This window comes from Balaenoptera musculus, chromosome 12 (genome assembly GCF_009873245.2).
Source record: "Balaenoptera musculus isolate JJ_BM4_2016_0621 chromosome 12, mBalMus1.pri.v3, whole genome shotgun sequence".
NCBI lineage: Eukaryota > Metazoa > Chordata > Mammalia > Artiodactyla > Balaenopteridae > Balaenoptera > Balaenoptera musculus.
This window is the reverse complement of record NC_045796.1, coordinates 25331961-25468734: the sequence shown is the minus strand read 5'-3', so window position 1 is coordinate 25468734 and position 136774 is coordinate 25331961. Positions and strand designations below refer to the sequence as shown.

At 40.5% G+C, this 136774-nt stretch overlaps 1 protein-coding gene across 7 annotated transcripts; it reads left to right on the top strand.

Moving 5' to 3' along the window:
- The first annotated feature begins 59079 nt into the window (after nt 1–59079).
- Nucleotides 59080–103254, top strand: HECA (hdc homolog, cell cycle regulator). 7 transcript variants are annotated; one of them, XR_005022132.1, is made up of 6 exons: nt 59080–59566; nt 88409–89449; nt 96720–96874; nt 99664–99844; nt 101261–101306; nt 101435–103254. XR_005022132.1 is itself a non-coding variant. In XM_036871046.1 (5 exons), the coding sequence occupies exons 1-4, from the start codon at nt 59296–59298 to the stop codon at nt 99826–99828; spliced, it is 1632 nt and encodes a 543-aa protein (XP_036726941.1). In that variant the 5' UTR covers nt 59080–59295; the 3' UTR covers nt 99829–99844; nt 101261–103254. The 7 variants fall into 7 exon arrangements, 4 of the variants coding, with proteins under 4 accessions (XP_036726941.1, XP_036726943.1, XP_036726944.1 ...); XR_005022131.1 differs by having other exon boundaries at nt 59081–59566; nt 99664–100682; XM_036871046.1 differs by having other exon boundaries at nt 101261–103254.
- The last annotated feature ends 33520 nt before the right edge of the window (nt 103255–136774 follow it).

The window sequence follows — 136774 nt, the reverse complement described above, 5'->3', positions numbered from 1 at the left end:
GATAAAGTAACGCACCGAAATAGGAGACTGGAAAATGCAACCCAGCAGGGCTTCTGGGGGGTGAGGGACTCCTAACCAGAGGGCATCAGAATGGCTTTATGTAGCTTTTTCAACATCTAAATATTCCGGAGATTCTGAGTGAATAAATCGGGGTGGGGCCCCAAGCATTCCTCGAAGTAGCATCTCCCAGTCCGATTCTAATGGACAGCTGTGGGAAAGAATCACTCCTGGCTGCCTAAGAGCTTCTCTGTCAACACCACTCAGCTGTGTTCCTGGATCCACTTCGTTCCATTTGATTCTCCTCCTGCTTGCAATCAGCTTCCTCATCCTCTATCTTTTCTCTATTGGTAGCTTCTACTTAAGGGTTAGTTTGCTCCCTCATTACCTTGATCTACTAGTGTCAATTCTTGCTGCTAGCCGTCTCATATGCTGAATGTCTGTATGTCTAAATGAAAATGCTTAATATAAAAGAGTAGCACAGTTTGTCCTTACGGTGCCAGACCACCCCATAGGTCATTGGCCAGTTTAAGGATTGATTGGGTCAGCTGCCCACCCCTGGTCCAATCAGCTGTGCTGCAAATGCAGGCAGGGAAGGCACATTGCCTGGAGCTGCTGCGACAGGGTCTGTGAGCTGAGCTGCCTTAGATGTGCCTGTGGATCAGGTAGGCAGTGTGTCTACATTCTAACCATTTCCTCAGAGATTCTCTGTGATTTATAGTAGAATACGAAAGCAGTAACTTTCAATTTGGAAGATATGACCACCCCTTTTAAGCATAAAAAATATTTCCTCCACAGGTTAGTTGTACTTTTAGTATTCATGATTAAGAAAATACATAATACAAAATGCGTAATACAAAAGATACAAAATACAAAAAGCTACAATTTCAGCAAAGATTTTTAAATGAGTTTGCATTTTATTACTTTTAAGAACAGTACTTACACTTTAAAGATAATAATACGGTTATTTATGTATATAAGATACATCATTTATCCACAGAAAATGCTTGGTGCGCATATGGTTTCCTGGACTCCTTGAAATAACTCTGTGGCTCCTAAGGGGTGTTCTGTCCACAGGTTATGAATGAGTTTGTGGTACACTAAGCACAGGTCCTACATCAGGAAAGGCTGCATTTGAGCCTCAGGGTTTACTACTCACTAACTTCAGTTCTTAGAGCCAGGGGTAGTTCTGCTTTTCCTCCCCTGGAATCTAGGCAGGCTTGTGACCGCTTCAGCAAATAGAATGCTGTGGAAATGAGGCTAGTGGTTTCTGAGGCTAAGTCTGAATGACCATAGAGCAGCTACCTGTCAAGAGTAAAGAAATGTTGAGAGGGAGGCAGGGCTTCAGGGATAGCTTGATCAAGTAACTCAGTGATGTCACCAAGATCCTGTTTTTTTTCTGTTTTTCCACTCTACCTTTTGTGATGTCAGTTTCATAGATTTCATTCTAAGTATGACTTCCTTCCTGGTCAAAAAATAGCTGCCAGCAACTTCTGGGGTGACATGGCTCCTTGGAGAGAGAGAGAGACAGAGGGAGACAGAGATGGAGAAAGAGAGAGAGAGAGGTATCTGAGAGAGTAAGAAAGAGAGGAGCTCCATGGTAGAAAAGTAGCATCAGTAGGTTGTCAACTAGCTTCTAGTTCTGCTGTGGAGAAGTCAGATGAGATTCTAATTTCTTATCTTTTTTATGTGACTTTTTTTATTGTGAAAACTTTTAGGATCTTTAAGTTTTGCCATATTGCACCTTAGTATGGATAATTTTTTAACCTTTTAATTTGGGCATTGTACTGATTCTTTCAATCTGGAAACTTATGTTCTTTAATTTGGGGAAATTTCCTTGCATTTTTTCTTTGATAATTTCTTTACTTCCATCTTGTGCGTGGGTGTGTGTGTCTCCCCTGCCTCCGTGAACTCTTGTTAGTTAGATGTTAGTACTTCTGAATTGATATTCTAATTAAAAAAGTTTTCCCTTCCATCTTTTGTCTCTTTTCATTTTTCTAAGGGATTTACTTTGGTTTATTGTTTAAAATTAATAGTTAAAATTCTATTTTCATATTTTAATTTCCAATACTTTTATTAAAGGTAGCATTCTGTTTCCATTTGTTGATACAATATCTCGTATCTCATCTCTCTGAGGATATTAATTATGGTTTCACTGACGTTTTCTTCTACTTCCTGCACTGTCTCTTTCAACTGAGGTCCTGTTTTCAATTTGTTTGTATCTCTATTTTTGTGTGTTTTTGCTGGAGTATTTCCTCAAATACCTACAGATCTTTGGCTTTCCATTAATATTTAATAGTGAGTCACTGAAAAATTGATAGGCTCTGGATTGGGAGTAGATTTTGCCAACTTGTACTAGTGAGATTTGCTGTGTGGTAATCAGATGGAAAGCAAGATTCTCATTGTGAAAATCCCAAACATCAACACTGTAGGTTGTTTAATTCCTTCTGAAGCCATTCAGTCTCCTGAGAAGAATTCAGCTATTTTTGGCCTGGGTGTACTATCTCATGGCTGCTGGCACTTGGAAGCAGAGTAGGAGAAGAGACTGGCAGGTCCTACTCTTTAATAAGCAAACTTTACTCCTGTTTTCAGCTCTGCCCATCACCGTTTCTCTCTACCATAACTGGGGTTCTCTGGTATGGAACTACTTCCTCTCCATTTTCCCATGTGTCTCTGTGCAGTGGGGAGTAGGGGGAGTTGTCTGGATTTATGGGAGGGGAGATGGGACCTGGGGAACGTCTACCAGCTCAGTGTACAGATGGTCAGCCAGTCCCCCTAATTCCAGTCACGGATCTCATTCCTGCCTTAAGGGTCCCCTGGAAGTGCCATGTTCTGAGCCTCTCTGGGGCCCTGTGCGGGGGGGATGGCTCAGTCCCTATCGTAGATGCTTAGGTAGCACCTTTCTCAAGTCTATTATCATTCCTCCATCTGCTTTCCAAACTCCAGAAGATTACTCATGTTGCCCATCAGTTTTGTCTCCTCTCACATTCTCTTTATCCTTGTGAATTTGTGACTTTATTTGCTGCAGTTAAGAACAGATTCAGGAGTAAAAGAATATTAAAAAGGTGATTGATTCACCATTGTTTAGGTGGTAAATCTCTCCCTTTCTTTTATTACCAAACTTTTCTCTAATATTTTTGCTCTAAGACTCCCAGATCGCAAATGTAAGACATTGAGAGTTCATTTTTAGCTCTACTTTGCATCATCTGTGTTGGAGGTCACTGTTGTGTTGATTCCCCAGCCTATGCTACATCTGTAGCCCTGTCAAAACAAGCTTTGCCAGATTCTTCCTTTCTTTGACTCCTTCAGCCTCCAGGTCATCCAGACAGAGGATCAGGAAAGTCAGTGTGGTGTACCAGGAAGAAGCCCAGAAAGATCTTATCCCTGGGGAATGTAGGATTTAGGCCATTGGGGAATACAATCTAGACTCATCATATTTTATTTCATGTGAGTGTGTTCTGAAGAAATAGAAGAAGAGGAAGTGGGAGAAGAACTAGCACATCATATCAGGAAATGGTAGATCCTGCAAAATTACAAAATGGGAGTAGAATGAGATTATTTGGGGGCGGATTACAAAATTTACTGGAACAACTTTATCTAATTGCTGTACAATTCAATAACAATTATGTGTCTGATTAAATAGGTGCCAAATTAACTTTGTAGAGTGCACTATTTGATTAGAATAATAAACAGTCTATACATATATTCAATATTTACTGTGTGTTGATGTTGCAATCAGCAGAGAAGGAGCTTGCTGACAACTGGCTGCAGGGAGAGGCAAAGGGTATTAACACCTAGAGCCCGTGATAATGGTGAGGTGTTTTTGGAGCTGGGATCTACCCCTGAGTTCAGGACTCTACCACTGCAACCAAGAGGGGTTCAGCAAATCAAAGACCTTGATCCTTGGCTTGGGCTAGTGGGAAAACATAATAACCTTCAAGTCTTGGTCTCTCCTCCTCTGTAAAATGGGAGGAATAATAATAATGTCTAACTATACAGTACAAATCTTCCTCCACTTATAGGGTTACCTCTGATAAACCCATCATAGATTGAAAATATCCTAAGTTGAAAATGCATTTAATACACCTAACTGACTGAACACCATAGCTTATGTGCTCAGAATATTTACGTTAGCCTACAGTCGGGCAAAATCATCTAAAACAAAGCCTATTTTGTAATAAAGTACTGAATATCTCATGTAACTTATTGACTACTGAAAATGAAAAATGGAATGGTTGTGTGGATACACACGGTTGTAACTGTTTCGGTTGTTGATCTTCATGATCGTGTGGCTGGCTGGGAGCTGCAGCTCACTGCCGACGCCCAGCGTCACGAGACAGGGTCATACCACTTACCGCTAGCCTGGGAAAAGATCAAAATTGAAAGTATGGTTTGCACTGAATGTGTGTCGCTTTCACGACATTGTAAAGTCAAATAACTGAAAATCAAACCATCATAAGTCAGGGACCGTTTGTAATTGCTCAATAAATGTTAGTTGTTGCTATTATTGTCTTGGTAGGGACTTTGTTGTTAGCGCTGTAATTGTTGTCATCATTTGTTTTATGCAGTGTTGAAAATCACCTGAGCATCAAGTGTGACTCTGGCAAACAGGAAGTGGTCGTGGTCAAGGTTTCACTGCATCAGAAATCAAGGGGAGGAAACGAGGCTTACTGAAAGGCATAGGACTAAATCCAGAGACAAATTTACAAATGATGGTTTTTCTTTGGTGGATTTTTGTTTGAAAGCCAAATCTCCACCTCTCATCACTCACCATACCGTCATCCATCCTATGGAGACTTTGTCTTTTTGTTCACTGGTGAATCTCTAGTACTAGAACATTGCTAGCTCATAATAGGCGCTTAATAAATAGTTGTTAAATGAATGGATGAGTGAAAGAATGATGGATGGATGGATGGATGAATAAGTTTAGCAGAAGAGCTTGGCTGCTGTTCTGAGCATCAGAAGTGTGCTCATGTATCATGGTCACTTACAGCTTAAAATAATAAGAAAGAATATGGGTTGGCAGTTACGGTTCTTTCATTTGGCAGTGTGCTATAGCTTTTTTAAGTCAGTATTCTGGCAGCTTTTATTATACAGTGTTTGGATGATAAATGAGTACTTTCTTGCAGAAAGGTAACACATGGCTCCTGTGTTTTATGAAATTACAAACCCTTCATTTCACTGCCAGATTTTTAGACTATGTTTCATAATTAGAGAAATTAAAATGAGCCTTCACCAGATTGTGCCAAAATTGAAAAGTTTGGGGATGGATACAGAACAATCCAGTCTTAGGTTTGTGCCTATTTGGGAACTAGAGTCTTATGTACACAAGAGCTTGTGATGCAGGGGCAGAGAGGATGGCAGCTGTTCTCCCAGAGACCTGTGCCCAATAGAAGCTTCCACTATAAACAGGCCTGGCTGGTGAGGCTGCTGTTGCCTGTAACATTCCAAAGATAATCAACAGGAGTAGGAAATGGTAGATTTGGATAGAGGCTTGGCGAGCCTTTACTTTTGAATGACAAAAGGTTTGAAGGTTTGGAGAGGCCTCAAGCTCTGGGTTGAGAGAGAGGGAATGAACAAAGTTCAGAGTATATAGTAGAATAAGAAAGAGGAGCTTCTGTAGCAGAGATGGGGCAGAGACACCAATAGAGGAGAAAGAGGGCAGCAAATGGCCTAAAGAAGCAGTTGTTTGCATATTCTAGGTTAGCACCATGATTTTCAAAATGGGGTTCATTGCAGGGTCCACTTGGGAGCCCCAAACTGATTTAAACATGCCAGGTATTTCTTTGGTGCTTAGGGGCAAGTGACTTTCACTTTACATAGGGCTAAGAGATGCTTCCTAGTAAGTAACCTACGAAGAAAGCTGAGGGTTGCTAAACTTAGCTATTTGTAAACTAAAATTAATATCCTAGTAGAGTTGAAAACCCACCTAACTCAGTAGACTACTGACAAGTCTGGTTGGAACTCAGTAGTACCCATGTTGTAAAACTTGTATTGCATATGCATATGATGATGGTTAGAATTCCCATACTTTTTTTTTTTTTTTTTTAATTTATTTATTTATTTATTTATTTATGGCTGTGTTGGGTCTTCGTTTCTGTGCGAGGGCTTTCTCTTGTTGTGGCAAGTGGGGGCCACTCTTCATTGCGGTGCGCGGGCCTCTCACTGTCGCGGCCTCTCTTGTTGCGGAGCACAGGCTCCAGATGCGCAGGCTCAGTAGTTGTGGCTCACGGGCTTAGTTGCTCCGTGGCATGTGGGATCTTCCCAGACCAGGGCTCGAACCCGTGTCCCCTGCATTGGCAGGCGGATTCTTAACCACTGCGCCACCAGGGAAGCCCCCCATACTTTTTTGAAGAGGGTGTTTTGTTTAATGTTTATCATCAGTGTTTTATTGAGTTAATCGTGATTTTCGATTGTTACCATTCTGGCAACTTTATGACTATGAATTTAGCGCTATTATTAAAAATTTGTTCGTTGTTTGATTAGAGCATTTGCATGTGGTAACACATGTTTGAGGTAATGGCATTTTGGCCTATAATTTTCCCTAAAACTAGACTTTGAGATATAAATAACCCATACTCAATTGCTAGGGTAATACATAAAACCTACAATCTGTGCTTATAGAGCAATAGTTTATTTTTATCAGTTCTTTCTCCTACTGGAAAAGGAGACTATTTGGTGACACTTGGGCTCATTTTTCTTACTTAATTGGACTATGATCCCAAAAGTCTGAGATACAGTGTTCAGACAGATAGCTTGATAAAACTTTTCACAAAGGTCAGCTACTTATTGTACGCTGGTGACATTGAGGAAAATAAACTTTCCATGAAAATTATTTGGTTATGGTAAAAGAGAAACCGAGGGCAGTCATCAGTTAGATCCCTCAAACTATAACTTGCTTAATAAATAATATCCTGTAAACTGCCAAGCTTGCTGACCAGGCTTGCTTTAATTGTTCTTGCAAATTACATACCCTCCAAGCTTCATGTAGTTTAGACAATATATCACAAGACTCCTTTAACCACCTCCTATAGATAATACCTCTGACGGATGGGTCACTATACTAATGGCTGCTTAAGCTGTTATTAAGAAACATGGAGCTAATCTTGCCCAGTTCAAACTGGCTGAGGCCACCAACCATTCAGTTGGGCTTGTGTGCGTGTCTGATGGATGACCTTTTGACATCAAAGGGACAAAAACTCCACCCTCAGTTCATGCCAATGCTGCCATTTTCTGAACATGCATCCCATGAAGAAGCATGTAACTCAGATACCCCTGCACAGAGCATTGGTTACCTCACCTTTTTCCAGCCTCTAATCACCTTCCCCTGCACATTATACTCTTCACCATAAATATCCCAAGGCCCTCACCTTCAGACAGGTGGATCTGAGGTTTGTTCTCCTGTCTCCTCGTTTGGCTGCCTTGTGAATAAACTGCTTCTCTGCCGCAAACCTCAGCGTCTCAACATTTGGCTTGTTGGATGTCAGGCCAACGAATCTAGTTCTGTAACAGAAGTCTTAACCTCACTTTATTATCAAATACTTGTAAGTCCATGTGTCAGGATTCAGCAAGATTTGATTGCAAAGCATGTTGATAGACCAGTGTCAAGTAGAAGGAAAAAGAAGCAAGCAGGAAGCTGGTAAGCCTGAGGCTAAGGAAGTATATACTTCGGTAGCTCCGGGTTTCTAAGACATGGTCCCCGTAGCTGAGTATGTGCGAAACTCCAAGTTGACCCAATTAGGTTGAAGGTACCAATCTCTAAAACTCCGAGATGCTGATACTGGGAGTTCTTGAATCCAGAATTCTAGTCCAGAATCCTAGATCTTCAACTAGGCAGAAACATAGGTGCCTCTTAATTACAGTTGATCCTTTAACAATGAGGGGATTGGGGTGCCAACACTCCACGCAGTCGAAAATCCAAGTGTAATTTATCCATGTCAGCCCTCTATATCCACTGTTCCTCTGTATCTGAGCTTCCACATGGGCCAATTCAACCTATTGTGGACTGTGTAATACTGTAGTGTTTCTATTAAAAACATCTGCACGTAAGTGGACCTGTGCAGTTCAAACCCCTGTTGTTCAAGGGTCAACTGTAGTTATATTTCAGGCCTGCCTACTCTCTGTTCTGTTAGAATGTCTTCAAGGCTCAACTTAACCCAAATCTAAATGGGACATGAGAAAGGAGGGACAAGTAGGCTGAGAATGAAGGTCTGAGGCCCACAGTGATTCTCTGAACAGGTTCAGGTGTTGTCAGTGGCCTTTCAGGCGGTGACTCATGAAGCGGACATAAGAGGGCGAGAAAGGGAAAGAATAGAAAAAGGCTCCTCAAAGCAATTTACTCATGTCTCTTTTAGGATCTGCCAAAGTCCAAGAGGACTCTCCATTTTGGGTTAAATTACGGGTTTATCTTAAGTACAATAAGACAAAAACTGAAGAATACCAAAAGGCAAAGAACCGTGAATGGGTTTCTCTTCTTTTCATTCACCACCAAATCAAATGATAAATGTTCAGGTATACCCTACATGGCTTTCAGCCCTCAGCCCAAAGTGAAATGATGAAGGTAATAGTAATAGCTACGATTTATTACAGTTTTACTCAGTATTTAACAGTGTACTAAGCACCTCACATACATTATTTTGTTTAATCTTTACAACACCCATGAAATAGGTATTAATAACAATATTATTATTATTCTCACTTTATATTCTGATGCTAAGGGAATCTAGTAGCTTCCTAAGGTTACTCAGCCAGGAAATAACATAACTGGGGGTCGGAGCTCTCTGTCCACTGTTCTACACTGTCCTCAAGAAGTTCACAATCTAGTCAGGAAGATAAAATAAATGCACGTGAAATAGTCTAATAGTTGTCTCTATCAGTGCTTCTATGGTCCATTCAGGGCATATGAATCACCTGGAGACTTTGGTAAAATGCAGATAGCGTTTCAGTAGGTCTGGAGTGAGGCACAAGAGACTGAAGATCTGATAAACTCCCAGGTGATACCAATACTGCTGGCCACAGACTATGCTTTGAGAAATGGGGGTCTGTCTCCCCCCCCCACCCCTCCCCAGGCACTGCTGTTGCTAGAGGGCCTTGTGGTGCAGGGCAGTATTTCTCAAGTATCTTTTATGAAGTGAATCCCGCCTTCCTGGTTCTTACAATATCCATGGAACGCTGGAACTACTCTTAATTCAGGAATTTTGACTAAGTAGATTCACTTTTAAAAAATGGAAATACATTAATTTGTTGTAAATTTTATTTCTAGAATAAATGATAAAGTGCACAAATCTTGTGTATAGCTCCATGAATTTTTACACACACACATATACACACACACAGACACACAGATAACTACCACCCATATTAAGATATAAAACTTTTCCAACCCTAGAAGGGTCCCTCTTGCCCCTTCCCAGTGAATATTGCTCCCTCAGGTAACCACTGTTTTGATGTCTATCCCCATAGATCAGTTTTGCCTATTTTTGAACTCATACACATGGAATTGTTTAGCACGCGTTTTTTTGTGTGTTTGCCATCTTTGCTCATCATGGCGTCTGAGAGATTCATCCATGTTACTACATGTAGTAGTAGTTTGTTCTTTTTTTATCAGTGTGTAGCATTCCATTATATGAATATTCCACAACTTATTTATCCATTTTAATGTTGATAGAAATTTAGGCTGTTTACATTTTGACTATTAAGAATAAAACTTGTACTTACCTTTTGGTGGGTATATACATAGAAGTACTGGATCGTAGAATAGGCATCTATCTAGCTTTTGAACTATATTTATAAAAAGGAACTTCTATTATGGGCTTGAGGAGCTAGTTATTTTTTCCAAATGCAGAGTAAATATTTATATTAATATTAATAATACAATAAAATATTAATAACATAATTATTACTGTTTACCCATGTGCCACTTACAATTATTTCACATATGTTATTTTGGAAAACACTGATAAAGCAGAAAAAAAGCCGTGGGCTTTGGAATGAGACACTCCTGGGCTGGACTCCCAGCTCTGCTGCTTTCTGTAGCTGTGTGCTCTTGGTCAAATAATTTATATGATTTAAGTGATAGTTTACAATCTCTGAGTCTCATATTAATAAACTGTAACTATATATTAATGGCATGGATGAATCTTACAGAGATAGACGCTGAGGAAATGAAGCTGGAGCCCAAAGAGTATACATTTGTACGATTCCATTTTTATAGAGTACAAAAATAAGCAAAATGTATCTTTGCCATTGGAAGTCAGGATAGCGGTTACCTTTGAAAGGAAGTAATGATTGGAAGAGGGCTCAAAGGGAGCCTTCTGGGGTGCTAGAAAAGTTTTATATCTTGATCTGGATAGTGGTTACAACCCCTCCCCCATGCACATATACATTCATATACATGAAAACATATTTATATATACATATACAACATAATACTTGGGGTGCTTTTGGGGTTGCTGGTCAAGTTCTGTTTCTTGATCTAGGTGCTGGTTACACAGGTGTGCTCAGATTGTGAAAATTCATCAGGCCACATATATGACATGTACTCTACAGATACTTTCCCTCTCTGTAAAAATGAGGATTATAATAAAAATAATGCCTACTTCAGAAGTTTGTTGAATGATGTATAAAAAGTGTCTGCCCAGTAAATATTAGTTCCTTTGCTGTTATTTCCCCATAGACTAAGAGGTGCAGCTAAAGGAAGAATTAGAACTTATGATGCAACATGAAAACATCCACATTACAAAGTATTAACTTTATCATATTTACATTTTACTGAAAAAACAAAAAAGCTTTAGGGTAGAACTGATGAACAGGTGAGAGGGACTGACTAGAAGAAGTGTACTTTCCAGACTCATAGATGGGTATCTTATCAGTCAGCGTGCTCTAGAAAAACAGAATCAATATGATATATATCCATGCACATATAGAGAGATTTATTTCAATGAATTGGCTTATGTGATTGTGGGGACTGGTAAGTCTGAAATTTGTAGGGCAGGCCAGCAGTCTGGAAACTCAGGCAGGTTTTCTGTGTTGCAGTCTTGACACAGAATTCCTTCTCTGGATAATCAGTCTTTGCTTTTAAGGCCTTCAACTGACTGGATGAGGCCCACCCACATCATGGAGGATAATCTCCTTTACTTAAAGGAAACTGATTAGAAATGTTTATCACATCTAAAAAATACCTCCACAGCAACATCTACACTAGTGTTTGTGTACCATAGCCCAGCCAGGTGACACATAAAATTAACCATCACAGCATCTATAAATCCTGTTTAAAATTAAAAGTCAGTTATGTACTCTGCTTAAATGGCCCTGACTAAATATTTAGTCAGAGCACATTAATCTTCTTGTAGATATTTATATCCATTCCAAGTGATATATGATCTTATTGTTTAATGTTGCATGGGCCACAGGCAATGATGCTAATCTTGGCTGAGATATCTGAGTTATATAGGAGATTAGATATCTATGTTACAGCAAGAACATCAGATAGCTAGCTAAGTCTTCAGGAATTCTCCAAAATCTTGTCAGATCATATCATAGAAAACCCTCTCTCACTAAAATACTGGATATAATGGCATCCTTCAACCAATGAAGGGGTGGAGTTCCAAAAACTTATTGCTTTTTTGTTGTTGTTGTTGGAACTTGAAACATGTTCTTCCCCAAAATAATGTTATAAATGGTGGCTATTATGTTCCCTGGCTCCCAGAAAAACCTAGATAGATAGTATCTCCATTTGTGTAATTTTAACAATTCCTTTAGGTAATTAGCTTCACAATTAATTTCCAGTTCACCTTTCTCAGACCTCCTGAAAGTGTCAGAAATGAGTGATCAGGTGCTCCTGCCAGAAAGGTCCACGGAGAAGTTCAACAAACAGAAAAAAATGTTTAACTGACAAATGGGCCTTGGGGTTACATCTGCCCCACAGAAGTATTTCATTTTGATCCATATGTTTAAAAACAATTAGAAGCAGTTATTGACATTTAAAAATCAGGAGATTTCTCAAAAAACCAGACTCCTGGATTCTCTTGAAAGATAAAACAAAACAGGAGATCTGATAATACTAGGTCAAGATTATGACACAGCAAACATTGGTGGGAACAAAGTAACAGTGGCCCCTGACATCTGCTCACCAGTCACCAGAGTCCTCCCCTGCTGACTTCACTGCTAAGAAACCAGCACGGCCCTGTAGGCATCTGAGTTGTGACCTCTGTCCTAGAGACACTCTGTGACCGCTTGCTGGGGGGCTCTGTCACAGATCCAGCATCTGTCAGTTGGGCTTTATGACCTCTATTTCTCGCCTCCTCTCTGCCAAGTAGATACACCACACTAGGAGCCCTGTCCCGTGGGACGCCTGCTGCCCAAATGCTTCTCCACATCTGGAGGAAGAGGCTTAAATCCTTAAACCCTGGGGGGGCTGGGTGGGTGGGTAGAGTTGAGAGGGGAGGCTCTCTAGCCTTCCTTCCCTTCCTTACCCATCTGCCTGCTTTTATCTCTTGTCTCCATTTCTTCCTTCTGCCTTTCTTCTCCCCCTTTGCTTTGTCCTCCCTCCTTCCCTACTTTCTCTCTTTCTCTCAATCTCTCTCTCTCCCTCTCTCTCTCTCTCCTACTGTCATCCTAGCAGCAAGTTTTCTCCCCAACAGCTCCATGAGCGCAGGTCCTCCCTGCCTGCATCTGCTGGGGAGGGTCTCATGCTTGGGACCGGGGTGGGGACAAGGTTGCCACCGTTTAGGTAGAGCAAGGCTGGGGCCAGGGCTGTGGGTCCGAGTTAAGAGCAGGGGCCCCGGTGCTACAGGCTGATGGCCGTGGGTGGAAGAGGTGAGCCAGGACCATTTTCCCCTCCTTTTCCAGCCCTTCTCTTTGGGAGTCACTTCTCTTCTCAAAGGTGACTGGGAAAGAGGCTTTAGCCAGAGAAGTTTCTCTCTTTTGACTCCTTCCTGACCTCTCCGCCTGATCTAGCCATTCCTTTCTACTTCCCGCTCCAAACAGTCCTGAGCACCTGCCCCCGGCAGGCACCTGGTCCGGATTCAAAGCAGGGGGCTGTGCTTGGTGCAGAGAATGAATAGCAGCCCAGGGCACACACTGAGCTGTGGCATATCTGGAAGGAAGAGGGCGGAAAGGGACGTTCTGTGTAACCCTGGAAGGGAGAGCTCTTTCTGAAGCAACTTCGCCAGACTCAGTTTCCCACTGTGCACTGAGGGGTAAAGGGAGAGGCTTTTACTTTATGTATTTACCCCACATTCCTGGAGCGTTGTGCCCTGTCACCCGGTGCAGGTGTGTTTCAATTAAGTAGATTATATGATCATTAAAAATAAATGCTCAACAAAGCTAAGGAAAGAGTTTCTCAAGTCCAATCTTCTTTCTTTCTGTGCATATCATGCCAGGGTTTCCAGCATTGTAGAAAGGGCCTTTAAAAATAGTTACTAATCGCTGCATATTACAGGGAAACAAAGACTGGCCAGATGTTTCAAACACAGGGTTTATTTTAATATAATCAAAATAAATCTGGGCACCATTATCTCTTCTCAACTGTGAGTACGTAATCAACACATGCTGCGTGATGGCGCCTGTATTATGGTGATTAAATGGACAATCCACATTGTTAGTATTCAGTTAGCACCCCCAAATGTTTATTAAATGCTGACATATTGATGGAGCCGTGATTAGACTCTACATAAAACAAATTAATCAGACAGGTAACCGCCCAGGCTATTCAAAGTAAACAGTAATACTAAGACAACACATAAAATAATGACCTTAGTCTGATAGGCATGGCATTTTCAGAAATGACTGGGCTCATTCCATTTTACCACTAGTTTCTGTGGAAATATTAACTACATTAAAGCTACGTCAGCTATAACAGGATTGGATTTTTACCTATATTTGTATAAAAATACATATATATCCAAGCATTTTCTACATTCTCATAGAGATTGTAGCATTTTAAATTTCCATTTCTCAGAAAAGGATAAAATAAATGTTAAATCAAGTTTCATGAATCCCCTAATGCTCTTTCTTTATGTATTTCAGTAAGGGAGGGGTGGAATCAGGAAAGCCTTCAAGAGGGATACAAGTTGAGTGTTAAAAGAAGAGTAGATGTCTGCTATGATGACATGAAGGATGGAGGTTTTTTTAGGGGAAAGAGGAGAGAGAGAAAAGGTCTAAAAACAACAGACAACTTAGTGTAGCTCAGTTTGTCTGGAGTGCAGGATGGGAGAAGCATGGTCAGAAATGAATCTAGCAAGGCAAGTGTCAGATCATATTCTAGGACTTAATGTTTCATTTGAAGATGTTGGTGCTTCATTCTACAGTCAACAAAGGCCATTTAAATATTCAGTGGCAAGGTGAGACTCTAATAAGAAAACATTGCTAACAGAGAAATGGACAAACCAAAAGGCAAGGGCTCAAACTAAGGCAGTCATTGTAGGGGTGAAGAAAATGGAAATGACAGAGATGTTAGGGAGATAAAATAATTAGGGCTTGGGCACCATGTGGACATGGGAAGTGAGAGAAAAGGAACCTTGGACAATGATCCAAGTTTCTGGGTTGGTTAAGGTGTCAGGATTGTGCTTGGCTGGGAAAGCTGGCGATGCAGTCTACTGCTGTTCTGCAGATTGTGATGTGGGCAGGGTCATAGGCTCCTCCTAGCTTTCTGCTCAGCTTTCTTTAGTGTGGGCCTTTATCCTTGTGTTGTCATCTTGCTATTGTGAGAAGCATATGCTATCACATCTGTGGTCCAGGCTGGATGGAGAAGACTGCCCAAGGAGAAAAGGCTGAGTCTGCCCCATTTAAAGGAGTTTTCCTGGATGTCCCATCCCTGTCATTATAATATGCATTAGCCAGACCTAGTTTGTATAGCCACCCTTAGTTGCAAGAAAGTTTTTAAAATGCGTATATTGCCTCTCTGAACTAAATAGTTGTTCTGTTAGTGAAGAATGGATTTTGGGTGAACAACAGAAGCATTTTCTACAGGTGATCAGGTAGACGTTGGTTTCATGATCTGAGGCAGGAAATACAGGATGAGTAGCAGGCCTGAGGGGAAAGACAATGAGTTCAGTTATGGATGTGCTGTGCTTGAGGGACTGTGAGTCATCAGGTGTGATATTCACCTGGCAGCTGAAAATCATGAAAAAGCACACGTGATGATAGTTTTGGGAATCCTTAGCCTATAAATGGCAACTGACCTTTCTCAGCATAATAATAATTGTTACTAATTATATGTCTGGTTCCTTTAGGTGTCAAAGCAGATTGTTTATTTGTTTCCTAATAGCAGTAGTCTTCAAACTGGGTACTCCTGGGCATAGAAGACTTTCCAAGGGGCATCCGAGTATACGTGGTTTTAAGGGAATCAACTTCTAGGTTCTCAATATCCGTACATACTCTTACTTGAAATTGATCAGCCTGAGAACTGGCTGCCATGTTTATGAAGGTTCTTCATTCTGATATCCCCTTTCCCAGAAGTCCTCTTCCCCCCTGGAAGGGAAAAACATGCTTCCACTCAGCTGGAATTTCATATTACGTCACGTAATTGCAGATTTATTATAAGAAATACCATTATTTTCTTGTTTAATGATTTATTGTTAAAAATGAAAAAAGTTAATTCTATTACCTCTGCATAATTTAAATCTTGACTTTACTGCTCTTAGCAATCTGTTTTATAAGATGTGCTTCATAATTTATTTCTCAATAGTTTTCATAATATTTCTTAAAATATGTATTAATAGATTGAACTGAAAATTGAAGACAGAATTATTCTGAAGAGAGTAATTCTGATATGACAGCTTGTACCAAGTCAGTTAAATGGTGAACATTTTCCACAAATTCAGTGACCTAAATCTGTTGTTTTAGCTCATCAAAGTTTTGACAAAAAAAATATAGTTAAAACATGTGATGAGATAAAAATAATTTTATTAAAAACTATGACTGTGCAAAGTTATATTACAGAATTTTTATTTTATCAACCCCTTTTGAATATATCTTATGATAGAAAGTACCTCTAAGTCAAAAGTAGCATGTATAATTAATAGTCATTTGATAAGTCTTGGCAAAGCTTTCCTCATGAAAGACCTAATAACTGGATAAAAATTCTGTTACAAGCCAGGTGGTTTCCAATTCTTTTCTTCTAACAAAAATTGAAGGCAAACCTAATCAAGTTGTCATTTGATAGAACACAAAAAAGAATTTTATAACAAATCACTAGGTGCTTTTGACATAGAATGAGTTCAAAGAATTGAATGACTGTGTTTCAGCAAAATCTTTTTTATTCCCAGTATATTTATTTATCTCAACAAGATTTCTTAGTCCCTACATTTATAAAAATCAAAAATAGGATAAAAACAATGCCAAGTCTTTATCATATTAGTAATAATAATATTCATGGATGGATATATGAACTAACTTTAGAAACACACCCTCATTCATCTCATTAAGAGACGCAGTTCCAACAAAAAATTTTTTAGGTTTAATAATTATCTACATAAAGTGTCAGCGTATTGATTTTTTTGATCAACTGTGTAATTGTAATGATAGAAAATTTTAACATTTAAAGCATCATGGGCACATAAAGCAAAAAAATTTCAGTTTATATACACATTTGCCTTGCAGATAATATGATGATCTAGAAAAGACTCGAACATAGAATAATATTACATTTGGATAAATTTATGTGGAAGAGGTTGAATGGACTTAGCAAGGAACAAAGTAAAATTTCTGACTGCTAAATGGAATTTCTTGTTCAGCTCTTTTAAAAACAGACATGTGTGAGTATCAAATCGCTAGGATATTTAGATTCCATTGGCTACTTTTAAAAGACTGAGGTAACAGTTGTAATAATGCATCAATATTTAATGCACACTGGAAATGATATTCTTTGCAACCATTAAACCTTATGATAACCAGTACTCATGGAATCAGGTTTTAGAATATGTGAAGAGGTACACAGTTTTGCAAAGTCTTTATGCAACACATAAGCTTTTTAGGTTGTGGAGCAAACTGTAATTTGAAGATCACTAATATATCCTATTGTCATTCATGGAAAGCTGGTCCTTCAGACTCTCCTGGGTTCCAGGCCCCGTGTAGGCTGGCCATGCACAACACACATCTGTTTTCTGTGCCCCACCCCTCCTCCAGAGCCCAGTTTTTCTAGGATGAGATATTATTGTGATGAGCTCTTTTGGGGCTCCTTGAAAGCTGATCCTGGGAGGCAATCTGAGGCTAAAGAGTGGTCAAAGAAGAGAAGCCAGGATAGACCTGGACACCACACCTAAATGAGGTCTAGAGGTCTAAGTCTTCTGGTGAAATTGAAGTCCGTGTTACGTTCAAGAGCAAGAGAACGGGTAAGGAAGAGCATGTACAGGTGGCCACGGAAGGAAGTCAGGGGCTCTGAGAATGGACCCTGGCAGCCACCTCTCGAGTCTTTGAGGTCTGAATAAGCACAATAACACTGTTTGGCATAACTGATTTCTTAAAAAGAGAAAGAAATGGGTTTTTCAGTATTTATTCTAAAATTTATTTTATTGAAGTATAGTTGATTTACAATGTTGTGTTAATTTCTGCTGTACAGCAAAGTGATTTAGCTATACATGTATATACATTCTTTTTCATATTCTTTTCCATTATGGTTTATCACAGGTTATTGAGTATAGTTCCCTGTGCTATACAGTAGGAACTTGTTTATCCATTCTACATACATAGTTTGCATCTGCTAATCCCAGACTCCCAATCCATCCCAACCACCCCACCTCCTTGGCAACCACAAATCTGTTCTCTATGTCTGTGTCTGTTTCTGTTTTGTAGATAAGTTCATTTGTGTCATATTTTAGACTCCACATATAAGTGATATCATATGGTATTTGTCGAGAAAGGAATGCTTTTAATGTATAAGAAGATATGAAGAAAAAAAAAAGAAGACATGAAGAATATTATGAGAAGAGTCCACATTCAACTTACCAAAAGTAAATGTTACCACTTTATTATATTTGCTTCAGCTTTTTCCCAATTAATTCTAACTCTATCAGCAATATAGTGTGAGTTTTTTAGCTTAGGAAAACTTGATACTTTGATGTGAAATAGATTTTAAATAAGAAATACGTGGGTTGCTCCTTGTATCCTTGAAACATTTTTTACAGTAAATTTCTAGTCCTTGATTTTGTGGGATTCATAATAATATCTAATTGAACTCTTCTGTTTTCTCACTATAACTAAGTGATCCTTGAAGTCCTTGAAGTAATATGAGTGTGCTCAAGAAACTCCTTTCTAGGTTACTAGTTCAAATCCAGCTTCAGATCACTAGAGTGGCTGCAGAATAATTACTATTCATGATGTTCACTGACACTGTAAAAACCATCATCAAAGTAATTTAAAATATTGTCTGATTCCAAAATTTTATGATACGCTCCACTCGCCAATCCAGACAATGATATTTTTATTGTCAAATTAAGAGTGAGAGTGGGTGTTATGTTGAGTGTTTGTTCTGAGCTACATATAACCCAGTTCTCATCTCTACTTTGCACCCTCCTAGGACTGGTGTGTTCACTATATGTGTTGTGCTATTTTGCCAGGTTTCACAAGGGAATGTTATGCCCCCTTCAACTAGAATCAGAGAATTTAGTATTTGTGGTCATGACCCATACGAAATACATTTTTTACTGACCCCAGTACACACACACATACACATTAGTACACAAATATATACATACGTATCCTACTGGGTTGAATAGTGTCCCCCTAAATTCTGTTCACCTGGAATTTCAGAATGTGACCTGATTTGGAAATAGGATTGTCGCAGATGTAATAAGTTAAGATGAGGTCATACTGCATTAGGCTGGGCCCTTAATGTGATATGACTGGTGTCCTTGTAGGAAGAGAAAAGACACAGAGACACATACACAGGAAGAAGGCCATGTGAAGGTGGGGACAGAGATTGGAAGATATACAGCTACAAGTCGAGGAAGACCAAGGATTGCCAGCAACCAGCAGAAGTTAGGAAGAGGCAAGGAGGAATTCTCCCCTGGAAGCTTCAGAGGGAACATAGCTGTGCCAATACCACCCGGTTTGTGGTGTTTTGTTATACTAGGAAACTCTACTTATCTATCTATTGATCTATCCATCTATGTTTTCACAAAATAATGCTCACCTATATTATTTGCAATGCACTCTGATATTTTTTTGTATACTCTTATTATATTTTGTTTAATTGTTGGCTATGATTATGTTGATTTCATTAGGATGCCATGCTCTTTTCAGTAAATCTACAGGATGGCAAGCACTGAACTAGATACTCCTAAAGGAGAGTGCTTGATATATTGGGAAATGTCTGGAGTGTTTAATAATTAATGCAAGAAAGAAAGCCACCATGGTCACTTGCATTATAATGGTATCATTATTACATTAATTAAAAGTCCCCAAAGGAGTTGAAAGTTTAGTGTGCTTCCAGAAGTGTGTGGATATTTCTGTGCCATGGTTCATTCAATGGCTCCACAGAGAACACAAATAGGAAATCCACTCTTCTGCCCAACTCAAAGACACCTGAAACTACACTAAAGAGCTGGGTATAACTGTACACCTTTACATTTTAAAGTGAGAGGGACAGATTTTCAGCCAGATCTCACCAGTCAATAGATAAGTGACTTTAGGAGAAGTTAATAAATATCTCTGAACCACACTTTTCTCATCTGAGAGGTAAGGAGGATAATACCGTCTACCTCACACCATGTATAGTGTCAGGCATAGAGAAAGTGCTCAATATATGTGAGTTGTCGTCTATTCCCTACTTATTTCATACTAATGGGTTCAGAGAAAGGGTCAGTGGAGAGATCACAAGGACATCAGAACCTGAAAAGGGAGAGGAGGAGATGCCTTAGAAAATAGAACTACCATACTACCCAGCAATCCCACTACTGGGCATATACCCTGAGAAAACCATAGTTCAAAAAGAGTCATGTTCATTGCAGCTCTATTTACAATAGCCAGGACATGGAAGCAACCTAAGTGTCCATCAAGAGATGAATGGATAAAGAAGATGTGGCACATATATACAATGGAATATTACTCAGCCATAAAAAGAAATGAAATTGAGTTATTTGTAGTGAGGTGGATGGACCTAGAGTCTTTCATACAGAGTGAAGTAAGTCAGAAAGAGAAAAACAAATACCATATGCTAACAAATATATATGGAATCTAAAAAAAAAAAAAAAAAAAGGTTCTGAAGAACCTAGGGGCAGGACAGGAATAAAGACGCAGACATAGGGAATGGACTTGAGGACACGGGGAGGGGGAAGGGTAAGCTGGGACGAAGTGAGAGAGTGGCATGGACATATATACACTACCAAATGCAAAATAGATAGCTAGTGGGAAGCAGCTGCATAGCACAGGGAGATCAGCTCGGTGCTTTGTGTCCACCTAGAGGAGTGGGATAGGGAAGGTGGGAGGGAGACGCATGAGGGAGGAGATATGGGGATATATATATATCTGATTCACTTTGTTATAAAGCAGAAACTAACACACCATTGTAAAGCAATTATACTCCAATAAAGATGTTAAAAAAAAAAAAAAAGATGCCTTAGGGATCACCACAGATGTCACAGAAAAGCAAGGTCCCAGGAGTAATGGTAACAACTGGTAATTCTTTTTTTTTTTTTTTTTTTTGGGCCATGCCACAGGGCATGCGGGATCTTAGTTCCCTGACCAGGGATCAAACCCGTTCCCCCTGCAGTGGAAGTGTGGAGTCTTAACCACTGGACCACCAGGGAAGTCCCAACAACTGGTAATTATTATATGTGGTTCTAATTTCTAGTCTGGCTAGATTTTGCCATGTTCAACTAGTCATTAAGTTTTTTTTTTGTTTGTTTGTTTGTTTTTTTAATATTATTTATTTATTTATTTATTTATTTCTGGCTGTGTTGGGTCTTCGTTTCTGTGCGAGGGCTTTCTCTAGTTATGGCAAGCGGGGGCCACTCTTCATCGCGGTGCGCGGGCCTCTCACTATCGCAGCCTCTCCTGTTGCAGAGCACAGGCTCCAGACGCGCAGGCTCAGTAGTTGTGGCTCACGGGCCCAGTTGCTCCGCGGCATGTGGGATCTTCCCAGACCAGGGCTCGAACCCATGTCCCCTGCATTAGCAGGCAGATTCTCAACCGCTGCGCCACCAGGGAAGTCCCAGTCATTAAGTTTTGCATTTGTTTCTGCATTAGTCTAGTAAACTGCAAATATTAGGATACAAGATGGGCTCTTATAACAAAGCAGTGGCTCGAATAAGACAACAGTATAAATCTGTCACGTAACAGTCCAGAATTAATCAGGTCAAGGTCAGTGGGAGGCTCTGTCATCCTCAATAAGCGTCTTCTCCTTCCCAAAGCTCCTCATTTACCACACAGCAGAAAGGGGGACAGAGCAGGAGAGCACACATGCCTTGCTTTTGGGGGACACCGCTCTGAAGAGACATAAATCACTTTTATCCACCTCCCATTGGCCAGAATTTAGTAATATGAGGACACCAAACTGTAAGGGCTGCTGAGAGATATATTGTATGCCTTGGCAATCATATGGCCCCTAGAACATAGGAGTTCTAGCATTAAAGGGAAAAATGGATTTGGTGGACATTAGGTCTGTGCCATGGTTCTCCTCTGTTGCCTTCCACATATGCATATTCTTCTTCCCATACACTGAACACCTTCACTCCCCTAAAGGAGGCAATTCAAACTCCCTTCCAGATATTACAACCAGCTCCAAGTCCAAGAGCTCTGGGTGATGTGCCGTGTACGTTAGTTGGGCTGGCAATGGAGCATTTGGTTTGTTGGCCCATAAATATATAGAAAGTGTTCTTCCCTCCACCTATGCTCAAAATACAATGGAGAAGTAGAAACAACGTAACTTCAATAAATAATATCATTTGGAAAAGAGGACAGGAAGCACTTGGTGAGGTCATTGGTCAACGGGAGTTATAAATTCTTCTTGCTAGGTGGGAGCTGTGAAAACTTGGGTGATGACGTAAGGTCCTTGATTAGACCCTGGATCTTCTCTTTTAGGAGCACCTCTGTCCATCACCCCTCATGGTCTCTGGCTTTCCTCTCTTGGTCCATTAAGCCCTCTGACTGCATCTGAGGGGGGGCACTGGAGAGTGTGCCTTCCCTGGGGCAGACAGCTTTTACAGTTGTATCTGTGGGTACAGGATTGAAGGCCTGGGTTGCTTTAAGGGTCCAAGAATGATAATGGATCTGACACCCGGGGGAGGTATTCTTCCTGAGACTGCCACTAGAGTCATGAATTCAAGACCGCAGCTTTTCCGCTGTGTTCCAGTGGCCAGGAAACTGGAATCAAGGCATCATCTTTGCTGCTCCAACTGTTCATGACACTTAGGAAGCTGAGAACAGGCCCTTGAACGTTACTGCATAAAAAAATGACCAGAACATGGCAGGAATATGGCCTCTGCCTCATTTCTGCCTCCTATTTCTCACAAGATTGTATGCACTTGACAGAATACAACTCATATCCAGAACCCCAGCTGCAAGGGAGTTTTGGAAAGATGATTCTTAGATTTCTGATCGTTCCATCCAGAATGAGATGGGTTGCATGTTGAGTTAACCAACCCACAGTATCCATCACAAGGGTTATAACAGAGTGCATTTACTTAGATTAGGGAGTTCACTATGACTCTCACTGATGTTAATTTAGGAGATCTCATTGCACAGTTAGAAGTCCTTAAGCCCTATAACTTGGGGTGTGTGTGTGTTGGAAAATTCCAGAGTCTTTTTATGCACTGGAAAGGAATTTTTGTGAATGTCAGTGTGCAGTGGAAGGTGCTCCCAAGACCTCCGACAAGATAAGGCCATACAGACTGAGCCCACACAGTTCTCAAGGGCCAGCACCGGATCCGTGAAATGGGAGAGGGGTTAAAGAGGTCCCATCATTTTACCATTGACTAAGGACAAATTAGGGCTTCTTGGACCTACTCTGGCATGGACAGGAGTCATTTACTTCTTCCCAGATAAATGGCAGGATGACAAGATAGATGTGCCATGTTCTGGTTTCGTAGCCTTAATAATAGCATCTCCATGCAACAGATATAATATCAAGATTGCTATTGCTGCTGCCGCCACTAGGATGACTCACTATTGATGCTATTATTAACACTACAACCCTCTCTACAATGAAATCTGGGCAAAGTGGCTGCCTGATTGTCACTCTAAGGTGGCAATACACCAAATGGTAATTTTGTAGGCTGCAAGGTGGAAAAACTGAATTCAACTTTGTGGGTACCTTACCATGAACATGTGATTTGGATTTAAAGGATTACCTGAAAAAAAGAAAAGGATTATCTGGCTCATTTGCTCTTTTGTTTCTCATGGACCACATTTAAATAATCAAGACAGATCTGTTTATTAGTACTGTATCTTAAGGATTTTTCTTGTAACCTGATAAAACTACATAAATGATAGGCTATAGATAACAAAAAGGCCAGCCTGTTTTTAAGCCTGTGATGTCCCAGCAAACAAAATTGCACAAATCATGCTTACTTTTCATATATTGAGGTCCACCTGTAGATTTGAATCTGAGTACATTTGTGATTTGAAAATGCAGGTTATGAGTAAAGGAAGTTTTGAGGAGATTGCTTCATGAGAGAACAAAAGACAAGTTCCTTCCAGTGGTCAGAAAAAAGAAAGGTGTCCCTTCTGTTATCATGATAACTAAATGGAATGTTCTAAGTCTTAGCGGTAGTCCCATTATTGTTCACAGTGGAGGATCTATGTAGGGGAATGTGATGGGGTAGGAGGGTCTGAGATGAAGAAGGACTTCTTCCTCTACATATTTCTCTATTTCTCCCTACCACCTCCCTTCACCCGCCCTACCCCCCGCCCCTGGTTCTCTATTTTCTGTCTCTGTCTCTCTCTCACATACAGACACATGAAACACACTTTTTTATCTTTACCTGGTTTGGGAGACAATGCCACTCGATAGCAAGTTTGGACTTTGCAGTCAAGCTCCGCTGTGGCCTAGTTCTGGGACTCTGCTAGAGCTATTTAACTCGTCTGACCTTCAGTTAACTCATTGGGAATCATTACGATCATCCCAGCCTCTGAGTGTTGTTGAGGGACTAAATGAGGTAACGTCTGTGAGATGCTTAGTGCAAAGCATGGCACATAGTAACTTCTCATTAAGTAGAAGCTATTTCTTTTATTCTCAGAGAACAATTACAGACCACATTGTGAAATTGTAATGGACAGGAATTATGTTTAAATTTTTATAAGGTTCATTTTTGGAGGAAATAGCATTAAGAATAAGCATATACCGATATGTTATTATCAGAGCACTTATAAATATCTCATGGTAAAATAACAAGAAAATGGTGTTTACTATCAGCCCTGAAGGTTCAAGTCTACACTTGGCAGTTAACCTTAATTCTTAAGAAGTAGCAGCAGCTCCTTTAGTCCACTGTAATGATGTTAAATATATTAAAAGATTACATTAGTTTATAATGTCGTGATAAAAATGTATAACCCATATGCAAGGGGTAGAGCATGAAAAGTAAAAGAATTTTTTAAGCATGGAAAAGGGCTCTCCGCAGGGATGGTGGTTGGAGGGCTGGTTGCAAGGTCTGCATATTAAGTAAAGATCTTTTTGTTTCTTGCACTGAAGCTGTGGAAGAAGAGAGATCTTTCAAAGGAGATCCAGGAAGCAACCATAGAGAAAGGAGTCATCTATTCCTAAGGAACTTAATCCTCCTCCCACCAAAAATGACAGGGATGGTAGAAGTCGCTCTTCTCAGGAAGGTGTGAGCAGGGACCCAAGATTCTGGGAAGACACAGGAGCATTTGGAGCTGAGAAGTCGAGTGAGCCATAGCAGCACCCAGGGAAAGAGGCAAAAGGCTACTGAGGCTGTGGTGGGAAGAGTGGACCAGAGGGTGAGGAGGGGCCAGAAAGAGGGTTATTGATCTTGAGGTCTTGCAGCCAAGACATGTCCTCTTGGGAGATTGTCTTTGGGGGCTTGTGAGCAGAGAGAAATCACAGTTTTGAGAAGGCAGAGCGAAGGATAAAGAATCACAGATCAAACCAGGGGTCCTAGCTTTGGGACCTCACCGAGAGTCTGGCTCTCAGGGATGGGTTTGGTATTGTTGTGAATGGACATGAATTCCACAGTGATAGCAGGTACAAGATAAAAACATTGAAGTAACCGTGGTCACCTGAGAAAAGGCAAAAGGCCTAAGGATATTTGAGGAAAATCCTGCAAAGTCCTGACTACTGCCAAAGACAGAATAATCTGGCCAGGTCAAGCCTAGAATACAGGAGAGGGCAAGGCTGAGAACCTTGACTAGGACTGAGGCTGTGTCCATACCTATCTGTATCTGGACACACTCACCAGTGCTTTGATGAGAAAGTATGTGGTGATCACATGGAAACCATGCCTGTGTATTACTCCTTATTGGTAACAGAACACAAATATATGTCCACGTTAAAAACTTGGCACATCTATAGTGTAGCCTGGATTCCTCTCAATTAATCTCTGTATGTTCTCAATTCTCAAGATAAAGAATCCTGTTCAGATGTTTCAATAACATCTGATGTTTCAGTAACATCAGTTGCATTCAGAGGAAGCTGAATCAAAGTAAACAACTAAACTTCAGTGGATCCAGATGACTGTTGACTTGGAAAGTACCATGGTGCAATTGTAATCATAATAAGAGCGTATATTTTGGAGTCAGCCAGATCCAGGTCTGAAACCCATCTCTAGCACTACTTAGAGCTGTGACATATTTTTAACCTGTGCTGGCATTAATTCCTCAATGAGAAAAATAGGGACTCTGATGGTAACCTTGCAGGGTGGTTTGTTTTCTAAGATTAATGACCTACACATGGAAAGTATTTGGAACAAGGTAGGTGCCAGTAAATGTTAATCCCTTTTCTCATGATTTTAACCTTTGCAAAAACACAGACCCAGATACAGTTCTGACAGTCACCCTTGAAAGTTGACCCCTGGCCAAGATTTACCAAGTTGTGCAGGCTTCCAAAGGGGCCCTAAGGTCTCTGGAGTCAGACTGACTGAGCTCAGAACCACTCAGTAGTGGTATGAATGTGGAGGAATTGCTTATTCTCTCTATGACTTAGATTTCTTACATGTCAATTAAGATGGTCATACCTCACAGGGTTGTTTTGAGTGCTAAATGAAATAATTCACATAAGGCACTTGGAATGATCTAAGAAAGGCAGACTGAGGTGAAGTCCGTAGAGACAGATTTTCCAGAATGTCAAGATCTGATGTAGCAGTCTCCAGAGTTGCCTGGTTAAGCCTTGGTCAAAGGAGCACTGGAGGGTAGCATGTTGATTGCAAGGCCCCTACTAGTTCCTGTAGATGATTCTCAATAGGCCACAGTAGCTCTCCAGGGAGACATTTTGGCATAGGTACAGAACCTGGGAATGGCCAACTTAATAGAGCCAATCTCTGTGGCACTCTAATCCCCTAGGGCCAACTGTGGATGCGTAGCCTTTTCTCAAAGTTCTGCACTATGTTTATTTTCTTATTTGCTTATTTTCTCTTCTCCCCACTTAAATGTAAGCCTTCTGAGAACAGGGACATTGAATTACACACTTCTGTATTCCCAGTGCCTAGAACTGAACCTGGAAAGAAGTAGATGAGCAGAGGCTCCATAATATTTGCTGAATGAATGTATAAGCATTCCTCTGCTGATCACACTAGATTATTTCTGAGACTTGTATCCAAGGTGCCATAATTAGTCAAGTCTCTTTTGGTGAAAGTGACAGGAACCCCACACCAAAGAGCTTAAGTAAACAGGAAATTTATTAGCTCATATAACCAAGAAGTCCAAGGGTTGGATCCATGGCCTTGAACATGGTAATCAGGATCCTATAATCCTATACTAGGATCCTATATGCTTTCCTCTGTGTTAGTGTCATGCATTGGAGATAAATATTTGTATGCAGAAAGTTTATTGGGGAGTGCTCTTGGTATCATGTGTGAGGAAAGTGAAGAAAGTAGGCTTGGGCAGAGGGAGGCAGCTGATTCTGTGGGGAGCTCTGGAACTGGAAAACCCTTCACGGTTCTTTCGTTTGACCCATTATTCAGTCATTGGGTCAGGTGGCTCTGTCTGGCTGATGGCAACTCATGGAGAGCAACTCATCTGAGAGCCACCAGCTGCCAATATTCCAAGCCACTAGGAAAATGAGTGCTCCAGTTCTGAAGGTGTGATCTTCATGCATCCAGTTGGTGGACCTCAGATTCAGTATTGGCTTAGGAATGTGAATTTTAAAGTCTACATAAGGCCAAAGATATCCTTGGCTATCTGTTTTGTGCATGGATCTGTCATTTGGTAAGGGATAACTTCTCTCTCATTTCTTCCTCTAGAGAAAGACTCCCATAAGCCCCAAGAACTGCTGACATCATTTGTTGTCCTGACTCTCCAACTAGGATTTTGGTATGTTTTCTGGCATCACAAAATTCATTTTTTCCCCACTTATTTGAGTTTATACAATTTCATATTTAGTTTTTTTTAGCTTAGTCTGAAAACTTTTTTCATTATTAACAACTCTTGGGAACATCATTGTAATGATTTAGTAGCATATGTTCTATGAATATATCAATAGTTATTTAAAATAATTTCTCCATAATTTGGACATTTAAGTTATTTTCAATTTTTATGCTTACAAATAAATAACACTATAATAACATCCTGTGCATGTCTGTTTGCATTTCAAATTATTTCTCACGATAGATTCCTACCAGTAAAGTAACTGGATCATAGAATATGAACATTTTTATCCTCATTATTTTTTAAAAATTGCAAATGTAATGATTGCTTACTATAAAGTATGCATGAAATACAGGGGATTTAGCTCATAATTTTCTATTAAGAAGTAATTAATATACATAGCTTCCCTCCCAAACAAATAAACCATCTCTTATTGCAAACACCTGGACTTCTGTTTCCTGATGATCATTATTATGCTTCTATTATCTTAGAAATTCTTTCTTAGTAATTGCTTTGAACTTTGAAGTCACATTGTCGACAATCATTTCAACTTAACTCTAAGTTTTACAAATTTCTCTGCACCCAGTTTTACTTCTTGCTTTTCTGGGAATATCTCCTCTTTACTTGCTCAATCCACAAGGTCACAGTGGGAGCAGCCATATTCTTATACATGACTTTGTCACTCAAGCTATAGTTGATTGTGGACCTCTGGTGGACCTCTGACCCAAATTGAGATATAAGCTCCATTCCCTGAGAAAGTTAGAGTTGAATTAGGAGGTTCAAGACTCAGTTTGGCTGTTGTCTTCCCTCTTGAGTGAAGAGGTTATAAATTCACTTCTCACCATGTAGAATGGATTCAGATAAATAACATTTTTAATGCTTTCTTGTGTTTACAAGGAAGAATGAGAAATTCCTAAATGCCAAAGACTTAGATTAGTAAAAGCACAAGGTAAAACTATGACAGCCCCAGACTGAGGTATTATCAGATTCAGTATCAGCTTAATAACTTGGATTTTAATGTCTGCTTAATGACCAGAGACATTCTTGATAAATTATTTTGTACATTGATCTCTCATGGTCTATTTATTCTTGTGATGAAGCAAGTATAATTAGACATATTTTAATAGCTGGAAAGTCTAATTTCTTCATATTACCATTGATTTTCATTTTTAAAAGTTAAACTCTTTCTCTAGCTAAAAATCAGAATCATTTTAAGATCCTACTCCAAATTCCATTACCATGGAGATTGGGATGGCAATAAATTTTATACATTAATTTAGAATTATTGATACTTTATAATAAGTGCCTTCCTACCTAGTTATAAGATGTGTCCCTTTTAGTTATTTATTTGCTTGTTTCATTTTTTGGAAACTTAGGTTCAGAGAGTTGACTTAAACATACTTCTCATCATCTTCGGTTTGTTCAAGGCTATTCTCTCATGTATTTTCAATTGCCCTTGATTTCTGAGAAAGTCCATTTGTAGCCAAAGAGAATAAAGCTGACCTACAGAGAGAAGAAAAAGAGAAATGGTAACAGGGGCAGTGATGCTCCTCCTGGGTCCCAGGCACTGTTTCTAGTCTGTTGCAGAGGTCCAACTACATCCCTACTGCTGGACTCTGTATCAGACAACCTCTAAAGCGCACTTCAGATCCTTTCAGCCCCGCCTGTCTCTGGAGTCTTTGAACAATTGTTTATACCAATAAGCAAGTAGCTCTGGGTGAGCTCTGACTTCACTTAGGCACAACCAGACAGGGCCTGCTGCATGTCTGCACTGCTTGACTCTCACTTTCTTCCTCTTACCTCCTTCCTGGGGCTTCCCTTTTGGACCTGCAGCATGGGAAATTTCAGGATCTGTGTCGTGCCCATTTATGACGGTACCACCCGGAAGTGCAGAGAAGTCACCTCCTTGTGGGGCAAACCATTGTCCAATGGAGTCAGGAGCTGTTGAATAGACTGTTCTGATATTCAATCATCCACATAGCCTCCTGGAAAATAGATACTCCTGCTAGATCACTCTTTAGACACCAAGAGACGACCAACTTAGTAACGTACCCTCGTTTGGCTCTCCTTCCTTCCCTTATGGCTTCCTTTCCCCTCACTCCTCCCAGGCTTGCATGCTCTAATTAAATAGAAGCGCATAAGCTTTTGCATCAGGCTTTGGTTTCTAGGGGACTCAGTCTAAGATAGATTTTGAAAAATAGTTTTGCATTCTTATAATAACTTCCCCTTTTGCCTAAGCTAGTTCACATAGATTCCTGTTACTTGTAAATAAAATAGATTTAAGTAATAACACCCTTCTATTATTATTTATTTTAAATTTTCTCTGGATAAAAATCTTTAAGAATTTTTTTTCAAAACTTGTATGTGGAAGGCAAGCTTTTTGATTTTATGGATGTGTATCATTTTCCCCTTTGAATCATATAGTTTGAATATAAAGCTATGGTATAGCCATAAAATCTGTTATCCGTTTGTGGAAAGTGGTTTCTTAACACCCTGTCTAGCAGCTGATAAGTCTGACGCCATATGATTTTCATTCTTCTGTTTTCTAATATGTTTTGGAATTAAAAAAATTAAGGTCAGAAATTTCATGATTGATCAACATGGCAGTGTAGAAGGACGTGCTCTCACTCCCTCTTGTGAGAGCACCAGAATCACAACTAACTGCTGAACAATCATTGAAAGGAGGACACTGGAACTCACCAAAAAAGATGCCCGACGTTCAAGGACAGGGGAGAAGCCACAATGAGACGGTAGGAGGGGTGCAATCACAATAAAATCAAATCCCATGGTCGCTGGGTTGGTGACTCGCAAACTGGAGAACACTTATACCACAGGGGTCCACCCACTGGAGTGAAGGTTCTGAGCCCCATGTCAGGCTTCCCAACCTTGAGGTCTGGCAACAGGAGGAGGAATTCCTGGAGAATCAGACTTTGAAGTCTGGCAGAATTTGATTATGAGATTTCAACAGGACTGCAGGAAGTGGAGACTCCACTCTTGCAGGGAACGAACAAAGTAGTGTGCGCATCAGGACACAGGGGAGGGAGTGGTGACCCCATGGGAGACTGAACTGGACATACCTGCTAGTGTTGGAGGGTCTCCTGCAGAGGCAGGGGGTGGCTCACAACAGGGACAAGGACACTGGCAGCAGAAGTTCTGGGAAGTACTCCTTGGCATGAGCCCTCCTGGAGTTGGCCATTAGCCACCACCAGAGACCCTGTAGGCTCTGGTGTTGGTTTGCCTCAGGCCAAAAAACCAACAGGGAGGGAACCCAGCCCCACCCATCAGTAGGCAAGAGGATTAAAGTTTTACTGAGCTCTGCTCACCAGAGCAACACCCAGCTCTACCCACCACCAGTCCCCCACATCAGGAAGCTTGCACAAACCTCTTAGATAGCCTCATCCCCCACAGGGCAGACAGCAGCAGCAAGAAAAACTACAGTCCTGCAGCTTGTGGAACGAAAACCACATTCACAGAAAGATAGACAAAATGAAAAGGCAGAAGGCTATGTACCAGATGAAAGAACAAGATAAAACCACAGAAAAACAACTAAATGAAGTGGAGATAGATAGGCAACCTTCCAGAAAAAGAACTCAAAATAATGATAGTGAAGATGATCCAGGACCTCAGAAAAAGAATGGAGGCAAAGATGGAGAAGATGCAAGGAATGTTTAACAAAGACTTAGAAGAATTAAAGAAAAAACACCTAGAAGAATTAAAGGACAAACAAACAGAGATGAACAATGCAATAACTGAAATGAAAAATACACTAGAAGGAATCAATAGCAGAATAACTGAGGTAGAAGAACGGATAAGTGACCTGCAAGACAGAATGGTGGAATTCACTGCCATGGAACAGAATAAAGAAAAAGAATGAAAAGAAATGAAGACAGCCTAAGAGACTTATGGGACAACATTAAATGCACAAATATTTGCATTATAGGGATCCCAGAGGAGAAGAGAGACAGAAAGGACCCAAGAAAATATTTGAAGAGATTATAATCGAAACTTCCTTAACGTGGGAAAGGAAATAGTCACCCAAGTCCAGGAAGTTCGCAGAGTCCCAGGTAGGATAAACGCAAGGAGAAACACACCGAGACACATAATAAACAAATTGACAAAAATTAAAGACAAAGAAAAATTATTGAAAGCAGCAAGGGAAAAACGACAAATAACATAAAAGGGAACTCCCATAAGGTTAACAGATGATTTCTCAGCAGCAGCTCTATAAGCCAGAAGGGAGTGGCATGATATATTTAAAGTGATGAAAGGGAAGAATCTACAACTAAGATTACTCTACCCAGCAAGGATCTCATTCAGATTTGATGGAGAAATCAAAAGTTTTAGAGACAAGCAAAAGCTAAGAGAATTCAGCACCATCAAACCAGCTCTACAACAAATGCTAAAGGAACTTCTCTAAGTGGGAAACACAAGAGAAGAAAATGACCTACAAAAACAAACCCAAAACAATTAAGAAAATGGTAACAGGAACATACATATCGATAATTACCTCAAACGTGAATGGATTAAATGCTCCAACCAAAAGACACAGGCTCGCTGAATGGATACAAAAGCAAGACCTATCTATATGCTGTCTACAAGAGACCCACTTCAGACCTAGGGACACATACAGACTGAAAGTGAGGGGATGGAAAAAGATATTCCATGCAAATGGAAATCAGAAGAAAGCTGGAGTAGCAATACTCATATCAGAATAAAATAGACTTTAAAATAGAGAATGTTACAAGAGATAAGGAAGGACACTGCATAATGATCAAGGGATCAATCCAAGAAGAAGTTATAACAATTATAAATATATATGCACCGAACATAGGAGCACCTCAATACATAAGGCAATTGCTAACAGTTATAAAAGAGGAAATCGACAGTAACACAATAATAGTGGGGGACTTTAACACCTCACTTACACCAATGGACAGATCATCCAAACAGAAAATTAATAAGGAAACACAGGCTTTAAATGACACAATAGACCAGATAGATTTAACTGATATTTATAGGACATTCCACCCCAAAGCAGCAGATTACACTTTCTTCTCAAGTGCGCACGGAACATTCTCCAGGATAGATCACATCTTGGGTCACAAATCAAGCTTTGATATTTTTAAGAAAAATGAAATCATACCAAGCATCTTTTCCGACCACAATGCTATGAGATTAGAAATGAATTACAGGGAAAAAACCGTAAAAAACACAAACACATGGAGGTTAAACAGTACGTTACTAAATAACCAAGAGATCACTGAAGAAATCAAAGACGAAATCAAAAAATACCTAGAGACAAATGACAATGAAAACACGACCATCCAAAACCTATGGGATGCAGCAAAAGCAGTTCTAAGAGGGAAGTTTATAGCAATACAATTCTACCTCAAGAAACAAGAAAAATCTCAAAAAAACAACCTAACCTTACACCTAAAGGAACTAGAGAAAGAAGAACAAACAAAACCCAAAGTTAGTAGAAGGAAAGAAATCATAAAGATCAGAGCAGAAATAAATGAAACAGAAACAAAGAAAACAATAGCAAAGATCAATAAAACTAAAAGCTAGTTCTTTGAGAAGATAAACATAATTGAGAAACCTTTAGCCAGACTCATCAAGAAAAAGAGGGAGGGGACTCAAATCAATAAAATTAGAAATGAAAAAGGAGAAGTTACAACAGACACCACAGAATACAAAGCATCCTAAGAGACTACTACAAGTAACTCTATGCCAATAAAATGGACAACCTAGAAGAAATGGACAGATTCTTAGAAAAGTATAAGCTTCCAAGACGGAACCAGGAAGAGATAGAAAATATGAACAGACCAATCACAAGTAATGAAACTGTGATTAAAAATCTTCCAACAAACAAAAGTCCAGGACCAGATGGCTTCACAGGTGATTTCTATCAAACATTTGGAGAACAGCTAACACCCATCCTTCTCAAACTCTTCCAAAAACTGCAGAGGAAGGAACACTGCCAAACTCATTCTACGAGGTCACCATCACCCTGATACCAAAAGCAGACAAAGATACTACAAAAAAAAGAAAATTACAGACCAATATCACTGATGTATATAGATGCAAAAATCCTCAACAAAATACTAGCAAGCAGAATCCAACAACACTTTAAAAGGATCAAACACATGATCAAGTGGGATTTATCCCAGGGATGCAAGGATTCTTCAATATAGGCAAATCAATCAATGTGATGCACCATATTAACAAATTGAAGAATAAAAACCATATGATCATCTCAATAGATGCAGAAAAAACTTTTGACAAAATTAACACCCATTTATGATAAAAACTCTCCAGAAAGTGGGCATAGAGGGAACCTACCTCAACATAATAAAGGCCATATATGACAAACCCACAGCAAACATCATTCTCAATGGTGAAAAACTGAAAGCATTTCCTCTAAGATCAGGGAGAAGACAAGGCTGTCCACTCTTGCCACTATTATTCAACATAGTTTTGGAAGTCCTAGCCATGGCAATCAGAGAAGAAAAAGAAATAAAAGGAATCCAAATCAGAAAAGAAGAAGTAAAACTGTCACTGTTCACAGATGACATGATACTATACATAGAGAATCCTAAAGATGCCACCAGAAAACTACTAGAGCTAATCAATGAATTTGGTAAAGTTGCAGGATACAAAATTAATGCACAGAAACCTCTTGCATTCCTATACACTAACAATGAATGATCAGAAAGAGAAATTAAGGAAACAATCCCATTCACCATTGCAACAAAAAGAATAAAATACCTAGGAATAAACCTACCTAAGGAGGTAAAAGACCTGTACTCAGGAAACTATAAGACACTGGTGAAAGAAATCAAAGATTACACAAACAGATGGAGAGATATACCATGGTCTTGGATTAGAATAATCAATATTGTGAAAATGACTATAGTATCCAAAGCAATCTACAGATTCAATGCAATCCCTATCAAATTACCAGTGGCATTTTTTACAGAACTAGAACAAAAAATCTTAAAATTTGTATGGAGACACAAAAGACCCCAAATATCCAAAGCAATCTTGAGGGAAAAACATGGAGCTGGAGGAATCAGACTCCCTGACTTCACACTATACCACAAAGCTACAGTAATCAAGACAATACAGCACTGGCACAAAAACAGAAATATAGATCAATGAAACAGGATAGAAAGCCCAGAGGTAAACCCATGCACCTATCTATGGTCAACTAATCTATGACAAAGGAGGCAAGGACATACAGTGGAGAAAAGACAGTCACTTCAGTAAGTGGTGCTGGGAAAACTGGACAGCTACATGTAAGAGAATGAAATTAGAACACTCCCTAACACCATACAGAGAAGTGAACTCAAAATGGATTAAAAACCTAAATGCAAGACTGACCACTATAAAACTCTTAGAGGAAAACATAGGAAGAACACTCTTTGACATAAATCACAGCAAGATCTTTTTTGACCCACCTCCTAGAGTAATGGAAATAAAAACAAAAATAAACAAATGGGACCTAATGAAACTTAAAAGCTTTTGGACAGCAAAGGAAACTCTAAACAAGATGCAAAGACAATACTCAGAATGGGAGCAAATATTTGCAAATGAATCCACAGACAAAGGATTAATCTCCAAAATATATAAACAGTTCATGCAGTTCAATATTAAGAAAACAAGCAACCCAATCAAAAAATGGGCAGAAGACCTAAATAGATATCTCTTGAAAGAAGACATACAAATGGCCAAGAGGCACATGAAAAGCCGCTCAACATCACTAATTATTAGAGAAATGCAAATCAAAACTACAATGAGGTATCACCTCACACCAGTTGGAACAGGCATCATCAGAAAATCTACAAACAACAAATGCTGGAGAGGGTGTGGAGAAAAGGGAACCTTCTTGCACTGTTGGTGGGAATGTAAGTTGATACAGCCGCTATGGAGAACAGTATGGAGATTCTTTAAAAAACTAAAAATAGAATTACCATATGATCCAGCAATCCCGCTACTGGGCATATACCCAGAGAAAACCATAATTCAAAAAGACACATGCACCCCAATGTTCATTGCAGCACTATTTACAATAGCCAGGTCATGGAAGCAACCTAAATGCCCATCGACAGACAAATGGATAAAGAAGTTGTGGTACATATATACAATGGAATATTACTCAGCCATAAAAAGGAACGAAATTGGGTCATTTGTTGAGACGTGGATGGATCTAGAGACTGTCATACAGAGTGAAGTAAGTCAGAAAGAGAAAAACAAATATCGTATATTAACGCATGTATGTGGAACCTAGAAAAATGGTACAGATGAACCAGTTTGCAGGGCAGAAGTTGAGACACAGATGTAGAGAACAAACGTATGGACACCAAGGGGGGAAAGCTGTGGGGGGGTGGGGATGGTGGTGTGATGAATTTGGCGATTGGGATTGACATGTATACACTGATGTGTATAAAATTGATGACTAATACGAACCTGCTGTATAAAAATAAATAAATAAAATAAAATTCAAAAATTAAAAAAAAATTTTTTTTAATTAAAAAACCTGCCTATAAACAAAACTAAACATCATAAGGCCAAAATGGTTTTATAAGCAAGTTTACTGAATCTTCAAGCAACAGAACAGATAATTTCATCTTATACATAATATTCAAAGAATAGTTAAGTAGGGACAATCTTCCAATTCATGTTATGAGAATAATGTAACCTTGAATATAAGGACTGAACAAGAAAGGATAATTATTGGCTAATTTTACCTGGAGACACAGGTACAAGTATGCAGCTGGATGAGAGTAGTTTGAACATATCATTGACTCTTCCAGCAGGGGGAGCCCACTGACAGTATCCATCCTCATGGTAGCTTCTTCCCAATGGTTGAGTAGTTGATCCTGCGGGATCAGGTCCTGAACTGAGAACCTTACTGATAGACACTTTTTTGTCTCTCACAGTATAGAGAGCCGGGTTGATACCTGTTATGGGTTGAATTACGTCCTTTATCCAAAATATGTTGAAATCCTAATTTCCAGTACATGTGAATATGACCCTTATTGGAAATGGGGTCTTTGCAGAAAGATCAAGTTAAGATGAGGTCATGGCCCCGAGTATGACTGGTGTTCATATTACAGTTCTTACGACTTGGGGGAAAATTTGGACACAGACACAATCACACAGAGAGAATGCCACATGAAGAGAGAGGGTTGGAGGGATGTATCTACAAGCTTCATACTACCAGAAGGTAGGAGAGCAGCATGGAACAGATTCTCCCTCAGAGACCTCAGAAAGAACAAGTTCTGCCAACACCTTGATTTTGGACATCTAGCCTCCAGAACTGTGAGACAATTATATTTATGTTGTTTTAAGCCACCTGGTTTGTGGTACTTTGTTATGACCACCCCCCAACCCCCCGCCATGCCCAGGAAGCTAATACATACCTATAACTTTAGTTCCAAGACAAGATGAAATTCTGTCACTCCATAACATATTAGGATGGGGCCAAGATGGTATAAAGATCTCCTGGTCTCCATGCCTGGTCTTCCTGGTCCCATTCCTCTGTTAAGTTGGTGGTTTCCCAGATATTCATGCCTAAGGATGGAAATAGTTTGTCCAGCCCCAGTTGGGGGCATTGTATAGCATTCTACTATCTCCCCCCAATATTATATCTTGGTGGAGATCTCCTCTGGGGTGAGAAGGGGTCTGGCTGGAACCCAGGCCTCCCTCCCTACTCCTATATATTGGGTTGGCCAAAAATTTTGTTTGGTTTTTCTGTAAGATGGCTCTAGTCACACTAGTTGTCTTTAACTTCATTTGAAACAATTCTGTTAGATTGTATTGTGACAGCTGTCATATCAGAGTGCATTTTAAAAAAACACATCAAAATTGGTGAATTTTTGTGTAGCCATTTTAATACTGAAGATGGAAGAAAAAAAGCAACATCTTTGGCATACTATGCTTTATTATTTCAAGAAAGGTAAAAATGCAACTGAAACACAAAAAAAGATTTCTACAGTGTATGGCGAAGGTGCTGTGAATGATTGAACATGTCAAAAGTGGTTTGCGAAGTTTCATGCTGGAGATTTCTCTCTGGACAATGTTCAACTGGGTAGACACGTTGAAGTTGATAGCGATCAAATCGAGACATTTACTGAGAACAATCAACGTTATTGAACGTGGGAGACAGCTGACAAACTCAAAATATCCAAATCAAGCGTTGAAAATCATTTGCACCAGCTTGGTTATGTTCATCGCTTTGATGTTTGGGTTCCACATAAGTTAAGCAAAAAAGACTTTCTTGACCATATTTCTGCATATGATTCTCTACTTAAATGTAATGAAAATATTCCATTTTTAAAACAAATTGTGGCAGGCAATGAAAAGTGGATACTGTACAATAATGCGGAACGGAAGTGATCGTGGGGCAAGTGAAATGAACCACCACCAACCACACCAAAGGCTGGTCTTCATCCAAAGAAGGGGATGCTGTTTGTATGGTGGGATTGGAAGGGAGTCCTCTACTATGAACTCCTTCCGGAAAACCAAACTATGAATTCCAACAAGTACTGCTCCCAATTAGACCAACTGAAAGCAGCACTCAACAAAAAGCGTCCAGAATTAGTCAACAGACAATGCATAACCTTCCATCAGGATAAGGCAAGACCACATGTTTCTTTGATGACCAGGCAAAAACTGTTACAGCTTGGCTGGGACGTTCTGATTCATCTGCCGCATTCATCAGACGTTACACCTTTGGATTTCCATTTATTTTGGTCTTTACAAAATTCTCTTAATGGAAAAAATTTTAATTCCCTGGAAGACAGTAAAAGGCACCTGGAACAGTTCTTTGCTCAAAAAGATAAAAAGTTTTCGGAAGATGGAATTATGAAGTTGCCTGAAAATGGCAGAAGGTAGTAGTGGAGCAAAAGGGTGAATATGTTGTTCAATAAAGTTGTTGGTGAAAATGAAAAATGTGTCTTTTATTTTTACTTAAAAACCGGAGGCAGTTTTTGGCCCACCCAATAATTCAGAGAAGCTAGAACAGTGATTCTCAGCTGTGCAGTGTGAAGGTGGGATACATACACTCTTACCATGATGAATATCAGAATTTCCAGGAATGGGTGGGCTATGATACATATTTTTGAAAAGCATGTCAGCAAGTTAGGGAGCAGCTCATGGGAACCTATGTAAAAAGTCAGTTGTGGTGGCTACACCCTTTAGCTTTGAAGTTTTGAAACTTTTAAACCCAACATCTACTTCTGATAAACCTATACACATTCCTACAAGTCTATCTGAAATTTCAAAATAAATGGAAAAGTAACTTCCTATGAATCTATAATTATTTAAAAATAAAGAGGTAAAAAATGGAAAATCTTGTGTATTAGTTTTGCTAAGGCTGCCATAACAAAGTATTACAAACTGGGTTGCTTAAAACAACAGAAGTTCATTGTCTTGCAGTTCTAGAGGCTAGAAGTCCAAGATCAAGGTGTCAGCAGGCTTGGCTGTTTTGAGGGAGAACCTGTTCTGTATCTCATGTGGTTTCTAATGGTTTGCTGGTGATCTTTGGCATTTCTGGACTTGTAGCTGCATCACCCTGATTTCTGCCTTCATCTTCATATGGCGTTCACCCTGTGTGACTGTGTCTGTGTCCAAATTTCCCCTTTTTATGAAGATATAGTCATATTAGACTAGGGCCCACCCTAATGACCTCATCTTGATCATCTGCAAATACCCCGTTTCCAAATAAGGTCACATTTGCAGATACTGGGTATTAGGAATTCAACATATTTTTGGGGGGTGGGGTGGAGGGGACATAATTCACTCCATAACAGAGTATATGAGCTTTTCATATTTATCAAAAGTAGATATTAGGTTCAAATGGTTGAGAACAACAAAGCTAAATGGTGTAGCCATCACAACTGACTTTTTACATCGGTTCCCTTGAGATTCTCCCTAACTTGCTGACATGCATCACAGCCTTTTAAGCTCTTGTTATAGCACTCCTATTCCCTGCCCCACCCCAAATCACCCCGCAAACTCAGCGAATTAGAGGATTCAGAGGTCTCACTGGGGTAGCTTTCTCACTGTCAGTAAGTTTGGGCTCCCCAGATGAGCAGTACTCAACAGTAATTGCCCATGTAGTTTTCTTGAAAAATTAAGTTTATAACTGTGGGAGAAAAAAAATAATTAACTTTATTTCAAAACCTGAATTATGCTAGCAACATCTCCCCCAACACATACACACACAGCACAGACACACACACACACACACACACATGCGTATGCACAATACAAGGCTGAATCTACCGCAGAATAGTTTTCACAAAGGAGACAGTAAGGCATCGACTCGGTTTGGATCCTGCAGAAGGTGTTCTTGGGCAGCAGAGAGGATCCGGGCTGAATAGAAAAGAGGTCCCGTACAACCTGGCCTTGAGCTCCTTACCATCTAGCCTCATCTAGAATCTTCTCTCTGCTCAAATCCCTTCTCCTGACTGTGTGCAGGGCTGGTGCCCTCTCATTTGTCTCTTACATTACCCACTGTTTATTGCCTTCACGATATTTATTTTTCAATTTCTAATTATAATTTTAAATCTGCTTACTTGTTTATTGACAGTTTTCCCCCACGAAACCCTGTGAGAGCAGAGAGTAGCCTGGCCTATTCAGCGTCTTGCACATAGTGCAGTCTCAGTATTTGCTGAATGAATGAATGGGTGAATGAATAAATTTATGATTGAGGGGTAGTGGCCTCAAAGACAGCCTGTGACTCTTTCAGTATTTTGCAAGGTCAGATATTACACCATTCCCACAGATCCTATTAATGTCCAGCATACCTTATGCCATGTTTCCACCTGAAGACGATAAGGATGCTTTGTTTAATCCTGCCATGTCTTGCTACCTGTTGATGACAGCTGCTGCTGTGTTTGCTCTTGGAGCTACAGGTACTGATCTTTAAGCGTTGATGGCATGGTCCTCAAGAAAAGATGGTACAGGAAGGTCATGTTGGATTTTCAAGCAAGTCTCATTAAAATTTCACTCTCGATTAATTAGCCAGTGAATAGTCTCTTTATATACCTCACAAACTATCCTTATTTGGCCCTACTCTCTCTTGGAAACACAAGTAATATTTAAAACAGGATGAGAAATATTTTACAATTTTTAAAAAGGAACTAGGTATAACTCTAATGGTATTATTAGATTCTAAAGTTCAGCGGAAATGTTTTATTGAAATATTAATATAATCCATTTTCCCCCATGGTCATGAGACCATCATCATAGGACCTTAAGAGCTACCCACTATGGTTGGGATAATGGGAAATTTTATAGTATCTCCGAATTATCTTTAATTGAATGGGGTCAGGGTAACATTTGGTCTGCTGAAAGTAAGGAGGCGATGTTACTATGAGTATGCATTTCCATTCAAATAAAGGTAATATGCGGTAGGAAGGGAGAGTGAAGAGAATGATCCTTGGGTCATAATATTTCTAAATCTCTGAGAGCAGACCCAGGATTAAACGGACACAGGGACACAGTGATAAATATAGAACTTAATCTGAGCCACTTAATGATCTTCCATTAAGATTACTTCAATTCAATTACAATGAAATTTAATTACTATTTACTGAGTGCCTAGAAGAAACAAAGTTTTGATCATGGGTTTCTTGGCATTCCTTAATTGTTCTCAGTTAAAAGCTCTGTTCCAGCTCTGAACATAATTCACTCTTACACATCTAACTTCCTGACCTAATCTTGGCTCCTCTATTCTCATAGTAAAATTACACTCTGTTCTCTTTCAAAATTCTGCTTAAGCCTCACCTCCTTTAAAAGCCTTCCAAGACTAATACCAGTGGATGCCTCTTGTGGTATTTATCACCACAATCGCTTTAATACAAGCAGAAATGTTGACTCTCAAGAAGAGAAGCATGAACTGTCCTCTGCCTGGCTTCCATTCTCCGAATTCCCCACAGACACTGTCCTGGCTGCACATTAGAATGACCCAGGCACCTTTAAGAAGTTCTTTAAGAAGTTAAGAAAACTTTTAATTTGGGAGCTCTTTGCCAGGCTAATTAAATCATAATCTCTGAGGGTGAGGCTCTCACAGTTTATTTTTTGAAATTTCCAGGTCATTTTAATGTTTGTCTAAGGGTGAGACTCTGTCTTGCATAAAGCAGGATTCTCACATACCCTAATTTGTCTATTTAAGTATATGTTTGTTTCTTGCTTTGATGTGTGTCTGTGTGGTGTGTGTGTGTGTGTGTGTGTGTAATCTCATAGAATTACTATTTTATTTATTTATTTTTTGGCCATGCCGTGCGGCCTGCGGGATCTTAGTTCCCCAATCAGGGATTGAACTTGTGCCCCCTGCAGTGGAAGCTTGGAGTCTTAACCACTGGACTGCCAGGGAAGTCCCTAGAATTACTAGTTTTTTAAAATTAAAACTGTCTTATAATTCATCTGTTCCAATGTATTTTTATTTTGGAAATCTCCTGCAAAGGACCTGGCTTACTCAGCCATGAATGAAGAATCATTTGAAAAATTTCAAGATTTACTAAGCTAATGATGTTTGGAAGATAGCTGTTTAGAAAGCAAATGCAAGGGTCTTTTTTATTTGGAATAGCAGACCAAAGTGAACCGCAAATCAGTAGAAACAGTGATGCGGTAGTGACACACCTGGGGTTCTGATGTCATGAGACGCCAAGTTTGGCTCCTGGAATGTTGAGGCTGTCTCAGCTCTCTTCCTTCCTCACTTGCAAACATGTGGAAAGTACTGCCTCCTGGCTTGTTTTTTAAGACTAACTGGATAATATTTATGAAAGTAGATGTATATAGTTCAATTTTTTTTAACAGTTGTAAAATTGTGAGAACTTTCTTTCACTGACCTTAAAAAGGTAAGAGAAAAAGAATTATTTTGCATTTAAATAGGTATTTCTTTATTCTGTCAATTCTAATGATTTTTAAATATCTCAGATTCCCAGCATAATCTGGCTTAATTTGGCCATTTGGTTTAAAAAATGTATCCATTTCTAGAAAGCACTCCTGCTTTCTAGAACTCGGTCTGCTATATTCTTTGAAGCATATGATAGAAATATATGCTCCGTTGTTGTTCAAAAGGAATTCAGCATATTAGTAACCTATAAGAGAACTAATCTACAGTGTTGAAAATACATCCCTTTCGAAATTTGTTTAGAGGAAGAAAATGTTAATTACTTGAAGTGAACAAATCTCTTTTATGAAGTTATGGTTATAAAAACCCAAAGCAGAGGACATGGTGATTTATCCATCACAAATGAGGAAGGAAAGTTAGAAATGCATAGACTAATGCTGTGTGTGCCAGTGCGCGTGAGTGTGTATGTGTGAGTGAGACTGTATTTTCCTGATGGTCTTCTTTAGTTGAGCCTGGAGGAAAGCAAATATCAAAGCACTTTTCTACTGTGCCCAGGGCAGCCTATCAGAGGAAGAAAAAACAACAGAAGATAAGATCTTAACTAGAGTAATGAGGGCAAGTACTTGCTTTTAACCTCAGAAGCAGGGGAAGTGGTAGAGTTTCAAGGTGTTGTTTGCAAAGTCTGTAGTTTTGCCTGAAGCTGGAGTGATGCAGATGTCTCCCAAGGCCTCTCTGTTTATATGTGACAAATTTTAACATCAAGTTTATTGGGCTAAAAATTAAAAAGAAATGCCATTCCCTAATATTTTCAGGGAAAAAAATTCTTGGAAAAATTATTTCCCTATGTCTCTCATTCCCAAAGCCTTTCACCTGCTTGATTTTAGGCTAGGGAGATCACAGAAATTGGAACAATATAAGAAATTGAGGGATGACGGTTGAGTCTAGTTAGAGAAGGTATCACATTGTACTTGGGGGTGACATGCCTTTAAATCTTAACTATATACACTACGTACTGTGAATGTAAGTTGGAATAATGAGTTATGCTATTTACTTTGATCCAAAGGCATTGTTGGATATATAAGTATGTATCTTATTTCACCTCACTTAATTCTCTATTCTTCAGACCTAGGATATCTTAAATTGTCACTTCATCTACTCAAGGGTTTCTCCACAAATTATAACATAGAATCTTCCAGAGAGCAAAACTATGATCAATCGAGAGAAATTATAAGGAAGCAAGATTCACCTTAACATATACAAAGGAACTTTCTGGGAAACAAAAATCTTCAATAATGTAGTAGCCTGCCTTAGCTCACTGTCATGGGAGGAGTTCAAGTTAAGGCTAAATGATGAAGCAAGTTTGGAGTCAGTCTAAGGCTAAATGATCATCTGCTTCAGGACTAGGTAGAAGGAATTCCAGGGCTCAAGAGGAGGTCAGATTGCAAGGTCTCTTCCCAATGTAAGATTGTATGACTTTGGATAAAATAAATCTGACACAGAATACTTTGGTTCCTGCCACCTTTCTGATTTTAGATGATAAGTATTTGTGAATGATGATGATCAAGTATTTATGAATAAGGCACTAACTTAAAAGTGACAGAATGGAGAGTATGGCCTATTTGCAAGCTGGAGCCCCTCTTGCTATTTTGGGGGCTCCTTATAGAACTTTGTTAGTAGTTTTAAAAACTGAAATATCACCTATCTTTAGTGTCTTGTCTCCCTTTTACGAGTATTCCCTTGGTCCTCTTACATATTACCTGCCAATGTGTTCTTCTGTTTCATGTTTTACCTGTTCATTATGTTCAATTATACCCGATTACAGGGTACTTTCATGGAGGATTGATTTCCATGGCAGACTCGAGTGAAATCACATACATCACTTCACCAATCATTTCACAGCAGACATTAGGGTCTATCATTGGTGCTTTGGGTGAAAAATATATTGCATAAAACAAAATTTATTTCTTTTAACTTATTAGAAGCTATTTCAAAACTGATAGCAAAGTTTATTCCTTACCAAAAAAGGGGAGGCTGCAGATAAAATAGAGTCCTCCTCCCCAGGGCCTGGGCATTGCACATGTTAAGACAACAGCTGGCCTGGGGTATATTAATAAACAGCCATTGTCCTTGCACCTGGCTGGGGATCAGTCTGAGACTATAACCAGTGCAGCTGCAGAGGTTCTTGTCAGATTTCTCTGAGCCAGAGAAATGAGAAAAATAATCATTTTAGAAATATGTAACATATTGGCCCTCATGAAATACCTCTGATACTCAGGAAGGATAAATGAAGTATATAGTAGAATAAAATTATTTAGAACAGCCTCAAACTTTTTAGTCTATTTTTCTACTATCTTAAGAATAAAGAACATTGATTGTAAAGAAAATCAAAGTAGAAGAGGTATTAGGGTAAGAGGGAAATGTGGGGCTAAACACTGCTATTTGAATGTGTATAAATGCTGTGTGAGTCACCTATTCCAAATAAAATAGGGATGCGGTTATGAAAAAAGAAAAAGTATGGAAAAGATTATTTTGAGAAGAAACAAAATTAAACTTGTACGGAAGACCTATTACATACCCCGGATAAAAAGATGTTACTGAATTTCTTCCACTCCCTTCCTTCTCTCCCCTTTCATTTTACTCCATCTCTTTCTACTTCCCTTTTCATTCCCTTTCCCTTCCCTCTCCTTTGCTTTCACAAAGATTTCCGAAACACTATTGGTCAAATCTATAAAGTTGAGGAGAACGCAGCTCTCATATAGCTGCCGCTGTACTCAGAGAGTCAGTGTCTGCGTAAATATCAATAATTCAAAATATAAGTGAGAACAGATCCAAGGGGGAAGTGAATTACAGAAAAGGGTGGCGGGTATTGAGGGCTGGGAGAGATTGAGCCCTGCCAGAAGTCAGGGAAGGTCATACAGGGGAAATGGTGGTGGGAAAGGAAGGAGGTCTACTTGTGAGAGACCGGAGAGGCGGAATCTACAGAATCTGGACACTCAGTGGATGAAGCGGGGAGAGTGAGGTGGAGACAAAGATGGCTGCAGACTTTCAATGATTTTTACTGGTTCGCCACAGAGTTAGGAAAATACACAGGATGGATGTGCCTGCCCTCTCAGGGCCGCCTCTATTCTCGCCCCACTCCAGCTGTGAAGTAGGATCAAACACGACTTTTGGTTCCCCCAAAGAAAATCCACCCCAGAAGCCAGTGTTGAGAGGCTGGTATTTTACATGAGGTTTTATATTGTGATATATGCGTATATGGAGACTGGGGCGGTTGGTTACAGGGCAAAACATTTCCTTGAAGAGGCGAGTCTCCTTCCTCAAATCTCTTTTCTCCCCCAGATCTCTCCCTCTCCCTCCCGCCAGCTGATGCTCGCTAGCTCCCGTGTTTCCTCTTCCCTCCCTTTCATAACACCTCCAGCTTCCTCCCCTTCTAGTTTCCTTCCCCGCCCACCTTTCCCCTCTCTCTGCTTAGAAATATATCTCACGCCCACGCCTCCTCACCCATCACTTAATACTGTCTCCAAGTGTCTGTAGTACCGAGGATGACTTCATTTGTGCTCAGCAGACAAAAGATTCTTAAGCTGAATGATCCACCCTCTTTACAGGGTGGCAGATGGATTTGAAATACTCGGTTTTTATTTCTGTCATGCACAAAATGTTGTCAACCTTAGTATATAAAGCACTGCTGGGTGAAGATCTTAAATATTGTTTTGTAATCTCAGCAGCTAATCACAGGTACTGGGAGATAGAGAGTCAATGCAAATGGTTCTCAGTGCTCTTTGACTGGTGGTGGGCAAGTAGATTTCTTGTCTGTGCCTATCATTCTCGTTTGTGCATTTTTACCTGCAGAGATTTAACATTATCCTTTGTTATCTGGTGTTAGTCTCAATCACCGTGCTATGGAGACCCTTCTGTCACTCTCTTGGCTGGTTCACCCAGGCTGCCCTGTACCTGTTGATGAGGAAGCTGGTCGTGGTACAAAGAGCTGGAAAATGCCACTTCCCTTTCACACCTGTTTGAATACTGAAGAAAAATACTGCCTTCATAAAACCAACCATAGAAGCATTTACATTCTTTTTGCTTTTCTTTCCCTTCGAGACAAATCTTGTCACCCCTTTTCATTGACTGGATTAGCAATTTAAGACTCTTTGATACCAGATGTGTGAATTATGTTGACAACCTCTTTTTCTGTTTGCTCTTTCTTTTTCTATTATCAGGTAGAAATCTAACTCCTGACCATATCATTTTTTTAAAATGCAGTTTAACATGGAATCAGAACTCATCTCCCAAGAACTCCCTTTGTTTTGTGGTCTTGGGTTTGCGGGGGAGCCTACTATAAACTTGATATAAGTCTAACCTCTCATCGATTCTATGGGCACCCACCCCTCAGGTTAGTAGACTCTGTTTTTCCCTCAATTTATTATTCATTATATTTAATCTTAAAGGTGAGCTGAGATATGAACACTGTACATGTAGAGAAAACGAGAATCTTTCAATTGAAAGTGTCTTTTGATTTTTTAATGTGAATTTTGCCATGGTGAGAATGCCCTTTTAAAACATTATTGCATCCATAATAAAAATTCGAGTTTTAAGAAGGTTAGGTGTTTGCAACAAAACTTGCATATTTCCTTTGGAAATTGAATAGAAGTTCCCAGAATCTCTCCTCTATGATGACATCTGCTCCAGCAGATTTTTTTGTTTTTTTTGGTTTTTTTTTTATTTGGTTGCGCCAGGTCTTAGTTTCGGCAGCGGGACTCCTTAGGAGCGGCATGGGGGCTCCTTAGTTGTGGCGTGAGGGCTCCTTAGTTGTGGCATGCTAACTCTTAGTTGTGGCATGCATGTAGGATCTAGTTTCCTGACCAGGGATCAAACCCTGGCCCCCTGCATTAGGAGCACAGAGTCTTATCCACTGCGCCACCAGGGAAGTCCCATTCTCCAACAGTTTGAACAAGAAATTGCAGTTGTGTCCCCTCTGTTCTCCCACAGAACTTTATGCATATTTCTATCACATTATAATGAATTTTTCTGCTTAAGCAAACCCATGTAAAATTGCTTTTACTGAACTGGACTTTGATGATAAGACATCAGCTCACACTGAGATGTGCTATAAGAAATAGCCCCACTCCTTCGCTATAAGGATATTATTGAGGATGCTCTTCAGGATATCAATAGTATTGCATTTGTAGGATCCTTGGGGGTTTGTTTGTTTGGCCTTATATCAGGACTAGCTATATTTTTCTTGAGCAGTTGGTCCGCTTTTATCTGGTGGAACCTGTGGATTGTGTAACTGACCATGTTTCTTCTTTTACAGAGATTGCTAAAAAGCTTAGAGCCAAATTCCTAGTGGATCCTTAGCAAATACATGTAGGCCTTCATTGTATTTATTTTGTGTATTAGTCCACCTCTATTGTATGATCCCATCATTGCTTTCCCTTTGCCTTATCTTTCTCATTTTCTTCTAATATACTTCATTTTCTTATGTTACACATCTCTTTGTTCTCTGTAAGTCCTTTTGAAGACAGACATGAGAATAAGGACGTTATATGTGGCTTTCTCTCACCAGGCTCTGAACTCCATGAGAGTGGACGGGGTTTGTTTCTTCATCACTGCAGTTAGATCTGGCACAGACCTTCATTATATGCTCAGTAAATATTTTGAAAATAAACCAAATGCAGTTGTCATTATAAAATAGAAAAGAATCAGCTGGTAATTTGATCCACGCCTGTTTTCTCTTCTGTGGTAAGACAAAGGGAAAAGACTGTAAATCAAATTGTCACCCATAGACAAGAAGTCAGAAGATATCCCATATGTGAGTTAAAGGTAAATAGATGGAGCAAATCTGAAGTTCCTCCTGTTTAACCTGTTCATGCTATGGTCATGACACCTTCGTGGCTTATAAATGAACGGTGCTTGCTATCCATCTATTACAGAGCTTTGCATAAGATTGGTACCAGAAAAATACATGTTGAGTAGTTAAATCTACTTCTTTGGATACTAGGTTGGGAAATAGAGTCACTTAGAAGGCTGGGCAGGAAATGTCTGGCACTTGTTTCATCTCAGACTGAAACCTAAAAATGTCTTGAGAAACCATTGAGCCCAGGATTGTTGGCTTAATCCAGAGTTGGTACAAAAAACATCTAGCTCACTGGGCAGCATCTTTTAATGGCAAAATGCCCAGTGTTAACTAGAGCTTTCAAATCTTGATTAATAGTAAATTAATTTTGTTCTTTAAAAGCAAACAAACCAATAGGGTAAATATTGGGTTCTTTTTTACCCTTATGGGCTTTTCCAGAATAGAATGTGCTACCAATTTATTTGTGGGTATTGAAATTCATGGTATCCATCTAAACCAAATAAGATATTGATGAGATTGCCTTTCTTTAAGGTTAAAGATTTTTGTCTTTAGGGCCTATGATTCTTCCTTCAAAATGTCTATCACGTACATCCTTTCCTCTGGTTCCCTGTTGACCTCCTAATCCCAAACTCTCATGATCTCATCCCCAAAATGATACATTAGATTTTCTGCTGGCTTCCGAGTCACCACTTTTTCTATCCTATCAGTCCTGAATGTTACTGTCAGACTATTCTTCCAAAAATACTGTTTTCATTGCATTATTTTTTAATCTAGTAACTTGCAATAACTTCTTATACCCACACAAATCAACTTCAAACTCTTGGGCAAAGAAAGCATTGCTTCTTATAATCTTCTTCCATTCTGGCTTCCAGCTGTGTACACCAGAGTGCACTCTGTTGCAATCTTTGCATCCGCGTGTGTCCCTGGTTTTGACTGTCTCTTTAAGGTACCCGTATTTGCACACAACAGGAAGTAGAGTGTGGTTTGTTCTTGGATGAGACTAAAGTTGTGTGCTGAAAACAGTTTATCCTTGACCTAGAACCAGCACTGCTTTTAGAAAAAAAAAACTTGTTTACAGTTAAGAAAGTAGAATGTTAAATAGCATTTACAGTTAAAAGGAGGGCCTTTGAGTAGCAACAGTGAATATAAACTTCAAATGCTCCTGCTAATAAAAATAATAGCTATTGTTTATTGAGAGCTTACTATGTGCTAGGCACTACACAAAAATTATCTGTCTTAACTCTGAAATAGATACCATTATGATCCCTATTTCACAAATATGTTGCCGAAGGTCACACAGCTAGTAAGCCAAGCCTGAAACCCGGGAAGTTTGGCTCTGTGCATAGTCTCCTAACCACACAGCTATAATAACACTTAATAGAACCTAAATCCAGTGTCCACCCTGAAACCTGACGAATGGGTGCTCTAGGAAATAACAAAGAATGTTTTGGGCTTATGTGCTAGAAGAAATTCCATCTATCTGGAAAACAATTTTTTTTTTTTCTGGGGAGTTCCCTGGTGGTCCAGTGGTTAGGACCGCTCTTTGACTGCCAGGGGCCAGGGTTCAACCCCTGGTCAGGGAACTAAGATCCTGCAAGCCAAGTGGCCAAAAAATAATTTTTTTTTCTGAACAAAAGCATGCCTTAGCATGGGCCCAAAGCCGGCCTAGGTGGTTGTCTCCCCACCCCTGCTTCCACTTTGGCCTGGATCCTCTAGTTATCGTTCAGAAGTTACATTTCACAGTTTAGGGAGAGCAATGTTTTGTTCCGAATCAGACCACTCGCCTCAGGACTACAGATTTGAGAGTGCTGCGGCGTTACTTTGGAGTGGAGTCCATGCTGTGATCCTCTGTGGGAGCCTCTTGACTAAACCCAGTTTGACAGTTTTAATGGTGTAAAAAATGGCGCAAGCCAGAAGGACTGGAATCAATGTCTCGGCATTTAAAGAAGCTTCTGATAGAAATGTGATCACAGACAGTATATAAGTAGAGACCCCTGACTAGTTGGTCAGTGGAACACGGGAAAGCCCCTGCCTAGAATTCAGATATAAAAGGACGTTTTACATGTGTTGCCTCAGTTGCCTATGACAGTGTAACCAAGTCCTACTGATTCACAGAGCCAACTGTCACACCTCTTTGTAGCCTTGTGTTCAGTGGCTTATGTTGGTAGCCTAAATTTGGCCATGGTAGGAGCATTTATCTTGGGCAGGTGCAAACACTGCAAGTCAGGACTCCTTCCCTTCCCCTCCTCAGTGGTTTAACAAGAGCACAGCATTGAAACTACCCCAAGAGTTGCTTAGAACAGCAGCTATGTACTATTTCTCACAATTCTGTGGGTTGACTGGGCTCATCTGGATGATCTGCTCTATATGGTGAAGCTGTGGTGCCTCATATGGCTGCATTCAGCTAGGATAGGATTTCTCAACCTTGGCACTACGTTTGGGGCTGGGATAATTCTTTGTTGTGGAGGCTCTCCTGTGCATTGCAGGATTAGCCACATCCTTGGCCTCTATCTACCAGATGCTAGAAGTGACAACCAAAAATGCCCCCGGGGGCAAAACTGCTCAGGCTGAGAACCATTGAGCTAGGAGCTTGGCTGAGGCTGGAAGACAGCTTCTTATCTTCCAGCTGTCCAAGATCCTTTGTTAAGGAAAAGTGTATTCCTGAAACTTGTTTAAGATGGTTAGGCGGACTTTCTTCAGGGGGACTACTACAAGGGGAGAGAGATTGGGCTCAACTCCAAACACAACAAGAAAAACTAGGAATTTATAGCCGCAGAGCTGGGTGGTGGTCAGTGGATGGAAAATTACTGAGAGAAAACATCAGGGGTAGCGAGAGTCTGGCTAAACCAACTCGATAGGATTCTTGCTGAGGGCAGGCCAGGGCAATGAGATACCAAGGGTGGGATATTTTTGATAAACTGACTCAGCAGGATTCTTACTAAAACTGGACTAAGCTGACCAAGGACAGAGCCGAAGATTAGGGCCTAATCAACAAGAGGACTCTGAGGAGTCTGATTCAAGTTTGGTCAAGCAGAGCGTCTTTGTCACTTCCTCCACTGGACTCTCATCATTCCACAGTCCAGCTCAAGCTCCTTCACAGCATAATGTCTGGCTTGAAGAGAGTATGAGCAGACGCTGGGATGGGAACTGGAGTAACATCAGTTTTGCTACATATTTAATTGTTCAAAGCAAGTCACAAGGCCAAGTCAGACTCAAGGGGAGGGGAAATAGACTTCGCCTCTTGAAGAGAGGAGTAGCAAACTTGTGGTCATCTTCAATACATGCAGTACCATTCTACATTCAAGTACTCAGAATGAATATTCTGCAGAAGGAAAGGAAATCTTGAGAGAGAATTCTGTTCACTATCAAGCAAAATTAACTACAGAAACATACATAACAACCCTTATAACTGGACTAAAGGTGAAACCGATTCTTCATGTGATGGCAAAGAAAAGAACTGTTATCATACTCAGAGGGTACAGGAGATTTATTTTCAGATTCTAGAGTATTTATTAGAGCAAAAGTTCTGAACAAAAGTTGGACGCTACTTCTGGTTGTAATATTGGTAAAGATGTCTTCCCATTGGAAAAAAAAGTAGTCCTTAGTAGGTTGTGGACACTAATTTTTTTGTTCTTCGATGGAATAATGATAGCATAAATACATTTCTGAAAATGGAAGCAGTATCGTGAATGTTCAGCTGTTTTACATAATTTAGAATTAGTACTTAATGCATCCTTATCATTATAACAGCTGGAGTTTATAGAGGTTTTAAAGATCTTTCCCAAGACATTTTCCAAAGAACTGGTTGCATACAAGAGGGATCCATTGTCTACCTTTCATTTCAATTTTCACCATTGTATCTATTCGCTTGAACGCTAATGCTAGAAGTAGGTATTTTTTGCTCAAAGGCACTGTTTTCCCAAAAAACTATTTAGTAGAACTGTAGTTTTACAAGATGTTAATGGTATTACATGTAAAGGAATTTATAGGTTGTATAAACTTGGGAAATTCTAAGTTAGGAGTAAGCAGGTTTCTTTACTGCTGGACTTCTTAGGGTCTTTACTATAGTAATGTATATCATGACTCATAAAATATGCAGTGTTTCTTAGACTTATTTAACCATAGAAATAGAGGCACATCTTACGTAAGCAGTGTTCATCAGGATACCCTTGGTAGAAATTGTTCTAAGTGGAAATAAAGGAGGAAGAGGAATCTTGAGAGAGAATTCTATTTCAGATCAATCAAAATTAACTCTGGAAACAGGCACGCAGTAACCTTAGCACTTAAAAAAGTTGTGTCCTTGAAGTAGGCATTCGGATCCAATAATGTACTATCCTGTGTGTTTGTTCTAAACATCAGTAGTGTTTTGAATAAGACGACTGAAACAGTTTAAACAAAAATCATTTTGCAAAAGTTTTAAATTTGTGAAATTTAGTCATCAAAGATTGACTAGTTGAAACAGTAATTTAAAAAGAAAGAACCAGAACAAGTCTGTACCTTTTCTCACTCTTATTGTCATATTGCAAATAAAAATTGTTTATATTTACAGTGTACAGAGACCGATGTTTGGATATACGTATACATTATGAAGTGATTACCACAATCCACCCCTCTTGTCTTATAAACTAAACTTGAAGCCCTTAGGAATTAGAATTTGGATTGCAAGCAATATATTAACATACTTGTGGGCAACTTCTCAGATGGTTTTCAATGATCCCCATCTCCTGGTATTCATGTCCGTGTGTGATCCTCTCCCCCTGAGTGTGGGCTGAACCTGGGACTTGCTTTTAAGGAACAGAGTGCAGCAAAGATGATGGATGTTACTTCTGAGATTAAGTTGCAGGAGACTGGCTTCTGTCTTGCTTACTCTCTCCTGCTGTCTCACTTGCTCACTCGGATGAAGCCGCTGCCCTCTGTGGGGACTCACATGACAAGGAAATGAGGGAGGCCTCGGGCCAGCAGCCTTGAGGAATTGAATCCTGCCAACAACCTCAGGAGCGATCCTCCCCGCAGATGAGCTTTGACTTGACAGGACTGCATCCCCGCTGATACCTGGACTGGAGCCTCGTGAGAGACTCTGAGCCTGAGGACCCAGCTAAGCCATGCCTAGATTCCTGATGCAGAAACTGTGAAATAATGCATGCTTGTTGTTCTGAGCTGCTAAATTGTGGGGTAATTTGGTAGGCAGCAATAGAACTAGTGCAGTATTAAAAGAGGTATTTAGAGAAGACCAATGCTGTATTATTTAAGTCAAACCTTGTAGACAGTTGAAGGAAAGACAAAAGCATAGTGGTGAAATCGTGCTTTAGAGTGGCAGTGTAGAAAAATACCGATTTAATTGGGAAGAAATATAGAGGATCTTGAAGATGAAATCTAGGTGATGAAAGAGTCTTGGAATTTTCAGTGCCAGTTTGGGAGGAGATATAAGGTGTAGAAAGTGATATTAGCATGGTCACTGCAGTTGCTGAAGAAGATATGGCTGTCATAGGGCTCCTTGTTATACAAAGCTAGTCTCCTTTGGATTAAATATTACACTAGCTATGGGAGAAGGATGTTATGTCTACCAAGAACATAGTAATATGGTTTTAGAAGGCTCTTTCTTCCCCCCCTTGACCTCTGGTTTGAACTATTCTTTTCTGGTGTTCTTCTATATGTTCTTTTATTCCACAAATATGTGTCGAACACTTACTATCCGCGGGGCACTGTTTTAGGCACTGAGGATTCAACGGAGAAATCCTCACCCTCTTGAAATCTACATTCTAGTGAGGAAAGACAGTAAACAAAGTAAATAAACATTAAAATATATCATATAGTAATAAAAATAAAAAATATGTAGTATGGTAATTAAGTACTATTGGGGAAAAAGAAAACAAGGAAAGGAAAGAGGGAGGGTGAGTTCTAGCTTTCTTAGCAGTTATCAAGGTCTGGACCACAACCAGCTGCGTGTCCACTGCTGCACTGGGCCCACTGTGATCTGAGTGTTCCAGCTCCGCCTGACGGACACTAGAGTGTCTACAGCTTCCTCTCCCCTTTGTATGCTCCATACTTATTCTTGCTTTCATGGCTTTTTAAAAGGCTGCTCTTCAAGGCTTTCCCATGAAGCCTTCTTTGACAATGCTAGCCTCTGCTAACCTATCTCCTGGGGACCTGAGGGGACCACTGTATGAGAAAAGAAGTGTTTCCGTTCAGGTTAATAGGTGATTAATTTTTTTTTTGTTTCATATGTGTTTATTGTACTTGCAAGTAAAGCACTCTTGATGGTAGGCTTATCGGAGGAAATATAAAAGATGAGATATGGTGCCTATCTTCAGAGAATTTAAAATATAATGGGAGAGAGAAAATGCTCTCCCTGTGGTGAGAAGACCTTGGAAAGAGAGCCTGTATAAAATCAGATACTTCATGGTATGGTATAGCAAGTGACTTTCAGACTTTTTTGTTGTCATTGTTCATTTGTCTGCACCCACAATGAGAAATGGACTTTACATCATGACTCAGTATATATATATTTGTTTGGGTTTCTGTGTGTGTGAAACTAAATTTTACAAAATAATATGTATGTTTTACAAAACAATACTTAATTTCTAAATGCAATGCATTCTGATATTTTCTATTCTATTCCAATTTACAAAAAATCCTGATAGAAACCCTCTGAATCGATTTTGAAACCTGTCAGGAGAATATGACCCACAGTTTGGAAAACATTGGTGGAGCCAGGTGGTAGGCACACAGAGGTGGAAAATGAGAGTATGGGGTGGTATGAGTCCAGGGGAATCTGTCTTGCAAAAGATTATACTTGATCTATTCCTTGAAAGGAGCATGCTGTTTAGATTATTGGGGTCCAAGACAGTGTTAATGCTGAGTTGGGACAACAGTATGAGCAAAGAAGTCACTGAAGTGGAGTAAGCAACCAGTACAGGGGTCACTGAGAGCAGAATTCTGATCTTTTATGTGACTGTTTTTGTATATTATGGAAATAATGTAAAAGTCAAACTAAAGGCCTGAACAGAGATTTTATTTATTTATTTATTTAATTTTTTTGGCTGTGTTGGGTCTTCGTTTCTACGCGAGGGCTTTCTCTAGTTGTGGCAAGCGGGGGCCACTCTTCATCGCGGTGCGCGGGGTTTTCACTGTCGCGGCCTCTCTTGTTGGGGGCCACAGGCTCCAGACGCGCAGGCTCAGTAGTTGTGGCTCACGGGCCTAGTTGCTCCGCGGCATGTGGGATCCTCCCAGACCAGGGCTCGAACCCGTGTCCCCTGCATTGGCAGGCAGATTCTCAACCACTGCGCCACCAGGGAAGCCCCTGAACAGAGATTTTGAGGGTACATATTTGAGAAAAAATTACTGTTGATAATTGGGAATGATCTAATAGGAGAGCAGATCTATGGCATTTAATAATCCATATTATTATTTATATTAGTATTCCATTTTTGTCAAAGTTCTTTGTAATCACAATCATCATTATTCCTCAAAGTAAACCTGTGGGCAAGGGAGAAGCTATTTTCAGAGGAAGAAACTGGTGCAAAGAGATAATATACATTGTTCAAGGTATATTTACTTAAAGTGATGTTAGCAGATCAAGCTAACTCTGGCCCAGATGAGTTAGTTCACTCTGAGAGTTCAGAAGACAGGGACAAATTTCAAACAAAAAAACCAAACAGAACAAGAACATTGAAACAATGACCACTTATTCTCATCCAGCCCTGAAGATTAGCTTGTTCCTTTTCTCCAGGGTGTAAATTGTTTACTTTCGGTGACCTTAATTTGTTGCCGTGTTTTATTTAATTTTGCAAAGACCTGGGTGATGGAGCGAGTGATGGTGTTTGGAGAAAGGAAACCTTGGGTAGAGGTACGATTTTTCTGAAGTTTATTTCAGAGCACATGAGTTGATCAGGGAAATTAAAGAAAGAGAAGCCAAGTGTGGCTCTACAGAGCTCAGTGACTTCCTCGGTTTTCCTAGAGTTCTTCCCCCGGAAGCATCTGAGGGGAGGGCTTTGTGTCATCTCTGCCATCTTGTGCTTTTTAGCCTGGTTCTCTCTTTCTTTTCTTTCTTTCCTTCCTCTGTCCCTCTCTCCCTCCTCCCTCTCTTTCTCCTTCAGAAATGGTGGGGAAAAGGGAAAGATAAAAGGGCTAGAACAGTAGGATTCCTGTGAAATTCCACATGTTGTATGCAAAGTAGAAAATGGAATCCTTTAACTGTACCTAAGTTTTGTTTTTAACATCTTGAATTTAGTACACTTTTTTTGTTGTTGCAATAAAATCAGAACTATTGCCTGTGTGTCAAATTTGACTAAGGCTAAAAATAGACTAGCAAGGTTGGGCATGGAAGAAGTGGCCCGCTTCTCCTTCCTCCTTTTCATTTTGTTTCAGTTTGAATGAGAAGGAGGTGGCTCACACAATGAACAAGAACAGCAACTGGCTGGGTGTCTGTGTGCTTTGAGCCAGTTATGATATTTTTGTGGGAAAGTTTCCAATTCTGAAGTCTCAGTTATGTAGAGGTGGGAGGCAGCTGGTGGGAATGGCTGTCTGCAGGGTACATGCACGATTACTCTGATTCAATATGGCATGACAGCAATGCGCTTATTCAAGAAAAGAATTATCTCAATTTTCCTGTACTTTAAAGCTTCTTCATCCTCACCATTAAAGAAAAAACCCAAAACTCAAAACACTTAAAGAAAAAAAAAGTCAAAGCCAAAGTTACCAAAATATTTTGAGATCTCTCAGCCATGTCTAGTGAGGGATATCAGTAATGAAATTAATCTAAGTCCAGTGGCCCACATTAACTCACTACCTTCCTCCACAGCACCAATACCCTCCCCTTGAAGTCTTCCTTTCATTAACTACCATCATCCTTTCCTCCAGTATTCAGAATTTCTTAACTCTCTCCTTCATCCCTCACGTCCAAGTGGCCACCAAATCCTGCTGCATCTACCTTCAAAGCATTTGTCCATTTACTTATTCATGTATTTGTCATGCATTTATTAAATGCCTACTGTGTACCATGCACCGCATTAGGTACCATGGATACAGTGACAACTAAGACAGACAGCTTCTGTCATCACAGACCTTATAGTCTAGTGGGGGTCCAGACAAGAGACAAGTAAATAGGCAATTTCAATACTGTGTGTGCAAGCTCTTGTGGTGGTCGAGGTACAGGGAGCACATGGGGATGAATCTAACTTTGGGGTATCAGAGAAGGCTTCCTAGAGAACTGATGATTTAGCTGAGACTTTAAGGTTCAGAAAAATGTATCCAGAAGAAGAATGCTTTAGGCATCCTCCATTCAACAAAATTTTATTGAACACTAACTGTGGGTCAGGCTTTATGCTAGACTCTGCAGAATTAGTTAGAAAGATAGACAATCCCGGCTCTCCTAGTGCTTAGGGGAGTTGGGGTGGGGGAGAAATAGACATGAAAGTATAGGCACAAAATATCTATTTTAACTATGAGGTGGCCCTCTAAAGAGTCACTTTCCTCAAACAAAATTAGGGAATTAAAAGATTCATCACTTGCCTAATGAAAAGTCCAACCACCAATTGCTCCTGGGTATCCAGTGCTCTTTCCTGTAGCTCCAGGCTCTGGAACAGACTCTGCTATAAATGCCCAGAGTTCCCAGTCAGAGTCTCCCCATTAGGTGGGCACAGGGCGGGTACCTCGCTGTCTACCTCTTTATGCTTCAGAACACAGCCGAAGATTCTTTACTGGAGAGCTGGGTCAATTAAAGAAGATCACACTATATAGGAAGGGAGAACTGTAAACTGTCAGCTAACATAGTTTTCGCTCCATAGTTTATGGGGAAAGTACTTAATTTATACACTCAACAAATATATGCTAGCTGTCCCCTGAGGTGCCCAAGACACATAAAATCTCCTACCTATGGAGCTTTCATTTGAGAAGCAGATAGACAGGAAATAATTAAACTTATACTTTGACAACATAATTAGAGATGGATGAGGTGATACTTCTGATAGCTCTTCTGGGGAGGTGTGTCAGTTATATCATCATGAAGGAAGTGATATGTTTGAGCTGAGACCTGAGGGTTGGGAAAGAGCTGGTTGTCCATAAAGCAGAAAAAGAGTTGCAGAAAAAGAGACCATGTGAAACTCTTCCCAGGGTCCCCTGCCCCTTAAGTCACTACCTTATCACAGGTGTCACCTTCTAATCTCCACCTGCTCACAACAGTGGCCACCTATCTTTCAGGACAACTCAGTCCTATCCAAGGGGATTGGGTTTCCCCTCCAGGCACTACCTGCTTCTTGGTCCCAGGCGATGTTTAGTAACATCCTTAAATGGTGGGTCCTGTCTGCGTGAGCAGTTTCACCACTGGGCTGTGACGGCCTTCCATTCACGGACTCCGCTGTCCTTTCCCATTGTCTAGGAACTCAACTCTATTTCTTTAATTTCTGAATCTACGATTGTTTCTGAATCTACGATTGTTTCTGAATGGCAAAGCCTTTCGATGGATGATTAATTAGAAAACCTCTGTTTTCCATTCCTGTTCTGGTCGCCCGCCTATTTTTCCCAGACCATATTGCTGTAAGCCTCAATTGCATGAAGGTCAGGAGGCCCGGGACTAACTCCAGATGCCATTGAATTGGCGTTCGGGGCCATTTCAGGAAGGTCGGTCCGCAGGCGCCGGGGTGTAACAGGGGCCCGGGAGTGAGGGCGCCCCGATGACGTCACTCCAAGGTGGCCGGCTCAGCGCGGGGCATGACGTCACGCGGGCGGGCCGGGCTACCGTGAGGTCACCTGGTGGGCGCGGCCAGGCTGAATCCCCAGTGTCGTCACGGGAGGGGGCGGGGCCAGAGCGTGTCAGCGAAGCCGAATCAAAACAAGCCCGAGACCCGCCTTTTCCCTCCGGCTCGGGAGCGTCTAGCTTGCGCCCCGAGCCCGCGGCGCCCGCGCGGCTGCGAGCCTCGGGTGGCCGCGCGCCGGCTCCAGGAAGCCGGGGAGGGCGCGGCGGCCGGGATGGCGCGGCGCGGGCCGCGCGGCTAGACGGGCGCCAGAGGAGCCGCCGGCCCGCGCCCTCCGTTCTCGGCCTCCCGGACCGGGCGCCGCGCCGCTGGGAGCCGCCTTCGCCGACGCGGGGCACCTGGACACTCGCGAGATGCCCAACCCCAAAAACAGTAAAGGCGGCCGCAAAAACAAGCGCGCCAACAGCAGCGGGGACGAGCAGGAAAATGGAGCCGGCGCCCTGGCAGCGGCGGGCGCGGCGGGCGCGGCGGCCGGGGGGGCCCTGGCGGCGGCGGCCGGCTGCGGAGCGGCGGCGGCGGGCGTGCCGGGCACCGGGGGCGCGGCGGGCGCGGGAGGCGCGGGGCCCGGCGCCGCGGCCGCCGCGGCCGCCGCGGGGGCTGCAGCCGCTGGCGACGCCAAGAACGGTAAGACGGGGCCGGAGGGGCGAGCGCCAACTTCCTCGCCGACGGGGACGGCGCGTCGGCGGGGCCCTGGGTGGCGCGGGCGATGCGTGGACAATGCGAGAGTCAGGAAGTGCTCACCCCGCCCCTCCGCCCCGCCGCGGCTGCCCCTTCCCGGTCCCCACGCCCGGCGGCGGCGATCGATCGGCGGCCCCGGCTCGGTGTCTGCGCGGCGCACAGGTCGCGCGCCCCGTGCAGCCTGCTCCCCAGACTCCGAGGGGCTCCTGGGTGCCCGGCTGCGGCGGCGCTCCGCTCGGGCCCTGCCCGTCGTGCCCGCGCTGGCAAAGCCGAGCGTGTGCCCCGGACCGGGGAGAGGAAGGAAGGGAGGAAGGAAGGAAGGAAGGGAGGAAGAAAAAAAAGAGCTGCCCAAGTTGAGAAGAATGGTCCGATTGAAAACTTAGGCACCAGTTCCTTCTTGCCTCTGCTCCCCTCACCCACCCGCCTTCCCCTCCCCAGAGTGAAGGAGAGCCTCAAATCCCAGAAAACCAAGGCTTGCTGTGTCGATTGCCACAGGTGAAGAGGCCCCAAGACATTTTTACTGTAGGGTGTGTGTGTGTGTGTGTGTGTGTGTGTGTGTGTGTGTGTGTGTGTGTGTGTGTGTGTGTGTGTGTGTGTGTGTGTGTGTGTGTGTGTGTGTGTCGCTGGGGGCGGGGGTGTGCTCTTTAATTCTCTTGCTCGCTTGAGGAAGGAAGAGAATCTGAACTTGACTTCCGTTCTCAGCCAGGAGTTAAAAAAAAAAAAATCATCCTCTATTTAATTCTGCTTCACATTTTTAGAAGGAAGCCTAATAATCTTAGGTAGTGCCTGAATACACCTTTTGAGGGTGCATTTAAGGAATAGTGAAGATGTGACAGGAATGCCGTTGTCACTGCAGAGACATAATTTTAGTTATAGGGCAAACACTTTTTCGGGCAAACACTTTTTCAGACTTGGACTGTTCTTTGAATTCCTCTGGTCAGGCAGTTTTTCAGGACAGGGAATATAGGTGTATTTTAATGAAGGGAGATTAGGTTCTTTATATCTGGCTTTTAACTTGTAGGTTTCAGCTTTTGAAGCCATTCTTTACGTAGATCACTCACTTTTTAAACAGGTTACCTGCACTTAGAAGAACCTGACAGTGATCTGAACAGAGGAGATTAAAGGTAGCCTATTAGGAACAGAACCTTAGGCCCCATTGGCTGTGTCTCTGCAATTTTGAAATAGGAAGTTTTTGTGTTTTTTTCCCCCAGGAACAAACATCCCATTTGTGAATGTTTGAAAATACAACTTTTGGCCAGACTGTCTTCTCCATGTTCTTTTGTTTTCCTCGCTCTAAACTTCATTTTGGTATTGATGTGGCAAAAGGAAAGAAGACAGACTCCTGGCTCAGCCATTTAGAGTTTTGTCATCTTGGGAAGGACAGCTTTTCTGAGCCTCAATGTCCTCACCTGTAAAATTGGGAAAAAGAATTATATACTGATTGTATTGGCTCCCTCATAAGGTTATTGTGAGGCTCAGAGTGTCCCTTCCCTACCCAGTCCCCAGTACTTGTTTTAAAGGCTTGTTACATTTGTAACAAGCTTAGTAAAGTTTCTCAAGAAAAGTAAGTGATCAGTGAATGATAGCTATCGTTCACTCATTCAAAAGATATTAAACATTTACTGTGTTACAAGTGCTGTGTTAAGCATTAGAGGAGAGGTGGCAATCAAGAGAGGACATCTGCATGGGTCTGGTATTCCCAGGGTGTTTCTGGCTTACCCTGCTATTTTATTGTCCCAGTGGAAGCTTCAGGTTGACTGTTTCCTCTTCTTATTTCTCCAAAAGATTAGGCCACTCTAAGGTGGTGTGAGGAAATGTTTTTCTCGGGCTGGTGGTATCTCCTCATTCGTAAACATTAAGCTACGGTTATGGTGTCCCTATTACTGCTCTCCTCTGAAGTGGCAATCTAAGGTATATTTAGCAGTTCTGTATATATCTGTGTGAAGGTATGTATTTCTGATTTGGAGCTTGTTTTATTAAATGAATGGGGGGGGAGGAAGAAATGGGGCAAACACTGCAGTAATTACAGTTAGAGAAGGTACAAACTTGAGTTATGTTAGAGCAGTGAGTTGAATTTTATGTTGCCAAATTCTTGGTTCTGACCTGGTGTGAAGTTTCAGTGAATGATGCACCTTAATTTGAAGAACCTCTCACTGCAGTTGATAATTGAACATGGATGCTGAGGCCTCCTGTGTGCAAAATTGGTAAATAAGGAAATTATAAATGCTTTTTTCTGTTGTTTTTTTTTTTTTTGCCATTTAAAGCTGTGCTTTATAATGTAGGGGTGGGAGAGGTGCCATTGGTGAATTTTTAAAGGAAGGGGCAACTGATATGTGCAAACTCTCAGAATCAGCTGATAAGGCCCACTTATTTTTAAATTTAAAAATGACATTAATCAACTATAATGGTATTTCTAAGTATATTTCAATTTTTTATTTAGCTGTGATATTAGATTTTGGGATTATAAATATTACAAATCAAACAGTTATTCCAAGGGTGTAGTAAATCTACACTCTATTAATCTTTTAAACGGTTTGTTCTCACTGTTCGAGTCAGTTGTGATCTACATCTGCAAACATGCAAACTTAATGACTTCACCTGAAGTTAATAGTGTTTGTTTGTAGTTGTATGGAGTTTATAGAGTGGTTTTATGTCTTGTGGTTCTTGGGCAGCATGAACACCAGGGTAGGATAATATTAGTTCTTAGTTTTTCACTGTTAGTCAGTAGTTATAAATAACTACTGATTCTATAAAAAAAAGATTTGCTAGTTAGGGAAAGCTTGGGGAAGCCTGGGCGAGGTTGTAGTTGAAGGAGTTGAACTAGTTGCAGTTGTGCTTCTTGGGTAAGTTGCATGTCAATTGTAGGGACTTTATAGCCCTAAAAAGAAATTTATTAGTATTTTTAGAAATGAAGCTTTATTTTAGATATGCAGGTTTATTTTATTTTGAGATATGAAGGTTTATGAAGATTTCTGTGGGGACTGGAATAAAAGCGCTGTCCTCTTCCTATATAGTAAACATCTGTCTGCACATATTGCAACATTTTGATTGTAGGTGGACAAGATTTGCCAGTCATTATTTTTAGGATCTAGTAATCATGCAGTGGGTTATACCCACGTAGTTTCATTCTGGAATTCTGGTTCCATTAGGCCACTGCTTTTTTGCTTGAGGCCTAAAAATATATGAATCTTGGTCATAGTATCTACTTTTTAATGGGACTGGATCCCAAGTCCTTTTATAAATTCCTGTTTTATGGATGACCATGGTTCACCACTCCACTCATTCCTGACTGCCACCAGAACCCCTGGGCTGCTGAGTTTGCCTTCATTCACTCAACAGTTCTTTGTAGTAGATGGAATTAGTTTACCCGGTGATTGACCTTGCATTCAGTAGACCTGGCTCCTCAAATTACTTGCTCTGTGATCTGGGGCAAGTCATTTGACTTCTCTGAGCCTCCGTTTCTGCATATTTAAAATGGGATTATAGTACCTACCCATACATATATAATAAGATATCTATATCTATTATGTATTATTTATATATACATATATATATATACACACACATATATATACATATATACACACATATATATACACACACACACAGTGACTGACTTATATGATATGAGCTTACTAAGGGTTAGCCACTTGTCTTAGATTCTGGAAATAGTGTTTGAGACAAAGATTTACCTGCCAGAGGTTTACTGAACGTGCTCTTGGAATCGTTACTAGTGGGGGAGTGAGGGAAGCAGGACTGGGCAGAGGGAGGGGTTGAACTGTGATGCAGTGATTACAGGTAGCTCTGGAGCTAGGATGGTCCTGCAGTGTTATCTTACCTTGAGGCATGAGGGCGGGACCTCCTCCCCCTCCCCCGCCATTGACTGGTGAGTGACCTGGGGGTTGGCCTCTCTTAGCTGGAGAAGAGGGAGTGACCTGGGGGTTGGCCTCCGTGCAGAGGGAGCTGAGAGCCCTCAGCTGTGAGTGAAGGAGAGCTGCTGGTCATATTAGATTCTTCACTCAGACCACTAGTGCCGTTCACCTAAAATGCAGGCGTGGGATAAATAGTTCTCAGGAATGACTAAATCTTCGCAGAACAGGCCAGGAGGTAACCATCATAATACAGTAACATTGTTTTGATGGAAAACGTGTTCTGAATTTCATACGTCTGCTTACAAATAGATTTTTGGAGTGCCACCTCTTCCCCGTAAACACGAATTGTATTTTTCTCATACTTAGGCCACCAAACACACTTTTATAGTCCTAGGTTTGTATTATATTTTAAATAGTTTCTCTTTTTAGCTGTTTACTTAAATGTTTACTACATTTATTTATTTTTAAAGTTTATTTATTTTATTTATTTACTTATGGCTGCGTCGGGTCTTCGTTGCTGCGCGCGGGCTTTCTCTAGTTGCAGCAAGCCGGGGCTACTCTTCGTTGTGGGTTGTGGTGCGCGGGCTTCTCATTGCCGTGGCTTCTCTTGTTTCAGAGCATGGGCTCTAGGCGCGAGGGTTTTAGTAGTTGTGGTGCGCCAGCTCAGTAGTTGTGGTGCACGGGCTTAGTTGCTCGGCGGCATGTGGGATCTTCCTGGACCAGGGCTCAAACCCGTGTCCCCTGCGTTGGCAGGCGGATTCTTAACCAGGGAAGTCCCTCTTTACTACATTTAAATTACCTATATCCATCAGAAGGAAAATGCAGAATGTTTGCCTGCTGTTTATTTTAAAATCAAGGAATATTTATTTGAGGGTCTAAGGTATGTAGAGCACCATTATCCTCTTGGAATTTTCTTACCTTATTTAAAAGTTACTTTTTTATGTCTTTAAAAATATCTGCTGGTTTTAGACCTTGTCTTTTGAAATCCACCTTTGTAATGGAGATTGGTAGAAAATATTGCCTCATCCATCAAAACTTCATGTTGTGTACTTTGTATGTTATAGTAAGAACCATTCCATGCTCTGCTAATGGTGTCTTATGCACAGTCCTTACTCTTTCTCTTTTTACTTGTTACAGGACCTGAGCCTTAAATTCTAGAGCCCAAACCTTCAATGTCAGCTTTCCTATAAGTCCAAGAATATATATCATTCCATAGAGAATTGAAAACAGGAGATAAAGTGGGAAATATCTTGCAGCTTAATCCTCCTATGAACTTACTCCAGGCTGTTAGCTATGTACAATTTAAAGAGTTTGAAGGTATCAAAAGGAAGACTTCAGGAAAAAAGGTCTGTCTTGATTGATTTTGATCACCAACTCCTTGGAATTTTTAAGGAGTTGATTTAATTAAAAATATTTCGTTATTTTATTATTTTGCCAGTAATAGAATGGGTGTAGTGGAAAAAAAATTTTTTTTAAATAGAGAAGGTAGGCAAAGTTCTCTTTGACTTTCTAGTCAAGCATGTAATCCTACCACTTAGATCACCATTGTGATACATATTCTTAGAGCCTTTAAAATTTTTTTCTTACAGACTTTTAAAAGTACATATACAGTTTTCAGGAAAAAAAAAAGAAGATCAGATCATACATTTTATGATCTGCTTTTAACATGTATAATATTTTGTGGACATTTTAGCAGAGCGGTAAATACAGGTGCATCACTATTTTTAATGATTGCCTAATATGCCATCTTATGTCTGCATCTTGGATAAACTGATCATTCTGCTGTTGTTTGATCTTTAAGTTCTTATTTGTACATCTCTGGGCATTATTCAGTTACTTCTTTAAGATAAATTCTTACCTGTAGACTTGCTATGTCAAAGAATATGCACATTTTTATGACTTTTAATAAATACATGCTTACAGATTGCCCTATGGAAAGGTTGTGGCCAGAGTGCCCTTTCCCCACAGCCTCTTCAGTTCCTAGTTCTTATTGTTTTAAAGGCATGCTGGAGAATTGCTGATACTCCCAAATGTATCAGCAGTAGGAAGGCCCCATTTGGATCAAGAGCCTGGAGCAGATGCTGCCACGCTTTTCTAAGGCCGCATTTATTTCCCCTGTGCTCTTTAGTGATTTGCTGGCTCACAAGGATTCAACAAAATACCTAATAATGGTGAATGCCATTTTAGCAACTGGTGATAGTGAAGGTGAAAGCATAAGCCTTTGAAATTCTGTCTGCACCATTATTCTAATCTTAAGAAGTAAGGCCTAGAATTTTTAAAGTTTTAGTCAAAAAGCATGCTGTTTGGGCTTCCCTGTTGGTGCAGTGGTTTAGAGTCTGCCTGCCAATGCAGGGGACACGGGTTCGAGCCCTGGTCTGGGAAGATCCCACATGCCGCGGAGCAACTGGGCCCGTGAGCCACAATTACTGAGCCTGCGCGTCTGGAGCCTGTGCTCCGCAACAAGAGAGGCCGCGATAGTGAAGGGCCCGCGCACCGCGATGAAGAGGGGCCCCCGCTTGCCGCAACTAGAGAAAGCCCTCGCACAGAAACGAAGACCCAACACAGCCAAAAAATAAAAATTAAATAAAAATTAAAAAAAAAATAATAGTACCTACTGCAGGGGTGGTTCTGAGGGTCAAATGAGTTAAAAATGTAAAGTACTTAGAACAGGATGATAATAACCATCCGCACTCAGTGTGTTAGGAAATGCTTTTTTTAAAAAAAAAAAAAAAAGCATGCTGTTTGAATAGACCTAGGTGTAGCCCAAGGTGCCACAATTTACTGGCAGAGTGACTTTCGGGCAAGTGACTTAACCTCTCTCAGCCTCCATTTTCTAAATGCAACCCTTTGGAATGTTTTTGCAGATTAAGAAAAACAGTGTATATGAAAGATCTTGGCATAGGGTCTGGCAGATATGGACACTATCAACAATATCTTTTATAAGTTTTGTGATTTGTTCAGCCTTATCCAATTACAAAGCTTGTTAAACTATTCTGTTGAAAACAGACACTGAGAGACAGTAAGATGGTTTCTGTATTAATATAGAAAAAGACTGTGGTATCATACAGGTTCTTATTCAGGCATTGATTCGACTATACAGGGTTTTCTCTTCTTCCCTCATCATCTCTCTCTGATCATAGTTTACCTTGAAAAATCAGATGATTTAGCCAAAAGAAAAAAGTTAAAAACATAGTGTGAAAACATAGTTTCCTCTTCCTTTCTTCATTCATTTATTTATCCATCTCATATGTTTTGAGCGCCTGCTATTTGTCAGGCACTGTGTCAGGCTCTGGCATTACAAGGACAGAAGAATTGGGCCCGGGGGCTTACCGTCTAGTTGGGAGTCTTTATGGAAATAAGTGCAAGTAGGTTATTGTGTGTACTACACAAGGGCAGCTGTGGAATAAAGAACAGGAGCTTGTGAGGTGGTCACATATTGGATTAAAGCTGGGGATTGTGTCTGAGGACAGGGGCAATTGAACTGAGCACGTGGACGTGAAGGGTAGCTCAGAGGAGGCGAGGCACTGAGGGTGTTCTTTTGGGATGAGCCCGGGCTTAATATTATTGAGAAGTGAACAAAAGACCCTCCTCTCTCCCCAGGTAACAACTTGAAAGTTCATTCATTAGCTTGTGCTTTCGTTTGCTCATTCACTATTTTGTTCATCTACGCACTCATGCATTTACTAAACATTTATTATGTGCCTAGTGTCTTCTATGACTGAAAGTGTAACGTCGAATTATACTTGGAGGCCTCAGAATCTGCACCCCCCCTGGGCTTATGGTGGAGCTGGGACAGAGACATACAAACATTGGGAGGCGTGATAATGTGCTATGGGTGCCCAGTGGAAGAAAGGATTCGTTTCCTGGAAGAGGGGACATTTGAGCTGAGTGCTGCAGGAAGAGACGCAGTTAGCTCTGAAAGCAGAGGAAGGGTGTTTCAGCAGGAGGTGGTGGGAAAGAGCCTTGAGTTCTGGTTGCTGCCAGGAGTCTGTGGCTGGTTTGAGGTACGGTGGTAGGACACGGGACTGGAAAGGGAGTGGGGCCAGACAGTCAAATCTGGATGTTTCGTCACCAGTGCAGAACCAATCCCTGAGGTTTATAAGCAAAGGCATGGTCAGCTGAGCCTGCAAAGGGGGATAATCATACGTTGTTGGCAAGCTTGTAAAGTTATTGTATATTTTAACAGAATGGGTATCTTTTGGCAATCTTTCTTTTAATACAGCTAATCAAGGTTTGGTGGTACAACCTGTTGCGGACTGTTGATTGTGATTTTTCAGTAAAGTAGTGGGCACACTGCACACACTGCCTTTCTGCATAGCAAATGAAAGTGTCACAGCACTCAAGGCTGCTGTTTGGAAAGTCTGTCTTAATTTGTGGGCACCAGCATCCTGATGCTTTGCGAGCCATGGGAGGTTAGCTAATTGAGGTGAACTTCAGAGAACCTAACGCCAAGGGAGGGCTTGGGGCCATCTGAACAGAAGGACTTTCTCTGGAGGGAGGGGTTGTCCCTATAGTTTATTTTTCATATCTTGGTAGAAAAGTATCTGTCTCTGGTCCAGGTTCGACTAATTATCTTTGTCATTTTATTTTTATCCTCATCGAATCAGCTTTAAAACGATAAACTCTGGTGAGGGGGGATGTCATTGTTTTCTACAAAGTGACTATGTGTTTTAAATCTGTGTGTTTCAGAAGGCTTCCAGTTCTCAGTGGTTGGTGAAATAGTAGCTTGCTTTATTTAATCAACAGGATGCTTTAGCTTGATTGTATTTGAGAGGTTTTTATAAACTGGCAAAAAATAAGTAGCATTTCTAATACTTAATAATTATATGTTCTGATTTATCAGAAGTAGAAAGGAGAAACAAATTATTTCTGCTAAATTATACTTAGGAGGATAATACTTGAAAACAATCTAAGAGTTAGAAACGAAAGATATTAAGAGGAAATTTAAAGAAAAGTGAAGGAAGAGGAAAACTTAAAAAGGAAGTGTTAACTGTTAATCTTATAACTGTTTAGAATAATTAATAAGAACATTAGCGTGGTTCTCATATGCACACATAGTGCAGTGTATTTCACTGATTTAAATTGTCAGGGAGGAAAAACTTTTCCTCTACCCTCTTAGGTTTATGGATTTGGGGCCTGCAAATTAAACTGACAGAAGACAGAGCAGCAAGAGAAAAGACAGATTTACTCACAGAAGAAATGTGACTCAAAGGGGTGGTTATAATTTGTGGCTTATATACCGTCTTAATAGGTGAAGGGGAGGGGAGAAGGGCACTTCTAGGAAAATGAGTGGCTTCTTAGTAAGAGTAGGAGAGGGGGAGAAAGGACACCTATAGAAAACAAATGACTTTTTGAAAAGATAAATGGGCCCTAAGAGAATAGATGGGCGATGATAGTTTTGTGACAATGTCTTTTTAGGTGTGGTGTGGAGAGTTATCTCTGGTGGTAAAGGTCAGTCTTCCCAGGTAGCTTTTTGGGAGGGGATTTATGACAATTGAGTTCTTTTGAGAGGCTCTGCTTTTAGGCAGATAAGAGATTTCAGGAACTCAAATGCCTTAAGCTCAAAATAATTTTTAGGCCACACTGGTATATTCTGGACCCCTTCAAAATTTGTTGCAGTTCAGTATCACCCCTGTAATAGCAGTTACAGATAGTCAGGTAGCAAAAGATAGTGTCATAAATCTGGATTTCTATTTTTCATTTTATTGGAAATTATTAGAAATAGATGGCCTTAAGGCATATGCCTTTATAAAACTGATAGAATGACTGTAGGCAAAAGTTAGGAGGGTATCAAGTTGCTCCTATAAGTGAGGGAAATATTTGTCAAATTTAAAATGGATGTTTTTCCCAGGGGTTAGCATAGGTTTGATATCTTAGATCATGTCCCTTCAAGTTATAAAAGCATCTCAGGAGAGTCTTTTGACACTAGTGTTGAAACTAAATCACAAACTGTTTTAGGTTTCTAAATGAGCACTCCTGAATGTGATGATTATGTCAATATAATATTTAGTAGAACTGTAGTATTACAACATAACTTCTTATTAAAGTGACATATTACTTGTTATGCCTGACAAACCTCAGTGTCTGGGCAGAAACGGAGACTGGGGAATGGGGGGAATCAAGGCCTGGCTATTTTTGATTGGCAGCAGGTGCAGTCTGTAATCTGAGAGGCTGAGCTGGGATGCCTGGTGACTGTTGTTAAGGAACAGACACAGTGCTGCCAGAAGCCATGGAGAGAGCCTGGCACTGGGAAACGGGAAGCATCCTTCCGTGGTAGAGGCAGAAGCGAGCACGTCTGATACACAGGGCAGCTCCAAGAATTCTTCTGTTTCCAACTCCTCAGATCTGTTCTTATTGGGCAGTGCTTACATGTTGGAGTTAACGTTAGCCCTATAATGATGTGGTTCCGCTGTATTAGGCATTTAGCTTTACAGATGCCGACGACGTGTTGCAGTTCAGTAGGAAATTAGGTAAGGTACCTGGATGGTAGGTGTGTTGGGGCTGCAGAACCCATGGACCCATAGGAAGGAGGAGAAGCCGTTGCCAGCGGCGGGAACAGTGATGATGCTGACCCCCTTTATGGGGTGCTGACTGGAAGCCAAGCGGGACACCCAGCCGTCTGCGGTCTGCATTGGAGGATGGGGGCATTCAGCTCCACGGACAGCCTCCTGCCCTTTTTGCAGAAAAGGCACACTCGTGTCAGCGAGATGTGCCTGACCCTGCTGTGGCCGTTGGATCCTATGTGATCCTGGCTGCATCTTGACTGATAACGCAGACATGTGTATGAATAATGAACAAGTTTTTAAGTAGAGGGCTTAAATTTAGTATAAAAACATTAAGGAGGCAATAGGGCTATTTAAGTTACTTTTAGAAGGCCTCATGCTTATCGTTCTGGTACTTGAACTGAAACTAAATTTGTGAAACAAGAAAACACTTGACCAAGGAAGCACTTAGCGGACACGTCGTTCGCTCCTGTTAATCTGATCCTTCTCATGATGACACAAGGACTTCCTGGTCTTGGGATTGTGGCGATAGTGAACATTTGAACTGACACTTCCTGTTCTTAATGGATCACAGTTCATAGCGAGGATGCGATTATCTTCTTTAGGCTACAGTCCTAGAAGTGAGGTCACTGGTCAGCAGGCATGTGACTTTCAAGGCTTTGATACGTGTTGCCAAACCACTTTCCAGAAAGGGTTTCCCTGTTTCCACTGACGCTGGCCCTGCATGGAGTGCTTCTTTCTTCACACCCTTCCACAGGGATTTTGATAACCATTTTCACCTTTGCCAATCAGATAGATGAAAAATCACATCTCGCTGTACTTTTTATCTGCATTTATTGGATTGCCAGCCGAATGAATGTCTTTTTATATGTATGTGGTTCATTTGTATTTTTTCCGTTCGTGATTTTTGTCCATTTTACTAATGGGATAGTTGTATTCTCATTGATCTAAACAAGGTCTTTTTATATTCAGGATACTTTTTTGACATATGTTTCCCCTGGCTTATTGTTTATCTTTTTGCCTTGTTTAAGGTGTTGCTGGTTAGACATGTTACAATTTTGTATGATCACAGAACATCCACATAGAGATAGAACCTCAAGAGAAAGGGGAGAGTGGGGAAAGTTGTCTGTGAAATTACTTGTAGGAAAAGCAGTTTGGGCCTGGCATCGGGGTAGTGACTGAGTTCATTTGGGTATCAGTGCACAGTAATGCTGTTACATTTGTGAGGGTCTGTTTCCTTTTTGTACGTAATTTGCAAAGCTCTGTTTCACGGAATTGGTTACGGTTCCTGCCGCCCTCCTTGACCTCCTCCCTGACCACTCCTGTCTGGTTGACAGCTGAAGTTCCTGTGCTCAACACCTGTCATTTCCTGCGCATTCCTAAAATCCCCTGCGGTTTTTATTCGAGCCAGTTCCAAGGACTTTGAAACTTGTAGATAAAGGCTTGTTATTTACTTATCGCCTCTGCTACAAACTGAGGCCTCTTAAGGCTAAATTACCCATAACTTCCTTGTGATAATAAACTTAAATGCTGAATCATAGGAAAGTTCTCATTTTTGTCTTTCTGGCACTTGCGCTGAAATTACATTTCTGTGTTAATAAAATGAGAACATAGTACTGAATTGAACCAAGAGTTTATTTGCACCCTGTGTGTCACGCTGATCCAGTCTGCCCTGTGCTTCTCAAATGTCTGTGGCTTGGAAGAGGTTCCCAAATGCATTGCTTGTTTAAAGAGTGTGAGATTTGAGAGACACAGGTCATAGCTTGAGGTCTGCCATTTTGCAAGGCTGATGAACCTTTCTGACCCCAACTATTCTTATCTGTGGAAAACGAGGATAACATGTTATTGTTTGTGACTAACTCTTTGCAAAAAAACCATAGATCTGTTTGAAAAAGCAAACGGTTGTGTCATGATTTGGGGTTTTTTAGCGTTTTCTAGTTGGGTTTTTGGTTTTTAGTTTGTCATGTGGTGGTGTGCCTGCTTCCCTTAGTGATGAATGCACACTCCGATTTGTTGAAAGAACCCAGGGCCAACCTGGGCTTTGCCCCACAGAGTTTGCAGTGAATGTTACTCTTCTAAAATCCTTACTCTGCTTCCTTCGGGGACCCTTTAGTTTCTCTACAAGTTCAGGTCTGGGAGCTCTCGCTATGTGGATTTTCCCAGAGAATATGCAGTGCTCACCTGCTGGCCTCAGGGCAAGCCCAACTCCTTGAGGGAGCTCCTTCTAGAGTTTGTGACCCCACTGTGGGGAAGGACTGTGGAGGCTGAAGCCTTGGGGAGGATGCTTTCACCAGCCTGAGGATAGCTGACTTGTGTATGGTTTAGTTGTAATCTGTGAATCATCTGTCCCCAGGTTTCATTATAACCGCAGACTGTACTGTGATTTTAACCATTTGATTAACAGAGCCTTACTTTTGGCCTGTTGTACTTCATGATTTACACTGGTGTACATGTATCTGTAATTACACTTTCTTTAGTTTGTATCTCCATTCACTTCAGGCCTTTCTGCTATTTATCTGCCTCTAGGGTCCTATGGAGTAGGAGTTTGTGTTGTAAAAGCATGTGGAATGCTTACGTACGACTTTCAGTTGTTTCCCTACCTCCCTTTCACATTTTGCATTTTAAATAAGTTTAAAGAATTGTGAATGTACCAAACCGTATTATGGATTTTATCAAAATAACTTCTACAGGCACATGATACTGGGTATGTATCTGTATCAGTGTGTTTATGTAAATGTATGGATGTGGTTTTTTAAATCATTGTTTTTCTTGAGATTTGGTTGATTAAAAACAAGCCTCCTCTTTGAGATAGTCGGATTTGAAATTTTTGACTTTGGAATATATCAGTTTTCCTCATAATTTATTTTGTAATGTTCCATGAGATATGTGATCTAAAGATGACTTGGAAGAATTTTTAAAGAATTAATTTGAAATGTTTTTCTCTTGACAGACTTGGAAATACTGTTTAGAATTCATATGGAATATAATCATATATACATTTGTATATATTTATATATTTTAATAGAACTGTATTTAACTGGACAAATTCTCTTATGGCAAAAGACAAATTTCTGGATATTTTTGGTAACTATTTTATAAATGAGTTTAGAAATGAATAGTTTAGAAATGAATTTTTTTTTTATAAATTTATTTATTTTATTTTAGTTTTGGCTGCGTTGGGTCTTCGTTGCTGCGCTCAGGCTTTCTTTAGTTGCAGCGAGCTGGGGCTACTTTTTGTTGAGGTGCACGGGCTTCTCATTGAGGTGGCTTCTCTTGTTGCGGAGCACGGGCTCTAGGCGCATGGGCTCAGTAGTTGTGGCTTGCGGGCTCTAGAGTGCAGGCTCAGTAGTTGTGGTGCATGGGCTTAGTTGCTCCGCGGCATGTGGGATCTTCCCGGACCAGGGCTCGAACCTGTGTCCCCTGCCTTGGCAGGCGGATTCTTAACCACTGTACCACCAGGAAAGCGTAGAAATGAATAGTTTTGAGTCTTTGAAAATAGTCATACTATGAAATTGTATCTGTGTTCCACAAAAGTTAGTAATTGGAAAAGGAATGAATGTCTAGTTATAATGACGTCATTGGCTTAATGTGTCACTGGGCTCTAAACTTCTAGCTTCCTCTGCAGTAGGAACTTTTATGGCTTACTCTCCTGAAAACAAGTCATATTATAGCAGCTGTGTTGAGTGTGTATATGTGGTGAACTACTGGGCTTGGACATAGACATAATTTATTCTTGAGTCTCGTTTTCACTGTTACTGAGGTCTGTATAAGACTTAGACACGCCCTCTCCTTTGACAAGTCTTTCCTTGTTGCAACAGATTCTATAAGTTGCTTGTTGGTTGCTGATGCATCATTTCAGAAATAGGCTGAGTGGTGTGGCCCACAGGCAAAAGCTTTGTCTTTCCTCCCTAGATCCCAGCAGAGTGACGGCCAGGGTGGGAAGGATTGCTGTAAAGCAGGGGTCCCCAACCCCCGGGCCGCGGACTGGTGTCGGTCCCGGCCTGTTAGGAACCGGGCCGCGCAGCAGGAGGTGAGTGGTGGATGAGTGAGCGAAGCTTCACCTGCCGCTCCCCATCGCTCCCCATCACTCGCATTATCTCCTGAACCATCCCCCCCACCGTCTATGGAAAAATTGTCTTCCAGGAAACTGGTCCCTGGTGCCAAAAAGGTTGGTGACCGCTGCTATAAAGTATTTTCCCAGGTTTATTTTGATGAGAAGGCAGGGGAGCTGAAAGAGTGTATCTTTCCGGGAGTTCAGCAGGACAGAAAAGGCACATGGAAAACAAAGGAGTGTAAGGATTTAGTTTAGTTTAGGGTACAGATAGAGTACAGAAATGAATTTAACCATGTTGTGCTGGGGGTTTATTGATTTAAATACAGTAGTTACCCTAAAAATCTTCTTGGGGGTTGGCATGTTGACCCAAACAGGGGTCAGGAGAAGCAGGTTGAGCTTCTGTTTCTCAACATCAGTGCTCTTTCTGCTGCCCTATTCGATAGTCTCCATACTAACAGAGTGCCGTTTCTTTACATTCTTTCCAAGAAAAGTTGCTTTATTCTCATTAAGAAACGAGTAAGCCTTTGCTCATGGCTTATTTATTTATTTATTTTTGAAATTAACAATTCTGTTAGCTAGAGTAGATTTACCTCTTTGTCTATCTTTGTTTTTAAGGAGTGCAAAGATTGGGAAACCTTTATATTGTAATTGGGTTTAAGCACTTGCTTTTTTTAATAAATGTATTTATTTCATTTATTTTATTTTTGGCTGTGTTGGGTCTTCATTGCTGCATGTGGGCTTTCTCTAGTTGCGGCGAGCGGGGGCTACTCTTCATTGCGGTGCACGGGCTTCTCATTGCCGTGGCTTCTCTTGTTGCGGAGCATGGGCTCTAGGCACGTGGGCTTCAGTAGTTGTGGCTCGTGGACCCCAGAGCACAGGCTCAGTAGTTGTGGCGCATGGGCTTAGCTGCTCCACGGCATGTGGGATCTTCCCGGACCAGGGCTCGAACCCGTGTCCCCTGCATTGGCAGGCTGATTCTTAACCACTGCGCCACCAGGGAAGCCCTAAGCACTTGCTTCTTTAACTTGACTTTCTGCAGACCTAGTTTTTAAATAATTCTGAGGATTAATATGGACATTGACCATATTGAATAAACTTTTGTGTAACCAGATCATAGTAAGCAGTTCTATAACTTTGAATGAGACACTATTCCAAATTATAGAACTGCTTACTGTGATCTGGTTACACAAAGCTGTTGGTCACTGCCTCCTCTCCTTATAAACTGGCTCTGTGTTCTTTATTGATCTGTGTGCAGTGTGGGTGGGAATGGAAGAGGGAAGGCCCCTTACCAGCTGAATGACTTGGGCAGATCACTAAAGGATCCTCTTTTGGGCTCAGGACGTGTTTGTAGAATCTGAACCAAAGGGATTGTCTTATTTCAATTCTGATATCTTGGTATTTTTAAGAGACATTCAGGGAAAACTATGAAACCATTATCTTCATCCTGATATTCAGCCTAAACCAGACATATTTTGGGTCCATGTCCTTTTAGGTCTTGACATGGCCTTTGGTAGACAAGAAAAAATATGAATTTTCTACTTTAAAGTCATTAATTATACAGATTTCTTACTGATGTCAGAGTGTTGGAGCCAGAATGGAAATTAAAAAATGGGTAAAATAGAAGCCTGTAGCTTTCTATTTAGTTTGAACTTGAGGCTGGGTAGGCTCGTGAGTTTTAATTGAACGTAAGAAAAGAGTGAATCTAGGAGAATAAACCCAGTATATTAAGAGAATGTTAAAACCCCAAGTTGTTAAATATAGTTGAAGAGCACATTGTTGTTTTGTTTTTTGGTTGAGGGAGAATGTGAGGCTTCCATGTTTATTTGGATAGATTTGTCTGAGTTTGAGTGAAAAGCCTTGTGTTTAAATCCTACTCAAAGCATAAAAACATGTTTAACTGAATGTAATCTCCATGTACTCAACTTGCTACCCTCTTTGGAACAGTCTCACACACTAAAATAACATAAGGGAGGATAAACTAAATCAGAGGTTAAGACAGATATGCTTAAGTGAGCTTTACTATAGCTCCTATACTAATTAAAACAAGTTGACAAAATATTTTGAAAGTATTAGCTTCCCTTTTGTACAGGACTTAGTGTCTTTTAAAAATTTTTAGTAGAGAAAGATCTCAAAATATTTGAGAACATTTATTTTAAAACTTTTTTAGTTTTCACTTCAAAGAATACTCACCAGTTAGTCAAGAAATTATTTTTAACCCCCTGGTGAGTTTGAGGTGTGGTGTGGGCACAGTGGTCCGGGTCCACTCCTCCCCCTTCTGATCTGCACTCTGCACTGCCCCTCAGGGAGGGATGGCAGCTGAAGCGGAGGCTTGGGGTGAGGGCCTGGTGGGTGAGCAGGTGGGAGATCCAGCCTGGGGACCTAGTTGTGGAGCTCCTTGATCATAGCCAGAGGATATGGGGCTTCAGTCTGGGAGTTTCCGAGGTTCCTGAATGTGTGTATGATGTCGTCAAAGTGTAATTTTTAGAAGACTGATTTGAAGGTGGTGATACAACTTTTTTGCTTGTGTATCCTCTAAAAGAATTTGAGAAAACAAAGTTTCTTTTGCATATTAATACTGTCACACCCAGTTTTTTTTAAAGGTTTAAGTAAATGCAGAGGATACAGTCTCCGGTTTGTTGTAAATGGTGTCATTTTAATGTATTTAAACAGAATCCAAATATCCTAGTTTATTGTAAATGGTGTCATTTTAATGTATTTAAACAGAATCCAAATATCATAGTAACTTGCTAACCATTATCAGCCATTTAAAAGATAATGGTCAGAAATTTTACATTTTTTCTTTTTTTTTTTTTTAAATAAATTTATTTGTTTATTAATTTATTGGCTGCGTTGGGTCTTCGTTGCTGTGCGCGGGCTTTCTCTAGTTGTGGCAAGCGGGGGCTTGCAGAGCACTGGCTCTAGGGACACGGGCTTCAGTAGTTGCAGCACGTGGGCTCAGTAGTTGTGGCTCACGGGCTCTAGAGCACAGGCTCAGTAGTTGTGGCACACAGGCTTAGTTGCTCTGCGACATGTAGGATTTTCCCAGGCCAGGGCTTGAACCCATGTCTCCTGCATTGGCAGGCGGATTCTTAACCACTGCACCACCAGGGAAGTCCCTACATTTTTTTCTTTATTTTTAAATTCTTACCCAGAATCTGTCTGATCTGAAGAAAGAGTATTGTCCTGCTTGAAACTCTCTTATTGATCATCTTATCATTTTTCTGTAACAAAATATGTATTTAAACTTAAATCTATATTAAGAAGCACTTCTGGAATGACAGAAGAAGGACATCTATAAATCTGCCTTTCCATAGAAACAATGAGAACACTGGCAAAAATGATCAAAATCAACTTTTCAAAATTCTAGAAATTAACTAAAGGCTTGCAATAATCCTAGGAGTGTTTATTCGGGGAAATGATTGAATTGTAGTAAGAACAGTGAATTTTGTTTTCTTTTAACTTGCTTTATTCCCATTCCTTCTCCCTAGCTCTGTGGTAGCTTTATTTTTTAAAATTTATATGTATATTTGAAGTATAGTTGATTTACAATGTTGTTTTAGTTTCAGGTATACAGCAGAGTGATACCTGAATCACTCTGCTGTGTATATGTGTGTGTGTTTGTGTCTGTGTGTGTGTATATATATATACACACACACACGTATGTATGTGTATATATGTATATACTTTTCAGATTCTTTTCCATTATAGGTTGTTACAAGATAGTGAATATAGTTCCCTGTGCTATTCAGTAGGACCTTGTTGTTTATTTTTTATATAGTAGTATGCGTGGTAGCTTTTTTTTTTTTTAAATATCTTTATTGGAGTATAATTGCTTTACAATGGTGTGTTAGTTTCTGCTTTACAACAAAGTGAATCAGTTATACATATACATATGTTCCCATATCTCTTCCCTCTTGCATCTCCCTCCCTCCCACCCTCCCCATCCCACCCCTCTAGGTGGTCACAAAGCACCGAGCTGATCTCCCTGTGCTATGCGGCTGCTTCCCACTAGCTATCTATTTTACATTTGGTAGTGTATATATGTCCATGACACTCTCTCACCCTGTCAATCTCACCCCACCCCCTCCCCATATCCTGAAGTCCATTCTCTAGTAGGTCTGTGTCTTTATTCCCGTCTTGCCACTAGGTTCTTCATGACCTTTTTTTTTTTTCCTTAGATTCCATATATATGTGTTAGCATACTGTATTTGTTTTTCTCTTTCTGACTTACTTCACTCTGTATGACAGACTCTAACTCCATCCACCTCACTACAAATACCTCCATTTCATTTCTTTTTATGGCTGAGTAATATTCCATTGTATATATGTGCCACATCTTCTTTATCCATTCATCCGATGATGGACACTTAGGTTGCTTCCATGTCCTGGCTATTGTAAACAGAGCTGCAATGAACATTTTGGTACATGACTCTTTTTGAATTATGGTTTTCTCAGGGTATATGCCCAGTAGTGGGATTGCTGGGTCATATGGTAGTTCTATTTTTAGTTTTTTAAGGAACCTCCATATTGTTCTCCACAGTGGCTGTATCAATTTACATTCCCACCAACGTGGTAGCTTTAAAACAAGCAACCTCGTAGTCACTAGAGGGGGAAGAACAGGTTTGGAGCTTCCCCAAAAGCCCTAGCCCCAGGGAACTCTCACCATTTGACCTGTCTGGAAGGTCCCTGGTAAAGCCTCATTCACAGGGCTGGTCTTTATTTGACCTGGCTCAGAGGTCACCCAGTGTTCGAAGCTCTCTTAGGATGTCTGCTGAAAACACTCAGCAGCAATTCTTTATCATTGCAACTGCCTGCAGCAGTGATACCAGTTGGAGCAAACAAGAAATGGGTCAAAAAACTTAAAGAGAATGTCTTGGAAGTAGGAGGTCCATAAGGGGCTTTGAGAAGCTCTGATGTATTCCTGGTGCTCTAGAAGACTGTGCACATGGCAGCGCTCTGAGCATGTCCAGGAAAGACCTGAGGAGGCCCTCATTCTCACCTCTGGCTGACCTTGAGGCTCTGAGTAAGCAGAGAGTAAAGGCTAAGTAAGGTTGTAAACTGTTGAAGCATTGAAGGCTTGCCCAACACACACACACAGCCCTCTGGCGAAGGATGGGACACTTATTGGTTTAGGGCATTTAAGGAAGTCTCTGTCCAGTTTATTAGCTAGACCACTAAGCTAACTGAGCAGAAACTTCAGTGGCTACACGTGACGAAAAAATAGAGACTTTACAGAATTAAACATCACTAAACAAACAGCAGTAACAACAACAGAAGCGTATCCTGCAAGTAGAGAGAATCTGATTTTGAGTGCCACTTTATGTTATTTAAAGTGTCCAGTTTTCAACAAAAAAGTATAAGATACTCAAAGACATAGGAAAGTATGGCTTACAAATTTATTCAACACTTGCAGCCCCTATGTTAAGCTCTGAACTGGGCACATAACAGGTGTTCAAAAACGTTATTTGAATTGACTTGTAATTAGCTGATTTTCAGAGACCCCATGTATTTTCTTTCTTCTGTAGTAAGTGTTTAACCCTAAGACAAACCCTGGTGTTTTTATTACGTCTTCTAAAACAGGGTCTTTATTAAACGATAGCTATTAAAAGAAGCCATACATTTGCCCAAATGAGTGTTTATTAGTATCCTGGAAAATTTGAAGGCTCTTTCTTTAGGTAATTATGTATAATAAACCTGCTAAGAAAACTGATTTATTCAGAGACCAGATCACTTAGAAATATTTCCTATATGAAGTTTATCTGTATAGTTTGAGTTTTTACAGCATTTTGAGAATATAACTATTGTACTGTTTTGCAGATGTCCAGATCTCTAGAGACCTGTAGTCAAGTACTCATATTATCCTGTATTTGACTTCTTTATAGTAAAGATTCAGAAGATTTTAGTGTGTCAGACCTGGTAAACTGGTGTTAAGTCTACTTATCAGGATATGCTGATTAAAAAAATCTGGCCTCAAATCCATAATATTTGCAGATGATAAACCTTTACCATTTTCATGATCAATTGCGATGATGGAAGAAATTCAGGGTTGTCATGCGCTGTATTGATGTTCCCTGATTCATTCCAGGAGCAGGAGGAAAGCGGAAATGCTGATGGCATCACATCTGTGCACAGAGTGGAACAATATATTCCTGGTTCCAAATACTCATTTGTGTATATTTTTCTATATTTTTCATCATTCTTTTTTATGCCAGTGTCTGTAAAAAAGATGAAGCAAACCTGCTGGACCCACAAGCTTCAAAACCCCGTGTCACTGGAAGGAGAAGATGCTCACTGAATTTGCTTTGATGCCAAGCAGCGGGCAAGGGATGATTAATATCTTAGAGAATGTGGTCAGAATTCCAAAAGGTGATGACAGATTCCTGCCGTGGCTAATGCCAAGCTGGCCAGTATTCAAAGAGTGACATGAGAAAGGGCAACCCATAAAGCAAACAGTTGTTTACTGGCAATTGTAATTGCCAAAAGGATGGGTTTACAGTGGATCTCAAGGTTCAAATTTAACTGTTAAAGAACTTGGTTAGCAAAAGCAAGGGTCTTTTGTTGTTGTTCACTGTGGAAATAATATTGCATCTAGAGTAGACGTGTGTGTGTGTACACGTGCATGTGTATGAAATTACATTGATAAGGTGATATCTAGTTATTCATAGATACACTCATGTACACATATATATGATCGCATGTGCCTTATTTCACTTGGCACCTGTTATAAACTTATTTTTTCTTATATTCTTATATATGAGTACATGTATCTATGATTAGTTTACCAATGAATATGACTTTTATTATTAAATCAAGTTGTCATTATAATTGCTAATGCCATTAATAAAAGCGAGATGACTACAGTAATCTGCTATTCTTGCTATTAAGTTTTTACATTGGTGTTTTTTCAGTAGCCATCCTAGGAAGATGGAGTTGGTTGGATTCTTGTAGTTGTCAGTGGTGATGTGACCCTGCAGCAGGTTCAGATTGTGTGGCCACATCTGTAATACTTGCAACTTCTCAGTTCATTGCTCTTTTTTCTGCCTCTCCCCTTAGAGCTAGTCTCTGCAGTGAACATGGGATTCTCCTTTTCATATTTTCCAGAAATGAATTCCTGGGTTTGCTAGGTGAGGGGGGAGAAGGGGAGGAGGGGAGGTAAAGAGGCTGCTGTTGGGAAGAGCTAAGTGGAGACAAAACTGGGCCCACATGAGGATGACAATGCCCGCAAGAGTCTAGGCTTTGTGGGTTAGAGCCCAGGAGCGAGACCCCCCCCCCCACTCCACACACCCCCAGAAGAAGACAAGGCGGGGTGGAGTTGGGAGGAGTCTGAGCCCACTTCACCATGTCTAATTTCATCAGTGAGGCTGGGAGCAGGTGATGGGGGAGGCACCTGCACGGTCCAGGTGGGGCAAGGAGGCCAGAGGGGCCAGGTTGGCTGGCAGAGCCGAGCAGCAGGAGCCAGCTGGGCTGGGAGAAGTAGGAGAGTAGGTGCGCTGGGAACAGTAGAGGCCTGGGTATGAATAGCAGAGTGGGAAGCTGGGCCCAGGGGAAGTGGGTGAGAGGCGTGGGCTGTGGGATGGGGGAGAGGCACGGAGCGGGTGAGCAGAGCGGCTCCAGGACCCACCGCTTGTGCCGCAGGCAAGGCAGAAGGGGGCAGCCTTTCCTGACGGCGCTGTGTCTGTGGGGCTCCCGGGGTCGTGGGTCAGCACCGGCCTCCCCTCTCACCTGGCACCCTGCTCTGGCCGACTTTGGAAAGTGAGAAGGGAGGGGAGCACCTGGGCCCCCGTCAAGTCCAAATTTTGATACGTATTAGGCAAAGCTGATTTGAAAGTTACGAGGAGAGGTGGGGAATGGATTTCTGTTTTGATCATTTATAGCCTCCTTCTTCTAAAAATAAAGTGGCTTTCAAAAATACATGTAATACTATAAGAAATAATAAATAAGTGAGAATATTAGTAATAGAGGTGATACTGTTGGGAAAAATAATGGACGTCTTGAGGCGTTACAAGAGGTAGGTCACAAACGTGGCTTTCGGATTTCCAGCACACAGAGGAAAGAGGCAGACAGAAGAGGTGGCCTGCGCTACAGTGTCCATCAGGTTAGCAAATGAAGCAAAACAAAACCAGCGACTTATGAGATGTTATAAAATACTGAGCAATGTCCATGACAATGTCCTTTCATAAATAAAACAAATTTATTAGGCCTGCTCACGTCATTCAAAACAGCCTGTCCAGGGAATAAAACAATGTGGTCCAAGTAACCAACTCTGGGACACCTGGCTTAACTAAGGGATAGCTTTTATCTAGCACAGGACTCACACACCCAAATGCATCCAGGGTCCTGGCATATGAGTAAGTATATGAATGGGGCTGGAGTGGAGGCCTGGATGACCCAGAGAGGGCATGATACATCTAAAAGGCATTTACACTTCATAACAAAAAACGCTGTACTGGTTTAATAAGACACTGCAGGCCAGACCACCCCACTGGAACTCTGATCTAGAGGAATGTGTGGACATCATCTCTGGACTCTTTCTTAAAAATTGTTTCTCTCAGTTGAGCTTTTGGCAGATATTGAACAGCAGTGAGTTAATGGATCGTATTCTTTGACAGGTACCTGGTCTGCAGGTAACCCATGTTGCCAGTTAATCATGCGGCCATATGTTTTACCCGTTGGACAGACTGGGGGGAGGTGAAGCCATTTGTCTTTTAAGCTGATGGCTTTGGGAATCCAGAGGCAAGGGGAGCGGCCAACTCCACCGTGGCCTTTGGTCTCCAGGCACCATTCTGGGGGCACCAAGGGAGAAGTAGGTCAACGTTTTGGGCACACTGTGCTTATAACTTAGGTGGTAAAATGGGAATTACATATGAAAAATATGATTTAGGAGTTTTGATTATGGCCATATTGTGAATATTTGTGCAGGTAAAGGGGAGGCCATTGACAAGGATAATCAAAATCAGGTTCTAGAGTGTTTCAGAGAAGCAAGGAAAATGCTTTAAATTTGGATTATAGTACTCGAGGATGACGTGAGGTCTTTTCTGGAGTCTTTAACAGTGGGATAGTTCAACAACTGGGCAGTCTCTTTGCAGTTATATATATGCACACATACAGGCACACGTGCATACACTAGTGCACGTACACATATACTTAATCTGGAGTTCTGTTCCCATCCTATGGTATTGTGGTTTGGTTCCGAGAGCTCTTGGACCGACCTCTCCTTCAGGGTGAGTGCATGCAGTACATGAAATGCTAGGGTGCTGTGTAGTTCTCCGCGCCCTCAAGATCTAAATCTCCAAGCAGGAGAAAAGGCAGCCTGCTAATTTATTTCCTAGTACAGTGTGATCCCATTATATGCGAATTGAATTATGCAAATTTCAACTAATGACACATAAATAATAATAAAAGCTTCACATTATATGGAAAATTTCAACAGACACATTCCCCCAAGTTATGCATCAAGCCATCTCATATTTTCAAAGCCAGCAGGTCAACTGAATTATAAAAATGCTTTGTTACCCAATGTCATTACCTTTTCTTTTAAAGAGAAATACCTACTAACCCTTGGCAATATTATGTGAACTCTTGTTGTTTATAGAACTTTTTCATGGATTTTGGTGACATTTGTGTTATTATTTTAAAATTAACTTTATAATTTAAACCTTTATTATAGCTTTCAAAATACCCCAGTATGCTAATACTGGTACTGAAAAACATCCTGAAAATCTGTAACTTTGGAACAGAAATGTGATAAAACACTATGATATGCCATGCTGTCAATTTATGAGGTACAACTGAGAAATATTAGAGATAATGCTGATATTAAAAAGCACCAGTAAAGCAAAAATACAGCACAACGGCTGCAGATTTATGCATTCTGAGGATGCATTTCCCCATACTCTACCCCCAGACTAGGGGATAATCAGTCTTGAGTTATGTAAGTTCTTTAGGAACACATCTCATGAATCAAACACAGCCATGCCTTTTATGAATCCCTGTTATCCAGGCTTGGAAAAGATTGTTTAGGTCGAAAAACACACATAGCAAGATACTTATTTGTCTGACACTGAGGAGAACATCTTTAAGGGGTTAGAAGAAGTAAATTTTCCTTCTTCTTTAAAACTTGTCCGTAGATATTTAGTGAATTATTTTACGCACACCACCCTGCTTTGTTTGTTGTAGGGAAGCAGAACATTGCTTGCACTTCTTTACAGATGGAGAAAGGAGGACGGTCACTTGCTGGTTGTAGCTTTGCTCTAAACACATTCAGAGTCCTTTGGTTTTGACATCAGGTAATATAAAGTGATAAAGCTTTTAATAATAATTGCTTATGTTTAAGTGGTGCTCATTATGTGCTGGACACTGTTCAGACTGCCTTCACAACTCCTTTGGTTTTCACGGCAACCCTTTCAGGTAGGTGCTCACTCTCATTTCTGCCATTTTAACAGGTGAGAAGATAGAAGCGCAGGGAGGTTAAGTGACTAGTCCAGGGTCTTAAAACTAATAAGTTTAGAGCTGAGAGTCAATGCAGGCTGGCTGGCTCCAGAATCCGTATCCTCAGTCACCATGCTCTGGCCTCTCAGGAAGCTCAGCGATGAGGATCCTCTGGTCAGAACCGTCATACCCCGAGGGGAACTTGCTCTGCAAACAAGGGGATGTGTTCCCATGTAAGAAGAATTACTGTACGGAACAGATCCCTGTCGTAAAATAGTTGTTCAGAAACCCTAAAGTTTGCCCTTGGTACCTGGATGCTGAAGGAGGGTAGAATAGATCATGGTAAGTCTGAGGAAGTGAGGGTGAGGGCCAGGCTCTGCCCCAGAGAGAATTCTGTGCTGAGTCTAGAAGGCCTGCTGCGACTCAGGGGCGGAGCAGTGGGCTGTGCTCCCCAGTGGCCACCTTCCTCCCCTCTCCCTCCTCCAGCACCCAGTCACTGCAGAGTCCTAAATCCGACCGGGCCGTACTTGCCTTCAAAGAGACGTTTGTTAGGCACGATACGATCTTCACGGTGGTGGGTTTACAATGATGAAAATGACCGAGTCCCTACCTTAGGCTTTGTCTAGAAAGCCTCATGTGACTTCAGAAGCCCCTCCTCGCCCCTCCACCCCGCCGAACTCCCCATCTTCTTGTGATGCCTGAAACTATTTTAAGAGTGGTGAAAACAGTAAATTTCACAATTAAGAAGCTGAAAATGGCAGTGTCTGGTTTGGGGGGTTCCTGTTAGCATGAATGAGTTTGTCAAGAGCTTTGGGTTTGTTGGGCAGCCAGTGTAAATGACTACAGTCAGGTCCTTCCCTTTTACTAGGTGGGGGAGGACCGAGGCCTGAGTGGGGAGGAAGGATACAGGATGAGAAAGAGAGTGACAGACTTTGCCCAAGTGACGTCAGCCTCATTATCTTACTGTCCAGAGTTGAAACTACTTGAGATTTTTGCCTAGAATGAGGTGAGCCGTGATTATTTTCACTTGGGCAGGGAGAAATAGAAGCTGATTACGGAATATTTGACGGTGAAGCCGTAGAAACAGGTACTGGAGTGTTCCTATACATTTTTTAAAACCATGCTGACTTTGTATAAAGGAACCTTTTCTCATTTTGCTTGTTGGTCAAGCTGTCACAGCTCAGACTAATGTCCCAGGGGAGGTGTGTAACACAGGCCCTCACTGAATGTGGGATTCCCTTCTTTCCACTTCCCCCTTAAAGGTTTGGTTGTATCAGGTGTTTGTATTCCATTTATACCTTTGTGGGACTGCTATTCTTAAGAGCTAGGGATTTTGTAAATTTAGAAACAGCTTTCAGGAAACAATCAAATACATTTCTATAATATGGCTAATTTGTTATAGGTGTGGTTTTTGAATGCCACCAGTCCTGTTTTTTACAGTTAAAAAAATGTTTCCTATATGTTTCAGTAAATTGTAAGACTTAGGAATTTGAAAAAGAGGCATGACATTATTCATTTACTTACTTTCTAAACACCTAGTGTGTGAAATGTGAAAATACTTTTAAAAGAAATATCAAGTCCGTCTCAGCATTTAAAATTTAAAATTTGGGTATCGTGAATGCAAGGGTACTGCTAGGTCATTCTTTAAATTTGATTTCCTTAGTCCTGGGTTAATATCACTTTGGTGATTGCCATTACATTACAGAGTCACTGCCTTTGAGGCTGTTCCTCTGAAGGATTAAAGATAAAAGCAACTGAACTTTGTTTAATTGACTGATTAACATTTTAAGATACTAAAGGTGTCTACATTTCAGGTGACTACAGTTAATTTACCCAGTATACATACCACTCTTCTACTTCTTTGCAGTGTGCTTCCCTACACTAGTCTTTCTGCCTAGGGTTACAGCCCTCTCTCTCCCTTCTGCTCTGCTTGTCATGTGTGGGTTTCATGTACCAGTGTCTTTCCAATGCACCTTTATTCAGCACTGGATGTGTGCAAGGCATGAGCCCAGTGGTGCCAGGAGCACAAAGCTGAGTAATAGGCATCCTTTCCTGAGTCATCACCCAGTGGGGACCAACCACAGTGGGGACTCAAGTAAGGTTCAGTCCAGAACCTTCCTGGGGGTGGGGAGATCAGGATGCAAGGGAAGAGGGGAGTCCTGGCATCTAGAGATGGGCCTTGAAGAATGGGAGGAAGGGGAAGAGGTTTATTACGTGCCAGTCCCTGCTCTCAGCACCACCTGTGTATCAGTATATTTCATCCTTTTTTTTTTTTTTTTTAAATTTTTTTATAGCTACTTTTTTTTTTTTTAATTTTTATTTATTTATTTATTTTTGGCTATGCTGGGTCTTCGGTTCGTGCGAGGGCTTTCTCTAGTTGCGGCAAGTGGGGGCCACTCTTCATCGCGGTGCGGGGACCGCTCTTCATCGCGGTGCGCGGGCCTTTCACTATCGTGGCCCCTCCCGTTGCGGGGCACAGGCTCCAGACGCGCAGCCTCAGTAGTTGTGGCTCACGGGCCCAGCTGCTCCGCGGCATGTGGGATCTTCCCAGACCAGGGCTCGAACCCGTGTCCCCTGCATTAGCAGGCAGATTCTCAACCACTGTGCCACCAGGGAAGCCCTATTTCATCCTTTTAAGAGCCATATAAGGTACATTCAGTTGTTATCTGCATTTTATACAGAGGAAGCTGACACACAGAGAAGTAAAGTAACTTGTTCACGAGCACACAGCTCATCAGTGGTACTGCTGGGGTTCTAAGCGAGGTAGTCTGGTTGCAGAGTCCATGCTGTGAATTGCTACACTGGACGGTTGGGGTTTGGAGAAGTGAAGATTAAGCATTGTGACACCCGGGAGGTAGATGGGGAAGCCACGGTGATCATGGGGGTAGACAGTTCGGTTTGGGCCATTTTGCTAAGTTCCTGGAATCCGACACTGAAGGGGATGATTGTAACATAGCCATAGGCTTTGTGGGTCCTATCATCTCTGCCGCTTCGTTTGGTGGCACGTTGTATTATATTAGGCAAGTCTGTCTTCTTTTCTCTGTGATATTCAGGATAACCTAAATCCCGTGATAGTGTTTCAAGGGCCCTTTTGGAGCTACCATCTGAACTTGTTGGTTCAGAGCTCCGTCATATTTCCTAGTTCACTGGAGTGATTCATTTTTTTTGTTTGTTTTTATAAAGTGAATGGTGTGGGTTTTTAAAAAAATTTCATTTTATTTTATTTTTGGCTGCACTGGGTCTTTGTTGCTGTGCACGGGCTTTTCTCTAATTATGGCGAGCGGGGGCTACTCTTCGTTGCGGTGCTCGGGCTTCTCATTGCGGTGGCTTCTCTTGTTGCGGAGAGCGGGCTCTAGGCGCACGGGCTCAGTAGTTGGCGGCTCGCGGGCTCTAGGGCGCAGGCTCAGTAGTTGTGGCACACGGGCTTAGTTGCTCCGCAGCATGTGGGATCTTCCCGGACCTGGGCTCGAACCTATGTTCCCTGCATTGGCAGGCGGAATCTTAACCGCTGCGCCAGCGGGGAAGCCCCAGGAGTGATTCATTTTTAAAAGAACCCTGAAACTGCCTTTCATTACACCCACGTCTCAGGAAGACCTCATACTACACTGTTACAAGTACTGACATACGGCTAATTGCACTGTGAAGGATTTGGACTTTTTGAAGCTTACTGGTATGTTTTTCAGCAGATAACGGATAATCAGAAAATAAATTCCCTTGGTACAACATCACACCAGAAGAAAATGGTGCATGTTTTCGAACCCTGTCTGGTGTTATTCCAGTAGTAGAAATCTCCACACCAGAAACACCGTACCTTTGGCGTGAATGGGCTAAGGTGGGATGGTAGCTTTGATCTCACACTTGGCCGTGGGTTGGAATCCCACAGCCCGCTAGCTGACTTTCTCTCTCTCCCTCTCTCTGTGTTTCTCCCCAGAAGCCCCTTGTGCCACGCCGCTGATCTGCAGCTTCGGGAGGCCGGTCGACCTGGAGAAGGACGACTACCAGAAGGTGGTGTGCAACAACGAGCACTGCCCTCACAGCACCTGGATGCACCTGCAGTGCTTCTACGCGTGGGAGAGCAGCATCCTGGTGCAGTTCAACTGCATCGGCCGGGCCCGCAGCTGGAACGAGAAGCAGTGCCGCCAGAACATGTGGACCAAGAAGGGCTACGACCTGGCCTTCCGCTTCTGCTCCTGCCGCTGCGGCCAGGGCCACTTGAAGAAGGACACGGACTGGTACCAGGTGAAGCGGATGCAGGATGAGAAAAAGAAGAAGTCGGGGTCGGAGAGGAACACCGGGAGGCCCCCCGGTGAGGCGGTGGAGGAGGCCAAGAAGTGCCGGCCGCCCACCAAGCCCCAGAAAGGCCTGAGCCACGACCTGCCCCGCCGGCACTCCATGGACCGGCAGAACTCCCAGGAGAAGGGCGGGGGCGCCGCAGCCTACGGGGCGCGCTCCCCCTGCGGCTCCCCGGGCCAGTCCCCGCCCACCGGCTACTCCATCCTCTCCCCCGCCCACTTCAGCGGCCCCCGCTCCTCCAGGTACCTCGGGGAGTTCCTGAAGAACGCCATCCACCTGGAACCTCACAAAAAGGCCCTGGCGGGGGGCCACGTGTTCCGAAACGCCCACTTTGACTACAGTCCGGCCGGGTTGTCAGTTCACAGGGGGGGCCACTTCGACGCGCCCGTGCAGTTCCTGCGGCGCCTGGACCTGTCCGAGCTCCTCACGCACATCCCCCGGCACAAGCTGAACACTTTCCACGTGCGGGTGGAGGACGACGCCCAGATGGGCCAGGGCGAGGATCTGCGGAAGTTCATCCTCGCGGCCCTCAGCGCCAGCCACAGGAACGTGGTGAACTGCGCCCTGTGCCACCGGGCGCTCCCGGTGTTCGAGCAGTTCCCGCTGGTGGACGGAACTCTGTTCTTAAGCCCCTCGAGGCACGATGAGATCGAATACGATGTTCCCTGTCACCTTCAAGGTACAGGTGTTCACTCACCTTGCCTGTTTTCTGTTTGTGAGAAGTGAAAAGCCAACAAGAAGGGATGGCTCTGTTCGGGCTTAATTTTAACCGATGATGTGTTTTTGTTCTAGTCAGGAGCTAGCTAACTTTTGAATATTTCAGCCCTGCCCAGTGAGGTGGTGGAGGTGGTGTCCTTTCCTCTGATGTCACACTATACCGAGTACAGTGGTCCTGGTGGGTAATTTTATGTTTCTGTCTTGCTGTAATTTGAAGAGAGGATTCAGGTGTATAGTTTTTCGTAATTGGGAGGAACTTTAGAGAAGGAATTGCATAAAAATGTTTGACTTGCTATAAAATAGTTGCCTTTGAAACCTATGTTAATGTGCCCAGCAAGCTGTGTATTCTCTTTGATCCTTGTAAACATAACACAGTGAGGGAAGGGTCAATGTGTTTTTAGATTAGTTGAATTAATCTTGAAATGTATGAAAGGTGAGACTTTCTTGATAGCAGCAAAAGGAAAATGAAAGCTCAGATATTACCCTGGTGGTGAGGCGTGGGGAGCTTCTTATTATTAGTGCTGTGGATGACATACAAAGACTGGGACATTTCAGCCAGCAAATGAATAACAGGGGGTGGGTCAGTTGACAAAGAAATCTGTCAATTCATGTAAAACTACTGAATTTATATAAATATGGGATCCGTGACATATAACCCGTTTATAACTTTAAAAGTGTGCTTTAAAAAGCCTATAGTAAAAATGATATATCCCCACCTATCTTCTTCCCACCCACCCCTGCTGTCTCACTTCTCAGAGTGAGACACTTTCAAATCTTAACTGATTCTTCAGGTTTTTACCATCATAATTTTAAAACTGCTATCTTCATTCTCCGATTTTAGATATTACCTCTAGATTTACTTTTAAGGTGGATGATGGTTCATGCTTTCTTGCATCTTCCCCTTTCTCTCAGGATAATCCATCACAATTCTTAGTTAAATCCTTAATGATTTTGTTATTATGAGTATATAAATATTTAGTGCTGAGCCAAGAAGTATAGATGTATTTCCTATTTAGAGAACTGTATGTTCTGGGACTCCTTTTGTTTTTATCAAAGTTAATAATTGCTTCACATTTTCATTTGCTTAGCCTTTTTTTTGAAGCTTTGGCTGGTGGTTCTAACTCTCCAGCAGCTCTACAAACCACCCTTCAAAAACATGTCCACATACCTGTCAAACATTTTTTTTTTTTAAACATCTTTATTGGAGTATAACTGCTTTACAATGGTGTGTTAGTTTCTGCTTTATAACAAAGTGAATCAGTTATACATATACGTATGTTCCCATATCTCTTCCCTCTTGCGTCTCCCTCCCTCCCACCCTCCCTATCCCACCCCTCTAGGTGGTCACAAAGCACCAAGCTGATCTCCCTGTGCTATGCAGCTGCTTCCCACTAGCTATCTATTTTACATTTGGTAGTGTATATATGTCCATGCCACTCTCTCACCCTGTCACATCTTACCCCTCCCCCTCCCCATATCCTCAAGTCCATTCTCTAGTAGGTCTGTGTCTTTATTCCCGTCTTGCCACTACGTTCTTCATGACCTTTTTTTTTTTTTCCCTTAGATTCCATATATATGTGTCAGCATACTGTATTTGTTTTTCTCTTTCTGACTTCACTCTGTATGACAGACTGTAACTCCATCCACCTCACTACAAATACCTCCATTTCATTTCTTTTTATGGCTGAGTAATATTCCATTGTGTATATGTGCCACATCTTCTTTATCCATTCATCCGATGATGGACACTTAGGTTGCTTCCATGTCCTGGCTATTGTAAATAGAGCTGCAATAAATGTCAAACAATTTTATGAATTTTTTTCTAGAAATTTCCTTCATGGAGCCTTTCATCTTCCTACTCCTGTCTGTCCTGCTGCACTTAATGCCTGCTGTACTACATAGCTGTCCTTCTAGGAATTCTTTCATCTCTTTCCTATTTTTTATCTTCTGTTTCTTAGATCCCATACTTTGTTTTTTCTTGGTAAATTTCCTCAGTTTGTTAAGAAGCATCCCCTAGGAGCTTTCTGAGAAAGGAAGCATGGGAATAGATGTTTTGAGATTTTGAAAGTCTAGTAGTATCTTGATTCTATCTTCACACTTCCAAGTTATAATTATTTTCCCTTTGGAATAGTTTTCCCTTTGGAATATTTTCCCATAGTCTTCCAAGTTATAATTATTTTCCCTTTAGAATTTTGAAGGGATTACTTCACTGTCTCCTGTCTTCCAATGTTGCTACTGAGAAATCTAATATTATTCTTATTCCTGGCCCTTTATTTCCCCTTCCCATCCTCCAAAGGTTTTTAGATTTTTCTCTAGTATTCTGAAGTTTCACCATGATGTCTTTTTTTCCATTTGTTGGGCAGGATGCTTTCTTGGCTTTTTGATTTTGTAAACTTATAGTCTTCAATTTGGGGAAATTTTCTTTTGATTTATTTCTTTGATGATTTCCTCCCATTTTCATTTTCTTTCTTTCTTTCTTTCTTCCTTCCTTCCTTCCTTCCTTCCTTCCCTCCCTCCCTCCCTCCTTTCTTTCTTTCTTTCTTTCTTTCGTTCTTTCCTTCTTTCTTTCTTTCTTTCTTTCTTTCTTTCTTTCTTCTCTGTAGAACAGTTAATCAGATGTTGGACCTCTTAGATTGATCCTTTTTTTTTTTTTGAGGAGGGGGGAGATCCTTTATTATGTATATTTTTGGCCCTGTTCATCTCTTTATCTTTATACTGCTTTCTGGAAGATTTCTCTGATTTTATATTCCAGTATTTTTACTGAGTTTAAGATTTTCTGTTGTCTATTATATTTGTAATTTCCAAAAGTTCTTTTTAATAGCATCCTGTTCTTGTTTCATGCATGCTATTTCTGTTTCATCTTTCTCAGCAGGGAAAGGGAGCTGAATTTGCGAGGAGTGTTCTCATTCATTTTCTAGAGTTTTGCCTACCGTCCTGTGTCTTTTAGCCTTTGTTATAGGGCAAGCCACTCTAAAACTTAGTGGTGTAAAACAGTGATGGTTTATAATTTCTCGCAATTCTATGAGTTGGTTGGTTAGGATGGCCCCTCACACATGTCTAGCAGTTGGCAGTCTGGTTGGCCTTGGGAACCTCAGCTAGAATGGCTTATCCCTGTTTATATATCCTTTCATCTGCCGGTAGACTAGCCTGGACTTTTTCACATGGTGTTCTCAGGATAGCATTAAAGATGGTGAGAATGGAGCTGCATGGCCTCTCTCTCTTGAGGCTTAAGCTTGGGACCGAGTAACATCACTTCCATCACATTCTATTCCTCAAAAAAATAAGTTGTAAGGCTATCCCAGATTCAGGGGATGATTCAACAGACTCTGCTTCTTGATGAAAAAAGTTGTATAGTTGTATAGTTCTAATGTGTGGTTATTTAGTAATTTGTTATACCCCGCTCTTTCCCTTTCAGCACCTCATCTCAACCTCCCCTGTGCTTCTTGTCCAGTTTCAGAGCTAAACCATTTATTATTTCTCCATCTAATTTCCGATCTCATATTCAGGGTTGCAAGCACCTCACAGTTTCATGGAAGATAGAATTTGTATTTTGTTCCTTGTACTTTATACTGTGTGAGGATAATTTTAGGGGGAAGTAGATGGAAAAATCTTCACTTCACCATTTTATGACTGGAAATAATTCTTTATGAAGATGAATGAGGGTACAGGGGTGCAGGGTACATGAGAGGAGAGTTGTCCTTTTTCTATTCATGATGGACAAATCCTTTTCATTTAATCTGTTCACCAACCAATCAAACTTATGAATTGCATACTTGTCCTGGGTACTATCAGTCCTTGCCACTCATCAGTCTATAATCTTAGGATATAAGATGCATTTACAAAAGTGTAACTAACTTTACCAGGCCTAAGGCACTAGTACCACCTTTGGAACTGGTATCACCTGGATATTATGTACGTGAAGCCACCTATCATTTCCAAAGAGGAAGGGGACACTTTGGCCTGGGTAGTCAAAGGAGGTAATGTGAAGGCAGATGTCAAGAGGGGCATTGGACTTTGATAAGTACACGGTCTAACTACACTGGGGGTTTGTTGATAAGGAGTAATGTAAGCAAAGGAATAGCTGTTCATAAAAAGGTCAGGAGACAGTGAGAGAACCGAAGAGCACCATCTGGTTGGAGCAGAGGTTCTAGAGTAGGAAATGAGTAAGGTAGGTGGAGAACAGATTGTGGGTGTCCTTTCAAGCCATAACAGAGAGCTTTGCCATATTGATGAATTGAAGGGTCTAACAATTTTTTTTTTTTAAAGCCAACGGTTGCTTGGGGGAAAAGTTGTTTGAAAGGGGTGGAAGCTATACAGTTGAAACTTAAATCTGTATTCTAGATGCAAGGAGAAGAGAGACAGCTGGGTGGTGATGGTGGGGATTGAAAGGTGGGAACAGCTGTAAGAGATTATATTAAAGGAAAGATCACAGCTTTGGAGACAGCTTTACTGTACGGGATAAAGATGTGTCCTTGTTGGCTCACTTTGGCTCTAGACCAGGTAAATGGTATTGTCACGAACAGGAGTAGAGAATGTTGAGGAAGGGACCTGATCTTAGAGGAAAGAAGGTGGGGTACTTGTGTGTATTGGGTTTGAAGAGATGTTGGGACTTTTGTGTGGAGGTGTCTTTCACAGGCGCTATTAGAAATAAACATTTAGGATGAACACTGAAGCTTATTTTATAAAATTAGTGGCTAAAAGAGTGGAAGAGGCCTTGAATGGGGAGAAAAGAGAAAGAAGAGGAGTATATGACAGAGCCCAGGACCAGATCTTAAGGGTACCCATCAGAGTGGATGGAGAAAGGTAAAAATTAGACAGGCCTAAGAATTCTGTGTATGTGTGTGTGTGTGTACACACCTAAGTACATACACACATTATCCAAATAGATAATGGATGCGTTAGGTGTGCACTACAGAAGTCTTGAGAAGTTTAACTGTTGATGATAAAGTCTGAGAATCTGGTTGTTGTATCAGCACCAGACAAGTCAATGCCATAAGTGGGGCCTTGTCGTATGTCCATGTTTTTATTGCCACATCTCGAAGTCCATGCCATCTTTTTTTATAACAAGCCAGTGCCAATAATTTCTTCCATCACAGAGTTCCAACCATGTATTCCTTAAAGCATTTTCAGTTCCAGTAGGAAGGCACGTTCCAGGCCACAGGATTCCAGGCTGCAGTTGATTATACGCTGCTGAAATAATGTGTAATTTCCAGTGGTGGACCGTGTGGATTGTCATTCCCTTGCCCTGGGCCCTTTCCCCCTCAGTGCCCTCCCCAGCCTCCAGCTCCAGCCTCTCCTCCCTGATTTTTCCAGAAGAAGATGTTTTTGTTTGGTTTTAATAATCTATTAAGGTTGATTGAGTTAGGAATTTCTTCTGGTACAATAGTTCTTTACCACTTAGAACCATTGGTAATTATTCTCTCAGAAATCTGCTTTTTGTTTGAACTCACAACCCTAGAATTTAGAAATTTTAAATTCTTAGTATTTAGGACAATATATAATAGTAACTGAAACAAATTCCCAGCCAGGAATTCCCGTGATGTAGCCTGGAGATTAAGAGTCAGACAAGTCTGGACTTTGCTCTTTATTATCTTTTTGAACTCGGGCAAGCTATTCCAGCTCTCTAAGCTTCAGTTCCTCCTATCTGAAGTGGGAATAACAGTAACGCCTACTTTAGAGGGTCGTTGTGAGGGTTAAATGAAATGATTCACGTAGCCTCCTAGCACAGTGTCAGATCCTTGGTAAGCACTCAGTGAAAGTTCCCTGTCAACTTCATCATCATGGTCATTGCTACCAGCATGTGACTTCTCCGTCTGTCCCTGTCCCCACCCTTCCTAGCAGCCACCTTGATGTCTTTGAATGTTTGAGATCTGCAGTGTTTGAGAACTCCGTCTAGGACGGAGATTGGAAATGAAGCCTTTTCCAGTGGCTGCTAGATATTGAACTGACATCCTGAAATGCCCCAGGCCACTCTGAGTGTGAGATTGTTTTATTTTCAGTGCCCTACAGCAGAGGTGGGCAGTATTGCAGGAAGCTCTTTTCACCCTTCCCATTTTTTGGCATAGAGGCCTCCAAGGTTATAACGTCTTCGGCTGTTAATATATCCCATCCATTCATGTAACATACAATTATGGAGTGCTTTCTGCGTTCCAGATATTGTGCAAGACACTGAGCCTTCAAGGAGGGCATAGTTCCTGCCCTCAAGGAGGGGGAGAGAGAGTCTTGTAAGTGAATGAAATGAAAGGTTTCCCTATAAGTACTGTATACCCCTTTCTAATGGGTAAGGAGCAGGCTGGTCCTTAACCACTGAAAATACGAAGAGCATGGTCTGGCTGATGGCAACCAGCAGCACATTCTGAATAAGAAGTCACTCAGGAGTATGTGTTCTGCTGCTGGTAGTTTTTTAGCACAGTGGAACCCCCGATCCCCACATAGAGAGCAGAGTTATTGTTGTTACACATTGCCCAGACAGATGCTGGACATTCCCGCTCTTCCCCGATTTGAGCCTGAACCCTTCCATATCAACTAGGGTGACATCTTTCCTTTACAAGCATTAGATATTGATAAATAGTGGAGGAATGGGCTTATGACTTTCAAGAGCCCAGTAAATAACAAGACATTGAACTCCTTTGAAAAAAAAAAAAAAACACACAACTAAGATATAATTCTGGTTCCTAAATTGGATGTGGTGATGGATGAGCAATTTTGGAGACAAGAACAGTTAACATAGTAATTTTGACTATGGTATAATTCTGGGCTACCAATACCAAGACAGACTTTGGACTTTTTCATGATGGGACTTGTTGATGGATGAGAGCCCATGAACACAGACCAACATTGCTGGTTCAGCCTCCATAATCCACAGTAGATCTCTGAGCAGGAAGTCCTGCATGATCACAGGCTGCTTTTGAGCATCTGTGGCTTGGTCATTTTGAGTTTGGATGTCTATATTATAAACCTGGCAGCACTTTTCGGAAAAATGAATTGAAGCCGGTATTTAATAAGATTGAACTTAAAGTATGTGTCCCATTGACAATAGTTAGTAATCCATCATTATTGTAAAAGGACAACTTGGGGATATATGATAAATATCATCTATTTCGCTTTTTATATTTATTCAAATGATAAAGTTTTGCTTATAACTGATAGATGAGCCATTGTTTTAATCCCCTTTGGTGACAAAAGGTGATTTCTTGGCCAGCCACTCTCAGCATCGTGTCTTCTGTGTACAGGGAGGCTCATGCATCTGTACGCAGTGTGCGTGGACTGCCTGGAAGGGGTTCACAAGATCATCTGCATCAAGTGTAAGTCGCGGTGGGATGGCAGCTGGCACCAGCTGGGCACCATGTACACCTATGACATCCTGGCCGCCTCTCCATGTTGTCAGGTTGGTATTTACCCCACAGAGCGAGTAGTGGGTGCTATCAGGCTTCTGTCCCCAAGTGAATGCAGAGGAGTTAGAGGCAGCTCTGCGGTTACGTTGGAGGAGGTGGGAGGGTGTGGAGAACGTGCTTCAGGCGTGAGCAGCCATGGGGCTCCCCGAAGTCCAGCAGTGATGGTTGATTTACTGCAGCGTGGTGCTGCTGTTACTGGAATACTAGGCAGTCATTAAAAGGGACCTTGTAATTATGTGGGAAATATTTTCAGTATTTTAAGTCAAAAAAGCCGCCTTTAAATGGCAGAATAATATGCTTCCATTTGTAAAAAGTGAACATGGAAAGGAACCTGCTAGCCTATTACCAGAGGTTGTCTCTGGGCGGTGGGATGCTGAGTGGTTCCTTTAGTTTTCTTTTTGCTTACTTATATTTTTTAATGTTTTATATGATTAATGTAGTTTCTAGTAAGAAAAAGTTGTCATTTAAAAGGAAAGAAGAAAGTTTCACTTTCTTTAATAGACAGGATTTTCTTTTTGTTTCGTTTCTGTGCGACAGTGCAATTATCCAGGAACTGCCTGCCCTGTCAGGTGTTTGAGGTTGACTTGAAAGATTTGTAGTCCTTAAAGCTCTGCTAAGGAGGGGCATATTCTGATGCTAAGAAAGCATCTGAACTTTAGCTGTCATGAGGAAAAGAGGGAAGTATTAACATTGGAAAATGCCTTACATAAGTCCATAGAAACACAGGAGACAAAACAAAATCCTTGGAAGTATCTTGATTTATTTCCAAGTGCTTTGGAAAAGAAAACACTTGCTGTATAATTCTTTGATATTCATGGATTGGAGAGATATTTTCCTTCCCTCTTAAGTGGCTAAGTCTTTAATATAAATAACTGATAAACATTTCATTAGTTTTATTACACAGTTTTATATCTTTAGCATTATGGTTTGACTTTTATAAAGAGAATATCCTTACCATTAGCAGTTTATTCAGAAGATAAGCTGCGTTGGTTGAATTAAAAGGTTGGCACAGTTGGTGTTTCAGCTGTGCCGTGTCTGTACTAGTGATCTTAGAAGAGAAATATGGTCGTGAGAGACCTGAATGGCCATCTGTAGCCTGTCGTTTGATTCCAGATAGGGTTGACTCCTTTTACGCTATTCTCATACATGGACCACATTTCCATTTAAAACTTAGCCTTGGAAGTGAGATATCATTGTCTTTTAGTTATTCACTGTAGCATTTTATAATACCCACTGTTCCTTGATGCCAGCTCTTGAAATGAGGGGAACAAAAGGAAGGGACTCCTCTCTCCCACACACACCAGACAGGGTTATCTTTTAAAGAAATAAGGAAGTGAAAGAATGTGTGGGCCTCTAACTCATAGAGTGTTAGCACTGGAAAAGACTCTTATTTTCCACATACAGTGGAGGCCTAAACAATTAGAATGTTTCTCCCAGGTCTACCCGCACGTGTCCCAGCCATGGCCACAACCTCTGTCACTCCCAGTCTGGTGCTCTTTCTACTCCACCACTGAAAGGCACTGGGGTTATTTCCTCATCTTCAGGGAGAAAAGCAGAATGGCATCCTGCCACACCCAGCCTGCTGTTCCTCACTGTATATTTCTTCCTTAAAACAATTTAAGCCCAAACACTTCTTTTCTGGCCCCTTACTGAAATGGAAAACAGGTTTGATTACTTTTGGCTTAAAAAAAAATCAATTAACTGTATTCACTGAGAAGGTACAAGTGTTAAACACTATTAAGGCATCAAGGAGTGTCTTCCAATAAGACTTCGAGGCCAAAATAAGCAGGAATTCATTATTAGAAAGGAATAATAGGTTAAAGAGAGAGGTTTGCTTAGAATCTCACTTTTAATATTGTTCAGAGAGATTAGTCAGTTAAAAGGGAGTTTATCTCAGGTTACAGAAAGGTAGTCCATGTAATGGCTAAGAGGGTAGGCTCTGGAGTAAGCTACTGTGGTTCAGATCTCAGCCTTTCTGCTTTATCACCATGTGCCTCAGTTCCATCATCTAAAATTCATGTACTACTACCTACCTACAGGAGCATTTTGAGGACAAAATGAGATTATACTTCTCTATTACCTTTTTAGAATGAGTCTGAATTGAGAGTCTGTTATAATTTCTGGTTATTCACTGAAGTCCTTGGACCTGTTGCTGAGAGCTTGGGTCTTGTGCTGTTAGAGGGAGGCTGGGGCATGAAGAAAGGTACAGTGTGCTTGCAGGTTCCAGAAGCCTCAGGGTAAGCGTGGCCCTTATTCCTGGATCCTCAGTTTTACTGAAGTATTTCAGGGAAATTTTATTTTTACCCCAAAGAAAACAGAAATGTAGTAACGAGTAGAATGAAAACTGTCTATGGATTTTAAAAATAAACAAAAAAAGTCTTCAAAGAAATTTTATGCAGTTTGGATGAGGGAAGTTGGTTTCAGTCACTTCTTAAAATCCAGGGGGCAGAGATTTCCAATTGTTAGGGGAACTTTACCGGAGAAGTTTAGGCAGTACAAGTTGAGAATTTTCTTCCCACCAGTAGGAGTAATTACTAGCAGTGCTGCACGTTGGGAGAGAAGAGTCATTCATCTTTCAGGCTGATGGGTGAATATTTGAGTGTGTATCTCATGCTTATCTGATGCTCTGCATACCCTGTTTTGGGTAAGAAAAGGGATGCTTTACTAAACTCTTGATCAGGTTCCCAGGTAGAGCAGTCTCACGTTTTGCTTGGTCTGACGTGGGCAGCACTGTGAGGTGGAGGGGTACTGTGGCTCACGGCATCTTGTGTTCCCCCCCCAGGCCCGCCTGAACTGTAAGCATTGCGGGAAGCCAGTGATCGACGTGCGGATTGGGATGCAGTACTTCTCCGAGTACAGCAACGTCCAGCAGTGTCCACACTGTGGCAACCTGGACTACCATTTCGTGAAGCCATTTTCCTCCTTCAAAGTCCTCGAAGCTTATTGATGAAAGCTTTGCTTTAGTAATAGCTATTTTATTGACATTATTACTTTATTACATATCTTTTCTAGGGAAGCCTTCTGTGACATTCATTTCTTTTCTAATTGAAAGGAGAGTTCCTTTGTGTATGTGTGCCACTAAAAGGGGGGCTGCCCCTTGCCTTCTCTTGACTCCCAAGTGTTAGCCTGTGGTCACGACCAGAGCCCAGCCGGTACTCCTGTGAGCTTGGAGGAGCAGTTAACTATCACTAAGAGTCTCTCGGGCAGCTTTTAGGGTGGTGGGGAGGATGGGGTGAATTTAGGAAAGGGATTATGTGGTCATAAACTGAGAGCATGGTAGGAGTTGGGAAGAAACTCTTACTAAAATGTTAACTGTCTAAAGGCCCACTTTTAGATCTCCTCCGGGCCTTGGGAAAAACATGTGACAAGTGAATGTAATCTGTGCCTGGAGAGCTGCTGGTGTGTTTGTCCACCTTGGTTTGGCGTTCCGCAGTGCATGCTGGCCTGCAGTTTCCCCTCACTGACAGATCATTGGAAGGTGGACATGAGCCCTGATTCTATCCCTGTTGTAGTTTAGCAGCCAGTTTTCATACTGAAAATAATATCCAAATTATAAGGCATATGAAAGTATATATTTTTAGGTAAGCTGACCTATAACAAAGAGAATATGCTAAATGAATTTGGAAATGATGCAGACTGACTCAAGAGGGCAAAAAGGCAGAACGCTGTCATTTGAACTGTGTCTTTGAAGTTGGTCAAACAAGCTCTTAAGGAGAATCCAAGAATAACATGATTTGAGCGGTACTGATTTATATGGGTTGCACTGTCGAAGTGCCATTTGATGTCAGATCCTTCACACAGGTAAATCTCACAGCCACAGACCCTAACTGGTGAGTTTCAGAACCAATTGCCACACTTGTCTTCCCCCCAAATTGCTTATGGCTGCATTTTACCCCTTTAATGCTGCGTTTCCCAAATCAAAGATTTTGCCCTAAGAAGAAAAGGAAAAAATTATTTGTGAGCCTTTGAGGAAAAGAATAATTTTAGTATTTCTTTTTAAAGTGTTTCATTTTGGAAAATCACTGATTATAATACATAACAATATGTTTGAAAATAGATTATTCTGAAGATCTCCATGATACCTTACCATTGGTGAAGAAGATGATAATTTACAGAACTTGATTGGTCAGAGCAATGAGCGTTCCAAAATCCCAGCCTTCTGTTTATTAGAGCTTTCTGATTTAAGTAGACTGACACCCCATACCTTTAGAGAACTGGAATTGGAATATGATTTCTCAAAAATGAATTTGATAATTTCAACTATAATACACATATATGCTAAAAGAATGTTGAAAATATGATCCTTTTATGGGTAGCTAAATTTGGGGTTATGTGAACATTTTCTATTATTTAGTTTATACCGTTTTTTTTTTTCTCAGAAAAACAGTTGTTTTTCCTCTCAGAAGTGTTTAGGCATCATTGCAAGTGAGTTTCAGCTCTGCTACATGGAATATTTGATGTTTTGTTTGAAAGAACACAGCTGACTGTGAGGGATTGACTAATATTCTTTATCTTTCGGTTTGCATGATTGTAATTCGGCTGACCACATCCAGTTTGAGGTTTGATGATCTGAAGAATATCACAGTGAGGGGAAATGCTGAATGCCTGTAAGAAGCAGCAAATTGTCATTGGTCTCACAGTATTGGATGCAGGGAAAAGAGGTCTATAGGACACATCCCTTGCAAATTTGTCTTTAATACACAAAGCTGTAACTGAACTAGCTGTTTCGCTCTTGATTCTCTCATGTACCCAGTTATAAAAATTGGTGAGTTTCTCTTGTCTTCAGAGTACCATTGGATTTTATTTCTGCATTTAAAATGAATAGTAAAATATTTGTAATGCTGTTCTTTAACCCACCAAAATTTCTGAAGAGAAACCTGCTTGTATTGTTCTTCTGAAGCTTCAAGTTTACATAGAGATCACATTCAGCAAGCTCCTCAGCCTAAAACTTCTGCAAGTGTAGTGTCTGATGCATTCACTATTTTCTCCTTATATTGTTGTCTACTCCGAGAAATAAGTATGAGGAAGTTTCACTGTAAGTGAGTAAAATTTGCTTTTGGCATTTATTTTGATGATTAAGTTAGGATTCTATGGATGCTGAATTGATATAAAAGGAGAGGCATAGGTATCATATCCGAGAGTATCTTTTGCCTTTAAGGCATTGCATTCTTGTCTAAAATGGAAAATTTGGCTGATTTGAGAATAAAATGTAATTGAGTATGCAACCATGTGAAGAATAAATTTTATTTTGGAATCTGCTGACCTTAATATTTTCTCCACACTTTCTCAAAGTACTTTGCTCTGAGTACCTTGATAGGAATTGGAATGTATCAGAAAAGATGATTATTTTTGTTGTGGTTTGGATATTAAAGGATATTAGTCACCCAAGAGATCCACTTTCTGTTTTTCTGATAAATAGTGTTCAGTAACATGAACCTACTCGTAAGTGATTAATAAGTGATTTTTATCTACTTTAACTTGTTTTATTTTTAAGAGTTATACCTTGAACAAATAAAATTACCTGCTTTAGTTTAATGGGAAGACTGTTTCTGATCATCTCATCTTCTTCTCTTCAGGCCAGCTCAGTTCTTCACTCTCTTCTGGTTGCGCTTGAAGCAGTTGATATACTGGGTTTACACCTTAAAAGATAGACATCTGCTGTGAAGTTAGGAAGTGGGGTGAATTATCCCATTGTAATTAAGAAAGAGCTTTCCCCAAACAGTCTTTAATTCCCAGTTTTTGTAAAAGAAGCTCATTCATTTTCTGAGTAAAAAGTATTTTCGAATCTGTCTGGGGGGAAATTAACTCATCAGGAAAATATTATTAGGTGTTTAAATCCTAAAACTAACAGATAAACTGATACGTAACTTATTAGATCACCCGAACTAACTTGCTGAAATCTTTTGTTTTGTCCTGTAAAATCAATGCTTAACATGCAGTCTCTCCTCCCGTGCCCAGGTCAGTAACTCCAGGTTGCTCTTCTCTTTAGTCTCATGGTAGCAGCTGTTGGGTAATTTTAGTCGGAGGTTGGGGAGGAGGTGAGGAGAAAGTGCTCTTGTTCAGTGTTTTGTTTCCTATAAAAGGATGCTGCCTAACCCAGCTCATCTCTGTGTCCTGTTGACTTTATTATTATTCCAGGTAATTGCAAGAAAATATAATGAATGGGCATCATTAACACCAGCTCAAAAACATATTCTTATCAGTGAAGATTTCTTGTCAAATGTCTTGGATTGCACTTTTGTTGAGGGAAGACAGTGTAAATAGTTAAAGAATGTTGATAAAATTGAAACATTTGGTTATGGAATTGTGTGGTGTTAGAAGGTTTCTGTTTGTGAAATGTATGTATTAAAAATAATAAAATTTCAGAAACTAACATTGTATTCTCTCTTTAGTGTGTCACTTTATTTTTTGCTGGGATTCCAGGTTTTTGAACTTGGGATTGTTTGATAAGAAAAGATAGTAGAGAAGACATTCTGAGGGTTTGATCTCTATTCAGGTAGCCATTTCAAAGTCACTACTGCAGCTAATAAAAACTACGAACTTTTTATGCTGTTTGAAAGTGATGTACCACATGTAAATTCCCTTTGCAACAAAATAAGCATTCTGTATAACAAAGTTGGTTCCATGTGGATAATCCACAATTATTGTTCTGGTTATAGGGAATTCTATTGACTAAGTAGATAATCCTATTCTACAATTTGTTGTTGTTGCTTCTAGGCCTGTAACAATTTTCATAATGAAAAGACTGGATTATATCCTTCTTCATTATAAGAAAATGAGAACTGAGTTGCTGTTAAACTTCTTGCTGACTTGCACTGTGATCTAGTTAAGCTTATCTTTCAAATTTCCTCATCCCCTTCATTTCAGATATTATACTCAGCCAATGGATTGAAATCCACAGAGTCATAAGAACACAGGAAACGTGGGTGAAGAAAGAGTCTCCAGTGGATTCACAGCCTGTCTTACCATTATTTACTACAGATATCTGAGGCGTAAATTTTATTTCATTTAAAGCCATAATGACTTGGGATGTTACACTTGTGATAGTGTTATTTATATCAACAAAATTCCTTTGCAATTGAAAGGAAAATACAGTTCTTACTATAATAGAAAGAAAAAAACCAAAGTTAAACAGTGATTATTAAGAATTAAGTTTAATGGAAGAAAATCTTATTTGTTCTTAGTGGTTTCCATTTCTTTAAACCTTGCTTATATTGTTTTGACTTCAGTTTAGCAGCAATTAGATTGCTAATTATATAGGCTATTTCTCTAGTAAAGAGTTAAATTTTGGAAGAAAAAAAAAGCTTTTCTTGAGCGTTTGTTCTTTTCATGTTCTTTCAGCTCTCTATACACAGGATAAATGTTATCTACTGAATGTGAAATATCTTTGAATATAGTAAAGTGTTGTATAGATGTACTAGAAATAATGTATTTTTAAAGAATACTTTTCTTCTAATGGCAGCCTTTAGCATTGTGATAATCACTTTATATAAGCTCGATTTGGTATTGCTAAGCCTCAGGGACAGCAAAAACATTGTAAAAATAAGCAAAGTACTTTGTCTCATGGTGTTCAGTAAAAACACTGATTACATTTGTCAGTGTCCAAATGGAATCTGCCCTTATAGCACTGTTTCCTGGTGATGGACACCATGCCAAGTGGTTCTGATACACTTGTTTGAAAGTTTAGATCATATCTTAAAGTCAAGTTTGGAACTATCTAATTGCATTCCTCACAAGCCTCAAAGTATTATAGAAAACTCATAGCCATAAAGTCATAGAATTAGAGATACCAGAATTTAGAGCAGGGACTGTGGTTTTTGTCGTATTCACATAGTGTGTGTGTGTGTGTGTATGTGTATATATATATTTTTAATTGAAGTATAGTTGATTTATAGCATTATATTAGTTTCAGGTGTGCTTTATACTCCATTTAAAATTATTATAAAATATTGGCTGTATTCCCTGTGCTATACCATATATCCTTGTAGTTTATATATTTTATACATAGTAGTTTGTACCTCTTAATCCCTTCCCCCATCTTGCCCCGCCCCCCTCCCTCTCCCCGCTGGTAACCACTAGTTTGTTCTCTGTTTTGTTACATTCATTTGTGTGTTTAAATCGTATTGACTATTGTACTCGTTTTAGAGTTAAACTGAGGCCCAGAGAACTTAAATCTACATAAATAAGTCCGTGTAGTTCACGGCTGACTGGACATTAAGTCTGGATTCCTTCTCCTAGTCCTCAAAATGCATCAGTGGGTGGGTACTTTGTTTTTGGTTGAGAACTTTGGGTTTGTTTTTAAAAGGCGCTGGATGTGAAAGGTACAGTAGCCCTTGCTTTAGCAGCCCAGGTGGAAGTAGTTCTGAGAGGCCTTGCTGAGACCCTTGCATGAGGGTGACGAGCACATTTGAAAGCATCCCCTGTTTTTAGAAAGAAGAAAACAAATGGGAACACTTCTAACTTCTAAAAGGGAGAAATAATATTTGAAATCAATAGTTGTGTCTTTTACCTCATTTTCTGTGGCATTCATTTGTTGACTTCTGTTCCCTTTTGTTAAGATCAATCATTGCTTGAGGAGAACTGCGTCTGAGTGTAAGGTGACATTTTAACAGTCTACACTAAGAATCCATCATTCTATTCACTTTGGGATCTGACTTTGAGATGTTTCTGGATTCAACCCCGTCAGGCGGTCGGATCTGACAGCTTTGGTCTACCCAATTGGGGCAGGGTTTTCCTTTTCAAACTTTTCAAACAGTTGCCCTTGGTGTGTTTCACTTTGAGTTTCTCTTCAGTACTCTTCTGTCTGAAGCTCTTGTATTTCAGACTTTGAGTTGCTAAACCTGGTCACTGTTTATTTGTAGTGCTGGTTACATGTCTGAGACAATTAAAATTTTTCATGGTGTAGGGGTTATCTCTTGAGATAATAATTAGTGATATTCCTAGTTATTGCAAAACCATGGGTTGGCAATCAGTGCCTTACACTTTCTTGTTATTTGCATCACATTAACGAATCACATATTTTTCTGAAACTCTGATGACACAGCAAGTGGTTGATGAAGAAAGTAAAGCCAGGGGAAGCCCCTAGGCTAGGGTTTGTCTGAAGCTCCAGAGCCTCATGGCTCTAAGAAGAAAGTAGTTTGGGCTGAGAGTGAGACGGTGGCAGTCCCGGGGGCTATTGTGAATAATTCAAAAAGCTTAACGGAGATCAGAACGTTGCCTGCCACAAGGTTGCACAGAATATCTAAAAGGTCAGTTTATTTTTGGCAGGAGTTGTAGCAACCTTGGTTATCTCATACTGCTCAGAAACACTGGCAGTAGTATATGCCTTTGATGAATAATATATGAGAACATAAATGAATTAATACCTAATAAATGTTGTTTATTTTACAGACATAACCTTTCAAAACAAGATAGAGTTATATTAGTTGGGGGTGGTCTTTGGTGATGGCAGAGTTGGGAAAAAGCCATTTTTTAAAAGTGTCTGCTTTTCCTAATCATCTTCCTTTTACCTGTTGTGATATCTCTGTTTTATCTTTTTTGTACCTGCCCATCTCTCTTTCCTATCTTATCCTTTCTCCTGCCTCTCCTGTTGCATCAAGTTTCTTAACCATTGGAATACGATAAAAGCCACCTGACAAACCTAGACATGAGTTGGTCGGTAAATCAAAAAAGTTAGTTAGGGACTTCCCTGGCAATCCAGTGGTTAAGACTTCGCCTTCCAATGCAGGGAGTGCGGGTTTGATCACTGGTCGGGGAGCTGAGATCCCACGTGCCTTGGGGCCAAAAAAACCAAAACATAAAACAGAAGCAATATTGTAACAAATTCAATAAAGACTTTAAAAATGGTCCACATCAAAAAAAAAAACTTAAAAAAAAATGTTAAAAAGAGTAGATTCCTCCAGTTGGCACATACATAGACAAGTTGATCAATGGAAGGATAGAGTCCAGAAGTAAACCACACTTACATATATGGGTTAATTTTTGACAGAGGTGTAAAAAGAATTCGGTGAAGAGAGAATAATGTAACAAATGGAGCTGGAAAATTTGATAACCATATGTGAAAAACAAAACAACCAAACCTGGATCCATACTCATACCTTATTAAAAAAAATTAACTAAAAGTGGATCATAGATCTAAATGTAAAATCTAAAAACATGGATAAATTGAATTTTATTAAAATTAAGAGCTTCTCCAAAGACATTGTTAGGAAAATAAAAAGACAAGCCACAGACTGGAAGAAAAGGACTTGTATCCAGAAAATAATGAAAAACTCCCCAAATGTAGTAACAAAACAAATGACCCATTTTTTAAAAAGTGCAACATATTTGAACACTTTGCCAAAAAATGGAGGTGACAAATGCATGATAAGGTACTCAACATCATTAGTTATTAGGGAAATGCAAGTTAAAACCACAATGAAATACCACTATACACCCATTGGAATGACTTTAAAAAAAATACAAATTGCTGGCAAAGATGTAAGCAAAGTAAGAAACACTCATACACTGCTGATGGAAAACAGTTTGGCAGTTTCTTAAAAAGTTAAACATATACCTATTTTGTGTCCCAGCTATTCCTCTTCTCTGTATTTACCCAAGAGAAGTGAAAGCATGTCCACAAAAAGACTTGTTTATGAATGTTTCTGGCAGCTTTATTTGTAATAGCCCCAAACAGAAACAACACAAATGTCTATCAACAGGAGAATGGATGAACAAAATATGGGATATCTATACTGTAGAATACTACTCAGCAATAAAAGGGAACAAACTATCGATACATGCAACAGGGATGAGTCACAAAATAATTACACTAAAGAGGAAGAAGCCAGGATGGGGTTGGGAAGTATATACTACATGATTCCATTTATGTGGAACTTTAGGAAAGGCAAATGAACCGTATTGGCAGATCAGTTTTGCCTGGGGATGGGCAGAGGAATATTAATGGGGGCGGGGGGTAGAGAAAATGATTACAAAGGGGCATGAGGAAATTTTGGGGGTGAAAAATGTGTTCATAATCTTGATTATGATGATGGTTTCTTATATATATGTCAAAACTTACTGTATACTTTAAATATGTGTAGTTTATTACATTAATTATACCCCTCCATAAAGAAGTGCCACCCCCAATTACTTACGTACCATAAACATTTTATTTAAATCAGGAATACACATTCATTGGACAGATTTGGTTCTTTTGTTAGTTTTCATGTGTGATTCCTGCACTTGTAGGGCCATGCTGCCTTTCTTGCAAAATCTCCTTTTGTGATGCATTATCTAAGAAACCTCCCATCTCGTTCTTTTCAAAATGGAATAAGAACTTAAAGACATATGAGAAACAATGTAAATTTACCAACTCTCTAGACTTTGGGGATTTCTGTCCCCTAATCTTTTACTGTATTATCTCCTATGTTTAACTCAACAATGTTTTTGTGTGTATATGATTTGTCCTATCATTCCAAAGCATCCTACTGAGTTACTGAAATAGTATTTTCTTTACATAATTATATGTCAGTGGTTTATGTACTATTTTTATTAAATTACATTATTGCAGTGCCAAGTATAACTGGCATAAACAAGTTTGGGAACAAACATGACTAACTTTTGGTAAGCACACAGCTTTGCAAGGGGAAACTGTATGCAGACCCTGCCTAATAGAAGCTACCGGATGGTAGTATCCACTGTACTGAAAGCATTCATCACAATGCAGTTTTACAAAATGAACTGGAGTCAGTGCATTTGCTGGATTGGCTAAGGAAAAGTTGGTTGAGGAAGATTCTACTGCTCAAGCATGCTAATGCTGACTTTCCTCAGCTGTAAATATTAAGAGTCTCTGCCTGGGGATAGGGGTATTATTAAGGTTTAAGTGAAGTAATGTAAATAAAGGGCTTAGCGCAATAAGGTCCTTAGCACTTATCCTGGCATGTAGTAAGTGCTAAAAATGTGCCTAATTTTGATCATGTATGTTATTTCAGAAAACATCTTTATAATATTAGGGCAGGAAAGACCTTAGAGATTGACTCAACCCGTTTATTTTACAGATGAGGAAAGTGGCTCAACAACACACACATTGGCAAGTAGGGCTGAAGGTCGCGCACATCGCCAACAAGTTGATAATCTCAGGATGCTTCCCAGGAGGCTTCTTCCTAAGGGGCTCCTGAAAATCTAGAGAGTCCTCTAATACGAGGGGAGGAATTGCACACTTTATGTCAGACTCATAAAAGAGCTTCTTTTGAGAGCAGCCTTACTTGTTCAGAAGGCAGATCATCTTCAATAGCTGTGAACATCTTTTAAAAACATTTGCTGAATTCTACTTTTGAAGTGTCGGTATTCCTTCACACAGCTGAAATCAGTGGGTGTGTGAAGCGAGCTAAAACCAGGCATCAGTGAGCCGCGAAGGGAGTGAGGAGGTTGTGGGACTAATAAACAGATGAAATCTGATTTAATAAGGTGGGTTAGAAATTTCATGAAAGCCACGTTTGGTTTTTCCCACTTGGGTGTAGCTTCAAACTAAGACCTACGCTTTCTTGGGCTGGAAAATGATCCATTTTTTCCCCTTCCTTGTGAAAACAAACCGGCCTACCAGTTGTGCTATAGGGATTGTATTTTTCATCTGAAGTATGCCCGTGGAGGCTGGCATCCACACTCCAGACTTGGTGCAGTGAACATCACTTGCAAATGCTAACACTTGGAATATGACGGAAACAGATCATGGTCACCCTGTGCTGGCCAGGACAATGCCCTTCGGTATTGGTGTTTGCCTCTACTGGCCCGATCCAGCTTGAGGGATCAAAGTTGCAGTGCACCTGCTGAAAAGCTGCAGGGTCGTTAAACCCTGACAGGCAACTGAACTTACTCAGCCAACCAGGGCCAGTGACGTGGCTTCGGAGGCAGGAAGCCTGGGTTTAAATTGTGCCTCTTACACACTCAGGCACATCATTTAACCTTTCGAATTGTGCTTTCTGTTACAACAGGAAAACGTAAATACCAACTCTCTAACGTTCTTAGAGTGAGGTTTAATGAATTAATAGCTTCATGAATTTATAAACTCTTTAATGGGAAATAGACACGAGGTTATTAAAGTGAGCAAGTCAGTAATGACTCCATTTGCTTCTGCTTTAAAAAAAAAATGAAATTAGAACACTCCCTAACACCATACACAAAAATAAACTCAAAATGGATTAAAGACCTAAATGTAAGGCCAGACACTATAAAACTCTTATAGGAAAACATAGGCAGAACACTCTATGACATAAATCACAGCAAGATCCTTTTTGACCCACCTCCTAGAGAAATGGAAATAAACACAAAAATAAACAAATGGGACCTAATGAAACTTAAAAGCTTTTGCACAGCAAAGGAAACCATAAACAAGATGAAAAGACAACCCTCAGAATGGGCGAAAATATTTGCAAATGAAGCAACTGACAAAGGATTAATCTCCAAAATTTACAAGCAGTTCAGGCAGCTCAATATCAAAAAAACAAACAACCCAATCCAAAAATGGGCAGAAAACCTAAATAGACATTTCTCCAAAGAAGATATACAGATTGCCAACAAACACATGAAAGAATGCTCAACATCACTAATCATTAGAGAAATGCAAATCAAAACTACAATGAGGTATCACCTCACACCAGTCAGAATGGCCATCATCAAAAAATCTACAAACAATAAATGCTGGAGAGGGTGTGGAGAAAAGGGAACCTTCCTGCACTGTTGGTGGGAATGTAAATTGATACAGCCACTACGGAGAACAGTATGGAGGTTCCTTAAAAAACTAAAAATAGAACTACCATATGACCCAGCAATCCCACTACTGGGCATATACCCTGAGAAAACCATCATTCAAAAAGAGTCATGTACCACAATGTTCATTGCAGCTCTATTTACAATAGCCAGGACATGGAAGCAACCTAAGTGTCCATCAACAGATGAATGGATGAAGAAGATGTGGCACACATGTACAATGGAATATTACTCAGCCATAAAAAGAAACAAAATTGCGTTATTTGTAGTGAGGTGGACGGACCTAGAGTCTGTCATACAGAGTGAAGTAAGTCAGAAAGAGAAAAACAAATACCATATGCTAACACATATATGGAACCAAAAAAAAAAAAAAAAAAGATCATGAAGAACCTAGGGGCAGGACAGGAGTAAAGGCGCAGATGTAGAGAATGGACTTGAGGACACGGGGAGGGGGAAGGGTAAGCTGGGACGAAGTGAGAGAGTGTCATGGACATATATACACTACCAAATGTAAAATAGATAGCTAGTGGGAAGCAGCTGCATAGCACATGGAGATCAGCTCAGTGTTTTGTGTCCACCCAGAGTGGTGGGTGGGAGACGCAAGAGGGAGGAGATATGGGGATATGTGTGTATGTATAGCTGATTCACTTTGTTATAAAGTAGAAACTAACACACCATTGTAAAGCAATTATACTCCAATAAAGATGTCAAAAAAAAAAAATAGCATCTGGGACTTTTCTGGTGGTCCAGTGGTTAAGACTCCGTGCTTCCACTTCAGGGGTGCAGGTTTGATCCCTGGTCAGGGAACTAATATCTCGGATGCCGCGGGCCAAAAAAAAAAAAGCATCTATCCCTGCCTTTAATTTTTGGTGTTAAACATCTGTGACTTTCTCACTAAAATAAATCTTTCACATGTCATGCTTGACACGCTAAATGCTAGTCAATTCAGCATTTATTGAACACATACTATGTGCAGGAGCAGGAGCCAAAAGGAGTCATGATTATTTGTTCAGAAGGCTGATCACCTTCAATAGCTATGAACATCTTTTAAAAACTCTGCTGAATTCTACTTTTGAAATGGTGGCATTCTGTGAGAGGTGACAAGACTCCTCGAGGTATGTACAACTAAAATACATCTTGTTCAAAATTACTGTGTTCATCTGTGATTACCCTAACACCAAAATGAAACTGTAAATGTAGATCCTTTTTAAAATAATGAAGTTCTAACAAAGTGTTTGACTTACAAGGTTTGCATTTTTCAATTAAGAAGAATTTTATTAGATTGAAAAAATTCTGAAAGAGAAATTTCACTCCTGGCATGTCTCTCATTTACATTTTTGTCAGATTTATTATTGCATATGTAGCACTTTGTGTGCAGGGAAGCAAGAGCTTTTTGAAGAACTGTGTTGGAATCGCAGTCATTTTCCAGATGTCTTTAATCTGGTGTCTGTGTAGGCGGGATATAGGCTCTGGTTCTTACTCTTTTGAAATTGGGATTTTAACATTAAGCATTTATATGATGCTTAGTGTAAGAAGTACTAATGTTTTATTATAGCTTTCGGGGTAAAAACATTGCAAAGGAGGTGACAGGCATATTGTTTCTGTTGCTAAAAAGTTTATGATTTCTCTTAAAGCTGATGTGCATATTTGGATTTGCATTAGTTGAAAGTTTTAAGAAAATATCTCTAGCAAATCCTCTAAGCTATGGAACAAAGTGTATTCAAAATTGCTAAAATTCAAAAGAGATGATTTTATCTAAGAAGAATGATGTTTAAGATAGTCAAGTTGAAGTTTTTTCTTTTAGAGCTTCTATTTTGAGATTGGAACAAGTACTTTGGTACTACTAGTTTTCTTGGTTTACATATAATTTTAATTAACAAGATACTAATTATGAATGTAAAGATTTCAAAATTTATCAGTAAACCCCAAAGAAAGGAAATCAGAAATGTCTTGAAGTAAATGGTCTGCTTGTGGAGATGTGCTCATTTTGAAAGTATACACTTCCGGGTCAGATTTCTAATGTGGGCCAAGGAAGTAAGCTTTCAACTCTTCAAAAACAATACTGTCTCTGCTGCTGTCAGGGGGTGCAGGAGCGGGGAGGGCAGAGCCAGATGAAAACAGAGCTTTATAGGATTGCAGGGTCAGCATTTAGCAAGGGTGCTCTTATTGTTATGAAGTTGCCCAGATGTGGGGTACAGAGGTGGTGCTAGACTGTTGTGCTCTGGAAACCATGTGATAGGATTCCAGCAGATACCACTCTGATTATGCCCTGAGGGCCGGGCCTATGTTTTCAACATCTTGTATTCATAATGCCCAGGACAGAGCCTTACCCATCAGCTAAATGAACAGTTGAAGGTACTAGCAGCTCAGCATGCCAGAGACACGGAAGAGCTAGTTGTGGGAGAATTCAAAGAGTTTTTCTTTTCACGTGTTATACCATAGCATACATTATCCTGTGTTCCCTGGTTTTGTGTTTTTGACGCCTGCTCCTTTGGGGATTCCTTTTAGAAAATCAAATATCAAAATATTAAAAGGAAAGAAATACCTAGGTCATAAGAACTGACATTTATTCTGGGGCATAGGTAAAAAGTCACTTCATCTCTCACATATTTAGAAGAAAGGTGATCATGTTTATGATTATTTAAGTAGTTAAGATTAAAAAATCAGAATTAGAGAATGTCAGAAATAGAAGTCACCTTAAAAATCCTCTTTGTCAATCCGCCTACTATAGAAAGGGAAACAGATACAAGCGTCACTTAGAATCGAGGGCTTCAGAGCCATCCTATGCTGTCCAGTGGCCAAGAGCCACAAGTGGCCATTCTAATTAAATTTTAAAATATTTAAAATAAAAATCCCCTTCCCAAGTTACACTATTTTAAGTTCTCCATAGCCATGTGTGGCTAGTGGCTATCATACTGGGCTAGGCCAATTGTAAAACTTTTGCCTCATTGGAGAAAGTTCTGTTGGACCTTGCTGGACTAGACTTTTTCATCACAACTCTTTCCTCTCCACCATGAAAAACCTTAATGTACAGGTTCCCGATGATTGGCCCCTAGCACTGGATCATATATTTCAATAAAGAATTTAAGATTGGAAACCGTGTGTGAAATGATTCTGTTACTTATTATGCATTTTTGGTTCTCCTAGGAGGGAGGTGTACCCAGGAGCCCCATGGAGTGTGTGTGGTTCAGACATCAACAGTCTTGAATGAGCAATCACAGGGCATGTTCCTGAGACAGAATGGAAACTGGCTGTTGGCCCTTGCCTGCCTCGTGTGAAACACCAAGGTTAATTTCAGGTCTGTGTCATGTGATCCTAATGCTGGTGTTCTTATTTAGCACGTCTGCTTAACTAAGCCTCTTCTATGAGTAGCTAAACGTACAGGTAATTCAGGTTTTTTTTTTTTTTTTTTTAATTAATTAATTAATTTATTTTTGGCTGCGTTGGGTCTTTGTTGCTGAGCGCGGGCTTTCTCTAGTTGAGAGCGGGGGTTACTCTTCGTTGCTGTGTGCGGGCTTCTCATTGCAGTGGCTTCTCTTGCTGTGGAGCACGGGCTCTAGGCACCCGGGCTTCAGTAGTTGTGGCACACAGGCTTAGCTGCTTTGCGACATATGGGATCCTCCCAGACCAGGGCTCCAACACGTGTCCCTTGCATCAGCAGGTGGATTCTTAACCACTGCGCCACCAGGGAAGTCCCTGTAATTCAGTTTTTAATAATCTATTATTAATGGCTTTTTTTTTTGAGTTGCTGATATCTTATGAACCTTCATCAGACTTAATCCAAGATGAGTTTTCTTTGTTGAGTGGTTCTGATAGATCACAGTACTAATTGGATTATTCTGAGTAACTGAAATAAGTGGAGGCTGAATCCTGGTTTTTACTCCTGGTTTATTTATTCAACTAATTAACATTTGGGGACTCCTCTAAAGTCACAGGTCTTGTAGATATACTTGATTATTTAATGTCAGCTGAGGGATGTAAACTAAGGACATTGAGGGAAATAAAATCTTGGAGTATAGTTTTAGCTCAGAAAGCTCTTTACAGCTATTAATCAAATGTCACCTTTACGAAGGTGACCACCCTATTTAAACAGCAATCCTCTGGCATCCCTGATTTCCCTTTTCCTGCACTATTTTTTAATAGCAGTCATCACCTTCTGTCTCATTTATTATGCTTATTGTTTATTGTGTGTGTCTCTCTCTAATAAAATCTAAGCCCCTTAAGGGCATGTATTTTTCTGGGGTGGGTGTGGGTGTCTGTTTCACTGGTATATGCCACATGTCTAGAATAGTGCTTTGTCACAGAGTAGGTGCTCTGAGTAGTTATTGAATGAATGAATTAATAGGTGACCAGGATCACAAAGATTAATGTTTTCATTTAATCACTCCATTAAGACTATTGCGAAGTTCATCAGTGACCTCCATATTGTAAAGCTAGTGGTCATTTCTCAGTCCTCACTGTACTTAAATTATGAGCATTTAATACAGCGATCACTCCCTTTGCCAGGGCACCATGCCACAGGTTCCAGTTTTTCCTTTTATCTTACTGGCTAGCTTCCTCTCAATCCCTCACCACCTGGCTCTTTTCATCTCCCCACTCACTTAACCGTGAAGTACCCAGTGGTCACTCTTCGACCCTCTTCTTTGTTCTATCTATACTCATGGTCTCTTCCTGTCTCCTGACTTTAAATGCTACCCACATAGTGAGGATACCTACATTACATATCTAGCCTAGACTTCTTCCCTAAACTCTAGGCTGCATTAGTTCAAAAACAAATGAACCCCGCATCTCAGTGGCTTTTACACTGACACACATTATTTCTTGCTCATGGGTTTGTAGTTCAGCTGCATCTTAGCTCCAGGCTATAGGTTGGGTTCAGATTTTTCCCTTGTTCCATAGATGGATCTTCTCTGTCTTCTCATTCTAGGTACCAGTCTGAAGGCCCCACCTCTGTCTGGTCTGGGCTATTCTCTTGTAGCAGGGAGCAGGAATGAAAGGGTAGGTGGGGATTTTTGATGGCCAAGACCAAAGTCCATAAAATAGGGAAGTATACTCCATCAACTGAAAGGGAGAGGATGATGTCGAACAATACAATCTAGCAGAATGTCTATTAGACATTTCAGGTTTCACATGTCCCACACCGAGTTTCTGATCTTTCCCTCCAAAACTGCTCCTCCCATATCCCTCCCCGTTTTAGTTACTGGCAACTCCAATTGCTTAGACCAAGATCCTTGGGATCATGCTGGACTCTTCTTTTTCATATTCTATATCCAATATTTTAGAAAGTCCTGTCAACTCAGCCACTGAAATATGTTTAGAATCCAAACACTTCACACAGCCCAGTGCTGCTGCTTGGTCATTGTCAATGTCACTGTCAAGAGACAAAGTCATCGTCTCTTGCTCAGCTCGTTGCAGTAGCCCTCCTGTCCCTCTTATTGCTTCTGCCTTTTGCCCTCTCAGTGAATCTGCAGCATAACAGTCCCACTTGAAACTGTGTAATGCTTCCGCCTTTCTCTTAGAGTGAAAGTCAAAATTCTTAGACTGGCCAACAAGAAACTACATGATCTGGCCCCCAATTACTTCTCTAGTGCATATGTTACCACTCCTTCCCTTGTTTACTTTGTTTCAGTGATATTTCCTTGCTGTTTCTCTAACTTACCAATGTGTTTCCACTTGTATTAGTTTTCCATCACTGATACAACAAATGACCACAAACTTAGCATCTTCAAACAACATAAATTTATTATCTTACAGTTCTGTAGGTCTGAAGCCTGACACAGGTTTCGCTGGGCTAAAATCAAGGTGTTGGCTGGGCTGCATTCTTTTCTGGGGGCTCCAGAGGAGAATCTGTTTCCTTGCCCTTTCAGCTTCTAGAGGCTGTCCACATTCCTTGGCTCATGGCCCCCTCCCTCCATTTTCAAAGTCCACAATGGTGAGTTGAGTCCTCCTAATATTGCATCACTCCAACAACATTTTCTACCTCCCTCTTCCACTTTTAAGGACCTTTGTGAGTACATTGGGCCCACCCAATAATTCAGAATAATTTCCCTATTTTAAGGTCAGCTGGTTAGCAACATTGACTCCATCTGCATTACTCAGCACCCAGTTCTACAAGGGTTAAGTCATAACCAGCTGCAGTTGCTGACTGACAAGGCACCCTGAGAAGAAGTTAAGATGATGACAGGTTGAGGCCCTCTGTGCTTTGGACAAGAAGGCCCCTTAGACAGTTAGATGCATGTCTCAGGAAGAATTTTAATGACCCCACATCCTTGCATCTTCCCATACATAGAAAAGCACTAAAATCATTAACTTGAGGTATTGGTTCTTTGGGATTAGCAGTAGCCTTTTACCAAGACGTATGCTTGACTACACGTATTCCCTTGCCAAAAATCATATATAAACTGGCTTCTCTCTCGCCTCTTCAGAGCAGTTCCCTCAGAGCTACTGAAAGGCTATCTCCTGGGCTATACTCCTCAGCAAGACCCAGAATAAAACTTAAACTTACAACTCTTAGGTTGTGTGTTTTTCTTTAAGCTGACAACTGGAATGATCACGAGGAGACATTTGTCAAAAATAAATGTAAAATATGCGCAGAGGTCCCAAAAGCCAGCTACATGTTATGACGGGGATGACATACTTATTGGGAACATTTGACTCAACATGGATCAGGATGTGATGCAGAAATGTGGAATCTAGAAATACACTCTCCACAAGGTATCCATTTAACAAACCGGGCTATGTAAAATAAAATTAGTTAAATAAAATAAAACACAAATTTTAGTTCTTTGGTTTCAGTAACCACATTTCAGGCACCTACTAGCCCAGGGAGGCTGGTAGTTACTGAGTGAGACAGTGCAGCTGTAGAATATTTCTGTCATTGCAGAAAGTTGTGTTGGATGGTGCTAGTCTAGAGCGCAGGCAGTGGTCATGTCTTTCTACCATGCACTGGTCCTACCACATCAAGGATGTGGTTATGCTGGATCTGAGTAACACATTTCAGAGGGACATAGACCAAATAGAGCATTTTAGATTAGAGGGCCTGGAAAATGAGAGAAATGAAAATCATGCCCTACGAGGCACGTTGAAGTACCTGGGTAATTAGCTAGGAGAAGGGACAGTACCTCCTCTATGCTGAACGTCAAGGCTAACACGAGGAAGAGAAAGGAGATGCCCTCATGGCCCAAGGGGTAAACCAAAGACTAAATTAGTGGACGTTTAGAGGAAGCAGGAATCGTTATGCTATGCAAACTCAATAATTTAGAGGGGTTCTGGAGTCAGACAGCCTGTGTTCAAATCCTGCACTGAATCTTCCTTTTTGGATGAATTTGGGCAGGTTATGTAACCTCTCTAAGCTCCATTTCTCTCATCTGTAGAATAGGATCATATTAGTATCTTCCTCACTGCATTATTGAGGAGAATAAAAAATATTATATATACAAAATTGAATATCTAACAAGTTAACTAGTATTAGTATGTCATATTCTGGATGATATAAGGAAGACTCATCTAAACACTGAATGTGCTGCTCTGGGGTTATAAGTTCCCATCGCTGGAGATGTTTAATGTGATGACAACTTTTGGACAGGGAGTATGGAGGGCACTGAAGCTCTGAGTAAGGGGCTGAATTGGAGTATTAAGTTTCCTTCCTGTATAAGCATTCATGGTTATTTTGTTTTGTTTTGTTTCATTTTCTGTTTATTTTCACCAAGGCTGTCCCCAAGTCTTGAGCATTTTTGACTCGGTCAGGTGACAGTTCATAGTTTCTTGCTGACTTTGAGGGATGGAGCAGGAGGGAGAGGAAGGAAGGGAAGGAGGATGAATGAAGGCTGAGCCTCAGCCTCTGGGTCCTGCCCAGTGCCTACCAGTCGGTACTCCTCAAAAAGAGACTAGAGAAGCATAAGGCAGGTATTCTGGAAAGAACGAGGGCCAGAGCAGCCTTGGAGTTTTGTGGCAGGTTCTGAGAGAAGTCCAGAGTAGTGTATGCCTGTCCTCCCAGCAGCTCACCTAATGGCTAACTGTGGATTTGTAATAGCTGATAGTTGCTGTAAGTGCCCTGTCTAAACTGAATTGTAGAAATTAAGGAATAAGGCGTATAAGAAATTTTATCAGGTCAGCAGTCAAAATGATCGGATGGAAACATTTTCAAAACTACTTTGCATAGAACCTTGCAAAAAGAAGGGGGTTGGGATGGATGGAAAACATGATGATTGAATCTTTATGGGTAAAAATATGAGCTAACATAAATATTTAATACCTAATACCCAAGTTATTGCTCACCTGGACTGTATTCAAAAGTAAAATCATAGTAAAATACCAGAAACTTTAGCAGGGCCTCAGACACAATTCTCACACTAGTAGCTTAAGAAGTTTTAGTTTGTGAATATTAATTTCTCCCTTAAGTCTATGTATCTTGCATCCAACAGGGCACTTCTTTGCCCACTTCCTATCATTTGCGTTTACCTGGTCTCCTCCCAGAGGAGGAGGCTCACCTGTACCGCTTATTAGAATATGCCTGGATGATGGCTGTGCCTCATGGCTAAAACACCAGGATCTCTCTGTAGGGAAGGGGCCCCCCGGGGTGTTCAGGTTCTGCTGCCCAGCTGCAAAAGTGTGACCGCATCACTGTGCGTTGGGGTCTTGATTTAATAGGGTGTTTATTTACTAACTAACCTAATGTCTGTCTGTCTGTCTGCATTTTAAGTAAGATTTCCTGATGTCATTAGGCACTAAAAACGTTTAAAAATGTATTTTACTAATCATTGTCAGAAATGTGCTATTAGCACATGTAGAGGAGTTTGTGAATACAGGGAGAGGATTTAGCACTTTGAGAGTTTTCCTGGCAAGATTTTCTGAAAGGCAGGCCAAGAGGATGGTTAGGGCATCTGCAAAACAGCTATTTTGAGAACAAAATTCCAAATATTTTATTTGTTAATTGGTAACTCAGAAAACAAACCAAAACAAAACAATAAAGAAGTCATCATGACTTCTTAATCTAAGCTTAGTGACAGTGGGGATAGACCACAGGGAAAGATGGGAAACCCGGATTCCCCCCAACTCCATACTTTGAGATATACTCTGTGGAGTGAATTGTGGCTGGGTTCCTCGAGTGGGTTTGTCAGTTGTGGAGTACAGATACAGCTTTATCATCTTTCTGTTGTTGGTCTAGTGTAGATCATTCATCCTTCTGTCCCTAGTGCCTCACCCAGCATCTGATTCAGGGTGAGTCCTTAATAACTGTGGTCTATGTCAAACTCTGCCCTGGCTGGCTTGCCCACGGCTCACTTAAGTGGAATACAGCCTGGATCCCAACTGTAGTTTAGTTTCGTTTGTTCAGAGCAAAATAAACTTTCTTGAGACTTTTTCAGCCTAACCATGGTAAACAATCACTAACGCTGGCAGAAGACGAGGCCACCTTAACCTCTGTATAAAGGTGGTTCAGGCCCGCTAGCCGCGATGCCGGCTACGTCTGCAGTGCTCAGTAGGTGGCGCTCGTGCTCTCTTTGTACCGGAGCCGGTGGCAGCCAGCGCGGAGGCCGTGGGTTTGGTCCAGATGGTCAACTCAAAGCAGCTCCTTGGGCAAGCAGCTGCACAAACCCATGATCGGCGCGGTGGCGGCCGCTTCTGACTGTCCCTGCTCGCAGGCTGGTTCATAGTAAAGGCCTTTGGAATCTGTGAGGCTGGAGACAAGAAGCGAAGCCACTGTCTAAAATAAGCAGGAGTCTGCTCTCTGGTTCCCTGTAGAAGGGTCCGGGAGCAGCTTGGAGGCTGAGACCAGGCTGCAGGGAGGCTCTTCCCTCCTGTAACTCTGTTCTGGAAAATCTCATCAATGTGGCCAACTCTCTAAAGCCCTGTCTTGGAACCATATTAGTGAAAATCAAGAACATCTTGAACCAGTGACAGAATTATATTTTTTATACCTATGTGCTGGCTTCTGGTCCATCCTAATTTCTAACATTCTGTCTTATTGCTAGTATAAGAACATTAGCCCTCCTCAGACAGTGCCTCCCTCTGTTTGGGGTATAGAAAATGTGGTCACCATAATTACCCTCCATTTTCTGACAGCTGAGTCTCAAGCAATGTTACGGACTGAATGTTTGTGTTCCCCCCAAGTTCCTTTGTTGAAATCCTAATCCCCAATGTGATGATATTTAGAGGTGGGGCCCTTGAGAGGTGATTAGGTCATAAGGGTGGAGCCCTCATGAATGGGATTAATGCCCTTGGAAAAGAGGCTCCAGAGAGCTTTCTCACCCCTTCCACCAGGTGAGGACACAGTGAGAAGATGGACATCTATCAACCAGGAAGCAGGCTCTCACCAGACACTGAATCTGGTGGCACCTTGATCTTGGGCTTCCCAGCCTCCAGAACTGTGAGAAATAAATTTATATTGTTTCTAAGCCACTCAATCTAAGGTATTTTGCTATAGTTGCCTGAATGAACTAAGACAACTGTATTCTATGTCAAACTCTGCAGCTGCTGGCTTGCCCCCTCTTCCTATCTAATTCAAACTTAAACTCTTATATAACTTGATGGGAAACCATGAGCCACTGGGATTTGATTTTTGCTGGTCTCAGTTTATGGGATGAATACCTGCCATGCTAGCAAATCCTCGTCCACCTTGAAGAGAGAGGCAGTAGCTGTCTTTTTAAAATTTGAATGGATACAAAGCAACTTCTCAGAGAGATGAATCCACTTGTGGATCATCTCCTTTGTGTCTGACAAATGCCTGGCAAATATGCTGCCACCACTTCTCTCTAGGGTAGACATTATTAACTTATCATGGCACACTTTCCTGCTGGACCAGTTGTGGCCTCAGATGCTTTGGCACGTGGGAAAAAACTTGTCTGCTTTCAACTATGGTTGATCTTTAATATTTTCATTATATTAGATAATAATAAAGGTCAAAATATTAGCAGAAACAAAAAAACAGATCCCTTAGAGTTGGTTCTTTAAAGAAACAGAAACTCTAAGGAAAGCCATAGGGAATCATTTAATTTTAGAGCTCAAAGGAAGTGTGATGAATTTCCAGAATCTCAAGATGATGAAGTTGATGCTCAAAAGACAAGCTGGGTGAGAATTCTGCTTCTGGTGAAGGTGGAATCACTTGTTGCAGGGTAACCTTCCCTCCAAGAACAACTAGCAAAGATGGAGAAAATGCATAGAATACCTGTGTGAAGGCACTGGAGTGCTACTCAGACAGCAAAAATTTGAAGGGACAAGGTCCTTAAGAAAAAGAAAAAAAAAGAAATGAAGTGACATTTGGACTGGTTTTCTCCCTCAAGGCACTTGCAAATATCCAAGCTGTGGCTGAGAGGCAGAGAAGCTAAGCTACGCTTCCAATAGTTTTATGGGTCATGAAGAGCAAATATTGGTGTTTAGGGTCAGCCAGTGATCTAGGGTCTTGGCACCGCTCAGGTTTTAGGTTGGGACCCTCAAATTACTATACCATAGGACACAGAAGACTCTTTAAAAAGTCAGAAGCCCAACTTCAAATCACTTCAATTTTTGATTGGGTAAGATAATCTGCTCCAAGTTAACTGCCTGTTGGAAGCAAAAATAAACTCCCTTCAGGAAGATAACACAATCTAGAGCTTTAAATTATCTCAAAAATTTTTAATAGAAAATGCCCTGCATTCAGACAAAAATTATCTAGTATACCTCAAGGGAAAATTACTGAAAACTGAGTGGGGAAACACTCAAGAGATTTGAATATTGCAATTATCAGGCATGGAAGTTAAAATAATTGTGATTAGTATGTTCAAGAATTGAAATGATGAGATAGAAATTGCACTGGAAACTATAAGAAATCAGATGGAATATCTAAACTTGAAAATTAATATCTAAAATTAAGATTTCAATGGATTCATTTCACAATGGCTTATATATAGTTGAAGAGAGAGAACATAAACTGAAAGATGAATCAGGGGAAGGCAGAAAAGGATTAGATGGAGTTAAACTGGACTAAGGCCCTGCTTTGGCCAGAAGGTGGCAAATTTAATACTATTTATTAGACTTTAATAGTCAGAGATGAATGCTGAAATCTCTACGGTAACCACTAAATACATAATGCAATATTGTATAATTAAAAATAGCCAGGTAAAGAGGGAGAAATGGGATAATAAAAATAAGAAAAATTCATAGTCTAAAGGAAGACACAAGAAGAAAGGGAAAAAAGAAACATAAAGCAGAAGGAATGCATTTAAAGCAAATAGCAAGATGGTGAGTTTGATTTTATATATATCACTTATTGTATGTAAATAAATAAAAATTCTAATTAAAAGAGAAAAAAATGTCAGAATGAATAAAACAAAATAAACAAACAAAAAAACAAATCAAAACAAAACCCATCTCTATGTTGTACACAAGTGCATGTTGCAAAGTATAAGAATCCAGGAAAGTTGAAAGTAAAAGGATGGAAAATGACATAGCATGTAAATATTAACCAAAAGAAGCTCATTTACCTGTACTTATATCAGATAAAGTAGACTTTAAGGCAACAAGTGTTAATAAAGATAAAAAGGGACATTTCATAATAATAAAATGGTCATTCCAACATAAGAATATCACAGTTGTAAATTTATATACACCTGGTGATGTATAAGGTAATGCTTGGTAGAACAAAATGAAGAAGTATGAAAGTCTGCAATTATAGTAGGAGATTTTAATATACCTCTCTCAGTAACTGATAGAACCAGTGACCAAAAATCAATCAATCAGTCAACCAAGATAAAGAAGATTTGAACAACATGATTAACAAAATTGACCAAACTGGGACTTCCCTGGTGGCACAGTGGTTAAGAATCCGCCTGCCAATGCAGGGGACACAGGTTTAAACCTTGGTCTGGGAAGATCCCATATGCCATAGAGCAACTAAGCCTGTGTGCCACAACTACTGAGCCTGTGCTCTACAGCCCACAAGCCACAACTACTGAGCCCGCGTGCCACAACTACTGAAGCCTGCACGCCTAGAGCCCATGCTCCCCAACAAGAGAAGCCACCGCAATGAGAAGCCTGCGCACTGCAATGAAGAGTAGCCCCTGCTCGCCACAACTAGAGAAAGCCTGTGTGCAGCAATGAAGACCCAATGCAGCCAAAAATAAATAAATTAATTAATTAATAAAAAGAAAATTGACCAAACTGTTGTATACCGAATATAGAACATTGCACTCAACAACTAAACACAGAACATTTACCAAAATTGACCTATGCTGAGCTATAAAGAATTTCAACAAATTTTAAATGAAGTAAATCCTACAGAATGTGGTTTATGACCATAACAGTATTAAACTATTAATTAAAAGCTTAAAAAAAGATAAATAGACAATTTTCTGTTTAGAAATGAATCAATATACCTTTAAACATATGTCAAAGAAAAACTAGTGAAAATTAGAAAGTATGTTGAATGATAATCAATATAATAGATCAAAACTTGTGGAATGCAGTTAAAGATATTCTTAAGTAATCTTTAATTCATGTTAGAAAAGAAGAAAGGAAGAAAATAATCTAAACATCTATCTCAAGAAGTTAGAAAAAGAACAGCAAATGAAACATCAAGAAATTAACACAAATTAATGAAACAAAACAAAATGTGCAATTAAAAAAGATAAAATAGATGAAACCAAAAGCCAATAGTTGGTTCTGTGAACAATATAATTGATAACCCTCTTATAAGACTTATAAAAGACATAGGGAGAAGGCATAAATTACCACTATCACAAGTGAAAAATACTACAGATATTACAAAATTTTTTAAAAATTTAAGAGGATATCATGAATAATTTGTGCCAATAAATTTGAATATTTAGGTGCAATGGATTAATTTCTTGAAAATATGGCATTCAGTAACTGATAGAAACAATGGGAAAATTTATTAAAGAAAATTAAATCCATAATTTAAATCCTTTTCCCAAAAAACTCCAGACCCAGATAACTTAACCCAAGAATTCTAATATTTAAAGAAAGAAGAACACTTAACATACACAAACTCTCCCTAAGAATAGACAAATAAGGAGCACTTCCCAACTCATGATGACAAGGACATTATAAGAAGAGAAAGTTAAAGCAATCTCTCTCATGAACATAGATGCAAACATCCTAAACAAAACATTAGCAAACCAAATCTACTAATGTAAAAAGGATATTACTTCAAGACAGAGTTCAATTTATTCCAAAAATGTACATTTAGCCTAACATTTGAAAATCAATCACTGTAATCTATCACATTAACAGAAGAAAACAAGAAAAATCATGATTGTCTGAACAGATACAGAAAGAACATTTTATAAAATTCATATCTATTTACAATAAATATTCATAGCAAACTTGAAATAGAAGGGATCATACTTAATCTGATAGAAAATGTCTACAGAAGTCATAAGAGCAAACATCCTATTTAATAGTGAAATATTATGTGTTCCCTTGAGATCAGAAACTAAAGAAAGAAGACTGCCATCACCAGCCATATTCAAATTCTATCAGAGGTCCTTACCAGTACAATAACTTAAGAAAAATGAGTAAAAGGTATAATGAGTGGAAAGTGAGAAATAAATGACATTATTTGTAGATAACATTATTGTGTGCTCAGAAAATCCAAAAGCATCTAAAACTGGCCTATTAGAATTAGCTAATGAATTTGATAAGTTGCTAGCTGCAAGGTCAATATGTAAAAAAAAATTATATTTCTATGTAAAATCAACAAACAATTAGAAAGTAAAACTTGGCTATGTCATTTTCAATATCATCACAAAACACCAAACACCTAGAATTAAACCTAATGAAAAATGAGCAAAAACACCCCCAAAATGATAAATTGTTATTGGAAAATATTTAAAGAAAACTGAAATAAATGGAGATACTTACCACATTCATGGACTGGAAAACTCAATATTGTAAAAACATAAATTCTCCCCAAATTGATTTATAGATTAAATCCAATCCCTATGAAAAACCCCTGTGTGTGTATGTGTATATATGTGTGTGTGTAAATTGATAAGCTGATTCGAAATTACACATGGAAATAAAAAGGCTAAGAATAGCCAATACTACCTTGAAGAACAACAAAGTAGGAAGACGTAGATTATCAGCTATAAATACTTATTATAAAGCTACGGTAATTAAAACAATGTGGTGTTCGTGCCAGCATGAACAAATCAATCAGTGGAACAGAAGTCTAGAAAAAGACCCACCCACATATGGACTTTCAATTTATGACTAAGATAGCACTAAAGCAATGGAGAAAAATGTTTTGCTTAAATAAGTGGTGCTTGATGAATGGCCTATCTATGTAGAAAAAAATTGATCTGACCCCCTATGTCAGTATTTATTCAAAAATTCATTCTGGGTAGACTGGTAATTCTGGTAAACACCAGAGCTTCTGTAAGATAATGTGAGAGAACATCTTCATTATTTTGGGGTTGACAAAGATTTCTTAAAGAGGACACACATGTATTTGTCAAAAGGTAAAATATTGATAAATTGAACAACATTAAAATCGAGAAATTCTGTTTATCAAAATATATCATTAAAAGAATAAAAATTCACAGAGCCACAGAATAGGAGAATTGGTTTGCAATTACAGTTATTAATAAAGCATTTCTTTCCAGAAATATGAGAATGGTACAAATGAACAAGAAAAAGACAGATGACCCAATAGGAAAAAAAGGGGAAAAAATCATGCATGTCAAAAAAGAGGATATCCATCCACTTGGCCAGTAACTATAAGAAAAATGTTCAACCTCATTAGTCATCCAGGAAAGGCAAATTAAAATGACAATCAGATACTGTTACACACACCCAAATGGCTAAAATTAAACTGCCTGATGGTACCAAGAGGAGGGCATGGAGCAACGGCAGCTCTCATACACTGGTTGTTGAAATAATTGGTACAATCTCTTTGGAAAACGATTTGGTAGTGTCTCTTATAGCTGAAGAGGCACATGCCATATAACCCAACAATTCCTCTCCTAAGTATATAGTTAGGAAATGTCACAGCAAAGTTATTTGTAGCAGCCAATAATTGGAAACAATTTAAATGTCAGCCAGCATTAGAATGGATAAATAAATTGTGGAATAGTCATATAATAGATTACTGTATGACAATGAAAATGAATGAACTACTCCTACAATCATGGATGTGTAACATGGATGAATCTCACATGTGTAGTTTCGAACAGAAGAAGACAGACACAGAAGAATACTTTTATAAAGTAAAAAACCCAAACAACAACAACAACAGCATACATACACATATATACACACAGAAGTAAAACAAATTCCTGTTGCTGTACATCAGGAAGGTTGCTCCCTCTGGATGTGTGGAGGTGAGGGAACTTCTAGGATGCTCGGCTACGTTTTATTTCTTGACCTGGGTGGTAGGTTACACGAAAGAATTCTCGTACTAATTCAGTATTTTTGCAATAAATAGATTTTAAAGATATGTTGAGAAATTAAAGAGAAAAATAAGATTTTTAAAACATCTTGATGTAAGTTCAATGATTATCATTGTAAACTCTTCTTTTTGGTGTGCCGCACTTCAATTATTTCAGCTTTCTCCTCATCTTTCTTTCCCAGGGCTCTCTGAATGCAGATGGGCAGCAACCTGACTCACACCCTCTTAAACAAAAAGGGAAACGTTTGATCTGTGAAGGCCAACTGGATTCAGGGGCTCGAATATGGTTATCAGGATTATGTCCGTTCTCTCATCTTGCAACTCCACTCCCTTCCTCTTGACGCTATTCTGCACAAAGACTCTCTTCACGTGGTAGACAGAATTCCAGCAGAAAGAACCAAGAGGTAGAGTCCACTGGGTCCTTCTGGGTAAACTTAGGCACACTGAATTCAAGGGGCTTCAGTGCCCACAAACCCCAAGATAACATAAGAGTAAAAACAGTGTGGTTGCCATGAAGCAAATGCAACTTCATGACATGTCAAATAGCCTCCCGCCCCTCCTTACAGCAGATTGAACCCCCTCCTCTGTGGAAATCCTGGAGCTGTTGCTGTCTGTGAACTAAATACCATATGGAGTGTGATACTGCTTCAGGCTGCGCCGGAGGCTAGGATGGGTGAGGGCGCTAAGGGTCTGTGATTGATGACCGCATCTAGACTGTGTATCCAGGACACAGTGCTTCCTCCAAAGAAAGGATGTGGGCAGGCAAGAGCCATGTGTCCGCTCTTTGCTAAATAATTTTTACTTTTGCACATTAGAAAAAGTGTAACGCACACTGCCAAAATGCCCAAATGGACAAGAAAAAGACAGACACCCAATACTGTACCCACAGGTTATGACTATTGGTTTGCTTCATCCTTGCTAATATTTGATATTATCAATATTGAAATTTTTGTCAGTCTAATGAGCAAAAGTGATAGCATCTCATTGTTTTACTTTTTATTGGCCTGATGTGTTTCGGTCGTTTGCATTTCTTCTTCTATGGACTGCCCATCCTATTCCACGCCAGTGGGGTACAAATGGGGGATGGGGCACACAGCAAGAGTGATCATCTCTGCCAGGGAGGACAATTTTACCACTGATGCTATTCAGGATTGCTGTGCATGATGATGATAAAAAGAAGACGGGCCTGTAGTTGGTTTTATTACCATTTTAAAATTCTCTATAGACAATGCCCCCTCTCCCTCATCGCTGGTGCCTGGGTGGGGGGCTCCTACTGTCTCTCCCATGTTCTTCTGAGTTGTTTGTCTTATTGCCTTGTATGATTTCTGTTTGTATTTTGTTTTCTTTTCTTTCTTTTTTTTCTGTTTGTAGTTTGGACATTAATGCTTTGTTGTATTTATTGTGACTATCTTCTCCCATTCTGTTCTTGTCTTTTAATTTTATTTATGGTTAGTTGTTTTGTTCCCTTTAACTTTTGAAGATCATCAGTTAACTTGTACGGCAGGCAATTAATTTGTTATAAAAACTCTCACTCTCCTTCCTTCGGGCGTTGCTTTAAATTACTCCCAGACTGAATTGGAGGACTTCTGGATCCGTTTTCTAATGGCTGGCAAGGGAGCAGCCAGGTGGTCTAGCTATGACAGCATAGCTCGTCCATACTAGATATTCTGGGGAGATGAATTGTGTCAGAGCAAAAAATCTCTCTGCACAAAGGATGAGTCATGGGCATGACTGACTGGTGGCTAGCATCTGCAATCAGCTCTGGTTTGCTACCCTCTGACTCACTGATTAAAGCATAAATAGATTGGGCACGATCTTGGCTTTTAGTTCAGAGAAACATTCTTGATATTCAGGGGGTTGGTAGAGGAGATTATAACTCTGCCTCCAAGGATGCCGCCTTTGTTAGAAACAGTGACCATGTGAGAAATTGCTTTTGCATGTAGAAAGACAAGAATAAAGTTAGCCTTTCTGCTGCCACTGCCTATGTTCCTTGCTCAAGCTATGGCTGGTCTTTGTGAATTTCCCCAGACATACCCATAGCCTTGCCTGAGGATGGGACTTGTGAGTCAGTGGTGGCCGTCACCTTGGGCTGGTGGTGTATGCAAGCAAAAAAAGGATTAGCTGTGCAAACAGAAGTCTGCAACAAGACATGATCCTATGAAGAACAAGCTAGCCACATGCCTCAAACCTCATCTATAGTATTTCAGCTTTTCAGTTCCCAGCCTCATCGCGCACACACCATTAACTTGCACACGCCAGAAACTCGCACACAGCCACACACTTATGTAGGCTCATGTCAACTTATTATGCAGAAGTATAGTCACATACAATTATAAACATTCACACAGAACTACATTCATACCACACACCTGCACAAAACTACACACATACACTGATACATGTTGCACATGCATCCTCATACATGCCCTCACATACAGGTACGCACTCACACACATTATACATTCACACACAAATAACCACACACACATTTCATATAACCTTCCTTCTCTACCAGGAACAACACTTTCTCACCTGGAGATCTGGGTAGCATTTGTAAGAAAAATGCTCCTAGAAGTTTCCTTCCTGCTGTTTGGCTGCTGAAATTTGTGGGACAAGTAGTGGGAGGGACACTCAGGCCTGAGTCAGAGTCAAGGTGTGGGTGGTCCTGAAACACTTGGTATAGCCTTGTAGCCACTGACATCCCAGGGGCGACCACAGAACCTCACACGTAGAAAGACTTCAATATTTATTGAGAAAAATCAAAGAATTTGTGATTTACCCCTTAACCTTTTCTTTGTCAAATTTTAAAATTAAAAACAACTTTTTATTAGAGTAATTTCTTGTCTCTTTCCCCTTGCCTAACTTCTAACAGACATGCCCAAGGTGATATGCAGATCTCTTATACTAAAACCCTCTCTGGAGAGTAGAAAACCCACATAACTTCCTAAGTCTTTTGAGAATTTAATCAGAGCTGTCAGAAACTTAGAGCTCATCTAATCCAAGGCTGTCATTTTATAGATGAGTGAACTGAGGCCCAGAGATATTGAGTGATTTCTCCAAAGTCACCCTGATGGTTGGTAGCAGAACAGGGACAAGGGACTCAACAGCCTGATTCCTGGACCATTGCTATCCTACACTTTTCACTTTGGACTTGACTGATTTTATTCCAGGGAATAACTTCTTCTTCTTTTTTTTTTTTTAAATTTATTTATTTATTTATGGCTGCAGCAGGTCTTCGTTGCGGTGCGTGGGCTTCTCATGGCGGTGGCTTCTCTTGTTGCAGAGCATGGGCTCTAGGCACGTGGGCTTCAGTAGTTGTGGCACATGGGCTCAGTAGTTGTGGCTCGCGGGCTCCAGAGCGCAGGCTCAGCAGTCGTGGCACAGGGGCTTAGCTGCTCCGCAGCCTGTGGTATCTTCCCGGACCAGGGCTCGAACCCGTGTCCCCTGCATTGGCAGGCGGATTCTTAACCACTGCGCCACCAGGGAAGTCCAGGGAATAACTTCTTGATAAGACTATTAAGAAAATAAGTCTTACATATAATATACACTATATTACAATAGTCTATGAGGAATTATACTGGTTTGGGTAGAGCATTAGCTGTATTCTAATAAATCTTGCCTATACTATCACACTGCTAGTCCTCCAATCTAACATAAGTTTAACCTTGTGACTTTAGATGTGATGAAAGCATCCCTGTTGTACTATTTCTATAAATTTCAACTCTGCCTTTCTTAGTATATGGGATCCCTGAATATTCCATCGTTGGTTGCATCTGTCTGGTAGTTATTAGAGCAATCTCAGGTCACAACAGTTTTTAGCCTTGCCCTACTTAATAGATATGCTATAGCTAGTGATGGTGACCATCATTTCATTAGAGCAACAAAGCCACTAACTGTCTCATTAACTTTAAAGAGATTAGACTTGTTTTAGATCATTGACCTTTATTTAGCCAATGTAATGATTTATGGTATTATCATATGTTTCCTGTCACTTCGTAAACCGGAGTTCGACTTTTTTTTTGTTTTGTTATTTAAGGCATTTGTATTTCTCTAGAGTTGGTTTTTGATATTTCTATAATTTTTTGAGCTGTGTTAAGTTTAGACGTCTTACTCTAGCCCATGTCCAGTAGGTTTACTTGGAAATCTGTATATGTGTGGTGGAACGTTTAAGTGCATTGCATGGCATAACTTTTTCAAACAACATATAAGTGTGCCGTGTATTTGTATTTGCACAGTCATGCTTATTCTAAAAATAGTATAATATGCTTCCATGTAAGCATATAAAATTTGAATACACAGTGTGAACGCACAAAGCTGGCAGGTATTAACAGCTATTACTCTCACTTGAACTACTGCACCCTCCCCCAAAGACAAACTAACACAACGTTAAATTAAAAAGATAGGTAATTTAAAATACACTATGATAAGATTTCCCTGGTGGCGCAGTGGTTAAGAGTCCGCCTGCCAGTGCAGGGGACAAGGGTTCAAGCCCCGGTCCGGGAAGATCCCACATGCCACGGAGCAACTAAGCCTGTGTGCCACAACTACTGAGCTGGCGCACCACAACTACTAAAACCCTCGTGCCTAGAGCCTGTGCTCCCCAGCAAGAGAAGCCACCACAATGAGAAGCCCGCGCACTGCAACAAAGAGTAGCCCCCGCTCGCCGCAACTAGAGAAAGCCCGCACGCAGCAACGAACACCCAACGCAGCCAAAAATAACTAACTAAATAAATAAAATTAATTTATAATAAAATAAAATACACTATTATATAGTGAATGCTGACAGTGGCTGTTAGGGTAATAGAGTATTGGGTAAATCTTCTCTTTTCTCTATTTTCTAAATGTTCTATAATTTTATTATTTTAATACTAAAAAGACCACATTTATTATTTTAAAAGAAAGGCAAACAAGAAGAAAGACAATAAAACAACAGCACTGAGAAACATGTTTGTAAAAAATTCCCCAAGTTGACATTATGGTGTGGAGGTGTGTGAATGTCATTATGGTTCTTGCCCTTTATTATAATCCTGCTTTCACAAAAGGGACCACCAATTGATGTGCCACTTCCTTTATTGCTCTTAATAGTCTTAAAGTTTTATCTTTTTATTTTTTCTTTTATATAATAGCTCTCTCTCCTTCTTTCTTCCCCTCTCTTAACATATGTCTTCTTGCTTTGCTTGTTATGGTGGTTTTGTGTTATTTGTTATGTCATCCATTGACTGTCAGTTCTGAAATAATAAATCTGACACCTAGGTGTGTTTTAATTATGATATGAGGTAATTGAACATTATGATATGCCACTTTTAAAAATTCAAAGTTAAAATATAAAATATAGCCAATATTTTATAGTAACTGTAAACGGAAAGTAACCTTTAAAAACTGTATAAAAGAGAGATTAACCAAGATGGCGGAGTAGAAGGACGTGCTCTCACTCCCTCTTGCGAGAGCACCAGAATCACCACTGGCTGCTGGACAATCATTGACAGGAAGACCCTGGACTTCACCAAGGAGGATACCCCGCGTCCAAGGACAGAGGAGAAGCCACAGTGAGACGGTAGGAGGGGCGCAATCAGAGTAAAATCAAATCCCGTAACTGCTGGGTGGGTGACTCACAGACTGGCGAACACTTATACCACAGAATTCCACCCACTGGAGTGAAGGTTCTGAGCCCCAAGTCAGGCTTCCCAACCTGGGGGTCCGGCAACGGGAGGAGGAATTCCTAGAGAATCAGACTTTGAAGCCTAGTGGGAATTGATTGCAGGACTTTGACAGGACTGGGGGAAACAGAGACCCCACTCTTGGAGGGCACACACAAAGTAATGTGTGCATCGGGACCCAGGGGAAGGAGCAGTGACCCTGGGGGAGACTGAACCAGACCTACCTGCTGGTGTTGGGGGGTCTCCTGCAGAGGCGAGTAGTGGCTCTGTTTCACCGTGGGGATAAGGACACTGGCAGCAGAGGTTCTGGGAAGTTCTCCTTGGCGTGAGCCCTCCCAGAGTCTGCCATTAACCCCACCAAAGAGCACCGGTAGGCTCCAGTGTTGGGTTGCCTCAGGCAAAACAACCAACAGGGAGGGAACCCAGCCCCACCCATCAACAGTCAAGTGGATTAAGGTTTTACTGAGCTCTGATCGCCACAGCAACAGGGAGGGAACCCAGCCCCACCCATCAACACTCAAGTGGATTAAGGTTTTACTGAGCTCTGACCGCCACAGCAACAGTTAGCTCTACCCACCACCAGAGCCTCCCATCAAGCCTCTTAGATAGCCTCAACCACCAGAGGGCAGACAACAGAAGCAAGAAAAACTACGATCCTGCAGCCTGTGGACCAAAAACCACAGTTACAGAAAGATAGAGAAGATGAAAAGGCAGAGGGCTAGGTACCAGATGAAGGAACAAGAAAAAACCCCAGAAAAACAACTAAATGAAGTGGAGATAGGCAACCTTCCAGAAAAAGAATTCAGAATAATGATAGTGAAGATGATCCAGGACCTCGGAATAAGAATGGAGGCAAAGATTGAGAAGATGCAAGAAATGATTAACAAAGACCTAGAAGAATTAAAGAACAAACAAACAGAGATCACCAATACAATAACTGAAATGAAAACTACACTAGAAGGAATCAATAGTAGAATAACTGAGGCAGAAGAACGGATAAGTGACCTGGAAGACAGAATGGTGGAATTCACTGCTGCAGATCAGACTAAAGAAAAAAGAATGAAAAGAAATGAAGACAGCCTAAGAGACCTCTGGGACAACATTAAACGCAACAACATTCGCATTATAGGGGTCCCAGAAGGAGAAGAGAGAGAGAAAGGACCAGAGAAAATATTTGAAGAGATTATAGTCGAAAACTTCCCTAACATGGGAAAGGAAATAGCCACCCAAGTCCAGGAAGCTCAGAGAGTCCCTTACAGGATAAACCCAAGGAGAAACATGCCAAGACACATAGTAATCAAATTGGCAAAAATTAAAGACAAAGAAAAATTATTGAAAGCAGCAAGGGAAAAACGACAAATAACATACAAGGGAACTCCCATAAGGTTAACAGCTGATTTCTCAGCAGAAACTCTGCAAGCCAGAAGGGAGTGGCATGATATACTTAAAGTGATGAAAGGGAAGAACCTACAACCAAGATTACTCTACCCGGCAAGGATCTCATTTAGATTTGATGGAGAAATCAAAAGCTTTGCAGACAAGCAAAAGCTAAGAGAATTCAGCACCACCAAACCAGCTCTACAACAAATGCTAAAGGAACTTCTCTAAGTGGGAAACACAAGAGAAGAAAAGGACCTACAAAAACAAACCCAAAACAATTAAGAAAATGGTCATAGGAACATACATATCGATAATTAGCTTAAACGTGAATGGATTAAATGCCCCAACCAAAAGACATAGACTGGCTGAATGGATACAAAAACAAGACCCATATATATGCTGTCTACAAGAGACCCACTTTAGACCTAGGGACACATACAGACTGAAAGTGAGGGGATGGAAAAAGATATTCCATGCAAATGGAAATCAAAAGAAAGCTGGAGTAGCTATACTCATATCAGATAAAATAGACTTTAAAATAAAGAATGTTACAAGAGACAAGGAAGGACACTACATAATGATCCAGGGATCAATCCAAGAAGAAGATATAACAATTATAAATATATATGCACCCAACATAGGAGCACCTCAATACATAAGGCAACTGCTAACAGCTATAAAAGAGGAAATCGACAGTAACACAATAATAGTGGGGGACTTTAACACCTCACTTACACCAATGGACAGATCATCCAAAATGAAAATAAATAAGGAAACAGAAGCTTTAAATGACACAATAGACCAGATAGATTTAATTGATATATATAGTACATTCCATCCAAAAACAGCAGATTACACGTTCTTCTCAAGTGCGCACGGAACATTCTCCAGGATAGATCACATCTTGGGTCACAAATCAAGCCTCAGTAAATTTAAGAAAATTGAAATCATATCAAGCATCTTTTCTGACCACAACGCTATGAGATTAGAAATGAATTACAGGGAAAAAAACGTAAAAAGGACAAACACATGGAGGCTAAACAATACGTTACTAAATAACCAAGAGATCACTGAAGAAATCAAAGAGGAAATCAAAAAATACCTAGAGACAAATGACAATGAAAACACGACGACCCAAAACCTATGGGATGCAGCAAAAGCGGTTCTAAGAGGGAAGTTTATAGCTATACAAGCCTACCTAAAGAAACAAGAAAAATCTCAAGTAAACAATCTAACCTTACACCTAAAGAAACTAGAGAAAGAAGAACAAACAAAACCCAAAGTTAGCAGAAGGAAAGAAATCATAAAGATCAGAGCAGAAATAAATGAAATAGAAACAAAGAAAACAATAGCAAAGATCAATAAAACTAAAAGTTGGTTCTTTGAGAAGATAAACAAAATTGATAAGCCATTAGCCAGACTCATCAAGAAAAAGAGGGAGAGGACTCAAATCAATAAAATCAGAAATGAAAAAGGAGAAGTTACAACAGACACCGCAGAAATACAAAGCATCCTAAGAGACTACTACAAGCAACTTTATGCCAATAAAATGGACAACCTGGAAGAAATGGACAAATTCTTAGAAAGGTATAACCTTCCCAGACTGAATCAGGAAGAAACAGAAAATATGAACAGACCAATCACAAGTAATGAAATTGAAACTGTGATTAAAAATCTTCCAACAAACAAAAGTCCAGGACCAGATGGCTTCACAGGTGAATTCTATCAAACATTTAGAGAAGAGCTAACACCCATCCTTCTCAAACTCTTCCAAAAAATTGCAGAGGAAGGAACACTCCCAAACTCATTCTATGAGGCCACCATCACCCTGATACCAAAACCAGACAAAGACACTACAAAAAAAGAAAATTACAGACCAATATCACTGATGAATATAGATGCAAAAATCCTCAACAAAATACTAGCAAACAGAATCCAGCAACACATTAAAAGGATCATACACCACGATCAACTGGGATTTATCCCAGGGATGCAAGGATTCTTCAATATACGCAAATCAATCAATGTGATACACCATATTAACAAATTGAAGAATAAAAACCATATGATCATCTCAATAGATGCAGAAAAAGCTTTTGACAAAATTCAACACCCATTTCTGATAAAAACTCTCCAGAAAGTGGGCATAGAGGGAACCTACCTCAACATAATAAAGGCCATATATGACAAACCCACAGCAAACATCATTCTCAATGGTGAAAAACTGAAAGCATTTCCTCTAAGATCAGGAACGAGACAAGGATGTCCACTCTCACCACTATTATTCAACATAGTTCTGGAAGTCCTAGCCACGGCAATCAGAGAAGAAAAAGAAATAAAAGGAATACAAATTGGAAAAGAAGAAGTAAAACTGTCACTGTTTGCGGATGACATGATACTATACATAGAGAATCCTAAAACTGCCACCAGAAAACTGCTAGAGCTAATTAATGAATATGGTAAAGTTGCAGGATACAAAATTAATGCACAGAAATCTCTTGCATTCCTATACACTAATGATGAAAAATCTGAAAGAGAAATTATGGAAACACTCCCATTTACCATTGCAACAAAAAGAATAAAATACCTAGGAATAAACCTACCTAGGGAGACGAAAGACCTGTATGCAGAAAACTATAAGACACTGATGAAAGAAATTAAAGATGATACCAACAGATGGAGAGATATACCATGTTCTTGGATTGGAAGAATCAACATTGTGAAAA

Coding starts and splice junctions, on each gene's coding strand:
- HECA (XM_036871046.1), top strand. CDS start 59,296: ATGCCCAACCCCAAAAACAGTAAAGGCGGCCGCAAAAACAAGCGCGCC. Junction 59,567..88,408: donor CGCTGGCGACGCCAAGAACG/GTAAGACGGGGC, acceptor GTTTCTCCCCAG/AAGCCCCTTGTGCCACGCCG. Junction 89,450..96,719: donor TGTTCCCTGTCACCTTCAAG/GTACAGGTGTTC, acceptor TTCTGTGTACAG/GGAGGCTCATGCATCTGTAC.